Source organism: Melozone crissalis, unplaced genomic scaffold (genome assembly GCF_028551555.1).
Source record: "Melozone crissalis strain CALT ecotype California unplaced genomic scaffold, PUWL_Pcris_2 ptg000019l_1, whole genome shotgun sequence".
NCBI classification, from domain to species: Eukaryota; Metazoa; Chordata; class Aves; order Passeriformes; family Passerellidae; genus Melozone; species Melozone crissalis.
In genome coordinates, this window is record NW_026535797.1 from 16,063,725 (window position 1) to 16,199,786 (window position 136,062).

Consider the following 136,062-nt stretch of genomic DNA (forward strand, 5'->3'; position numbering starts at 1 on the left):
TTCTCTTAAAAGTTGTTTATTTTTATTTTTAGAGGGGTTGTATTTTTTTGGGGGGGAGTGGGGGGTGGCGTTAGTGTCATCCAGTTTGGGGTTTTTCAGTCCTCATTCAGAGCCCCATATCTCCACGTGGAGCAGGATGTAAGGTCATGTCAGCTTTGCTTAAATCCAAGCAAGGTTAGCCAGAAGGAAGAAGCACCAGCTTAATGATTTCTTGGCTTGGGCTGCTGTAGGACTCCCGGAGATGCTAATGAATGTTAATTTAAACTTCTTATCACTACACTAGCAAGACCGTTCACACATTTTCCGCAGCCACCACGAGATTTAGGCTGTTGTCCTAATTGCCATTGTTCTGGCTGCTAGCTATTATATTTACCACAAGCTGTTTTCATCTTGTTGAGAGCATGGTGCTAAACTGAAAAACACCTATCTTAGCAATTTGCTGCCTTCTGGAAGCTGAAGCAATTACAGTGGAGTATGCAGACAAGCTTCTCTACAATGTGTGTAAATTTCTGTCTGTGGTTCCAGTAGATGAATTTGAGTTCCTGGAACCTTGTACCTGATTAGAAATGTAGGGTCCATAACATAAAGCACAGCACACAGTCTTTCTGGAAATGTTAAAGTTCTTTTTATGTAATTCTTTTTGAAATTAAATGTAACAGGTTTACCAATATGTATGTGATGATGGTAAACCATCACGCCTGATCAGGTCTGAACTTATCCTACAACACAGCCTAATGGTGGACCCACGACCTCAGTTTGTGTCTGTTTTTACTCAATGACTCCGTCAGAGATGGATTTCCCTGTCCCACAGAAGTTGTAGCTGCTCAGAAGACCACAATATTTGCACACTCATGGTGGTACCAGCCTGGAAAATTACTTCAGGAACATAAGAGCAAAGGAGGGAGACCCTTCTTATCTCAGCCCAAGACAAATGGCTACCTTAACCTGGGACCAAAATTTTCTTACTTAATGGAGTTTGGTGTTAGACTAGCTACTTGTGGCAGCTACATGGTATGAAAACGCACAGTTGCCTTTCAATCTTTGTGCCACAATTTTCTGTTGCTTTTTGTGCACCAGGAGCAATAGCTGTCTGACCCAGCAGTCAGCCAGCTAAGAAAGGGACAAGAAAAAAAGAAAAGCAGCTGTATCCAACATATTTTCTGCTGTTCTCATTCCTTGATCCGGTTTATGGAGAGGTCAGGAAATTTTTGCCCTGGGCAACAGATCCAGCATTTTGGGCAACAATGCTCTATAAGATTATGTTCAGCAATAAGTTAAGATTAAACCTCAAATGTCTGACTTCCTAAATTGCTTTCTTCTCTTTCATATTTTTAGGTACAGCTATTAACCTACTTTAAAAAGGAAATTCATATCAGAAGTCATAGACTTTTATTTAGAGATTAATTTGTCCTGGAAAAAAACTTTCTAAGTTTAAACCAAGCTTAAGGTTGCCAAAGAAGTTTGGTTACATGTATATTTGTTTCATTTTTCATACTCATCTCCACTTCCTTCTTTTGCTGGAATATTTCCAGCCTCATCAGAACCCAAAAGTACCAGAAATAAATTAGAGACACCCAATTTTGCAAAGCATAGGTCTTCTTGTGCTGAGAATCCTGAGCTAGGACTTGGGAAATCTGGGTTCAATTTTCTGCCTTGCCACTCATTTGGAGTTTGATACTGGATAAGGTGTTTGGTACAATGAGTCTCTGCTTCAGGCACCCGCCTGTGAGTTGGCTGGAGCAGGGAGATCATGGATCCAATCCATGTACAGGCCATTCACTAAAGAGTTGGACTCAATGATCCTTGTAGGCCCCTTCCAACTCAGAATATTCTGTAGTTTTTCTCTATTCTCTATTTCCAATAGTTAATCTGTGGCTCCACACTGCTGTGGTGATCAGAGCTGTTTGTGAGCACAGAGAGGCTCTTTAAGAACAACAAAATGCTGTCACATTTAGACAAACATAGGGTTGGGGTTTGTTTCCCAAATCATTATTTTTATCTTGTTTCAACCTGCTGGAGAACAAGCTGTAGTGTTTGTTTCTGGAGACACATTATCCCTGTCCTAAGCAGCTCTGTGTGTGTTGTGACTGTGCCACTGCTGGCCAGGTGACCTGGAGTGGGATGTGCTACACAGCCCATCTTCAGTGGGGTTTTACAGGGACTCCCTGAAGATGTGCTGTCTCCAGTAAGACATTTGAATTTATTTTTTCTTTAAGATCTGGAAGTTAGCAAGTCTTGAGCAATGAGCATATTCATGTTTGTATTCAGCAGTGTGACTTGCTGGGCGGTGCATCTATTAGTTACATGTCTGGCTCTGAATTCAAGCACAGAAGCTATGATCTGACCCTAAGATTAGAGATCCTGGCTCTGGAGATGAACTTGCCATCTCACATAGTCACTTTCTGGTGACCCAGTCTGGGTGTTCTGCACATGGAGAGCTGGGTTCCCAGATGCACAGGAGAATGGTGAATTTGAAAGGTATAAATGAATGTCTGAAGGGTAGCCACAGCTTCTCATCAACCTTGACTCCAGTTAATGATCTGAAGAATGTGCTTGTTATCTTGGGGAATGATGAATCAATTCACCTGCCAGTTTTAGTGAAAGTTTTGCTCTTTGGGACTTGTATTTGCAAAAATAAATAGAATAAGTGTAGCACAGAGCCAGGTGTTGACAAAGATTTTTTAGCACTGCAAGAATCCTCAGCTATTACATTATGACCGCATCAAATTCCATGATCTTTCTTTAGCCAAAAGATACTAGGAGGCAAGGGTGTAACTTATTACAGCTATGAACAATAAATTATTAACACATTACCTATTTTCATGAGTAAGCACTTCGAATATATCCTGCTAGATTTCATGACTCAAATTTTTGAAAGGGCTAAATAAATACAAAAATTAAAACATTTAATAGTGAACATCCTATTAGTTAGAAATTCAAACAATACAAACAAAACTAATTGCAGCAAAATACTCAGCAAAGCACATTGCAAAAGAAAGCCTCACAAGTAATTAGATTCCCAGAAAAAATTTAATTGCAGCTGCCTCAGCAGTTAAAAAAGACAAGTATCAAAGTTTATGATAACATTGCTGTGTAATGGTTTACATATTTGTCCATTGCACTTAAGAAGAATAATTTAAAAATTATTCTCAAGCAAATGACTAAGCTCTTTATAAAGTGCTATTGTACTCACTGAGTCATATGCCTTCATCATTAGACAATGACTAAGCTATCTTTTGAATCTTAGCTATGTACCTGTATAAATAAATCACCATCATACAATTACTGTATTATTCTATTTTTAAATTTTCATAGTATTGTCCAGTTTTATATTATGTGGTTTTGAAAAGCTGTCTACAAGAAAGAACATCTGTATTCACATGCGAGTTTAGTCAAAAAGACTGAAGCTGAGGTCAAAGGCATTTTTATTGCAGTAAGTTCTAATGACAAATGAAAGATTACTTTGAACTTGAAGCCACTTGGACATCCAACCTAAGTATTTTTGTTGTAGATACAAAACCTGGAACCTGGAATTGTTGCTAGCTGCTTCAGAAGCACTAAGAAAACTGGAAGTTGAGTAAACCAGAGTAAGATGGTATAGCTTTCAGTACTTGGTAAACTTATCATTCTTAGATGAATGTTTGCCAAAAAAAAAAATTATTGGTTACTGAGGTGTTGTGATGTACAGTTGACACAAGACCTTTGAAAACCTAAGCAAACGTGTTTGGGTTATGACTGGATATGATGCATAGGCCACATATGTTTCTGAACAGTTGCGTTGCATTACAGCAGTGGGTGAGGTCCTAAGATTGGATTTGATATTTGAATATAAACCAACAATAGAACTTCAAAGTTAGTTCCACAATTTTCAAGAGTTTGACAGTAGTCCTTGTTGCAGTAAGTTCACATCTGGTGAACTGTGTACAGAAGACCTATGCCTGTATGGTTATCAACAGTCTGAGTTATGAAAATGTGGTGGCTTATGCTAGACAAGAGTTTTTGTGGGTGACAAACATTCTTCACACCAATCATTGTTTCAAAATCCTCTTGTAAAGCTGTTTTGAGGAATTGAGTTTGGGGGTTGGTTTGGTTTTTGAGGGTTTGTGTATATCTCTCTGCTTCCAGTTTGTGAGTATGGTGCTCCTAAGCCTATAAAAACCAGGACTCTGCAAAACACTCCCTTTTTTACAGCCTGTCCAGACCTCTAGAAATTGGGAGTGTCCAGCACTTAACAACTGATGGCTGAGTGTGTGTATAGACTTGGTTAACTGCATAAATGCCATCTCAACCCTTAACTCTGAATTTTTGGCACTAGTCAATGAGTGATTTACTCTTAAATTAACGAGCAAGTGTAGTGAGGAGTATCTCACCAGGTCTGCTGTACTGTACCATTATCAAAAGGTAAATACAAGTACACCAGCCAGAATCATCTCAGATTCATAAAATATCCTGAATGGGAAAGGACCCTCAAAGATCACCAAGTCCAACTCCTGGTCCTGTCCTGCACAGGAGCATCCCTGAGTCACACCATGTGCCTGAGAGCATTGTCCAGACACTTCTGTTCTGTTGTACGGGCAGTTGTCACCTGCAACAAGCTGTTTTCAGTTTTCCTCAGTGCAAACCCTGGGCATGGCTCAGGGCATGGCAGAAGCCATCGGGGTCCCAGTGATCAGGAGGAATGAGGCACAGAGCACAGCAGGAGACTGGATGTGTGCAGTGAGCTGTGCTGTGTCCACAGAGCCTCCCCACATCTCAGCGCCTGTCTGGGTGAGAAGGTTGTGCTGGGGATGCCCAGGTGAGGGATGCTGGTCCTGGAGTGGTCCTGCAATGACCCCTGTAGCTAAGGAAGAATTGAAGGGCTCAGGAAAAAGCGTTCTGAGACTCTCAAAGATGTTGATTGCCACTGGCATGGGACTCCAAGAGGCCCCAGCAATAAGGATCTCAGTGAAGCACTCAACCATTTAAAGTGATCTTACAACGCTTACTATCTTGCAACCAGTAGAAATGTTGAAGTAGCAGGCAGGGAAAAGGGGTCCCTTATTTTTCTGGATGTTTTGAAACTGTTTCAGCTCTGAAAAAAGCAAATCCTATTGTGAATGATTAGTTTTCTTTAAGCCTGCTTGCAAGGGGTCATCCTGAAACTGAGAGGTAATCCTGTCTCTGTCTCTCTGCTAAACTAGGCTGGGCTTCAGTCCAGCTGCCAAAAAGGAAAAAAAGGGAAGAAAAAAAAAAAAAAAGAGAGGGGGGAGTTTATTAAACTAATTAAAACAAAACAAGAATGTTCCAATCACTTTTTTTTTTTTTAAACACATAACTCTCTGGATTTGAACTAGGTATTTATTAACCAAAGTTTATTATTTGTCTCTCATTTTTAATCCTGTTGATGATGAAGTATTTTAAGTAGTACTGGTTAATTCTTCTTATTAGAACATTTCCCTTCCTCTTTTCCCTCTTCACCTCATGCTTTATATTTACAGAGAACATCAGGTAACAAGGCAAGCCTGGCTTCTGACCAAAAAGGTATTTTAGCTAGAGATTCATTAGTGTGTACAAAACCAGCCAGCCTTGTTTAAAGGCACTTCTTACACAAGAAGAAAGGGGTTCAATTACCATATTTCATTTAAAGTGAAGATTAAACATCTTTACCAGGACAGTGCACTAATCCCATGAATCCTATTTATGTTGAAATGTAGTACTATTGGCAATAAACAGCAATTTGAGAAGTCATAACCCAAGGAAATAATTGTCAAGTGACTTTAGAGCTCCCTATAAATTTCCTCTTCATGACTTTGGCAGTAGTGTTCAACAACAGAGTTAAATATTTGTTTTAGGTGCTCCTGCCTTTAACAGACTAATTAAAAAGATGGAATTCTTTGATTCTATCTCAAATAATTTTACTTCTAATCTCTCTTAGGCAAAGTCAGCTCTGTAAATGGAACTAAACATATTTTTTTTCTGAATAGAGACTTTACAGTATAGCAATAAATTCAAGCACTGGGGAAGTAAATGCAACTGAAGTACCCTTAATGATGCTATTGTATAGTTGTTATGGTTGTTATCCCATTACACAGACCTTTACCTTGAAGGCCATAAATTCTTTGAGAAATAATTCTAATGGGAAGGTGCATTGCTTAAACATTGTGTTTCAAAATGATGAAAACCATGATTTAAGTTTGAAAAACCAAGTCACACAAACTGAAGTAGTAATAATGGAGGGGAATTAAACTTTAGCCTATCATGCAAACCTTCTAAATTTGTATTTCCTGAGAAACTGCGCAATGGAGCTGTTCCCAGAGCTGCTTCTTGTAATTTGCATCACACACATGCCTGGATCTTGCCATCAAGGATCAGGTCCCCATTCTGCTCTGCTCCTGCAAACTTAAAACCAGTGCCTGAACCAAAAATTGTCAGTCTAAACACCTGACCCAAAGCCCACTGAAGTCAATGGAAGATTTTTCATTGATTTTAATGATTTAGTTCAGGAGCTAAGTAAGTATTTCTAAGAGAAAAATCAATATTGTTCCACAGTGGTAATGTTTTCATGTGCTTCTATTGATCCTTTTGACACAGATTACAGGACACTGGCACTGTCAACACACCAGGTTTTAACAAACTGATTTGATTTATTAACAACTTTGATTAACATCTGAAGTAGCAAGTATTTATCAAATGTCAGCAAACAAATGTTCAGCAGACAAGTCACCACGAAAAAATGACTTGTTGCACAATGTAAGCTGAAGTTCAATAGGAAAAGGCTTTCTGTAAAATCAGTTTATGTGAGAGCCCTACCATGATACGCACAGCATAAGTTGGGCATTGAAAAACTGGGTTTTTTTTAACCAACTGTATAATCAGGTCTAAAAAATGCTCTTACCTCCCCTGGAGTACCTTTACTTGCCTCCTCACATGAATGGTGAAAAAAGCATTTCTATGACAGCATGGTTGTGAAAATTATGCCAAATTTTTCAAATCCAATGGAACTTTCTTGTTCTGTCAGTTATGCTTTATGATTTTATAACCCATCTTCTATATAAATACAGTGAAATGCATCATTCTCTTTCAGAAAGACTGCAATCCATTGCTATGTTTGGAACATCTGACTTACAAATGGAAGTCCTGGGGCATCAGAAGTGGGGGACTGGTTGTCAGTGATATTTACAATGTGATTGTTCAATTGACAGCCCTGTAATTTAGCTTTGCCCCTTTATAAACCAACCAAAACCCTTCAGTCATTTCTTGAGAATGACTCTGAATGATTCAACTTGATTTTTGTATAACTACTTGAAAAAAATACATAATTCATACAATTTAACAATTGTATAGTAATAGTCTAATGGTGCACACCTTTCTTACTACGTAAAAGAAAATCTACTCTTTTATGACATCAGACTCTTCCACATGACACTGTTTCTCAGTCTACTAATAGTCACCAGAATGATCCCCAAGTTTAAATTATCATTTCCTCCCTTCGAAAGGATCTTTTTCTCCTGGAAGAATATTTGAAACCTTTCAGAATTTTCCTGATCCAAACTACAAGTCATGTCTGACACAGACTGGGATGGGCTACATTCATTTGTATTTTCCAAACCAATATAAAGCCTAATTTGCTAATTGGTAATCATGTGTCACACCTAAGCTCTTACAGTATGAATATCTCTAACAGTTAAATCGATCATAACAAAAATGTGGATATCATGTAAATCTTATCAGGATCACTAAAATAATGGCACCTCTGTTTACAAGGTGTCGATTGGTTTTAGAGGCTTTGATAATGACTCCAGACAGTCAATAAATACAGAGACTTTTACATGGCCACTAGGAGCCGAACTAAACTATCTAATCTTTTTAAAATGACAGACAACACAATGAACTCTGAACTTAATCCCCTCCAAACATTAAGGAGACAGTTCAGTGCTTAAAGTACTATTCAAACTCAAACCCTACATTAAACAAAAATCATCAAGTGTCTGATTTAAACACACAGGAAAATTGAGAGGTAAGACTGATTTTTCCTTCCCATTGTGCCTGGCCAGTGGTCTGTGGTGGGCTCCAAGTCTGTCGGTTGCTTGTCTTGGGCAAGGAAAATACCTCTGTGCCTTTTGAAAGTTTGCAGTCAAAGCATTGGAAAAAAACCCTTTAAAACTGAAGGCTTAATTGCTTTTTGTCTCAGTCAGGCAAAATTTCCCCTAAGGTTTTGAAGCAGACATGGAAGACAATGTTACATGCTACATTTCAAGTTGCAAAATTTACACTGTAGGGCTCATAACCTCTGAAAATGATACATTGCCTTTAAGAGGAAAAGGAAACTGTAAATGTAAAGCTTATGTTACACTGAGAGATGGGGGAGGAGGGTGGCAGGTAATGGCTAACATATAAGTGGTGCATATATGAGCATATAAATAGATTAAATCACCCTTTATTTCAGCTGGTCAAGTTTTTAAATAAATAAGAGGACCATCCAACTGTAAGACAGTTTCATCCAGTAGTAATAAAGTAAGAGAAGAGAAAATAGAAATATCTTTTAAATTATCATTAGCAATTCTTCTGAGATAATTGTTTGCTTTCTAACATTATCAGACTCCCTATTTGCAGCGCAAATCTGAATCCTCCCAGTACTGCTGATGATTCATTATTACCCCGTTTTCCATGAAATGCATTTTCTCTGTGCCCTTTGTTAGTTTGTCTTATAAATGTACCTCTCTGGACAATGAAAAGAGGAATTAATCTGTTCTAACCTTTTCAGTGCATCCCTTTTGCTTCCTAATGTAAAATCTGATGTGAAAAATGTTTTTGTTTTATTCTTAATGTGACTCAGATATCTTTAATGTCTTTCCTGGCTAATTGAAGATAGGATGTGTTAAATATCTGAATTTCTAATTAATGAATTCCATGGAATAGTTAATATTTCCTGAAATCTTAGTGTCTCAGGTAGACTGCTGTATGCAAAGGGGGAAATATAATTTAAATCATCATTTAGACTCCACAGTTTTTAATTACCAAAATCTGCTTACATTGTAGAATGCAATTTGTTGTTCTACAGTTTTGCAATTTTGTTTTATAGTATCCTCATTGCCTTGGTAAATTTCAGTATGCAAATGGCTCCAAATATTTTATGTTATTAACAATGGTTCTTAAGCTAGGAATTTCTGATATTCCCACTAGCTGGGTTTTGCCATGATTAATTATTTAATCTTGTCTTGCAGTGCTTGATGAGCAGACTATAGCTTCTTGTTGTTGTCACTCAGATGAGCTACATTATCAGGACAGCCTTAATCCTACAATGGATTGTTATCTGTGTTCTCAGGATGAGATCAACCAGCAGAAGTGAGAGTGTGAGTATTTATTTGGCATCAATGTGTGATATTTTAAACCATTTTCTAAAGTCTGAATTTATATTAACTGTATACAAAATCTATCTTGATTTCAGACTTCAGTTATGCTAATAGATTTTCCTTACTGAACAAAACATTTCAAGATATTCTAATTTTAAAAACGCTCTAAATCCTTACTTCAGAATATTTTCTATTTTTTATGTTTGGCTGACAGGTTTTTGATAATCAGTACTTCCTCTGGTGATCATTTGTGGTAGAATTAGTGGAATTTCATGACAGCCTATTATACAGCACTTTTCCTTAGCAAGAGTTGCCTTTCCTTTCCATGGTAGCCTAATTAGTATTTCCTGAATCAGAGAATGGCTGAAACATTATGAAACATTAGCTGAAACAAATAGCTGCAACATTATGAAACATGAAATGTTTCATAAGGAAAAAAAAGGAAGATAAAGTACCAGAGCTCTGCCAGGTCTGTGCTGAATGAAAATCCACAACTGCCAACATATTTGGCTTCTTTTTTTTTTCCTTCTTAATTTCTTTAAAACTTTTCTTAGTCATTCTAATAGATTGCTTCCTAAATCTGCCCCTGATTTGTTACCATGCATTTAAGGACAAGTACTGTAGTACATTAAAATCTTACAATAGGAAAGTTTGAGTTAAAGAACTGTGCAACTGGTTGTGAATAACATCTAACCAGGACCCAGCTAGAGCAGAACTACAAGTGTCTATAAGATATACTGCAGCATCTTTTACTCTCAGAGGCTCCTTGGTCCATGCTTTCTCTCCTGTTCTCTTTCCTTTACCATGAGTTCCCAAATTCACTGCATTTGGGCATTGCCATCACACATCAAGTTATAACTAAGATTAGTTGAAGGCATTTGTATTTTTTTTTCTCTATTTGTACCAGTGGTAGCCATGACAGGGTTTAAGAAAGCTGAATGATGCCTGCTGGCAGTGTGGGCAAAGCATCCTTGGCACGGCCTGGATGGCAGAGGACTCCCAGACTCACTGTGTCCCCTTGCTGTGGACTGTCCCTGGTGCACCTTGTGTAACACAGGCCCCCAGCTCTCCCCAGTGGTGCAGCAGTGGGTCCCCCTCCTTGGCTGGCTGTGCTGCTCAGGGCTGCTTGCTTGGAGGGCTAAGCTGTCCCTGTGCCATGGGGCGCTCTGGAACTGCTCCTGGGGCTGGCCTGGTGGCTCAGAACTGGTGTCTGTGGAGGTCCTGCTCTCCTGAATGGAAACCAAGTATTGCTTTTTGCATAAAATCCCAGGTGTGTCATGGCCAGTGAGCTTCCAAACCAAGAAGAAAGACAAAAGTGTGACTTTTTTTCCCTCCAAAAAAGAATAGCATTTACCAAATCTTTAATTCCAAACAGTGCAGCAATTTCACAAGGAGTACTCAGCAGTTTTCCAATTTTTTAATTGATCAGTGCCCTTACTTTGCCTATATGTGTATTTATAGCAGTGTAACACTAAACCAGATTTGCCTTTGTTTTTGTGATTTATGCATTTTTTTTTTGAACAGGAAAGCATTCATTATCAAATGTTGTGAGAACAATACAGCAACTGGAGGTTATTTTATATGAAAATATTGTTGATTGTTCCTCCTCTAGAAATCTCTCTTGGCAGCTCACTTCCTGCCAAATGAATCAGCAAAAGCTGCTCATGAAAGTTGTTAATATATAATACAATCACCCAGAACTGCACTTGGTCCTTATCTATAAAGTCCTTTTGTGATCAATGATTCACATCACCTTTTGATTACAGTCTCTGAGCACAAACAGTTTCTTAATATAAATTAATGGCCTTGGAATTTCTAAACAAACATTCCCTTTTGTTTAGCATCATTTCCTATTTTCATACCAAAACAGAGTCTTATTGTAACTGTTCAGTTTTCACTGGAAAAAGTGTTTGTGGCCTGGAATGTTCTCAAAAAACAAGCGGTTCCTTTCAAAGCTAATAGTGTTGATTTACAAGGTCTAACGTGCCATGTTAATTGAATATAGCTAGGAAATATTACAAAAAAGCAGAAAGTGTGGTGTGACACTTTAAACAATGATTCTTGTACTCATTTACTGGAAAAGAGATTTTTTTCTTGAAGTACAGTATTATTTGGCAATGTTGTTTCCTTGGTTGGTTTTTCTTTTTTTTTTTCATAGTAATAAGACCCAGCTATCTAAGCAGCAGATAGTCAAGGTACTTCCTTTAAATTTCCTGATTGCTGTTAACACTACTGAATAGGCATGGGCTCTTCAGCAAAATGAATACTGAAGATTTCCTCTGGCCAGATCTGACTAGAAGAACAATTAAATACCAACCATCATGCAGTGATAACCTAATGCTAACTGTTCCCTCTTACAAACTTCAGGGAGCATGAGTGCAGAATGTAGCAGAAGCATAAGCCTGACCTGCACAGAACTGGTGCAAAAAACTATCTGATAATATTCCTTTCTAAGGCAGAGTTATTTCACTTAAATCAATTAGGTGGAGTTCTAACTAAACTGAAATAAGAACCTGAGAGACTGAAAATGCCTATGGAGATATTTAGTTTAATTAATTATTAGCTAAAGTGATTCAAGACTATATTGAGACAAGGTTGGTTTTTTTCTTCCTGAAGTATTAAAATAATAAAGGCCATAATAAAAATGATCAAACTTGTTAGTGGGTTGTTCATAGTAGTTTCAATTAAAGCAATTCAGTTTGCAGTGAGAACAGACTCAGAGTGGGCACCGTGTCTCTCACTCACCATGGCTCAGCTGACAGAGCAACTCATCACGCTAGGACCACTTGGTCAGATGTCCAGTCAGATGTCCATCATGTACTCATCCTACCATCAAAAGTAGTTTTAATTTCTGACTTGTTCATATCCCAGACTAGAACAGGGGCTGTTTTTCTCAGGAAAGTTCTCCTGGGTTAATAAGGAATACAAACGTTGTGGCTATCTAAGATTGGACGCTCTTAAAAGTGGGGAGAAATAAAAGCCCTCCTGTAATGTCCTCCAGAAAACAATCTGTAACAGAGCTCCCCACTGCCTATAAAGAAGCAAAGCCCTCAGGCTCCCAGGGCATGCCCTTGACTCAGGGTTTTAGTCAATGCCGGTTCCTTAAAAGCACTGGTAAGCAGAGAGAAAAATTTTTATGCATCAGTGTTTTGTTCTGTGGAATGATAAAGATGCTACTTTGTATCATCATTCAAATCCTATGCTAAAAAAATATGGTTTGTAAGTTGCAATGAAAATGAAATGGTACTTGTTCTTCAATGGCAACTAGCATTATATAAACACATGTAATGACAGACTCTCCTCTCCTTCCCACTGCAGTCAGACTTAAGTGCCTCTGTTCAACCAGTAGTTTTGATTACTTTATTGACTCTTACAAAGATAACATCAGCACCAGCTAAGGATTTCTCTAGATATTTTTAGGCACTTGCAACATGTCAGTGAAATGCCAAAAGCAGTTAGTGATGCACTGCCCTCCTAACAGGAGAGATGTGTGCTGTTCTGACAATTTACCATAGAAAAAGCCCCATGTGAACCCCCAAATGTGAACACTGTTCATTCAGTATTTTGGTGAAGATTGTTATATACTCTGTCCAATTCTTAAATCTAGTGTAATTAAACCAAAAAAAACAATGTATTTATGATTTTGACTACTATTCAGAAAAAATAATTCACTTAAATGCTCTGAAATTAAAAAAGGTAATCTCCCTGCTGATATCTAATGTACTGGCTCTATATTAGGCAAAAAGGTAAAAGGCAAAAAATTGCAGTGGTAATTCCATCATCTCCTCATCTGCCTGTTTTCCCCCAGAATCATTTGATAGGGTTGTTGCTACCATGCTTCATCTGAGAGGCAGAAATAGGTCTGGCCATCAGAAAAACAGGCACAAGGGGAACAGGAGCAGTCAGTTCAGTTTCTAGGGAGAATGAGCTGGTTTGCAAGGGTCCAGTTTGGGGATGAGCCCAGGAAAGAAGGCAGTAGCAGAGCAGGAGATGCCAGAGAAATGACTAATGGCATTGTTGTCCTTGTGGAGGGATGTAAAGAGGAGATATCTGGGCAATGACCAATGAAGTAATTTGTTATGGATGGCATTGCATGTGAAAATTATCTATAGTAATTCCATTTGAGGGTGAACATTTTCCCCCCTCTCTCTTTTCCATGATTCATTCAAAATGGATTCCAATCCAACTGGGAAAGAAAATGAAACCGACTCAAAGCTCCTAATTGTGCACTGGCAATTGCAAAAAAGGGACGTAATCTACAGTGGAATTGCATACTGAGTAAGGACCCTACTCTACAGCTCATTACACTTTTTGTAATGGTCATGTGGGTAAAATGTATTTTTAAAGTATCAACACAGGCAGGAAAGATTTAAACCAGCAGTTCTTGGCCCTCTGGTATCCCAGTAGGGTTGGGGAAGAGTAGGAATTAGGGGAGGAAGGGGAGAAAGGACGTGGTGAAAGTGGTTTTGCTTTAGATAAGCCTCTGCATCCTGTTTCACAATATTGTTGATAATTTGCCTCAATTTCCCCTCTTGCTCTCTTCTGAGCTGTGAACCATTTTTACACCTTCAGCAAGAAATAGGTGCTTTGGATCATTTTTTCAAAGGAAAATCTCAGGATGATTGGAACGATGGCAACAGTTCTGTATCTTACAGAGCCTGAGGTTTCTGCCTGTCCAGATAATGAAATACTTCCTTCACAGAAATAGTATGAATTTAGCTAGCGCAGAAAATACCTTCTCATTTTCTGCTGGGGACTTCTAGAAGAAGTCTCCTCAGGCTTCTTGACCTGGTTAAATCTGAACTAGTACAAGTACAAGTACTTAGTACAAGTATGATACCTCAGAAATGATAACATCTCCTGTCCTTTTCTGCATGGAAAGTACCATAAATTTTAAAAAAAATTACTTAGTATTGTCTTTGGTGACAAACTATTTAGTTGCAGCCTCCAAGTATGTTATGTATAGTTGTGAAGCAAAGCTACACTGTTCTGCCAGAAGCGGATGTCAAGTGCCTATACTGAATTTGTCCCTTTGTCTTTTTAGAAAAATACTTTATTTCCTTGAATGAGGCAGTTCCCTAGAGCCTTTTGAGAGTGGCCCTGAGCTCAGCTGGAAACAGGAAAAGCTCCTGTGTGAGTGAAAGCTGTAGATGTTGGGCATATCTGATCAGCACTGGAATTGCAGCGGGGAGGAGCAGCTGGCAGACGTGGGGAAGGGGAGCATGGGCTGGACAGACAGCACGGGGTAGAAGCAGGGTCAGCTGCAGCAGGAAGGGCTTCTGGCAGGTTTAATGTACTCCTGCCCACAGATCTGAGCTCAGATACAAATCCACCACTGTACCTTGGATCATCCTCTGGATGTCATGGTCTTAGGTCCAGTGGGGGTGTAAAACACTCTGGAGAGCTGAGCAGCCAGGCCTGGAGCAATTTGGTCTGATCCTGTCCAGAGAACCAAGGTACTTCAACACCCACTGCCACAACTGGAGACTGTAACATCTGCCTATTCCTTGGTCATTCACCTTTGTATTTGTTTGCTTCTTCTTACATTGCTTTGCTTTGTTATTAAACATATTTATTTCCAGGCAGCTGTGATACCAGCAAGAACATTTGCACAACAGATTCAGAGTCCTGTTTATTTTGGTTAGCTGATATCCTAAAGTAAGCTACTGATTAAATTTTTGGGAAAGGAGGAAGAAGAAATTTTATCCAAAGCCTCTGTAGGAATCAAAATAATTTAAAATCACATAAATATATTCATAAAAGCATTTTGTATAAATCATCATGCTTCCATCACTGCATTCTATTTTTATTGCCAGCCACAGTGTGTGACGGCTGGGTGTAGATGTCTGAGGCATCTCTGACTTACCTGCCCTGCCTCTGCTCTTCCACAGTGGCAGTAGATGTACTTTCTTCTATCACACGAATAAGCTTAATCTTGTTATAATATTTGCAGTTTACTTTCACACTGTCACCTTATAATTGTTAAATTAATTCTAAATCCGATGACTGTTAAGATTAGAAATTAGTAGTTTCCACATCCATCCTTTCATCTGCGTTTGTGTGACATCCAGTGGCTGAATGGGTCAATCACAGGCTCCCATTTCTGGTGAAAAGTGTAAAAATTACTCACAACTCCATGTAGAACACGAAAGCAGGAAATGCATTGCATAATAATGCTAACAGAGCATTTGCTTAATTTTGATTCAAAAATAAACTGGTGATTAAAGCAGCTTGTTCAAGGAAACACACTGCAAATTTGTAACCTTAACTCACTGCAGCCAGTAGTGTTCTTTCCCACTGCTACTGATGTGAACTCATCTCCTCAGTGTTCCCACTGGGCACAGAGAAGTGATTAAACTGTTTATCACCCTGCTCCAAAAGGAGTAATCTCTGTTTTCCTGCACTTAACTGTTGACTGCATCACGAGTGTCTGAATTAATCAATTTTGTCAGGAGCAGTACTGACCTTAGGAGCCAAATTTTGATTAAACCCCTAGCAATATTTTAAAACCCCAAAATATATTGATTATCCAAATGATATTGAATTAGGCTTCTAAATAGTTCTTTAAACTTAAAGATCTAGAACTCCAGTCTCATGTTTGAAATAACTGCCTGAAATTAAAGTAATTCATGGCAGTTGTGCAAGGTGTTTTCTTTGCCATCATCATGAAAAGGATATGACAGCAGCACTGCTCCCAACATGTCATCCAATTTTTTTCCATGCAGGTAATAAATTAGTAACAGCTTTCTTTTTGCTCATACACATAAACCCCACAGTTATCTCAGAGCTTTTTCTGCAATTTGTTATTACAAGTAGCAACTACTAATGCTGAAAAGGAAAATAATGAGAACATAAGTGTTTCTCTTTTATTCTAATCTGCTTTAGGAGATCCATAAACCTTTTTCATAAATCCAGCTAAGTCCTTGTGTGCAAGCTTTTTATATAGCAAAAGGAAAATATAATTTAAAAAATAATAATTTTAATCTCATAAAACTTAACAGAGAAATTAAGCATTGATGTCTAGTGCCTGAAATTCCTTTAAAGTTATGTTTTCAAAATTATTAAATTTCAGGTTTAATATTTATTTCAAAGATGTAAAAATATTATTTTGGCAGGAAATTTGTTGTTAAGACAAATATACTGGACACACACACACAAAAGACTGTGCAGGCCTGGGTAGTGCATACTAGGCAAATGATACCAGCAGACAGGAAAAGAGCAGCTGTGCACCATTCTTGGACACAAAGTCCTCAGGAGTCACGAGGTTAGCACAGGATCTTTTTTTTTATGCTTGGTTTTGCTGACTACAGAGTCTCTTAGTCAACTCTAATAATCAGAATAAAAGTCCTCTCCTAAAGTTAGATTAGTTTTATGCTACTCTATGGCAAGGAAAAGCAAGTCAAATCTCTCAGAACTCTATCTAGAAGAAAACAAAGATCAGATATATGAAAATGCCCTTGCTGAGATCCAGTCCTTTGAGCTACCCCTTGGAACCACCATAAGGTATGCTTCTTTTTAATAGCATTATACTCTTCATGATGGATTGTTCCTTCTATAGCTGTTCTTTCAGTCAGCAAAATATATCAGAAACTTTGTTTTCCTGACCCTGAAGCTTACAAGAAAGTTGAATTTAATTTCAATGTGATTGGCCCTCAGTGAAAAAATACAAGCCAAGGTCACCTACTCTGCTCTTTCTTTTCACCTGGACAAAGCGATCTGTTTCTGATGGCTGGCTGCAGATTTGTGAAAAAGAAAGTGCTCTTAAAAATGAAAACAAGGGGAAATGTTCCCTTTTGTGTAGCAACGTTTTTAAAGTCAACAGCTACATTTTAAAAAATAATTTACTGCTTCTTATTCTTAAATTTTTAATAAATGCAACTTTTGTCTTAATCGCCAAAGACAGAACTACTTAAGGTTTTACTGTTGATATTTCTAAATGTCTGAAGATTTAATTATTTTTGTTTTGTTTGTAGCTTATGGAAACTGTTTAATAGTAAAAGTGCAACTGAAAAAATTCCTCTGCATATTTGTCCTTAAAAAAAGTAATTATACATAAGATTGTAATATAATTTGTCTAGGTATATTGTCAGTATTTGTAGAAGAGTTTTAAAAATAGCCTGCCTGGCACTGTAGGCATCAGGTTGCAGTAACGATCAGGCTAAAAAAAGAAAATTAAATTTACCCTGAAAAATGTGTCAATCTACAACTTCAGTATTTTGGTGATGGGGAAAAAAAAAGAAATGTGGAAAATTGTTACTGCATTTGAGTGATTTCTTGAAGGAAATACTACAAGTGGTAGGATTTTTCCTTTTTTTTATTATGCAATTTGTAAGCACTTGTCTACATTCAGAATAGTCCTTGTTGATTTAGTAGGTGAATGAACAATCTGAATCAACACTGAATATGATAAAGGCATAGGCATAGACAAGACGTGCATCGTCTTTGGTGCCACCTATTAACTCGTGTACAGGTGTAGTTGCACCAGGGCAGGACAGATGATGAGCTTGATAATAGTAACTGGAAGGATGACAAATGCAATTGTAGACCTTGATGCATTCACATTTGTCAAATGCTGTCAGTTCCTTACTGGAAAAAGTAGCTACACATCACCCTGAAGTTTTACATATCTGGCCTATTGCTTTACACGAACTTCCCACTTGTGTGCAGATAACTTTGCCCAGAAAGCAGGTGCATCCTGTCTCCTGAGCATGCAAAACCCAAGGATTAGTTAATCCCTGGCCACAGGCCACAAAGTGAAAATTTACATAGAAAATAGGTAATTCCTCCTTCATTGACACATGAAGCTTTGCTGTACAAAGCACTAGGAAACATTATGTTAGTTTCTAGTGAAATACAGCAAGCCACTGCACATAGAGGTGCACTTTTTTGGTTTGTCTTGGTTTTGTTCTATTTTACCCCGACCCTCAAGTTTCTGTCGTGTAAAGAATGGAAGGAATGACGACTGACATAACCTGAATGCAGAAACCCGGCAGAGCCTCCGCCTCAGGGGTCGGTGCTTCCCTCCCTGCCGGGACGGGCACGGTCCGCGTGTGCGGGAGCGGTCGAATAAAAACAAACCTAATAATAATAATAATAATAATAATAATAATAATAACAAGACCACACCATGAACTAGCCACAAGACCAAACCAGAACTAGCTCAGTGGAAAAGGTCCTGTTGAACCCTGTAAGCCATTAAGGCGTCTGTGCAGCGCAGCGGGCAGCCGGTCGGTCCGGGAGAGGGGCCGCACTTTGCGCGTCCCTAGTTTGTCACAGTGCCCCGAGCGGGTCGCAGTGGCTGGCGCCGGGCAGATGCGGCTGCCCGCGGCCTCTGCCGGACACCAGCGCCCGGAGATGCCATGGGGACGGAGGGGCTTTGCCGGGCTCCCCGACTTAGCCCTGCCTCTGACAAGGGCAGCGCAGCCCCGCCGAACTGGTGCGAGCCCGAAGGGCGCGGCCTGGCGCGACCTGCGCCCCCTCACCTGCCGCAGCCCCTCCCTCTTCCTCGTCGCCCCGCGCCCAGCGCGCACCGGCGAACCCTCCCCGGCGGCTCGCGCCGGCCCCCGCCCGGCTCCGCGGCCGCTCCTCCCTCGGCACCTCCCGCAGCGGCGCGGCCGCCGGGTCCCTCCCATCCAAGATGGCGGAGAGTCTCCCCGAGCATGATCGGATCCTGCAGGAGATCGAGAGCACGGACACGGCCTGCGTGGGACCCACCCTGAGGTGCGGGGCGCGGGGGCCGTGGCGCCGCCGGCGGGTGAAGCTCCCACGCCCTGCCCGCCCGGCGGCCTGGGAGCCGCGGCGCGGCCCGGCCGCGCTTTCTGACAGCTGCTCCCCAGGGACGGCCCGGGGCCGCCCGCAGCGCCGCAGGCGGGAGCGGCCGCGGTGGGTGCGGAGGGGACGCGCGGCCCCCGCTGCCGCTCCGTGGGGGCCTGGCCGCCGCCCCTCGTCCCGGGCGCTGCGGGGCGGAGGGAAGGGGCCGGTGCGGCGCGGGCAGGGAGCGGGGCTGTCAAGCCGTGCCGCCGCTCTGACAGGGAAAGGCGACCGAGCGGAGACGGCGGCCGTGGCCCGGCTCCGGGCTGGCCGCTCCCTGGCATTGTCTGCCGGGGAAGCGCCGGGCACGGCCCCGGCGGGGCTGGAGTGCGGCCTCGGGACAGGGCGGCCCTGGGCCCGGCGCGGGTGGCCGGGCTTGGGGCGCCCGCCGTAAGCCAGTGCCGGGCTCTGCCGCCCGCACTTGGGCACGGGCAGCTCCCTGGGTGTGCCGGTACCGCCGGGTCTGTGCTGAGAACGGGGCCGGAACCGTATCGTGGGTGGGTGTTGCAGTGCTCCGATATCAACCTCTCATGATGCGGTCTGAAACCCACTACCCTGGTCAGTTTGCTTGGAAATGTGACAGTGTTTAGAGCGTGTCTGGTGTGCCATGACTGCAATGGTTTGGTTTTCTGTCTTTTTCCTCCAATTCTACATGCTGCCAAATGGCTTAGCCTGCATTTTGAAAAAAAGGTTTTGCATAACCTTTCCTGTTAGAGGGGAACCTTTCACTTAGAGCTGGGGAGATAAGGGCAGGGCCTGTGGAGAATGAATTGGGTTATAGAAGAAACAGGGGAAAGGGGATCTTCATCGTGGAGCTTTGCTGGTGCTTCCCTGATTAAAGATGTCTGAAATAAGTAAAAAAAGCAGAGGCACTAGCCAGACGGGGGAGAGAGAACTGTGAATGTTATCTCTTTGAAAAGATACAGTGAGCCTGTGTGCAGAAAACTGGAAAAGGCAGTTTGTGTGGCAGCGTGCTGCAAAGCAGGGAGCATGGTGCTGCTGGCTTTTCCTGCAGTGGGAATGGTGCCTGCTGGAGAATGTGGACAGGGCTGGGAGAGGATGAACGTGGGCTATGTGGGTGAGAACGCGGTCCTGAGAACTGGTGGAAGAGAAGTTCCTGTTACATGATGCCAAGTGGGTCATTTTGCACATCGTAGCAGCTGATTTTGAGGTTAGCTACATGTGTCTACAGTGGATCCTCCACAGCTGTGTGGGAGGTGGCAGTCTGGGCATTTGTGTGAGGCTGGGGTTGATCAATCCTCTGAGAGCCCCCATGGGGAGTGTGGTGGGCTCCTCTGGACATCGCACGGGGACTGCTTACAGGCTCAGTCTGGTCTTGGAGGTCAGCTTGGAGCAAACTGCACTCTGGTCTTCTCTCATGTTCCTTAAGCACAGCTGCTGTTGGGAATTCAGTGTGGAGATGCTGAAGCTGAGCATCGCAAGGAGCCTCACCTGTGGGAGTCTGTGGGCTTAGGCTGATGGAAAATAGCTGGGATGCTTTCAGACTTAAGTTGTCCCTGGAGGCAGTTTCACCGTGTTAATCACTTAACAAGCCCAGGCAGGTTGAAGCTGATGCCTGCGAAAAACCACAACAAAATATTAAATATAATTGCAGTTTCATCACCGTCTTCAGTATAGAGCATATATAAGAGTAACCTGTAGAAAGGACAGAGTGTTGGGCTACACAGCAGAAGCTGTGGATGGGGAAGGGACCATATGAATCTCTTATCCATATAAAGCATTTAAAATGTGATGATGTCTTTATAAATTCTAAAACTTAATTTCTTATTTTTTGCATGTTTCCATCCTATCACCGATTTTTCCAGTAAGGGAATTTTACATTGCTGACTTTCAGATTTTTAGGGAAAAAGTGGATGTTGGTCTGATTTAACCGTAGTGTTCAATTACAAATAAAAAAATTTAGGTGAAAGAGTGGTTACACCTGTCTGAGTGTTTTGAAAGAAGTCCAGCAAACACCACAGAAGTATGCTTCTACTCCCTAAGAGCAGCAGTATTTAAGATCAAATCTTGAGCTGTCTGCTCAGCTGTATGTTTCAATTTGTGAATTGCTGTGTGAAACTGAAAAGTCTGAAATCCCACATCAAATTACAAGATCTATTTCAATGAAAGAAGCATGAATGTAAAATGGAGCATTATTTTCTGCATGAGATCTAGGTTTTTACTCGCTAAACAATGTGCATCAAAGAAATGAGTTGAGTAATTCTACGTGCAGTTGCATAAGGCACAACATGAAGTGATCCATTGATTTCCAGTCACAGAAGCCATTGAAGCCAGTTGTCTCACGTAATGACTGAGATTATGGAATATTTTTGTTATCTCTGGGTTATAATGCTGGGAGAATATTTATAGCATTACCACATCAAATAAAATACCAACATACCTACTTAAATAGCAGAACAAAAGAGGGGGCTTGAGGTGAGTGGTTTGGATAAGTAGCATGAGGTAATATTAAATGCTGAAGAATGTAAGATATGCAATATCTGATTTATCCTTAATTGTTAATATCAAGATATTAATGTCTTCATAATGCATCTATGCTTCACAAAGGAAGTGTACATTTTTCTTGTGGGCTGTATGTAGGTTCCATGGAAACACATTTTTGCTCCTGTTTTTCTTCAGTGTTTTACTTGCTGGTTGGGTATAGCTGTTCCTGCCCTGCTACAAGAGTGGCAGCACTTGTTTTTATGACACAAAAAATAATAACATTTATAGATATATAATGTTTTTGTGTATAATTTACTGGTAAGGAACAACATACAGACTGACCCTGCAGGTGATTTTCTACTGCTGAGATTTACCCATAAAGAGGAATGTGAAATGCAGGTCCTTTATAGGAGGAATCAGCATACAGCTAGTGCAGTTGGGATTATTTACTGTTTAGGAGGGTTAGCTCCTAAAGACTGCTCTGCATCTCAAGAGAGGAAGAGATTGTATTGGATTAAATTAATTTTCTTTTTACATTTTAACTGGATGGATTTATTGATTTAAATTTGCTGCTGTTTTACTTGCATCTCTAAATTCAGTGACACATGCTGAATCATTATAAATGAGACCTAAGCCAACATGCCTTTCATGAAATAGGCAGACTGTGTCTATAGCAAGCCAGGATTATTTTTTTTTCATCAGACTCTGTGAAGCTCTTATCAGCATCTTTTTGGCTTTAATGGCTAACAAAATGAGATTAATGACAAAACTTGTTAAAGGCTCATCACTCGCACCTTTTTATAGAACATGTTAATATCATGTAATTCATGTTGCATACATACTTTTGAGCTTTTCTCAGGGAGAACTATCTCATTTCTAATCTTTAGAAAGGAAGTGGAAAAAGACAAAGAGAAAGAAAAGCAGTTCCCGTAATCCTCTCAACAACAACAGAAAAATCAGAAACTTAATAACAAAAAACTTAAGACCCTCACTGAACTCTGGGTTTTAACACTTCTTGAATAGTCAGCTGGACAGGGTGTGGTAGCTAGTAAGACAGATTCTCTTCAGAAGAAAATAATTGACCTTATTTGATGGTTAGTTTATGGTTGGTTGAAAAAGGTCAAAGTGGAACTCGTCAGAGCAGAAGTTGTTCTGCCAGGGCCCTGTGTGCTATAGATATGAGTTTCTTTGAGTCTGTAGTAGTGTGCAATATTTTAAAGCTTTTTTTTTTTAAATAGATGAATTAACTCTTAAACTCTAGCTTGGCAAAATATTTCATAAGCATATGGTAGACTTTCTCTAAACACTTCATCTTGTGAGCTTTGCATCACTAAGTCTGCGGTGTTCTGTGGTTCCCATACACAGCCTGTCAGGGGAGTACCTCCATGCCCACAATCCGTTGACTGAACAAAAACATAAAAGTAAAATTAAATATAAAAAGCTGTGGGGAATTTGATAGTGGAAATTCTGTTGCTAAGGTGAAGTTGATAAGGAGGTGCTGTGTCTGTTGATGTATCTGTCTATAAGCAGAATGTACTCTGTAGCTTTAACTGACAATCACAGCTTGGAAAGTGCTCCTCAAAAGTCAGTGTAAAATTGCTTTTAATTCAATTCTCTCTTCCTGAAATCTGTCATCACGAAGCCGTTGCCTGGTTAGAGCATCTTGTAGGCTGCTCTAAGTTGTGCTGCCCATGAAACATCTTTGAAGAGTTCTTAGAGAGCCTCCTGTGAAGACATTTCTCTGTTTGTCTCTGGCTGAACAAATCACAGCCACAAGCACTGTTCAGTTGATGCATTTCTGCCTGATGCTGCAGTATGCTGCAGTCACCTTCCCCTGGTCTAGGACTGCATTGCACTGGTAAAAGCTGCACTGAGCTGAGACTGCAAAGCAGAATCATTTCTGTATAGTGCTGCATTTTTCTCGTTCAGATTAAGCAGAGTTTGGAGGTTGGATATCATAAATGAGTTTGGCTGAAGTGTTAAATTGATAGCTGTTCATTCTGAGCTTCTGTCCTTGTGTTGCAGAAAAGCCAAAAGTGAAAGCTACACTTTAGTAAGGCATCATTAGAAAAATAAGCAATTTTGTCCTTTATTGGTCAAGGTCCTGAGAAAATTCAGAGTTAGAGATATGGAGTGAGAGTCTAATTCTGCTGCTTTTACTGGGTTGTGGTACACTTTGAAACTGCAGGTGCTTTGCCCAGACTGGGGTCTGTAGTTTGTATTTTGGAGATATTCTTGTATTCATTGAGGGGGCCAAAGCAAAACGAGCGAAGTGCCTAAATGTTATGTAACTTCTGTTTTACTGAAAGTGTACATTGCAGTTACCAGCAGGCATGATTTAGGTATGTGATTCTGTGTCTTCAGCACCACAGTTAGTAAGTGGTAGCATAGGCAGTATGAATGAAATCTGAAAATGTGGGAAGATTTTACAGCATTACACAATTGCAGTGAGGGAAATACATTTTCTGCCTATGGTCTGTTGGGATTTATGATGTGGTTATCCAATAACAAAATGTGGTTGCCTTCATTTTTCTCCTGTGGTCTTATTTGTCTGGTAGGATTGTCTAAAGTAATTTTTCAGTGTTTTCAGTATTTTGGTTTTGGAGCATGAGCCAGCAAATAGCATTTTTGTCTATAGCTTAGTCTTGTTTTAAATATAGAGCAGACATAAGAATACTCTGTGATCATCAGCCAGTGCTTTAGATGAGAATTTTAATGGTTTGATCATATATTTTGATTTCAAATGGTATGGTAATCTTTTACAGAATTGTAAGCTATTGGTTTGAAAATCAGTAGACCCTATCTTTATTAATGGTCTGTCTTCAAGCCCTTCTTAATTTTCAAGTTAATGCCTTTTATTCCTGGGTTCCCTTTCAGACAGAAGTTACAAAGTAGCCCCAAAGAACTGGAAAATCCTTGTGTGATAGCTGTGGTCTCTTTTGGATCAGGACTGTACTTTCATGTATACTGTTGTGGTTTAACCCCAGCCAGCAGCCGAGCCCATCTAGCTGCTCATTCACTCCTCCACCTGCAGTATGGGGGAGAGAATCAGAAGGACAGAAGCTGGAAAACCTGTGGGCTGGGGTAAAAGCAGTTTGCTTGGAGAAGCAAAGGCTGCACACACAAGCAAAGCAAGGACTGAACTCACTGCATCCCATGGAGAGGCAGGTGTTCAGTCATGTCCATGACAGCAGGGCCCCATCACAAGTAGTGGTTATTCTGGAACACAGAATCACAGAATGAACTAGGTTGGAAAAGACCTTTGAGATCATTGAGTCCAACCTATGACCTAACACCTCCTCATTAACTAAACCATGGCACTAAGTGCCACATCCAGTCTCTTTTTTAAACACATCCAGGGACAATGACTCCCCAACCTCTCTGGACAGACTATTCCAGTGCCCAGTCATCCTGATCTCTAACCTAAACTTCCCCTGGTGCAGCTTAAGGCTGTGTCCTCTGCTTCTGTCAGTTGCTGCCTGGAGAAAGAGACCAACCCCATCTAATTACAACCACTTTTCAGGGAGTTGTAGAGAGTGATAAAGTCTCCCCCGAGCCTCCTTTTCTCCAGGCAGAACACCCCCAGCTCCCTCAGTGGTTTCTCTCAGGGTTTGTGTTCCCAGTCCCTCTCCAGTCTCGTTCCCTCCTCTGGATGCACTCGAGTGTCTAAATGTCCTTCCCAAACTGAGGGGCCAGAGCTGGACACTGCACTCAGGGTGTGGCCTCCGCAATGCCAAGTACAGGGTAAGGGTGATCTCCCTGCCCCTGCTGGCCACACTGCTCCTGATACTGGCCAGGATGCCTTTAGCCTTCTCGGCTGCCAGAGCACACTCTGGCTCATGTTCACTTGGCTGTCGACCCCCAGGTGCCTTTCTGCCGCTGTCCAGCTGCTCTGTCCCTGCCTGTAGCACTGCAGGGGTTATTGTGGCAAAATGTCATCACTCCCAATGTCTCCTCCTTTCCTCCTTGTTCCCCCACTTATGGACTGAGCATGATGCCATCTGCTCTGGAGCAGCCCTTTGGTCAGTTGGGGTCACCTGTCCTGGCTGTGTCTCCCCCCAGCCTCCTGGCCAGCGTGGCAGCACAAAAAGGCCTTGGCTCTGTCTGAGCCCTGCTCAGCAATGACAACAGCATGTCTGTGTTATCAGTCCTGTGTGCAGCACAAATCCAAAACACAGCCTCATACCAGCCACTGTGAAAAAAATTAACTCTACCCCAGCCCAAACTAGCACATGTATTTATCTATCAGTTTATCTTTATTATAATAGCTAATTTCTACTTTGTAAGTGCATTGTTATGGAGTAAGGAGAATGACCTGCTTGCTGGGAACCAGTGTATCCTAAAAAAGGAGAGGATTGTTTGTAGTGTCAGTTGCAGATTTTGTCACTTGTTGTAGGATTTGATGGTACTTAAATTGAAAGACAACAGTCAAATAAAGCAACTGTCTATGTGATGTATATTGCTATGAAGGAGCAATTTTTTTATTGCCTAGTCCATTATATAGAGTCAAAAGGGCATTTGAAGAGTCTGTGCTGTAGACTGATTAATCTGTCATACAGGAGCAGAACTGCAGTTCTGATTTTTCTGTAGCCTCGTCAAATTTGCCATTGGTAGCAAAAGTGTTTTATAAGGAATCACTTGCATTGCTGCAAGTTTCAACATATTACTTTTCAGGTTTTTATAAAGCCTGAAACTGTTCGCGATCATGTCTGTGCTGCAATTTTTTTTGTTTTGAAAAAACCTTTAGGTTCAATGCTGATTAAGTTTGTCATGAAATACGTGTCTGCAAATCAGGTTATCTTGATCTTTTAGCTGTTCACACATCAGCTTCTGACTCAGTTCTTGCAGTGTTTTCCAAATGGGCAACTGCCAAGTGAAGCTTTAACCTAGGCAGTAACCTGTGTGAATTGTTCTGAAACAGCTCTCTCCAATTTCAGGCATTACCAAAGAGCTTGTCCCAGTGTTTAGGAAACAAATTTCAAAATACATGAAAGCTTTTAAAAAAGAGGAATCATCTGATACATCATCATCAGAATAGTGTACTTAATAGATGTTTTATGCAGTTTGTGTCATTGTTTCATTTAAATTCAGCCTTCTCTTCATATGAACGGCTTATGCTTGTGCACTCTTATCTCAGTTAAATTCAAAAAAGCCAGTTCTTATTCCTGTCATCTCTTCATTGACTTGTTTGTCAAGCTGATTTTATTCAATGTCTGGTGACCCAGATTTTGGACCTGCCATGTGCATGGGAAGTGCATAATTTTACATCCTTCACAAATGCCAGTCACGTGGGTGCTTACTTCCTTGTGAATCTTTTTGGAAAGCCAACAGCATAGCCTGTGCTCCAGCTTGCTTTGTGTGTGTCTGAACTATTGGTATCTACCTGAGGAGCTGTAACATAATTCAGTTAAATATAAGTCTGGTTTTGACTGCTAAGTGCTGGTGTATTTGCAGGTTTTGTCATGTTGCATTTATGTATTATACTACTAAAATAAGCTCATTCAAATTGAAGAGGATTAATATGTCTTGAATAATGCTGTTAAGATAGTGCCAGAAAAGGATTTGCAAATAGGAAACTATTTTTATGGGTTGTAGTAAACTATTAAGTACTAACTCATTCAGAAATACAGTCCTAGCTTTGCATCAGCATCAGGTAGTCACATGAGATTTTATCTTTCTGAAGGGCTTGCTGTGGCTAGTTGTGAAATCCAGCTGTGGCTGGTCTTTCTGGCTATTTTCTGGTGATGTTTGAAATGCCCAAACCCAATCCCTGTCACCACAGAGCTTGGTATAACAATAACAGTTCAATTTGAGGCGCAGCTTGATCAAGTACTTTCAACAATGCAGCTTTTCCTCATCTTGTACATGTCTAGTACAGAACTATCTGTACTCCTGAAAAACTGGGTCCTTCCTGTGCAGGAAGGAGTTAATGATCTCTCCTGGAGCCTGACTGAGGCCCTTCCCGTGTCTCAACCTTTGCCAGTAATAGCAAACTAGTAGGGAACTTAATCACTGACAGAGGTATTAAGAAGGAAGGAAACAGATTTTAGAGTGCATCAGCCTTGATGGAAAGACGTGGGATTGGACAGAGAGGACCTAAAAGACACTGGGGATTTTTTTTTATTTATTTATATAGCATGAGAAAAGTGTTCAGTTCTAATACTGCGAGTGGGATTTTCACTGTGTCTCAGGAAAAGTAATTTGCTTGCAAAATTGCAGTGAGTGTAACTTGCAATTCTCCTGGGAATCAGAGTAATACAAAATTAATAAAGCATATACTGTCATATATGTACCTGGGGGATACTTTTGAGACATTTCAGCTTCAAAAGGAAATGTTTAACCTATCGAGTTTTGGGACTTTCACAGTTTGCACACTTCCTTAGGCATAGAGTGGCTTGGAAGGATTTTTACCCCATTTTGTTCATAGAAGCAATGTTTTCTTACAAGTTTTGTTCTCAGTTAATTTCAATATAAAAGTAACATAGCACATACTGTTTTAGACTTTATATTTGTTCTGGTATGTTTCATAAACTTAGGAAGCTGCAAAGAAATGAACAGATTTTCTTTGTTCATCAAGCAGGTAAAGAATTGGAGTTAGTCAGTTGCATCAACACTCTTAATGGCTTCCTAACCGAGAGAAACACTGAGTTTCAGTTCAGCTTCTGAAATGAAAACAGACTTTTTTTAGAAGTCATGTTTTACTTTCTTCAGTGATCCTTGGAGATATGCAAAAAATATCCAGCACAGGCTGTTGTTTTACATGAATTAAATACGTGATTATTTTTTTATATATAGGCTATGTGAGCTCATAAAGTTTAAAAAAGTGAATCTTTGTAAAATACATGTTTTGGTTATATGTTTGCAGAGGAGTGTGATGCAGGATAGGATTGTCTGGTTTGATCTGTATATAATAGAATACATTCTTAATCCAATTGGTTTTGTAGCTTTTTAATTACTGGGTGTTTTATTTTATCTGGAACTTCTTAAATTTCTGAAATAATGTATTTACATCTGTATAGTGTCGATATTCAAAGCCTATTGAAATAAGTAACCTACACATTTCTGACATTAAATATTCTATTTCATATGTCTTGGGAACAGACATATGAGATTGTTGAAATATGAAATTCATTTTCTTTAAAAAAATGGATGTGTATTTATCTTGAAGATTATGTCTCAAGTGCTCTAGATAAAGTTGACAGATTACCTAGAGGTTGTAATAGAGGCCTAATTATTTCTTGTACATGTGTAATAGAAATCTCATTAAATTTTTTAAAAGAACTTGGAAGCTCACAATTTGGTTTACAGATTAATCCGTTGCTCCTAAAAGATAATTTATGTAACAAAAGTCTCTGGGAGTATTAAAGGAAGATAAAAATATTGCTATACAGACTTCACTTTCCTACTTTGTATTCTATGAAATAGCATAGGTTCCAGGGTTCCAGCTACATCCCCTTGTATCCATGTAGGTATATGAGACAGATGGCCAAACTTGGCACTTCATTGCGTGGCGATAGCCAGCACCAAAGCGAGCAAAGCTGCCGTTTCCTTTGCTGCCTTTTTATCTGCTGTTACAACACAAAATTAGGAAAAAAAGCGGTAGCACAGCACTTGTTTTTCAGTTTCTTACTTCATACATCAGTAAGTCGCACAAAGGCTCAGCAGGAAGAGGCATCTCCTTGGTCAGCAGTGCAAAAACAGGAAGGAGGAAGTCTATTGCAAATGTGGGTGTGCTGATTATCAGTTGGTGTTTGGCTGCAGAGGATGTCCATTAACAGCCATCAGCGTGATCCATTGCTTATCCAGCACGAACAATGAATGCTCGAGTGCTGCTACTACAGAATAAGGACCCTGCTTATAGGAAGTAATGTTAACTAACAAACTGTACTGGCCCTTTCCTGCTCATAGAAACAGGATACTATTAGTGAGAACAATTGACAGAAATTGCACATCCAGGAAAACCAGGCAAGCAAAGCATAACAGCTGAACTAAGATTAATAAAATCTTTTCTCTGAATAGGCCGTAGCTGAGTTCTGTGTTGTTCTGGCATGTAATGTGAGCTTTTAAATAGAGTGGTGAGATGTAATTATGAGTAAGAATGGCAGAACTGGAGCATAGGTAGCATCTGGCACTGAAAGGCTGCTTAGGTTTTAAGAAATGTGCTTATTACCATAACTGCAATTGAATTACAGGAAACACCTGGACATTATTTTATAAAGCTTCTTAGGGTGTATGCAACCACCTATATGAAATTACTCCATGGAAAAATCCCTACAAAGTTTGCAACTTGTGTAAACAGAAAATATCTTTGTATATTGTAGGACAAAGGAAGTTTCTGCAGTGTTTCCTGTGAAATTGCAGCTCAAATGGAGTGTGTGATACAGTATCATGGTTAGGGATGCCATGGTTATAGTCACAGTGTGACAGGGCTGTTTTAAGGGCAGAATCTTAATTTGCAATGTCAGTGTTTTCTGCTTGCACTGATCTCACTGAACTCATAATGCATATTTGAATTGTAAATATTACTTTGTTTTTGAATTTTATTTAGTATAGCTTAGTGTTGTTGTTTCATTTTGAGATTTTATTTCAATGAAATGAGAAATAGGGAGAACATCTAGGGGATTACTTCTTGCACTGTGTCTATGGGAACTAGTTGGGAGCATCTCTAGCATCAGGACAAAATTGGCTTTGTTAGCAAGATATGAATTCTAAAATCATGATTATCCATAAGCACAGTTTCTTCATTTGAGAGTTGGTACATTTGTGCGTGCATTTTGTTGAAAGTATTACTTTGAAAAATTGAATTAAAAGTGCATGTTTGGGCAGATTTTTTTTTGTGCCTTAATTTAATTGATCAAAGTAATTATAATTTTTTCCCCTTATGGTGTTTCATTTGAAACTCCACAAATGAATCTTTTTCTCTTGCTTCTCTTGAAGGTCAGAAGTTGCATGGTGAGACTTACATTCCATGTCAAACTCATACAGCTGTTGTACAGATATGTGTAATTCCTGTCATTGTCACAGCATTCATGGAGCTGTAACTGATTGGCACTTACTGAGTGGTTATCAGTATCCTGAAAGGAATATGTACATTCAGTTTTTAATTGCTTCATATGTCTTGTGCAATCAGGAAATGAAAGACTTTGTGGCAATATAGGCAGGGGTGGGGAAACCTTCAATTCATCCTAGAAATGGGACAGAACAGGATGGTTTGGGGGAGGTGTGAAAATGGTGAAAGGTGGCAAGTCATTAATAAAAAGTTTCTTTGTCCTGTAAAAAGATTGCTGTTTTTTTTCTTTTTTTTCCTAACATGTTTTTTTGACTATTTTAAAATACATGATCTGTTTTAAAAGTCTGTGGTGCTGCTAGAACTTATTATAAATGATTACTAGAAGAATTGTTCTCTCAAAAAGTTTACAGTAATGATCCATAAGCTCACGTTTGTCTTTCCTGAATATGGATTGCAATTAAAAGTTGAATCATTGCCCATTTAAAAGAACACACAAAATAATCCCAGAACCTTTAAGAAATAGTAATTTTTAAAAAACTCCAGTGGGATTTATTAAATATTGCTTTATCATTATCTAGTAGACTGTTCTAGTAATGATTTTTAAGTGAGAGAGTTATCACCAACCAGGAATTCATATTATCTTCTGAATTAGTATTTTCTTATGAAAGTATGGAGATTTTATTTTTAATAAAATAAACTCTTCAAGTTCATTTTTTTTGGCCTAAAGCCTGGGTTCCTGAGTAGTTCTTCTCTCCTTTGAAAAGTTACAGCTATCGCTATAGATATGAGACAAAGTTAATTTAGTTCCCATTCTGATTATTCTTGAAATCTATTTTTCTATGCTAAAACAAAAAGACTACATTAGAAGTTTTACTTAGGTCTAGTAATTGTAATTTTCTGGTCTCAAGGCCATAGATGTGGAGCTAGACTGGAGATGAGGAGCGAAAAAGCAAATTTGGGGTATTTGCTGAACTTCCAAAAATTATTTTGGGCTCCTCTTCTTTTACAGTTAATAGTCTATATGCACTTCCATTGTCTGCCCTTCCAGTAGTCCACTCAATGTATTAAATTAATTCTTGGGCTTATAACATTTTTTTTTTTGCTTCTAACTTTTTATTTCCCTCCTCATTGCTGAAATTCTCATCCTCTTTTACTCCTGCCTACACTCAGACATTTAAGGACATCTATCCTGATTGCATGCACAGAAATATTTGTGTGAAATTATAGCAGAAATGTGATTTTGAAGGGAGCCTGTAACCATTTGTGAAGATAGTTTATGATGCTCACTTAGAGTGATAATATGTATGTATGGAGTTGTCATTATGGAATAAATTATTTCAGGATAATTTATTTTGAATATTTTTTTTAAAGGTTATGTGGAATTCTTGGCATGTTAAGTTTTAGTTCTCTGGAGATTTTTTGGTTACTTAACTGTTGGTATTTTTGTGCATAGGATGGTGCCCTCTGGTGCTTCAGAATATTTTTGCATGTAAACACAAAAGTCATCAATAAGACCTATTAAATACGTTTTTCATATTGTGTTTCAGTTTTGAAAGTAAAAGTTTTAAGAAAGTTTTTTACAGTATAAAGTAAACTTATTTTATTGTTTTCAATTGGAAAATGGTTACATATCTACAAATCCTCCTTCATAATTTTTTGAGACCTGAATTCAAATCTGTTTATGCTTGTTGTTCTCCCTTCAGTCTGCTTGGTAAAAAGGATCAAGGTAAAAATATCCCCATTGCAATAAAATGTATCCAGTGAACTCAGACATTTTTCTCCTTTAGGTCACTCTCTGACTGCTCCTAGTTTATTTTTTTGTCTTTTTCAAGTACTTTCTGCACTATCTTCTTTTTACCTAGACTGGCATTAATATGACTCATTCAATTGTTGGAATGAGTAAAAAAAAAAAAACCCAAAAAAGTCTCAGTTTATATACAGATTTCTGGGAATATAAACAGATATCTGTGCATTACCAGGAAAGTTGCTCAGCTCTGCTTCTGTTCTTCACGGGTTCCCTGCTTGCCATGTTGTTGAGGAGAGAAACCAGTAGCTGTCCTGTCACTGATTTGCTATACTGGTTGCTGAGTAGTCACTCAAGTTAAAGCTCTCTCATTCCAGATTGAAAATTGATAATGTTGTGTTGGTTTGGGTTTTTTGGGTGCCAAAATCAAATAGAAACTTCTGTCTCCAGCATTAGTGATTTTCGCCTTTTTTTTTTTAAATCCAGTCTGAAGACTCATACCAAGAAAAAAACTTTCCTGTCAAAGTTTCATGATATGAATCAACCACTAGTAGTCTATAGTTGTGCAGATCAGAGGTTGAAAGCAGTTTTAATAAAAACTAATAATGTCTTTCAGCTTGACATGGTTCAAATTTGTGCTGTATTTCAGACCATCAGCATCCACTTCAGGGGCCCATAAAGCTGAAGAGGATCCTTGGGGCTCTTCATTCAGAGGTGTATAAATGTAAACAAAACTTGAAAGAACTGTGTGTTACACATGTAAAAATTCCTTTGGTATCCTAGGAATGACACTTCCTACTGCTGGATGTGAAACAATTTACAGTGAGAGAGATTTTTAGGGTAGACATAATTGCATGTAACTGTCATCTCCTGAAGAAATGGAGCTGGAAGGGTTACTGCTTCCTCACTTGATTTCCAGCAGAAGTCTGTGTGTGTTGTAAATTCAGTTAATTTTGTCTTGTAATTTTAAAGAATAATCTCTAGGATGCTTTTAGGATTTCATGTCTCTCCAAGATATTGCAGTATTGGTGATTTGTCTGCTTGGTAATTTAGCTCTCAAAAGTGGAGAATTTTTATCAGCATCTCTAGCAGTGTCATAATCTGTTAAAATGTACACTTTCAGATAATTATTAAGAGGTAGAAATAACTTTATTTAGATAGCTGTAGGTAATCTTTGGAATAAGTGTATGTATGGAAAATGACTTTCAGTATCAGAAATGAACTATGACGTGTGGTGTTCCCTAAAAGGTAAATCAAGTGTGTATTGTTTCAGTTGTGTTTGCAGGTTTGAGAAAAAGCCTAATTTCTGTCTGTGGCCAAAGATGGCCTGGCTCTCCAGTGTGCACTTACATTTTCAAAACGGCTGGTGTTTTAGGCCAGACATTGTTCTGAAGCCTCTGAAACTGCATGTGTGAGGTGTCCTCAGAGGACAGTGTCCTCAGGGAGTCAATAAACCTGTTTATTCATCTTCTTCTCACCTAGATAAGAAAGTTGTGATATGAAGTGTGAGTTTTTTTAAAAATACACTGACGATTTATTTCTGTAAAGGCAAGCAGTTCTGTCTCATGTGCTGACGAGCGTTGATTTGTTGTTCCCACAAGATGGAGCTGTTTACGTACGTAATTAACATGGAATTTATGCTACCAGTACATTTTAGGGAGGTCTGACAAAGTACTGGTTTAAATCACAGGTCACAATTTTATTAGTATCCTTACAGAAAAGGGTACAATGTACAAGACAAAATAGTAACTATTATTTTAAGAAGGTAGTGTAGTCTTGTGATTAAGGTATTGGGAGGTACACAGTATTGCTTTCTTCCCTCTTATTTTGAACATTTATTCCCTGTATTATTTTCAATTAAATATTGTGTTACTACCCCTGAGATTAAAAACCAGTACTTTATTATAATTAAATTTAAGCATAAGTGGCCTTAATATTGAGGAGAACATAATCAGTACATATATTTATATGGAAACTGTGTTGCCTGTGCTACCTTGTATGTACTTCAGAACTTCTGGCTGTGTTTTCTGGAATTTTTTGATAACATTTTAAAGAGAAATCTTCTGATTGCAAAGGATTTCCTTTTGTCAGTATTGTAAGAATATGTCTGAAAGTCTTGGCACAGATGTGAAATGGATAAAAAGTTATCAAGGCAGCAATCGGATACCCCCAAATCATCAGGAAATAGCTAAGTCCAAAACCACAGTGCATTGCTACCATCAAAGAAAGTTTGGTGGTTCCTCTTGTACCATCTTTTTGTAGTCTCATTCTCATTTTAATTATATTTTCTTTACTGAGTTTTACTGCTGCTTTCATTTATGCTTACATGACACAATTTACAGTTTGGGCACATAGTGATAGATAGAAATCCCCTGCCTTTGTGATAATGATGCTCCTTTCTCACTTCTCTTTGAGAACACTGGAAGGAGACCTAAATTTGGAGGCTTCTTCCACCCTTAAACAAAAGGCTAAAGAAGCAGTAATAATTTTAACTTCTTTTTCTTTGAAGGTTTTTTTGTTTTGGTTTGTTTTGTTTTTTTCTTTAGCATACAGTGCAGTATAGGTAGTGAGTCCAGCCCAATTTGAGGAGGTTAATGCTTGCCAGATATCTGTGAAGACACTTTGATCATCTGGTCCTCCTAATCTTTTTTCTTCTCCAAGAGCTCTGAAGACAGTTGGATGCCCCTCTGTGTCCACCCTGTAGCTTCCAGCATCTCTGACCCTTTTCTTAATGGAACAGCACTCACATGGCTGTAATGGGTATTTTGGAGTGCTAGCACATCAGTCATTGAACCTTTTTCTCATCCCTTCCCCATTTCTGTCCAGGTGACAGTGCTATGGCCCACATTCTTGTCCCTGTGCATTCTCATGCAGAACATCAGGCTGCCTAAGGAGGCCTCACTCAGTGCCCACTGTGTCTTGTACCTTTCTTTCCTCCCAGGCCAGGATGCTGCTTCTCCCTCCAGCCAGCACTGAGTTCTGCATATGGGTGTTTCCCCTGGTGATGCAGGTCACTTCTGACCATCCACCAGAGCCCTTTAAAGCTCATCCTGGGCAGCCTTGAGGGAGCCCTTTCAGGCAGTCTGGCAGGAGCCTCAGCAGGAGACACTTCTGGGCACACATTTTCTCCTTCCAGCTGTCATTTCAAACTGTGGTGGTAGAAACAGTGAAGGATAAACTTGATGGGTGAACAGTCTTATTTTTCCTCTGGTGCACTTTGGAGGAAAGAGCCTGCTTTCAGTACCGTAGCCTTATTTTCCCATCATAAGGGGGTATTACTGGAAACTTTTATTTGGTAGATTTTTCCCCTGAATAAGTATCTATAACAAGCAGGGTATAAGGAATTGACTTTCTTCCTTCGACATGTAGGACAGCATATTGCCTTTCTTCTGTCACTTGGGTTCAGTTGCTTCTCTGAATATATTGTACAAGGTCAAAAGGAACTCAGGAAGTATAAAGAATCTTATAACAAGAGTCTTTTCAGTCTCTTCTGCACCTTTTCTTCTTTGAAAGGTCAGACATTCAGCTACAGGTTTGTTGTGCTGATGATGAACTCAGATCTCAGCAAAGTCCAGGTGTCTGGTTAGAAAAGAGAATCTTGAAGAATATGGGAAACCACACTTCTCCAAGAAGATTAGGAGGGAAGTAGTTTCTTACTACGTAAGGGTTTTAGAGGCTTTGACACTCATGGTTGCCTGGGTCTTCTACTTCTGCAAGTAACATTGAAACGCTTGGAATTTCAGCTTTTCTTTTCTTTTCTTTTCTTTTCTTTTCTTTTCTTTTCTTTTCTTTTCATGAATATTTTTGAATTTTTATTTTTTCTTAATCAGCTTCTCCTTGTAAATATCTAGAGAAAACTTTATAATTGTGAAAGGAAATAAGAGGCTAAAAAGGCAATTTAAAGATTTTTAGTAACTTTTTTTAACACTTGTAGTTTGCCGTACAAATGTGTCTGTATATGTATGATTAAATCATCCTCATATTTCTGTTCTCATTCTATGTGAAAAGCTACTTCAAAACTACCAATCTTTGCTGTTGTTGCTGTGTAAAAGTATTAATCAATTTTTGGAACTGTCTATACCTAGCCTTTGTTGGGAGACTCCATACCTTTGATTTTGGTACAGTTCTATATAAAGCCTCTTTTCTTGCTTACTCTGCCAAAGTCTAAAGCCTTAAATTTCCCTCTGCCTCCTTTGCCCCTTCTCATGCTTGTGCATTTTTCCATGCAGATTTCTGTTTCTGATGCTACTTAACAAACTGCACCAGTAATTTCTCCCAAGTCATGTTTCCTGCTGGAGTTCTAAGTGAATTATTTGAGAATTAGTAAAGTAAGCCAGAAGACCTGATTGTAGCCCTTGCAGCAGTTAGGTGCTGTGGAGGAGGCAGCCTTAGGTGTGTGCACGTCATGGTTTTGCGCTGGGAGCTGTTGGGCAGGGATGGAGCCTTGGGGGTTGCCTTTGCCAGGGTCCCGCGCGCTGCTCCGGCCATTCCGGCTGTGGGCACCCGAGCCTGATTGAGTTGGATAACTCTGCTGCTAGGGATACCAGGAAAGCAAATTTGTATGTTTGCACTTCTTTATATTTAGCAAAGAGTGGAATTTGATGGAAAAGCGATCCATGCTATTTGAGGTGGTTGGAGAAACTGATTCTTTTGTACCCATATTTGAGCATTAGGGCATAAATAACAGACCAGTGAGGCTCAGGTCAACCATGATGTAACTGGTTAAGCACCTGGATTAATGCCATAAGGGCTGGGTTTTGTGCCATCAATTCTCAGCTTTGTGCCATCTTTTCTTCAATGCTGATTTTGATGGAGTGGATCCACCAAAGGATGCCACTAACATCAAGTTTGCTTGCTCTTATTTTCTTGTTAAGAGAGATAGGTTTCAATAAAGATGGTTGCAAATGTGCTATTTTCAACTGGTGAAAAAAGTAAGCTTTTATTTTCTTATTTGTATTTAATAGGTCTGTATATGATGACCAACCAAATGCACATCAGAAGTTTATGGAAAAGCTTGATGCCTGCATACGTAACCATGACAGGGAGATAGAGAAGATGTGCAATTTTCACCATCAGGGCTTTGTGGATGCTATTACAGAACTTCTTAAAGTTAGGGCTGATGCAGAAAAGCTAAAGGTAAGGAACAAGTTTTTCAGAGTTTCATATATCACTGTCTTTGAATCTAAAAGAAGGAACTGGACTCTTCTACTGAAGATTAATTTAGTGTTTATCACATGCACTCTGATGTTTACAGTAAATTTTTACAAGTGAATTCATCAGGATTTGTGATTAGAACCATGTTGCCTGATACAGTAATTTATATTTACAAAGCTGAATATTTTATTAGATCTCATTTTGATTTTTTAAATGTATGTTGTCAGAAAATGCTACCAAATTATTTTGCCTTTTTATAAAGTCTTTCTCAGAAGGTAAAGGACAGCAAATGATAAACACAGTATTTCTTAAAAAGGTCTTTTCTTAATCATGTTTTTATATGTCAGACCTTAGAAGAATCGAAAGTCCTTATTAGAAAACTGAAAATGCCACAATTATGCGTGGAAAAAACGCCTGTTCTTTACTTTATAATGAGCAGCAGAGTAGGTGATGTTAGTAGTTTTCATGAGATATGAGAACCAAGATTTCCTCACAGATCAGAATGCAGAATAGTGAATTATGAGATCCGTCCCTTTTAGCTCTCCTTACACTTTTGAGAGCAAAATATGCACACCAGACAGAATGAGCATAGTTCATCAGAGGTTATGATTAGAAGACCATTATATAAAGGATATTCAGATAACAAGAGACCAAATACAGCATCAATGAGGTCATTGAGCATCTTTGTTCAGAAATTAATGAGATTTTTAATAAACTAGAATGTGCTTCCTTATTATGATGACCTAATGAGTCACTTACTATGTGGGAAAATCTGAGGTTGAGCTTTGCCTGCACCTGCAGCATTAAAATGTTGCTGTGGTTTGGAGATTTCCACGTTTGATGTTAATCAACCACCCAGTGTTTGCATTCAGCAAAGTATGAATGTTTAATTACCATAAAATGCAATCACCATTTCTTACAGACAATGAATGGCCCATAGAGCTCATTGAGGTTATCAAAAAGGGACCAGTGGTCAATTGGGTCAATGATTTGAATTGTTTGACAGACCTACAGAAACAAGGAAAGTTCAAAAATCCCAAGTAAATTTGAGAAGTTTGCCACAGAATCTGTTAGAAAGAACTGTCATAAGTAATTGAATTTAACAAAAGCCCTTTGCGATCAAAAGTTCAAGTTCAAGCTGTAGAGTTAATTTGAATTTGCATTTCTTTGTTCTAAGTTTCTCAGGAAGCATGATCTGATTACAAGGGTGAGCAGTCACATCAGGGCAATATATGCATATTTGTCTAACAAAGGTGAAATTATTTTTAAGGTCCAAGTTACTGATACCAACCGAAGGCTTCAGGATGCTGGGAAAGAGGTGAGAAAATGACGCTTCCTATATGGACATTATGAATATTTGTAGCAAAATAAGTTTATTTGCATAATTTAAGTGTGATTTTCTTTCCTTTTTTTAAATAAAAAACCTTTAAGGTGATAGCCCAAACAGAGGAAATCATCCGATGTAGGGTTCAACAGCGGAATATTACAACAGTTGTGGAAAAACTACAGTTGTGTCTTCCAGGTGAGTGACCTACAGTGAAATATGATGGCAAATTAAATAAAGTCTCAATAGCCAAAAGGAAAAGTCTTCTATTTTTTCTAAGTTCTGGTCCTGTAACATCCAGCTTAATGAAAAAATGAATAGGTTTTTTAAAAGATGTCAACATGAAGGTTCCATATCTTTTGCAATATTTGACACAGAGCAATTGCAACAATGTCATAAGCAGTGAGACGTTTAAATGGTGCAAACCATGTAGCCACGTACAGCTTTGAGTGAGCTAATATTTTTAATATGGTAAACAATTAATTTGTTGCTTGAGAGGGTGGGTTTTAGTGCTTGAAGAGTGGGGAAAATACTAATGATGTTCTTTCAACATTGTTCTTTTAGCTCTGTGTCACTGCAGGTGTTTTGAAATAAGCAAAAAGTCTCTAAATGTTGTTTCAGGGAAGTAATATTGTAGGATTGCACACAGCTCCATGAGGGTTTTATCTTGTTTGTCATATTGGTGTAAAGTGATTTGAAAATTTTTCTTTATAAAGTCTTGTTGACGTGTTCTGAGTACAGTAGGTGGTACTGTTGCCTTTTTATGGAGACAGGCCATGGACTGGTAATGCAGATCAGGTTGTGGCATGTAGTAAGTGAATGAATATGCTTGATATGTATAGTTTTCTCTGGTTTTGGTTAACCTTAATTCTTTTTAATTTAAAAGCTGTTAAGGGCTCAGTTATTGTTTTCATACTTTCACCTGGATTCTAGAAAATTTTTGCTAGGTTTATCACATTTATGCTACAATAGGAATTAAATAAGGTAAATTTAGCACATCCTTTTCTATTTCTAATTTTGCCCTTTACACTACATATTTTCCTCTTTTATTAACTAAAGCCACAATATGACTCACAAGTTAATCTGCTTGCTTTTATGCAGTGCTGGAAATGTACAGCAAACTAAAAGAACAGATGAGTGTAAAAAGGTGAGTAAACTTATTTCTATGAGAAAAAAAGTAACATTTGTGTGTAAATTGACAGAATAGCAAACACTTATGTAGACAAGTAAGTGTTCTTAGTCTGTAGCTTGGTATATGTGTAGTCTTTGTTTCCTAACACTGATCTGTGTTTTAAGAACATTTGAAAATGTATTAAAGAACTTCTAGGACCTTACTGATTGCCATGAGAAATAGTGCTTACTTAAATGGGTATGACATGTAGTGAAATTATGATTATAAAATATGAAATTAAATTTACTGGGTTTTATTACTTAAAGCACTTTAAGAAGCAAGAAAAATAAGACCCTTAGAGACTGAAGGTCTTTTAGAGTACATTACTATCTGATTAATATATCATGATATATTTAAATTAAATGCATAATACCAGAAGAAAGGACATTTTACTCTTTATACTTTTCTTTAGATCTATCTGGTTTCTCTGTGCTTTTTGTCTAAATGGGACTATGGGAATGAAGTGAAGATAATGTGTTGTTTGGGGATTTTCCCTCTTTGACAAATTGACTTGTTAATAAGAATTAAAACTATAATTATAAATTAACTTCTAGGATAATAGTTTATAACTGGTGCATGACCAGCTGCTCCTTCCTATCGTGTCACCTCTTTTCGTTTTCTCAGGGAGCCACTCACTGCTGCTCTAGTCCCAGAATCCCCAGTTCTCCCTCCCTCCATGGCAGCTTGGCTGCCCCTGCCCCTGCTTTATCTGCATCCTGTCCCACTGGGGCTGCTGCCTGCACCTCACACACCACCCCAGCAATACCACTGCTGCTGTTTTCTTCATGATTTCCCCATCATCACTGCCACCGTGATCCCTGCCTGCTTTTCACAGCGCCTCAGTCACACCAGTGCTCTGTGCCTTTCTGGGCTCCTGGTTGCTGGTGGTGCCTCTTTGTGCGCTTGGCAGCACTGCAGGGAGCTCCTGCTGACAAGTCTGTCTGGACAGGGCTGTTCCATTTGGAACTAGCTGTGCACAGTCAGTTGGCTGCAGGGCTGCTATGTAATACAGATTTACTTTTGGACTGTTTGTCTGGATTTCGGTTTCTGGGTAGCCAACACATCCTACCATACTGTTGGACATCTGAAAACCCTCAACAGCAGCCACTGTGTGAGCAATCAGCTCTAAAGCCTGTGTGCAGACATGTCCAAAATGCTTCAGATTAACTGTACGCATCAGATCTATGGACATTGCAGCAGATCTGATGGATCTTTGACAGTGATATATGTGTTATATGATACCTAAGCATGTTTGCTCTCCAGGAAGTCTCCTGCAGAAATACAAAAGCTTTAAGAATGACCTTACAGCTATGGCACTGTGGTGCCCCTTTTAAAATTAAAACTTGCTCTATGTGAACCAGTGTAGTAGATCTCATCAGCTTGACTGCTATACAGTGTTACCTCTGAACAGGACACTGCTCCAGCATCTGCTTCGAGTAGCTGGCACATAGCAGTAGTAGCAGCAGCATGTTGTTGCAGTGTTCCTGGAGCAGCTCTGCAGAGAGATGTAAACAGTCCCCTTGCTACTCCAGTCAGAGATCAGACTGAAGAGTGTGCTGTCTGAATGACACCACTTCCCTGTGCAAGGTCTTCTGTGGACAATGCTACATTTAGTGTCCTGAAAATATTGAAAACGCTGGGTTCGGTGCCTGCATGCTGCCTACCCTTGCTCTGTCAGGCAAGGCAAGCAGCATTCCTGGTTTTAGAGTTGTAGGGAAAGTTGTAGCTCCTAATGTCATCATGTAAAGATCATTTAGGTGAGATAAAATTGCTGATGGTTTTTAGCATTTTGACTCTGTATTTGCTAGTGCTTTGGTAGAATTCATTGATGGTTGATGTGCTTTCTGAGAAGCCATCAGTACTCTTCAAATCTTAAAGACTTCTATCTGACAATTTTCCCCTGGAAGTTGTTGCCAGACAGGAAGTCTTAAAAGTCAAAGGACTCCTGAATTGAGGGGTTTGGACATGTTATTGTCATACCATAAAGAGATCTAAAGGAGAGGGGAGATGCCATAGCTTTGATGTACCATGCCTTGAAATCACATGGAGTGAAGAAGGCTTAGACTCTGCTGCAGGCTACTGCTGCAGCTCAGATAACTCTTTCATTAGCTATGCTACAGTTATTATTTTGCCTGTGACTTTCCAATTCCCTATAATACAGCCTACAGGTGGCTATTCCATGGAACTTGCAGGTAATTCAGCTGGTAATTTCCTTGTGGCTCAGCAGAGTGCATGTATTCTGGCTTTTATCACTACTAAAAGATTGAGCACCTGCAAGGACATCACAGTGTCAGTGCAAAGACCTGACGGCTGATGTGTGCACATAAAAGGGAATTCAAAATTGATCTTCCTAAGTTTTGCTGTGAAGGTTTTTCATGGAAGAGTCAGAGTAGCAGTCACAACCCAAGACATAACAAGGCAATAAGGACTGTTTATTTTAGGCTAGGATAATTTCTCATAAATCTTCATTGAGATTTGTTAATGCAGCAAAGCTTTCACTGCTCTTTTTTTATAAAAAGACATCCTGACTTTCTCTGCTTGTGGCCTTTTAGAACATATTTTTATTATTCCATTGTCTTACAGTCTTGCACCATGAATAAAACTCTCAATTCTATGTTGAAAGGAAGGGAAATCAAAAGTGTGGGTATTATATATGCTTGTGGGATAGTTGTTACAGAAAAAAGATTGGAATTTCATTTCCTTTTTCCATGGCAGACCTCCTTTAAGATAATGCAGGATTTTGGATCTGGAATACATGCTGGTTTGTGCAGGTGAAATAGAGGTTTACAGAGAGGTCCAAATAACCATCTATTGATAGCAACTTTTGGTCCTTTACCAACATGGGTAATGTTTGAACTGATGACCTAGAGGTGAAAGGCTCTGTATCCTATTTATCTGTGTCCTGAGCCATGGATAACACAAGTTGACAAGAACTGTAGTAGTGAGAGGAAGTAACTGCAGAATCTGCTCTGAACAGACACAGTTGGCTGGAAAGAGCTGCAGAGGGTTTAAAAGTCTTAGCTGAGGAAGCACAAAGGAGAAGAGTGGCTTCTTTGCTGCTCTCCCAACCGCCTAGTGGGGGCTGTGCACTTACACAATTCGAGCTTGAATTTTCAGTAGCAGTATTGAAAAATCCCAAGGAACTCCCTTAAATGTGTTTGGTAGTAAAGTTTTAGGTATTTACTCAGTGGAAATGTAGTAAGCAGGACTATACAGTGTTTCCTCTAAGGGAAGTCCTAAAATTGGAGAATGCTACTATTTTTTCTTTGTAAACTAGGTTTGTTTCCTTAATTAAAATAAAATGAGGGCTTTATCTCTTGTGTTTTTTCAGCAGGAAATTTTGAGATATAACTACGTGTTTTTTTACTTAATAAGCTTGTGTGCAAATAAAGTACTCTGAGTAAAATTCAGTCTTTGAGTTCATCTTGCTCCTGATTTGTGTAATTTCTTTACTGCTGTAGTTTAACTTGATGGGGCTTTTTTAGTAAGTTATGGTACTTCTGTTTACTCCCTCCAAACAACACTCTGGTGATAAAAATCTTAAAAGTTCTCTTTATAATTTAGAGCATAAAGAAATACTTAATATATACTAAGATAATGGTAATTTTCTTTTAATTTTGGGATTTTTGTGTGTTGATATTTTATATTCTATACAGACCTGACTCTTTTGTGCCTGGGGCATTTTGCAAAGAATAAGATGATGCAAAACACTAATATTAATTTTTGGGGGGTTGAGAGGTGGTGGTTGTTTCTTTGTTGTAAGGTTTTTTAAAATTTACTTTTGTGTTTTGAGTTGGTTTTTTCTTTCCTGATTCTTGCTGGTATTAAAGGTTCCATTTTTATAGTTTTAGTAAGATACATTGTACAATTTTCTTGTTCTGATGTTGAAATGGATCAGTTCTGCGCAGTCTTATCATATGACCCATATTGGTGTTTCAAACTTGTGTCTTCAGTTTGAAAAAAATTATAAATTTTGCATTTTATATGAAAAAAAAACTTTGAAGATACTTCTTTAATTAATTTGTAGTCAAATGGGCAATCTTCACCTTCTGTGATTGATAATACATGATGGGAACTAATAATATTGTCAAAACCTTCATTATTGAGTTAAATCTATGGAAAGTTTTAAAATCTAAATATGTAAATATATCACTCTATGAAATGATATCCAAAACTTTTTTGTTTAAATCCTGACCTGCAGATGACCTTCAAATTAATAAGTCTTCAGTGCTTTATCAGAGCAGATGTTAAAAGGGCAAGGTCCTGAGCTCCATATATATGTAATTAGTAAGGGACTCTAGAATGGATTTAGAAGGGATTATGTTAATTCTGATCTTGGAGCCAGCAGTCAAAAACCCTTCCAGATGAACTAACAGTGTTCTGATAAGCTGATCTGTATAATTTAAATAAAAAGCTTTTATAAGATTTTGACGGTATTATGGTTTTATTCCCCAGAAGTCTCACCATGTGGCACTCGTGGCCATTTTCTATTTAGGAAAACAAAACCCGCACACATAAACCCCCCAGACCTTTTCTTATGTGCAACATTCCCGTCACCTTATGTATATTTTATATAAACCAAGCATATAACAAACAAAAGCTCCTAATTTACACTTGAAACCTCTTTATTTGCAGTCTTCTGAAAGCAGCTCTGTTCTGGAATAAAAGAGAGGATTTTTCCCATCCTCCAGCTATGCTGAGTTGTTAACTTAGAAATGTCTTGATTAAGAAGGTTCAAAACACTGTCTTAATTTCAGAATTGAACAAGAAATCATGGTTCTAGTGTTAGTCATTTGTTATTGCTTGTCTACTGAAGGAAACCAGAAGCTTGAATTACATTTTTTGAAAGTGTTTACTTACTATATTTAAAAAGTAATATCTAGAAACTAAAGAGCCATAAAGGACATGTCTAGGTTTTTTCATTTGAAGGGATTTTCCTCTTACTCAGCTTTTTCCCTCAAAATAATTTGGTAATTTTTAAAATCAGGTGATGTCGGACTTTAAGGAAAAGGAATTAAAATTATGAAATAAAAGGTGAAGGATATTACTCCACATTTGTGAAAAGAAAGGGTTGGAACTAGCAGCAAGTTAACTCCATCTGATCTGAGCGTTTCTGCTTTTCCTGTTTAAGACCAAGGTAGAAGACATTGGTTTACCTTATTCTGTTCTAATTGGACAAACTAAATTCATTTTCCCAACTCCTTCCGGGGCTGAGTAGCTGGTAAGAATACTACATAAAGGGAAATTATTGTCACATCTGCAATTGGCTGCTGTCCTACTCATGTTTAGCCTGGTTCCTGTGCCTGTCTTTAAACTGTGGTTGAGATCACAGATTTGTTTATAATGTAACTTTGTTGATTCAATGTAGTTGTTTTCTGGATGGGATAGACTGTGTTTTGTCAGAAGAGCTAATAGGTTTGTGGTTTACAGCAAGATATGATACACTGCTGGAAAAAGCATTGGTCAGGATAGGTGTATACATGTATTTTCTGTCTTAAGGATGGCGGAAAGAGGGTGGGTGTAGATGTGTGCCTGTGTTCACATATGCCTGAAGACGGCAGATACCTGTAGGCATGCTTTTTCAAGATTTTTTTCATTGTTTGGTGCAGTGTTGGGTGATTGGCAGTTTGTGTTTCAGAAAAAACTCCAAATCATAAAAATCCCCTAATCAGTTCATTCTAGGAGGGCAGGTAATGTTTATAGCTTCAGTGTCTCCATTCTGCAGGATGCAGACTGATAGTCCAGCATAGATGGACTATTGATCAAAACTGTTAATACTATAGGAGTCTACTTAAAGTTTGACTTGGCTGAGTCACTCTTCACTGGGTTTTTTTCCAAACAAAAGCATTATATGGATGACCTTTTGATTGTTAATTTTTCTGAGAATAGAGTAAATTAATTAGATTTATTTATTAGAATACAGTAAATTAATATTGATTCCATGTGTGATATTGATATATATATTTGAAAATTTATTTTACCAACTTTTTATAAGAAGCTACATAATTTTATTTTAATCTCTTTGTAGATACTATTCTGCTTTGAAAACAATGGAGCAGCTGGAAAATCTATATCTTCCTAGAGTTAGCCAATACCGCTTTTGCCAGATAATGATGGAAAATCTTCCAAAACTGCGTGAAGAAATAAAAGAAATATCCATGTCAGATCTCAAGGATTTCTTAGAGAGTATTCGAAAGCATTCTGACAGAATTGGGGAAACTGCCATGAGACAGGTAAGCCAGCCAAACAGAATGACTTCAGTCCTGTTGTTTACTGAACATTTCAGTTTCATTAGTCTGAAATTACCCCTCAGAGATTACAGTCATCCCACAGACCTCTGAGTAAAGGTGGAGAGCTGTGAAATACAAACATGTTGTGTGTTTCTATCAGTGCCCTAGACAAGAAGTAGTTTCCTCCCTGAGAAAGGAAGGAGAGATGCTGTATATCTCAGGCTTCAAGAAATTATGAAGTACTTTGAGTAGTCAACTCCTGGACAGTCTGTATCTCAGCAGCTACTGCACCAAAACAAAGAGCAGCCTATCTGGCCAGCTGGCCTGGATGAATTAGACAAAAGAAGTGTTGAGATACCAGCCTAGTTCTCTCTAAAGTGCTACTCATACAGAAGGCTGAGGTAAGAGCCAGAAGGAGACTGAGACAGCTGGATGCCTTGCTCTATCACAAAATAGTCTGCACTTGAGAGCACTACTACTAGGCAAGCTTTAAAGCAGTTAATGCTTTTAAAATTTGTTCAGAGAGCAAATAAGGTTTTAATTTGACTTCTTGTTGACAGAATTCAGGTTGGGTTGCCATTTTGTCATCTAAGGTTCTTGTAAAATGCAGCATTGATTATTATAAATGAGATTTAATTGCAAGGTTATGCTGTGCTGCCTTCAATAGTAAGGGCAATATGGTGCCTTTGATTTCTATAGCTGACTACTCACTTAGACTTAACTGAAGACAGCAAAAAAAGTATCTGGGAACTCAGATACCTGTTTTTCCTTTAAATATTGATTCTCTGCAATTTATGATCAGATAAATTACAGATTGATTTTAAAATTTTTTTCTGCCATTAAAATGTCATTCTGAGGGTTAGGGAAAAGTTATGCAGGATTCACTTTTGAATTCATTTATCATCCCAAACTGATTAAAGGCAAAATCACTGGTGTAGGCTGAGGGTGTGCTTGCACCTTGTAGTTATACTGATGTGTATTCAATTGCAACACCTGTTTTTCATGTCCTAGCATATACTCATCAGTATTGAAATTTGATTTGCATGCCTCTTACTTGATTCTACTCTCAAAACAGGCACAGCAGCAGAAAACCTTTAGCTCTGCTCTTCAGAAGCAGAATAACGTAAACTACGGTCGGAATATGCATTTAGGTAGAAACAGGATTTTGGAATCCAAGAATGAAATCACATTGAAGCGAACATTTGAAGATGAGGATGAGCATGACGAGGAGGTAATTTTGTACTAAATCAGTTTATCTTATTCAAAGTGAACAAAATTCACTGTCTTTGCACTTTGTTTAGATGGTTAGAAAAATACACAAAAGACCTTCAAGGTGTACCAGCTCAGATCAGCAGTTGAGGGTGAAAAATTACTGCTAAAATATTATTTGTATTAATGCTAGCTTTAGCATTATGTTTGAGGACAATCAGTTGCACAGGACTTCCAGTTATTCTGGAATTCAATTGCAACTTACATCATATATTGCCTGCCCACTGTTAGTGTTATGTGGTCCACTGGAATATTCTGGTGTTGCTAAATCCTGCATTTTGGTGTTGGTGACCTCAGCTTAGCTAAGTACTCTTTCATCTTTCAAGTACTCAATATTCCTAAATTGAATAAAACAGTGAGTATTTAGACCTTTAAAGCTCTGGAAACACATAGAAAGGAGTGTGGTATTATAACACAAGTAAAGTTTATGACTGTAATGCAAAAGGAAGAGAGATTGGAGCAATTGTTTTATTTTTTTCCAGTAGAAGCCAGCCATTTTTGAATCTTTATTATGTAGACAAGTTCTGTTGGTAATATATCCCATTTTGCAGATTATATGCTTACATGTTTTATATACTCTTTGTTTTTCCTTTCTTTCTTCAGGTTTTAACTGCCCAAGATCTTGTAGACTTTTCTCCGGTCTATAGGTGTTTGCACATCTACTCTGTTCTGGTATGTGTTAAAGTGACCTTAAACTTAAATTAAATTAAAGAGAATTAAATTTTTGAAGTTACATATTCATTTTCACATTCTTCATACTCTTAATAGTTCCCAAACAGGCAAATGTATTGCTTCCAGTGTTAGTAGTTCTGTATGAACCAGCTGAGATGTGTGTGGGTACTCAGGACATGAGCTCCTGTGTTCTTTTGTATGCATAATAAAGGACATTCCAGAACTCATTTATTACCTAAGTGGTTTTAAGTATATTTGTAAAATATGCAAAGTATATATGTAAAATATGCATGTTTGCCTTAATACTTAATCTACACTTTCACAGTTCCCACAAGTGTTCCATGAGGAACACTTGTTCGCCAAATATTTGGATGAATGTTACAAAACATAGGAATATTCAGTCTGAATCTTGTGGAAATTAGAGTAGTAGCAAAAATAAGAAGCAAAATCTGGAGATTCTGACAGGGTGTGCCCAGGCAGATTAGATTGGATTCAATGGCAGAGACACAATTGCCTATTTTAGCTTCTGTTAAAGAGATTCAGTGCACAAGCTTAAAAGGAAGAAAAGGTTTTTTGGAAACATGGTACTGAATTATTTGTTGTTTTTTATCTTTCCTGTGTCTCATTTACTTTTGAAGTCAGATTACTTATAGAATTCAAGTACCAGTGACACACAGGTGATGTACTTGTAAATATTGCTAATCCTACAGTCTCAGCTGCACCTACCTTCAAGCATTCAGGCTGGGTTGTCTTCTTTTTATGGAATACTTGCAGCTGTGGTACATGAAAGCTTGCATATTGAAATACTGTTTAAAATGTAATTTCACTGGAACTTTTTTATTATTATTAAGAAAAAAATTCAAACAAAACCATCATTAATTGTTCATCTCACTGAAAAGTTGGGAGGAACAGAAAGACAGGCTACCAGAACTATTGAAAGAGTGGACTGTTTACTTTAACAGAGAGCAGTGTGAAATAACACATTAAAAAGAATGTGTAAAACTAAGCATACCAGTTGACAACAGCTGCTACTTCTTCCTTTAGTATAATAAAGGAACAGGAAGTAAAATTGACAGATGACATTTAAAAGTAATACATAATTATATTTTTCACTTTGATAAGGATCCTGAAGTTCCAATCACCCTTGATCCAAATATATGCTTTTTGGGTTTACACTGAAAGTTTTCCAGATTCAAATTTACTGGAGACAGAAAACAACTTGGAGTGATCCCTGATATCAAAAAGGGTTGTTGATGTAGATTCCTGTATTTCCTGCCAGCATAATTTCCTTAATCAGTCATGATAGCATTATCTAGAGTGGTGCATTAGCAACTTCTGGGAGTCCTTCTCATTTACCTTGTGTTGAGTTTAGAGAACTTGATGATGGCAAAGAAGGGGAGTTGATACCAGATGGCTTTTCATTTCTATAATTAGAATCCTGCAGCAAGTGTTACGTTCTTAATGAATTCTGTCTCTGCTACAAAATTGTGGAAAATATTCTAATTTCACACAGTACAGAAATTTTCTACTCTGCTGCTTCATGTTGAAACAGAAAGCAAAGTTTTTATATACCTCAGAATATTACACAGCTTGTGATTCCAACCTAGTGATAGCAAGATACATACATACCAAACACAGACTGTATTTATGGGCCAGTAACCTTTCTTTAGACTAGAAACTTATGAGAAATATGCATAAAGTTTTTTTTTAACCTGTGTATTATGTGAGATGCTGTATATATAAATTCTGGTGAAGATACCCCTGCCCCTTTTGCTTGTACTGTTACCTTTTCATGAAACACTGTATCAATGTAAAACAAGTGGTGTGAAATAGGATTTGATATATTAGCAATATTCCTAAAATTTATAACAAAACATGAACTGATTTATTGTTTCTGTTGATGGAAACTGTAATCAGTAATTAATGTAAACATGTAGATTTGGAAGCTGGGCAAAACAAATGCATTGCTTTTTTACATTTTATCTTGCCGAGGCTTTGCTGATTCAGTGAGTGAACCATCAGGGCTGTTGGTGTATTCTGCTGATTGCTTCAGCACATGTGGTTCAAACTGAATTGTTAATTGTGCCTGCATAGTATAGTGTGGTCTATAAATAATCATGAGATATTTTACATCTCCACTGTGATGTGGATTTGAGAAGAACAGCTAGTCCTTTTCACTCAAGAAGCTTTTGTCAGGACTGGCTGGAGATTTGAAGCTGGAGGTAGAAGTCAACAATCTGAAAACTGCACTGAATGTTTGGGCTGGAGGTGAATGGTTGTATCTGTGATCTTTATGTTTGTATGAATTGGAGCATACTGTGTAAAGTTCTGCTGCAGCAGACAGTGTTAGTAAATTTGCATCTTGGTTTCGAGTGGATTTTTTTTGTTTTTAAGCAAAGTCTCTCTTTTAGGCTTTCTTAGGTTAGCAGTATTTCTAAATATACCTAAATATTCGTTGTTAACTAAATATTCATTATTAACTAAATTTATATCTTGTAAAGCTTAGGGAGGTAATGCTGGATCAGTAGGATAAAATGTCTGTAAAATTTGGAGACTTTTTGGAAGACCAAGTAATGGAATTCTAAATAGCAGTGGCCTAATAATAGGCTCATAAAGCCAAAACAAACCTTAAAAATGCTAAGCTGCTTTATTTTGCTTGCATACAAATTGCATGTGGTTTGGTCGATAGATGAGTCAATGTAGCACTGATTTCAAATGGACAGATGGTTTCTACAGAATGGTCATCTGAATGAGATGAATAGGATGTCACTTGAATTCCTCATAATCATTAGGCACAGAAGGTATTGTAGTTTTGAGGATCGTGATAGGAAAAAAATCTAATTCCACACTCTTTATAAATCCAAAAAGAATAAACAAATATTCAGTAAATCTCATATGTGTCCTTCTTCAGGCAAAGCTGATGCAGCTGAGTATTCAGATGTGTCAAACATTCAGAGAAGCATTTTTGTAACAACTTTATAATGCAGTTACTTTCTTGAATAACCTAGAGAAATGTTTTAGGAGACAATGAGTTTCAGTTATTACAGTAATAGGCAATATGCCATGTCTATGAGTATTAATATACTCTGAAAGTTGTAGTTTAAAAATGGACATACTGTTTAAAATGCCTGGTGTTGCTTGGCAAAATGTAGGCATGTGAGCAAAACTTCTATTTACAGTACAGCCTGTAGGCTTCTCTGCAGAAAAAGGTAATTTCTGAGTATTTCATGTTTGCAGAACTTTGCTGGTGTCAGCTGGAGGCTTACATGTGGAATAAATGCAAAAAATGTGCTTAGTTTAAGAGAATTCTACCTTTAAATTAAGAAGGGCCTTTTTCACACTGAGTCAATATTCTTTTTTTGAACTACTTATGTCTTTTTTTAGGGTGATGGAGAAATATTTGAAAATTACTACAGAAAACAAAGGAGGAAACAAGCAAGATTAGTTCTGCAACCACAGTCAAGCATGGTAATCAATACTGTCAGTTATGCATTGATTTGAGTTGAAGCTAATGCCTAGTGGTATTTTTGTTCCTGAACTTGTTTTCTTTTTCATTGAAAGCATGAAACAGTAGAAGGCTATAGAAGATACTTCAGTCAAATTGTAGGGTAAGTTTTCTAAATGAAAGTTTATTTCACTTTTACTGTGTTGATTCTTAATTCAACCTGTGTTCTCCTGTTGTCCAAGAACTTTCTTCTGCAGCAGGATTCAGTTTCTGCACAAATCATGTGTGGGTGGTTATTGCAGGATCTGAGCAGGAAAGAGCATCCAGATCCTGCCAGCAGGAGGCCCTACAAGGGCCCTCCAGCAGCCTGGGCTCCAGATGGCATGAAACAAGCTTTTCACATTTTTCCTTCATTCTGGATGAAGCACAGCACCAAACCTACCAAAGTGTCGCTGCTCCAGTGGGGAGGGTTTTGGCTATGCTTGGGTGTGAAAGGTAGTACTTGTTCTAATGTTAGAAACAGCTTAATAATTTCAGTATTATTTTGTTCTAGTTTCTTTGTAGTAGAAGACCACATTTTACATGTAACCCAAGGATTGGTAACCAGGACATACACTGATGAACTCTGGAACATGGCCCTTTCCAAGATCATTGCTGTTCTTAGAACACATTCAGTAAGTGAGAAGCCTTATCAGTATTGCAGTTTAAATCCTCTTACTTCAGAGCTCTGTGTATTTAAAGCTGGGATAGCAACAGAGTGAAAAATTACACCTCATGTTTTCTTTTTCTTGTGATTAAAAATTGCTCAGATTTGGGAGGGAGCCTGCCAAGCTTTTGTTTTTCCCAACAGTATCAGGCTGTGATCCACAGCCATGGGCTATTTGCATAATCCTCCACTGATTTACAACTCACTGGGTCTTCCAAACCTTCTCTTAGTCCAGCAGTTTAGAATATGCAGAGTTAATCTGCTGTTATTATTGCAATCCTTCCTCATTAGTCTCAACTGACCTCTTCATTAGATCAGATTGAATAGTTCAGCACTGAAAGCACCACCAGGAAATAGTTCCTAATTATCATTCCAAATGCTGTGTTTCCAAAATAAACTCCAGCAGCAAAACCCTTGCAGCTCTCTCTTCAATGCTCTAGTAGTGTTATGTTTATGTTGAAGTAAAGGTATTAGAGAAATTCTGTATCACTTGGGTATTTCAGTGCATTCAAGTGTGTCTCCTAAAGTTATATTCCTACCTTAGCTGCAGTGATGCTGGATGCTCTTTCTTATTCCTCTGTGAAAAACCACGGGAATACACATTGTTCACTCAGACTGGCTGATAATAAATTGCTTCCATGTTTACTATTGGTGTAACTTTTACTGTCAGAAAAAATACAAGAACTTTATCTTTCCCCTTTGAAGGTTTGCTAGCAGCATTTTCTTTATGCAGTGTTGTTTTTCATTTTTATTAAAATTGATTTTTAATTCCAGAAGCATTTTATATTTCATATATCCTGGGGAAAAATGGGGAAAAGGTTGAGATTGCAACCATAGTTATCATAGGACCTTTATTAGCATTAGTGGTAAATGAGGTGTTCTCATAGTTTTTTACTTCTTTTGAGAAGATTATTGAGATATATTCATCCAGCATTTTTTAAAGCTAAATACGTTGCTAGTTAATTATCTGCATGTGGATTTATACGCCTATATAAAAATATGATAATTTAAAGGTTGAAAATAACGTAACCTCTAAAAAACTCTTCAAAGTCTTGTCATGTTCTTGGTCACTATTTCTTCTCTATATACATAACTCCCATCAAACCCAATTCAATCAGAATCTCTCTGACATCATCCTGCTGAAGACTAATGTTTAGATAAATAAACCATACTCTTCCTTTTAATAAAGTATGCCAAGAGCAAAACTTCAAGAAAGGTGAAACAGGAGTATATTGTCTTCAGCCAATACTGTGTTCTCATGCAGCTTTAAATTATTTTAATAGAATTTTTATACTTTATCCAGTATCTCAAATAATGAAGCTGAGGTGAAAGCCTTAGTTGTATGACTCTGCTCTGAAAATCAAATTTCAGTTTCAGTCACCTAGTAAATAACTGCATGTCTTTACCTTTTGTCATCCAATTAATCCAATTTAAATTTGAAATTATTTAGAAAGTATTGTATTAAGTTTTACCCATACAACTGAAAAAAACTGTCTGAGGTGGTGCAGCATTAGTTAGACCTAAGCTTGGTGGTCAAAAGAATGTCCTGTGGAACCTCTTTTACAGTGGTTCCACCAAATGTGCTTATGTTCCACTAAAATAAATGTAATTTGTTGATTTTCAGTCTCAGTACACCATGCTAGTACTTACTGAATCACATATTTTAGTTGACTTTTTCTGAACTTTTACACCATTGATAGTTATATAAAAATTTAACAAATACTTTTATGTAGCTGGATTAAGTAAAGACAAAGGAATCTAAATTGTTTTTCACTAAGGCTGGAGAGTTTAACCTGTGATACTATTCTTTGAAAATGTATGTCCCATATTTTAAATTCTTTTAATAAAATCAGAATTTCTCACTTTCAGTCATATTGCAGTGATCCTGACCTTGTTCTGGAACTGAAGAATCTCATTGTAGTATTTGCTGATACTTTGCAGGTACACACTGTATTACTAATTTACCTGAAATTCGTGTAGAAAGATTTTAACTCTAGGAGACGGCAATGTTTGTGTTTTCATAAATCATATATACAAATCAAACCCAAAATTGCACAATAATATAAAAAAATAATAAAAAAATTTATTTCTTGCCTTAGGTCTTCATTTTCATTATTATGAACTGAACATATGTGTTCTGGGCTATCCAGCAAGCATCAGTTATTCATCTCTGTGCAAAATTAGTGTTAGTTTTGTAATTTGTGTATGCTCTTGTCTTTTAAAAATGCTTTACTTCTCATCATAAAAAATAACAGCATTCCAGTAGTCATTAACTCTTTAGCTGAAAGACTAAGTGAGCATCATTAGAAAGTATTCTTGCAGTTGTTAACAAACAAGGAGAAATGGGGCAAATTTTCCAATGCATAGGATAAATACTTTGGTAAAATTTTAATAAATCAACATGTAGTAGTGTGCTAAAAGTATTGTAATTTGTGTTATAGAGATGATAAGATTGAATATAAGTCTTACCTCAGACTTGTGAGGTGGTGTGAGAGGAATTGAGTGTATTGGTTCTTGAACTATCTCCTCTTCATTTTCATCCTTTAGGGCTATGGTTTTCCTGTGAACCGACTATTTGATCTTTTATTTGAAATAAGAGACCAATACAATGAAACACTTCTTAAAAAATGGTCTGGATTGTTCAGGTTAGTATATCAAAATAGTTGTGCCTTTTGTATTGCATTTATTGTTTTTGTCGGAGCTCAAGTTTTTATTATGTAATTCAGAAAGAATTTGTGAACTCAGGTGTTGTTGTGTATGAATCTCAGGTTGGTTAGGACTAAGATACTCATCACATGTGACTACTAATTAGAAGAAGAGACATCAAGTACTGCTTCTCTAGTTAATGGAAAGAGGGAATGTCCAAAGGGACATTATCAGAGAGACAAGCAGGAGACAGACATCTGTTTCTCTTCTTTAGGAATCTGATAATTCCAGGTTATTGCAGTAGGGCTTTAGTTTCCTGATTAATTTGTCTTAATATCTGCTGTTGGCTGATATGCACATCTGCCTGACAAACTACTGACATTGCCACTACCACTTCCTTGGGATCATTTGATTGAAAAAAACCTAAACCCAGGAATACATCAGCCTGAGACTGGACTCCAAAGCCTCCTTGCACATAGGGTGTGATGTCTCAATGTGCAGAAATTGTTTGCTATAAAATGTTTTATTACACAAAACCTTACTATTAAATTGACCACTTAATGTTCTCCAGTTCTCTGTGCTTCTGTTACAGACATTTGACTAGTACAGAAGTGCAGAGGGTGCCCAAACAAGGTGGCCATATCCTGTTTGAAGCTGTCTCAGTCATCTCCACTGACCATATGTAGCTCTGGTGCCAGAGTGAGACACTGAGGATCAGCTCTAGTGTAGGAAAAGTGCAGGTTTCCTTAATCAGTAGGTGTATCATGGTTTATTCTGGAGTGGATTCGTTGCTGTAAGGTTCCTTTGCTGTATTAAGCACATATGAAAATACTTCTGGGTATTTTTTTCCTCTATGATTAGACATGCTGTAAAGAGTTAAGATATATGAAGTATTTCCAAAGTAATCAAAAATACTTGGGATGTGTAAAGTTCTTAAAATTTTTTGAAGTTGCAGACCTAAGTGTGGTGGTAGAATTGATATTTATTTACACATTTTAACACCAGAAAATACTATAAGTTACATGTCCAAATTTTTTTCACTTCACTTACTCACCAGGGATATTTTTGAAGCAGACAACTACAGCCCTATCCCTGTAGCAAATGAAGAGGAATACAGAATTGTTATTAGCAAATTTCCTTTTCAAGATCCAGAACTTGATAAGGTAGGGGAAACTTTTATGTTATTACAGTTTGTGGAAATTCAGTTGAAGACACTAGGGACAGTAATGATTTCTATAATTAAAAAACAATTAAAATTTGAAAAGCTAGGTCTGTTAAGAGGCTTAATCACCTTCTCTGTGTGTAATTAGCTTGTCATAAGTAAGTATAAAAATGAAAGGTTGAGTCATTTGCTCAGATGTTTGAGTGAATAATGAAACCCATTGTTTTGTAAACAAATTAATAATAGAGTTTAATAGATAAAGTCCTTATGTAATTATAATGCAATCTGTATGTAGATAAATTTTATTGCAACTCATGTTTAATTACTCAGTATAACTGTTGTATTGCAAAAATACATGTAAAATGGAGATTGACAGATTTTAATGGAGATTGACAGGTTAGAGACAATGATTTCTGTATTTCACTTTTAATTTAAATATTTGTGTTTGAGCATGTGGGGCAAAATAAACATGAAGGGACTGTTAATAATTCTGCTGTAATAGCATTGCAGTAGGATGTCCTTTTGTAGCCTCAGCCCTTCTTTCACTACAGATTGTGTTCGCAGAAAGATGATTAACCTGTTCTGCTATTCAAGTATGATTTTAGAAATACCAGTGAAGAAATAAGAGGCTCGTGATGGAATCTATAGAGGAGCACTAAGTCTAAGAACCACATGACAGTGGGAGTAGCTGCTGTAGGGGGAAGCTGTTTTATACAAGATCCATTGCTACAGATACCTGCAGAAGTGAAAAGCTGTTTTAATTCTGTGGTTCAGCAGGGATTTGACAGCAATTGTAACAGCTGCATGTCATTAATACAGGGCTGCAATGAAAATGAAAAATTAAAGGAGGTTTTTATGCTGATTTTTGAATGAGATTCCAGAGTGCTTTCTGGGTGCATTTCTGCATCAAATTAAATTACTTAGCCATTATAGTACTAAAATAAGTTAAATAGAATGGAAATCCCTTACAGTATTGGAAATATACTATACCCTGGATACTATTTAGCAGGGCATATTTTGCTAATAAACCGCAGAAATTTTTAATTTCTACTAAATAGTTTTATCTGCTATACATATATGTATGATTACTACAAAGCTTTGGCTGCTATTGATGGATGCATTTTTCCTAAAGATAAACTGAATTATTCATGGATGATACCAGGTGTTAATTATTTTTCTCATGCATTAGTCATAAACAGAAAAATAATTTTTTTGTAAATGGCAGAAATACCTATTTAGTCTGTGTAGGTTTAAGTGAATTTATTCACTTTTGTTCTCCCAAATACAGTATCAGCTTTAAAATTCAAGTAAGAAGTGTGATTTTATTATTATAAACATATTACTATTTCCTACATGTTAATCCAAGTTCCTGAAAATAATTCAAACTGCCTTGGTTTTGTGAACTTTAAAAAATAGTCTAAGCATTCTCAAGCTACTTTGAGAATCCCAGAAGTGTTGAACTTCTCAAACTTTTTTTTTTGCACTGTTTTGTTTGTGAAAGAAAAGTTTGTATTTTTGCACCTCTTACCCTGTTTACATCTATATTATTCATTCAGATTAAAAGCAGTTTGAGATCTGCTTTTTAATGTATATTTGTAAATTGCTTTCTGCAGGGGCATCTTGAACTACATAAAATCTCCAAACTTTATTGTAATTTAAAGTGATAAAATTCTCTTCTGCTTATAAGCTATTTAAACAGATGTAGAAGTCAGCTCAACACGTGCAGCTTTGTATTTGATGGAGATCAGAAAAGGTTTAGTTAGATTAAAATGTTGATAATGTTAAATGGCTTTCTAGTTGTTGGGTTTAGTACCAAGTTCTTGTTGGAATCAGTATGATCTCTTATTTCCTCAGCAATCCTTTCCAAAGAAGCTTCCAATGTCTCAGTCAGTGCCTCAGATTTATATGCAGGTGAAGGAATTTATTTATGCAAGCCTTAAGTTTTCAGAGTCACTTCACCGCAGGTAAGCTTGAACTGTCAGGAGTGTGGCTGCAAAGTACCTTGTACTTTTCAGGTGACCCAAAAATACATATACTAAAATGAAAATTTTTTTCATTTTGTTGTGTACTTGCTCGCTGTGCTTGTTTCATAATTTACATATATAATTCTTCATATATATTTAGTCTATGATTCCCAATGCTGTGGCATGTATTTATCCATATGTGGATATGTAGATACTATACAACATGTGCATTGGTGAGTGTAGCTTGATGGGGTAAACAGATTAAAACATTGCTGAGGTTCCTTAAACAGAATTGACCAGTTTGAATAATCTAGAGAATTTATTTATTTAACAAAACATGTAAAGATTGAAAAGAATACTTTGATACTGACCATTTCAGAAGTAATTGTTTAGCATTCCTGACTACTTCCTAGTGTTTCATTACTCAATCCTTTGAGTTTCCTTAGCAATGATTTCTCCTGCAAAAAAATGTGCTGTCTCCATGTTCATTCCCTTTCCTATCCCCCCTTGTTCTGAGGGAAAATACAATTCACAATTCACCCATTTCCTTTCCTCTTCTGGCCTTCAAAAGCTTGGTTTTAATTGGATAAAATAGAATTCAGAGATCTGAAATCTGGAAGGGATTTGTGGCCTTGTCACCCATTTCTGCACTGTTAAAGATGTAAATTACTCTCTTTCACACATTCTTAATTGATACTGTTTATAATTTACACGTACTAATGAGCACATGTTGACCTCCTTAGTAACTCATTAAAACCCACAAATTACTCTTTACTAACATCTGTGTCAATAAACATGTCCAAAATCTAAAAATAACAGATTTTGCTTCAGTGTTGAATTACAGTTAATGGATAATTTGGTAGGTGAAAGAGGTGTTCTATCTGCTAGATCACAGAAAACTTGGAGCAGCCAGAATTTTTAAATGCACATAGAGAATTCTTAGCATTGAAAGTACCCTTGACAGGGAAGAAATTTAGGTTATTAAGTATTGCTGTCAAAGTATTGCTACCTGCAGCATAATTATAAAAATAATATTTTTTTTCAGTTCAACAGAAATAGATGATATGCTCAGAAAATCTACAAATTTGCTGCTTACAAGAACTCTAAGTAGTTGTTTACAGAACCTAATTAAAAAACCTCATATAGGTTTAACAGAGGTAAGTTTTGAAACACATATTCAAAACTATGGGTTTTGAAACAATCCATGCTAAAACTAATTTGGTAAATGTAGATACACAGATATTGACACCACAGTATGAGAAAATCTAGTACTGTTTGTTTAACAATTAAAAATGAGAATAAGTATAAAAAGCATCAATATCTGTTACATTCATAAGAACAATACAGTGTTGGGTCTAGTTGGGCCCAGGGATGCCTTTTGAGAGAGACATGACAATGAAAGAACTTTGTGTTTTTTATGATAAACTGAGAGTTGCAGGAAATAAGCCAAAGACATTTACACTTTTGTTTACATGCTGAACATGATTTGTGTGTTCTGTCTATCAGTACCACTAATGTTGAGTTTCTTTCTATAAAAAATAGAGTGGAATGGAATATAAGATATACTTGAATGTATAATTCTGCAGACAGTGTTATGACTATTTAAGAGCAGTAAATTTTAAAAAATCAAATGGTACAAATTAGTGATTTTATTTCAGCAATATATTTTCCTTTATTTTTCCTTTTTTAATTCTAAACTATCAATTGGATTTATTTCACTGGGTAGGTAGATTTCACTGAAATAGTTTTTGAAATGGCATAATTTGTATTTAAGCTACATTATTACTCCTTAGTGGTATTTAAAAGCAAACTTGAAAACTAACAGGAAATAGGTGGTAACCTGAAATACTGAAATGAATTTCTAGTAGCATCCTTCCTGAAAGAAGTAACCATTTACAAAATTAAATGACAATAGGTGATATAAAAAGATTTTTACAAGAATTTTTGTCTCTTGTAGCTTGTTCAAATAATCATAAACACAACACACTTGGAGCAAGCCTGTAAATACCTTGAGGATTTTATATCTAACATTACAAATATTTCACAATTGACTGTTCACACTGCAAGACTTTATGGACTTTCTACATTTAAGGTATGGTATATCTCATCCATTATATGACTATGTCTGAAAATTTATGTAAATGAAGCATTTTAAAACAAGAAGGGTGGAAGCAAAGCTGCTTGTCTTCTCATCTTTGTCTCTAAAATAATTCCGAACTCTTAAGCATTCAGTTGAACACTGAGTAGTTAAACAGTGGATTTTTATGTTATTGGTATGAGCTAGGATATGTCAGTACATGAGAAACCTCAATATTATCTTTCAAGTGCATTTTTTATTAAGTTGTGAAATGACAGTTAAAGCTCAACTTCACCAGAAGCTTTTACTAAATTATGCTCCAGTTTGTGTAACTTCTCCCTTTTTCTGAATGGAATCAAGTGAAACAGCTACCTTGATCTAAAATGTTTGTGTCTGTTTTTTATTCTACAATAGAATTATTTTGTGATGTATTTTCACAAGGTGTGAGTATTGGTATAAAAGAAGTATTAGCAACTAGTGCTTGAACTAAAATGATTCTAATGATATTTTTGTAATTTAAGCCATAAAACAAAAGTAAAAGTCATCAGGGATTCTACAGCAGCTGCAACTTCAACTTTAGGTGTTTGGCATTTTTTCTATGCACACTGAAACAAAGGACAGTGATTTCTTGTATTTATGGGATAAAGAGAATTAATCCTATTGAGAGAGTTCTGTTTTCTGCAATTCATTTTATCTCTTGATGCAATATGTGGTCTATCCTACTGTAATATACCCTCTGGCATAGATGTTAAAAGGTGGGTGAGGTGGAATAATTGCAAGACACTTCATATTTCCAGTTGATAGCTAACGATTCTCCCATTACCTGTTGCTTGTTTTGCTAAGGATTAGTGCATAAGGCAAAACAGAAAGGTTGTGGCCTAGCAACCATACTTGGTTACCATTGCCCTCCCAGCAGTTCCCTAATTTTGGTCTAGGGTGTCTAGTTTGCTTGTTGTGTTCTTAGAATTTGTGTATCTATAGCTATTTTCCTCTAAGGGTAATTCATTATCTTTTTACCAAATCAAACATGCATTCAAAACCACTTAAAACAGCCATAGTCTTTGATTTCAGTAAGAAGTGAGATATTCTTTATCCTTGAATTTCATTTAAGAAGTGCATTTGCAAGTTGAGTTACATTCTTTGTAGGTTGCTTATGCTGTTTAGCAGTTATGTTTAACACTCCTACAAACTAAGTTCTGTTGGAGGGATCCAATACTATGTCAGTTCCTAGTGAGTTTGCACTTTGGAAAAATACGAGACAAATGCTGACAAACAGAAGGGCTTTTTTGTGTGTGTGGTTTCCCTCCTGTCTACTTGCCTGGAGATCTTGTTAGCACAATGTTCTCCAATTATAGTGGAAAATTCTTTTCTTGTTAATCCCTTTTTCTTCCCCTTTCTATTGCAATGAAAAACTGCTCACAGTTCCCCAACTGGGCCCTCACAGAGTTTGGTATGTTCTGCTGTTATTAAATTCATCTCCTAGTGGCAAATTGTGTCACCTCCATTCTTTCAGAGTGGTCAAAAATCTCCTTTTATTAGCAGCATTGGTCAGGTTCACATTCCATGAGATGAGCTTTTACATCTACACTGTATTTTTTTAATGCAAGACCAAACCAGAAGGACTAGTCTTGCCATTGCCAGAAAATCATTTTAATTGTTAAAGGTGATACGACCACTCCATGAGTGACTTTGATTTAAAAGAAAAAAAAATCCAAACCCAAACAAACAAACAAAAAAAATGAAAAAAAAGAAATTAAGACATTTTGCTCTAAGCCTAGGCAGATACATTTGCAAGTCCCATCATTATAAATTGTTGCAACTGAGGTTTTGTTGTTAATCAGAAACTTTACATGTAGACTTGACTTTTACTGAAACTTTCTTAGTCATTGCCATCTACAAAATTGTGGATATCCACATACTCCTTTGACATGATGACAGGTTGCCAGGTTCTTGCATGTTGGATTTGGAGAGCTGTTCAGTGGAGCCTTTCTCAAGTTGATTTGACAGTAAAAATGCTATTTTTAGGGAATCATACTTTGATATTTATTTATGGCAGGGCTGCATACTTTCTTGTTTACTCCTGAAGTGCCTCTCAGCCCAGGGCCTGATTGAAGACTAAATTTGGCGCACTCAATGTGAGGACACCTTTAAGCTCATAAATTTTTATTTTTGCTTTTTGCATTTCTTATTTATGCTTTTCTCAAATGCCATGTTTTTTGGATTGCTTTCTTCTAGAGGAAAGTAGCAATGGGAGTTTAATCTGCTTTTTGGTTACTTCAGTGTATCCAGACTATTTTTACCCTCTAAAAACCTTAAGCAACCAATCCATTTGGTTTAAATCAGATGTCTTACTTGAATTATTTCTCCATATCAGTTAAGAAAATTTTATGTTGAGACCAAATTAGAAAGATCTCAATATCTTTAAACTCCAGGCTAGCAAAAGTACAACTTTCCAGCAGCACACACACAAGCACGTGCTCATAGGTCCTGTTGGATCTCTGAGGAAGTCCCCTGTACAAATGAGGCAGAGACAGCATTGTAAACTCAGCTCTCACTAAATGCAGGATTTGCTGTTCCAAGAAGTAGAATCTGGGGTGTGGCAAAGTAGGAGCGAGTAGGGGAGTGCTCTGCATCACGGTATGTGATGATCAGGATATCTAAAGGAGGATGAAAAATTATGAGTATTCTCCAGGTGTGCAGCTTTAAGACAATAATTGCATAAAAAACATGTGATTGCTTGTGCTCAGTCCATAAAAGACAAAATTATTAGGTTCTTTTATTATTTTCTTCGTAAAAGAAAAATCAACTTTGTGTCAGGATTGATACATTTGTAAGGCAGAATTAAAGGTGTTTTTTAAAGTACATTAAAGTACCAAATCAAATAAAATATTTTTTAATCTAAGAAAAACACAAGACTTCAGTTTCATTGATGGATATAATTTTATCTGCATTTAATAATATTTTAGAATTCTGACAAGCATTGCACACTTTTTTTTTTTTCAGGATGCAAGGCATGCTGCAGAAGGAGAAATATATACAAAACTTAACCAAAAAATAGATGAATTTATTCAGATTGCTGATTATGATTGGACAATGTCTGAGTCAGATGGAAGAGCCAGTGGATACTTAATGGACCTAATTAACTTCTTAAGAAGCACGTTTCAAGTTTTTACTCATTTACCTGTAAGTGTTCAAAATTAAGTTTAATTTTAAACTATTTGATCATCATTTTGTTTTAAAACAGTAGGGATTGAACAAAACGTTCTGGTTTTTGATTTGTGCACATGCTGACATGTATTTTTAAGCTTTTCTCAGCAGAGAAAGATGTATTTTTAAGCTTTTCTCAGCAGAGAAATATTGTCAAATGTATATCAGTATGTTGTAGCTCACCCATCAGAATACTTAAAAAATATTTTCGAATACTTTAGTCTAAATATTGTTACCAGCAACTAATTTACATAGTCTAAGAACTCATGCAGTTTTCTAGAGCCTTTTTGGTGTACCATATTGGTTTTGTGTGCACGTGCATTGGTTCAAAAAATGCAGAATTGGTGAAAATCCTACATTTGTGCATAAGATTGTGGAGGTCTTGTGTTCTCCAAGGTTTTTAGCTAAATATTTTTGATCATAAAAAGTTATTTGATTCTGGTTAGCAGACCTTCATTGAATGAATTCTTGCTCATATTCAAATATCCTGTGTTATTTTGTGTCAGGAAAAGGGGTTCTGTTAACCTGTCTCATGTATGAATTGTTACATTGTGTTGTCTGATTTCCCCTTGCTTTTAGATAAAAAAGACTATTTCTAATTTGGCTTACCATCATAATGGTTTATAGCTTTATAGTTCTGGAGTAACGTCAGTAAGTAATTCAAGCTGCATCTGCTTTTATCAGCTTGTCCTTGGTTGTTACAGTCACACTGATGTCCGAGTGCTTTGCCCACCTGCAATGCTTAGAAAGAATAAGTCCTCAATGCAAAGAATGTTTTGAGGCTTCAGACTGAAAGAAAAAATTTCTTTATGTGCACAGCAAGATGTTGAAGTTGTTGGCATAGCAGGCTGATCTTGTCTTCCAGATACTACACAGAGGCTGTGATTCTTCTGTCTCCTGTTCTTTTAACTGACCCAAAGACAAAGGCCACTCCAACTGTATCATGTGATACTGATGTGAATGTGTCATGTGAGGCATGTGCTTCTGTGCCAAATCAGTGGAGCGTTTTTTGATAAAGAATAGCAAGTTTGTTAGATAGTGTAATTCATTGTAACTTAGTATACAAAGCAGTGTGAACAAATGGCACTGCTCCTCAGTGTCCATATGCATATGGCAGTTAAGGGATGTGAAATTTGTAGATCAAGATGTATAGAAGTCTGTCATGAATGTATGCTGCTAAATGGCTGTTCAGAAATGAGCCACAGACAAAATGAAGTAATGTGTTAAGGGAATGCAAAGAAGCAGCTGTGGCATTCAGACTTAAGAAGTGTGGAAGGTATAGAATTATATGCCTGGGGGTACAAGTCAGCCTTTGGAGAAAGCTAGTTTCTGTAGAGAGGTTATTCTGTAATTTCAGACTCTGGTCAGGTAACAGGCAGGATGAAGAACTGTATGGACAAGTAGTCTGCTGTGGCAAGAGGTTTCTTGTAATGTTTTACTTATCCTGCATCTCATTCCCTGTCCTATCTTGACCAATTGTAGAAATATACGGTCCTGTGAATGTTGTGTGTGACCTGTGGAGTTATTATGAAAATGTGTGCACACTATGGTGATTCTAGTTAGATTTGTACTATTAAGTTATTCCTGCTAAAAAAAAATTATCGTAAAAGTATTTTCCAAGATTAGCCCAGAACCAGGTTCTATAACTCATTAAAATAGTAAGTCCTTTGGAGTGATAAACTGAGCTAGATTTTTCACATGCTGTAATTAAGGTTTGGAATACTTTTAGAATTAATTTTCATTAATGAATTATTCCAATCATGTCACAGTGTCATTTCCATAGTAATTTTTGTATGGCAGAAACATTCCACTGCTCAAAATAGTTTATCAGAACTTTTTCTGTAATCAGCAGTCAAAGAACAAATCCCTAGCACACTGGCCATAATTCTAATAAGGAAAAGAGTGGAACAACTAGAGAGGTCTCTTCTGCTTTTACATACCCAATTGTGCTAGAGGGCATTGGGCTAGGACTAGGGACCCTAGTTGGCCACAGTAATTCTTTGTTGTCACACTCCAGGGTCAGTGACTCTCTCTTTGGTATTGTTTCAAATGCTAGTCTGCCTGTAGATGTGTTATAATATGTTCTTTAACATTTTTTTTGTTGCAGTTAGTGGGTTCCTCTCATTAGAATCTTGTTTCATTTTTGTTGTATGTATAAGCTGCGTAAATGCACAGGGATGTGTCTCCCTTTGTGCTTTTATGTGGGGCTGTACTGAAGTGTTGCTGTAGCAATGTAGACATAACTTTTCAAAAATGCATCTTATGTTGTATATCTGGATTTTGCAATTTTTTTTCTTTTCATTGGAATATTAGAACTCTAAATCAGGTAGATCATGAACTGTACTGAATCTGCACACAAAGTGACAGAAGTTAGTTGGGGTCTGATATCTCTGTTGAATCCCTGGAAATGTCTTGTGTCTCCAAAGCTTTTTTCCCCTCTCAAGTTTTGCGTGTTAGTTTTCTCCTCTGTGCTTGTTTACCGTACTTAAGAAGCAATTTTGGAAAAGAAAACAGCTTTCTTCAACCCTACAGCTATAAAGCCACAAGTTTAATGTTAAAATTTATTAATGGGTCATGTTATATTTAGATTCTTACTATCCTGAGCCATTTTAAATATTGCTTGAACAAAGTATGTTAATAACACAGAGATAGCCTCTTTAAGCCATAATGGTAAACATAGCATTTATTTTTTAACCTAAGACTTTTGAAGTATATTCTTTCTTGTAATGAAAAGTTGTCGAAAGGCATTTCAACAGACACTTTGAAGTTTGATATTTTGGCATACAGTTCCTTATTACAGAAAAACATGTTATCAGCAAATTAGTATTATTTAAGTTATAATCTCTTTGTTACATTTCAACAAAATACTATATAAATTCAGAGGTTTAGAAAACACTGTTATGTAGCTATAATTGTTCTTTTTGTACGTTTTTTCTTATCTTTTATTGCTACCAATTTTTTTATTCTTTTTTTTTTTTTGAAGTTGACAGTACATCTTAATTTTTTTGTTTTGACTGCCTTACTGGTTTCCTTCTCAGCATAACAACAATGACCATGCAGCTATGTCGGTAAGTAGATGCAAGGTGAAGAAAAAGCATGTGAACAGAAAAACTATGAACTGCCTGCAGGCTTATTGCTTCAATTTTTAATCATTTAATAAAAAGACCCTTTCTGTTTTGCTGATAACTTGCTGTGTACCTCGTGTGGATGCATGCAGGGATCAGGTTAATGGCTAACATTGGGCTTTCATACACTGGGACAGACAGCAGGAGTCCTAAAAACCTTGCAGAAGGTTGATGGGGTGTGCCCTGCATCCCAAATGAGGTAATTTAGAGACTGAGACCTCGTGAAAGAGAGGTCAGGTATCAAAATACAGCTATGAGACATGCATACAGAATTAGGATAGAGTGATGTAACTGAATAAAGTAATCAGTGGAAGTTCTATCATTCCTCTGCTACATTTGTCTCGGGTCAGGGGAATGTGTGTACTGGTGTTCTTTATTTGCTTTTCCAATTTTTTTATAGAAGCTGATGAATTTAAGAATTCTCCTATCCCCTGGTTATTTTTTCATTGTAATTTTTTTTCATACGGCATAAACATTGTCATGATAATGAAAGTGATGAGGTTAATTTTACTAAATAATTAAAACCTGGAGAATGAATCTAGCAGTGGGCTCCCAAGTTGTTCAGAGCCTAGAGCACAAGTTATTAGTGGAGCTGTAGGGAGGTGGAGTACATAGTCTGTTAAAGAGAAGGCTGAGGAGAAATCCAGTGGCAGCCTACAACTTCTTGAAGAACAAATACAGAACTGGTGGAGCCAAACTTCTTGGTTGGACTGACAAATTCAGATGTAGCTGTGGTCACAGGTTGAAGCTTGGGAGGTGGAGCTTTGATATTAGAGGGAAGGTGTGCTTAAAGAGAGTAGTGCAGTGTTGAAGGAGATTGCACAAAGAGGTTGCTGAATTCCCATCCTCTGCTACTTTGAAAGGTCTAAGAAAAAAGATCTATGGACCTGAAGTAGTGTTGGCAGCAGTGCTCCAAGTAGAAGGTTGGACTAGATGACAATGTTGGTTCATTCCAATCAACACTTCCATCATCTGGATACTCAGTGTGCTGGTGAACTGTCAAGCTAATAGGTGTCATGAGCTCTGTGTTTTGTGTAGAAATGTTTCCTGTTAGTATTGTGTAGGTCTCAGGCTGATGATTATTTCATGATTGAGGGCTAGCGGAATTCCAGCAATATAGAACACAGAAGCTGTGTGGCTTTGGGAAGGTTATAATTGGAAAGTCATGCAGTTTTTAATGGTTCTGTTTTCTGAATTCACAAGAATTTAGTCTTTTGGGTTTATGTTTATGTCCCATTTCAAGTTAGTCTTGCAGTTGATAGTGCCATTAGATGCTTTGAATCAAAAAGCAAATTAAAGCTTCATTATACAGCCATTAATCTCATGAAATAAAATGGATGATCAAATTTGTTATTAAGAAACTACCTTTTTTAGTTTTGTTTTGAAGAGTTAGGGAAAAATATTTCTTTGTATTTCCAGATCAGTTAACTTGAAATTATGTGGGCCTATATGTAAGTGGTTTAATCTAAGTTTAGAATTAGCTGAAATTTTATTCTAGATATGTGCCTTGTCAATACAAAGTTGGAAAAGAGTTGCCATTGAAAAAAGACTGTTGCAAATTACTTTCAGTTAGGTATTTTTGATTGTTTTGGTAGCATTTGGGGCAGAGACTGGAAGTAAAATTGATTCTTAAAAATTCCATTCATGTTTTTATCATACTTGTATTCTATGAGTAGTTCAAAAGTTGGAGTTTTTGACTTTGAGTGATAAAATTTGTATGTTTAATTTATTTGCATTTTCAGAAAGAATAACATTATGTTATTTCATATTGCTATAATAATTCTCCACCTTAGCATCTTAAGTTAACGGGTAAGTTTTTTATTTTCTTTTTATGCTGAGGATGGCAGTTTGTGTTATTTTATTGTTTCTGTGATTGGCAGCAAAAGCCTAATTTCACAGCTTGCAGTGAGGGTGAAGAGGTGGTGGTTTTCTGCAGCTATATTCAAAAACTGTCAATCAACAGCCTCCACAGGCTACTTAGAGAATGGGTTTTCTTACTGACTTCTCCAACTGCTGCTTCATGCTGTCTTTGATTGGCACAGCCTGGCAGGGAGGATGGATGAATCTGTCACTGGCTGGTTAATTGTGTTGCTGGTCTCAGCCTGACATCAGGTCTTTGACTCCTAAGTGGCTCAATACAAAACAAATTAGCAGATTGTAGTCATATTTCTCATTCTATATGCTTTGACTTTGTTGAATGCAGTCCATAAATCATATTGACTGACACCATAGTGAATGATGAAAGCTGCTTTTGAGACAGCTAGCATGGGCTTTAGAAAGCAGCACCGCGAAGGTGCCGGGGAAGGATGCATATGGCTGACCCTTTGGGAATTTCCTAGGAGCCAAATGTCTCTCTACTACAATTGTTCTTAGGAGAAAAGCTTTTGGGTCCTATAAAAAAGGATTTAATATGTCAGCAGATTCTCTTTACAAGCTCCTTTGAAATATAAGAAGTTTGTCTAAGGGTTTTTTCTTTTTACAAACTTGTATTTCAGCAAAATGTGGAGGCTGGGTGAAAAAACAGTTGCCTTTAACACTGTTAGCAGGTGTTTTGGAGTATAGAATAGGGTCCTTGTTTCCTAAACTTTACACTGATTGAGTGGAAGAATAGGTTTTGTAGATAGGAGCAATTAGCATAGGCACAGCAGAGACAATAGTAGTGTCTCCAAATGGGTGGCAACTGGGGCAAATGTGAGAAGCCTGCTGAATCTCTGCATGCTTGAATATAGGTATTTAATTGCCAGATAACCATGGCCACCCCCACCCTCTTAAATAATAATAGTAATTTTAAAAGGCAAAAAACCCAAACATCAAAACTGTTTTAAAATTAGCTGATATTTGTTCAATCCTGAAAAAGAAATGTTATTGCTATGTTCACAAATCCTTATATTTCCTCTTCAAAATGCTTTATGAAAATTTGGCAAGGAATTGATGATGTGGTAGATGTTGGAAATTTGGAGACGAATTTTTAACTAGATTCTATTTTTCAAACACGAATGTTAATTTTATTCTTTTCTGGGTATCATACATCCAATGTAATTTGAACTGGGAAGCGCTGAATTTTGAAGAGGATAACATAGTATAGTTCACATTTCTCTTAGTTAAAATTCAGCATTTTGATAAATATGTGTAGCTTTATTTTTTCTCTAAATTTGAGACTATTAAGTGTTGTTTAGTAAGTATCTACTGCGTATAGTAAACTTGTAGTATTTGTTGATGTGTCATTTGAACAATAAGCCTGTAGTTCAAGTTACATAGTTGGAAATAGTTTATATGTTAGGATGTTTCCATTTTATGAAACTTCAAAACCAACATTACATGTACATGTATTGATACTTATTTAAAGTCCTAGTGGCTTTAGCTGTGTCATTTCTGTATTGTAACCATTATCTTGTGCTCCAGTACTATTGATATTTGCCAGAATGTAACAATTAACTACACATGCTTGTTAGAAATATAAAATTCTGTCATTTATTTACGATAACAGATGAGTACACATTGTTTCCATATGAAATAAACTGAATGTTAAAATTTTTCATGACAACCTATTAATCTGGTTGAACTTTTATTACATTACAGTGGCAGCATAAATAGGACATGGAGCTGATTTGATGGAGCAGTACATTAAACAGAGATGCACTAGTTGTTCCATTAAATCAAAATGACATTTCCATTAAGTATTTCAAATGCACTACACTGTAATTACATGAACTGTGGCCCATTGAGTCCCCTTCTCACCTCCCTTTTTTGCCTATTCTTTTTTTCTTCTCCCCCCCCCCCCCCGCCCCCCATTCATATTGATATTGTTCTGCTTGGGGAATAGAGCTGCATGTCTCCCAGTATAATTGCTGTTGGGTTTGGGAGACTTTTAAGCATGCTGTTCTTGTATTGTTTCCTACATTCTTTGTTGTCAGTTCATCTATTTTGCTCAAATATGTTATTTGCTTTTTGAGATTTTCAATTAAGAAACTGACATGTCATTTTAGACAAAAAGCTCCTTACAGTTCAAGGTGTCCTAATGCTAGAAAAGAATCAGCAGCAGCCATTTAATGTTTCAGTGTGAATGTGAGGAGAGTTGAAGGCTTTCTATTGTATTCATTATATTTTAATTACCTTTTAACAACTAATGGATTTTTAAAGCATGAAATATTTGGGGCCAGATTTGCTTTCTATTATGAAAATTTTCTGCACATGAAAATTTGATCATCTTAGCAAGTTGACATATTAAGGACAAGATCTGGCTCTTCAGATGCTGGAGCAGAACTTTCCAAACTTTTTGGGACTGTGAACTGTCCGTTATAGTTGTTCATTACTTATATGTGTTTCTGGGAGTCAACAGTGAATTGCTCAACCTGACTTTGCAGAAAACAGCTGGGGAACCATTACTTTAGAGAAGCAGGTGACATCACTGTACTGATGGATAGAAGTAAAATAATAGTGCCATGTGCTCCAGTAGCTCTGTTATGTTATTATGATTTCTTTTGTGTAAATGTGTTGTTACCTTTGTTTCAATATCATTGTAACACACACATCAGTTGAAAGCAGTGGTTTCAGTACATTAATCTACAGAGATTCTTGTAGTTGCATTTGACACCCAAGATCACTCTTGGTTTTAAGAGATGGCAGTGCTGTGAATAGAATAGTGCCATCTGGTTTGGTGTCTGGTCTCAAGTGGTTTTCTTAACTTTAAGGTAGAATTTTGTTATCTTTAAATTTTTCACTAAATTTTGAATAATTTATTCAGGTTAATGTCTGACTTTGTGTTTTGTTTTTTGACCTCATGTTGGGAAAATTGTCTCAGTTACATGTAGATGATGGGGAGAGCATATTGCCAGCCAGACTGTGATTGGGAAATTATTTCTATTTTGTACAGCAGAGGGCTACATTTCATTTTGTAAGCAGTTGATTACTGACAGCACTGATTTATTAAGCACCTGAGATGATAGATAAGCATGAATTTTTAAAGTAATTCAGCAACAAACTTTGAGATGGAATCTGAGTAGTTAAACTACCAACAATTAGCACATGCTCTTACAAGAAATGCCTCAACCAATTGCAGTTATTTTGGTTTATGTGAAGTTGGGGGGTTATTTAATTTGCTATTGTTAAAAATATGCTGCATGTTGATTTTCATTACATTCTTGCTTTCATTCTGTTTGGGTTAAAAATATTTAAATAAATCCACAAAGCTGTTCATATGCTTCAGCAACTTTAATTGCCATTGTTTTGGAAATGTCCTTGTATTCGTGAAGACTGTTGGATTGCTGGAAGAAATATCAATAATTGCTTTAACATCTATTTAATTTAATTCTCTGTTTGATCTAATAGAAACAAATCTAATAGGTCAAAGAAATAACAGGAAGTGTGATGTCTCTCCTTCTAATCTAAGTTTTGTATAATTAAACTTAGAATATATATTAAAATCCAATCAGATGAGCAGTTCTTTAGTGACGTATCATTTATTTCTATTGTAAAACTTGTTGCTTTTTCTACTAGGGAAAAGTGGCCCAGACAGCTTGCATGTCAGCCTGCCAGCATCTTTCAATGTCCCTAATGCAGATGCTACTGGACAGTGAATTAAAACAAATAAGCATGGGAGCAATTCAGCAGTTTAATTTAGATGTGATACAGTGTGAATGTAAGTATATATTCCCATCTATATTTGTCTTAATATTGAAAAAAGTTATTTAGTGTAAGTTATATCATGATCCTTTTCCATAATCTACTAAAACTTTGTCTTTTATTGAAAGTAATATTACAGTACATCTTCTTGTGAAAGTATTTATAAGTAAGTATGTTGGCATTCCTGGGAAATTTTTTTAATGCAACATTTCTTTTTCTTTTTTCTTTTTCAATATCTAAATTGAAACATACATTGTTGTTACTCCTAATGGGATCATAACCACTATATCCAGTAAAGATTTAGTTTATTACAAAATTGCCCAAAACTACTACATAAATATTAAGTTTTCATGGTTAGGAAAAAAAAGTCAAATGTCTGTAAAATTCCAATGTTTTCTCTTGAGTTCATCTATTATGATACAGATATTTAAATGTGCTGTTATGTAGGGTTTCCTCACTCCTAGAACTTCTACTGCCTTACTATGCAGAATAATAGTACTCATTTAGTAAACATTAGATGTTTTTTTGCTGTCACTGTTCAAAATATGGTATCAGGATTATTTTACAAACTGGTTCAATACAGCACTGAAGGCAGGATTAATTACCTTGTGTTTTGCATGGAGCTCGTGGCTCAGGGTGAGCTGTTTATCTGTAGGAAGGAAGTTCCATGAATAGATGTTAGGACTGGTTGTATAGTTGGTGACTGAGGTACAGTGGAAAGGCTCACTAGAGATTTTTTCAATGTGTATTTTCAGATTCTTCTGCTCTGTTGTTTTTTGGTTTTGTTTTTTTTTTTCCCAAAGTATCTTTGCTGTTATGTATTTGAAGCACAGAACTCAATGATTTTGGTGACAACTGTGAAATGGGGCAGTTATTCAAGTCATATCCTGAGGCTTTTAGTTTAGATACATGAAAAAATTTGGTGACTACTCCATTAGCAGCCACCTATGGGAAACTGAAAATTTAATTTCAAGCAATTTGATTAGCATCACAAAGGGTTCTTGTGGGACAGACTTAAGGGTGTTTTTGACATTTTAACCATATACTTGTCTTTCCTTCTCCTGCTTTATTTGTTGCATTCCAGCTGAACTCAGTAACAGGCAGAGCAGGCATCTTTCTGACAGTCCCTCACTGCCCAGCCTTAAGGCCTTTCAGGGCATGGAACAAACTGACAGGACTATCAGGGTCAAATTGATAGAATATTTGTAATTGTGACATTAAAATTCCATGATTGTACACGTTAACCAAGCAGATCATGGTTTGACTTTTCTTACTTTTAGTATGCTTGATATTGCAAATTTATCAGTGTATTTTTCAGGTAGGTACACGGGAGTGTGTTTGTGCATTTGTGTAGCTTCCTATATGTAAAAAAGATACCAGTTCTTAAAAGAGAAATTACACAGTATTCATAGCACTGACATCATAATCATTCATCTTAACAAGCTGAATTAATGGAAGCACTAAACCATCAAGTACCTTCTGAACACATGGTGTAACAGTGAAGAAAACTTGTCCATTACAGTATTATTCTGTTTCTAATATTTAAAATATCAGCTGTGAACAGCACAGTACTTCACTAGTCTCTGTAGATGACTAATGCCCTGTTTCACCCTGGGATTTCTAGCAGTACAGGGATAAAATGCATGTCTTGCAGGTGACTTTCACAGTATGAGCAGTATATTCACAGCAAAGAAGGGAGAAGTTCCACTGTTTCCAGCTGTCATCTGGTCTTTGGCTTGTTTTCAGACCGTTTCCTTCTCAGGCAAAGGCTGATATGTGCCCTGGTTTGTGTCATCCTAATTTCTATTGCCATTCTGTCTACCATCTTTGGTTGATGCACAGCAGAAACTTCATCAGTGAAGAAATCTTAGTAGAGTTTTATTTAGTCTAACATGATAACATTTCATTATTTTAAAATAAAAAGGTAATATAACTGTAAGACGACGTGGTTTTTCATATGTAGCTGTTATTCTGAGTATATGGCATGGACAGGACATACCAAAGCTTTGGCCAAAATAAGAAAGTTTCATAAAGCTAGTAACTTAAAAACTGGAAAATACATTCTTCCACCACTGTGTAATTTCTAGCATGGGCTGTACAAGGCTAATAGAATGAACTTAATTTCTTCCTGTGTGAAAAGCTTTTAAAGCATGTTAGGAAAAATTATTTTGCACAGAAACCCTTTGAGCAGCTTAAATACAATTATGGAAGCTTGTCAGAATAGTGTGTTGCAACAAACCACATTTTGCAGTCTGTGGAATAAAGGAGTGACACAAGGTTTTACTCAGACTGCTTTGCTGATGTGGTTTCATTCATAAGGTCCATCACAGGCACATTCCAGGCCTCACTGTGATGCCTGTGATTTATGTTCTTGCTCATCACCCTCCCCCAGCTTTATTCTTTGGTGCTGTGGGATTAATGGATACGACAGTGACATTTCAATTAGTGCTTAGAGTGGGCAAATAATTCACAACTGTTGGGAGTTTTCTACTGTATTGTATTAATGGGTTTGACATTTTACTTACAATGGAGTATACTCAGATGAATTTTGAACTAAGAATTTAGATGACATGTAGAAAATTATTAATATCTGAAGGCAAAGTTTTAAAAGTTCTTGCCAATATTGTAGACTTTTTTTTCTGATCTTAAACATAATTTTACTCTTTCTAATATGAACTGGAGAGATCTAAATAAAATCAGAAAGATATTATAATTTGTTCGTTTTTTTTCTTTTCTGTTTAAAAACAATGAACAGTCCAAACAACAATCCAGCAATCTGTTAAAGTCAGTAAGTTCTCTTCTTAAAAAAAAAAAAGCCATCATCATCTCACGCTTCTTCTGGCATGTTTTTTGTTTCCTTCCAAACATTCCAAAAAGATTTGAGTTTTATTTTAATTTGTCCTGTTCTAATGAAAGTATTTCTCTACTTCCTCTGCAAATTTTATAACCTAGAGCAGTGTTTTACCTCTGTATTTTGTACCGTTCTTTCTTAGTGGTTATTTTCAGTAGGGTGATTGAGATTCCTGAAGCACTGTTCAGAAAATAGAACGTACTAAGTCCCATTGAATAAAATCCAAAGAGTGGTCTTTTTCTTGAAAATTACATTTTGGTTCCCCAAGGAAGGAAACGGGTTGGGAAGGGGGTGTTTCTGTTGCTTGAAGATGAAATTCAAATGTGAGTTACTGTATTTAACTTTACAGGAAGAAAGGTGTGCATAATAAAAAATTAGCTTTTCAGAGGCACCACTCAGATCTACTTATCTTACATCAGGTTCTTATTAAGGAATTCAAACTTGTCTAAAGTTGTAATTGTTGGAAGAGCTGAATGTTTTTGTTTTTTCTTATTTATGTATTTTAACATGAATTGTGAGGCAGGATTAGTTAAAAGAATGAAATATGGGTGAGTGAGCGTCCTTCTTCACCCAGATATGAACGGGTGAAAAGGTCTTGGATCTTGCCTATAAGCAAGCAAGGATTAGTGGAGAGTTAGTGCAAAGTACTCTGTATTTTCCTGATCAGCCCTCTGTGTGGCTTCCTGGCAGTCCCTCCTTTCCCCCACTGCGTGGAGAGTGGCAGCATCCAAGAGCAAGTGACATCCTGACCAAGGTGTTCTCTCTCTGCTGAGCACCAAAAGTGGTCTCCAGGTGGGCATACCAGAAGCTGGGGAGCTCAGATACTGTATTTCCTTGAAAAGGCACATATTCTTCTCTGGAGGCCCCTTGCTTTACGTGCCTCCTGTCCCCTCTGGGCAGTCAGGTTAACCTCACTGGCTGGAGGCCATCCTTCATCTGCCGCCCGCATGTGGCAGCGCGGGGGCACAGGAAGCACAGAGACCTTGCTGGCACCGGGAGCTGCTGCCTGGCCAGCTGGCAGCTCCCTCAGCAAGGCTCCCTCCAGGCCTGTTTGAACAGCTGGAGCATCCAACAGGGCTGCAAAGAGGCTGAGATAGTCGCCTGATTCTCTGCTCTTCCTTTAAAAATGCTTCTGTAGCTTTGCTATCCCACCTGTGAACCAATGCTATGAGGCTGGAGTTAAGCTGTCCTCATTTAGCTTTTGATTCAAAGTCTGGACTTTGGTTTTTCATTTCTTCCACTGAACAGCAAAACTATTTGTCAAGAATTAGGTTCTTAATTCCCAGACCAACAGAGAGGCACAACCAGATGATGCCTAAAAGATGGGATTTTGAGCCAATAAAATTAGGAGACCTGTTAATAAATCTAGAATTGTGTAGAAATTCAGTGCAACTTACAGTTAAAGATATCTTAAATTCCATTTAGTAGATACAGCCTTTATCTTAAGATCTCCATTAATACATATATGTATATATGTCTATTCTCATATATCCTGTATACAAAATGTAATTATAAGATCAAAGCGCAATATTAAAAAGAAAATGGACTGAAGTAATCTTTGCAACATTTATATTAATCATTATAATTTATGTGTTACCTCCCAGCCTGTTTTTGTATATTTGTTTCATTTGATCCTATCTTCTTTATATTTCTAAACTCTCTGTTACAGGGAAGTATGTTGAGATTGAACATACTGAGGACCCACATCGTTCTTGTTCTAAATACACAGTATCAGCAAAGCAGAGGAAGAGAACATGTTAGCAAAAACCTTGTGAATACCAGATTCATATAATGTATATTTTCAACCGATTTTTCCCAAATATTTGAGTTTTTGATTCAAACTGCCAAACAGCCAGTTTGCCCCTAAGAGTGACAGTTTAATAGTGATCTTTGCATTTCATTCTCCTATATTATAAAATTCCAGAATGCTTTTATGCACATTAAGCCAAACAACAACCAGCCCCCTGCCCCTGCAAATCCTCTTTAAGCCTAGAATGATTGTAGGGGGTGAATATTTTAAAAGATGTATATATGACAGTGTTTCATTACTATCTAGAAAAGGGCCCTTAGGACAAAGACATTAAGAATGTTAATCCTGTTCTTATATCTTCCTAATATGCTGTGCAGTAGAAAATATTTAATTAGCTTTGTAAAATTGTTAGCAAAACTTAAAAGCCCTGTGCTGAGGTTGGAGGGGGAACTGTCTGAATGTTACCATAAGTAGATTATCTTTTTGCCCTCTGAACTCATGAAATTATAATAATGAGGCAAATTCTATTGTAGTCACCTGTCAGAATGTTCCAAATGTGAGAATAAATGTTTGTGCTATAATGAGTGTCCCTAATGTTGTAAATGCATTCGTAGTGTAAAATTGTAGTTTAAAGAGAACAAAGCTTGTACAACAATTAGGTTTGGTACATTATGTACGTCTTGTTCTACAGCTGCAATGCTACTAGGTACTAAGTACAGAAACGTAATTATTCTGTATTATTTAATGCATTGGGATAAATTCCAAACTCTCTTAGTTTGATGAGCACATAAAAGATGCAAATATTTGCCCCGTGGCATGTAAGAGTATTCTGCTGTAGGAAGATATCTCCTGGAGTGTAAAGTGCCAAAAGCTAACTGAAAAGACTTTCCAAAGGTCACAGTTTTCAGTTCTATTTATTCTTCAGTTCTGTAACCCTTTTTTTGCCATTGATCTTCTTTCTCCCAGTGCTAGCTATAATTGTGGAGTAGCTGGAAGAGCTGAGGTTCTGGTGGGGGAAGCTGATGACAGTGTACTGTGTAAGAACGGAAAGTTAGGATCAGATCAGATGATCTGGTGGGCCTTACCTTTCTGCTTTAAGGGGTGTAGAAAAGACCCCTTCTGACCACCATGCCTATCCTCCTTATTAGTGTGCTACCATAGCTCACAACTCATGTATCTCATCTCTTTACTGTGGAGCTTTGCTTAGGATTCCGTGCTGGAGTGTGGTGTTCTGTTTTAAACTTTGGATTTGGCTGGCCTCAGAGCTCAGCTTTGCTGTCCTTAGAAAGGGTGTTGCTAGTGGCCATGAAATACCTGCAGAGAACAGCCATGTAGACAGACACAGAGGCCTTCAGCCTAGGCTGTGCAGTAGGGTGCCTAAGGTTCCTAGGCTTAGGCATCTTTGTAATTCTGAAGGCTGGTGATTGTACAAGTTGTTTTGTCTTTCCTGATTTAAAGAGTTTATTATGAGAAAACTCTCCCTATAAAATACTGAATGTAAGGTATGTTTTTCTACTGTTTTCTTTCCTTTTTTTTTTTTAAGGGCATGTTTGTGGTCAATTAAAATTCCATTAAAACACCTCTAGAAAGTTGGTGTTACTTATAAAGTAGGAAGACCAGACAATTTAAAATTCACACTTGAATACAGTAATCAATGAGCATTTGCCAATGTCACCAGTACTTGTCTGTGACATTACAATGGTCTCCCTAAGGCATTTGTTATTTTTTTCTCTAGTTGATAAAGAATAAAGTTCTATTGCAGTTGAATTCATTCTCCTATTACATGACTCTCATAAAATAACTTTTGCACTAGTGTAATACAAGTAATAAATTCTGTTTCTACTGGTAAAGCTGCTTCTCTAAGACCATATCCATCTATTACTAAGCTATTTTTAAGTATTCTGAGATGGTCCTAGTAGTTTCTTGTACCATTTAAGTAAATATCTAAAATTGTGTTCCATGTAGCCATTTTTAGACTTGTAAAATAGTCCATCTGAATTCATTAGTCTGCTTTAGGTTGAAACCATACATTCAGAAGTAAATGTTTGAGGCCATTATTTTACCATCATCTTAGCTCAGACAGCAGTGCTTTTCTGAATTTTACCTCCAACATAATCCATATTTTCTAACTAACCATTTAAGAAAATATATGAATGATTTCATGTAACTTCTAAATGTTAGTATTAAGAGCACTAGAGTTTAGCACTGGATCTGGAAATTGGATACATTTGTTTTGTTTCCTCTACAATTGAATGACCTGTTTCTCAAACTTGGAAAAAAATATTACCTTTCACTGCCTTGGATGCTCTTCTCTAAAGCTGTTGCAGTAGTATCTACTTTATTTTGTTGAGAGTTCTACCTGAAGGGCATAAGAAAAATACTCTCAAGTTCTTTTGAAATAAGATATCTAAACTGAGTGAGGATCTGAGGCAGTTGTTGTTTGTCTTTGTTGCTAACTTGTGACTGGGATAATAACAACAAAAAGTGTATTTATTCTTAAGTTTAACAACTATTGATCTTTTCCTGGTTTATACAAGTAGTTGACTTTCTTTCACTTTCAGTGTTGCCATTTTTGTATTATGAATATATTTTTGCTTGGCAATTTTGGCAGCCAATTTTGGGTTCAGAATGAGCAGAAGTTCATTGCGGATAAGCAGGCTAAAAGGCATGAGCAGGCATTTCAGCTCTGCACTGACCATGGCATGTGGGGCTTTCTACCTGTTGTCTACACATGAAACCAACTCTCACCTTAGTGTTTGTCTTTTAATGATGTTTGGCTGGAGGTGAAGGTTTGCTGTAACAAAGGCAGATGTCTGAAAATACATTGACAGCCATGGAATTGGTATTATTTTGAAATTCTTCAGTAATCATGCACCTCAGGCTAAAAAATGTCTTGGTTTCTGTGGTTGTAGCATTACTACTGGGTTAGAACTTGAAGCAAAATTTCTAATAATACTCCTAAAAGTATTATTATTTAGGATTATGGGAAAAACTGTCAAAAGGTTGTCTGTTGATTTGTTTGGTTTAAATCACTGTGAATTGTTAAACTATTCCTATGAAACTATGCTACTTAGCATTTATATTGCATAGAGCTTGATTTTTGTGTTAGACTAAAAAAAATAAATCTACATCCGTAATATTTTAACCTTTTCTTTGCAGTGTTTGCTAGTTCTGAGCCTGTGCCAGGATTCCAGGGAGACACCCTGCAGTTAGCTTTCATCGACCTCAGACAAGTAAGACACTAGTTGGTGTTTTTTATCCTTCTAATTTCCCCTTCTGACCAATGCTGAAGTTATTAAACTCAAGAACCTTTCATGGTTTTGCATTCCCATGTAATTAGTTGTGAAAAGCAGTTATTTGAAGTGTTGTTGGTGGCACTATTCCCTGTAATTTAGTATAAAACTGTTTCTCCAATGTGTGGTTAGGGGGCACTGTGCTACTGGTAGTACTGTTACGGGAATACTGGATTGAATTTTGGTCCTGACAATTTTGTGAAGATCCTGTGATGTCTTTTTGCAAGAGTGTACATGTCGTCCTGGTGTGTGCTGGTCTGATTCCATTGTGAGCATTTGCTCCTGTCTACAAAACTACTCTCTGGATAGCAGAATCAGGCATCGTATTATTTAACATTTCCTTTCCTGAATTTGTTGCATAGAATTCTTTTAAACTGTTGGAAACAGCTTTATTCCAACTGGATGATCGTTATTCTACATGAAATTTAATTTAATTATATTTTAAATGCTGTAGTATTGGAAGCACTTTTCCACAGACCTTGCCAAAAGGAAAGCTTTCCCAGACTAAAATCCTACTAAAATCTTGTCAATTTGGACTTACAACCACCATTATAAAGAATCTTCAAAACACTTTCATGCTTGAAGTTAGCTTTTACAAAGGATTTATTATTTCACAGAATTGTAAGTTTAATCATATAAATAGTGAAATGAATCATTTACTGCACATGGGAGATCTTTACCCTTCTGCAGGTGTTGGTGATATTTTTCAGTGCCATTATGAGCCAATTAAAGTCATTAAAAAATAAGAGAAAGTAGAAAGAATTCTATACCAAATACCAAATGGTCTATATAGTAAGAATATTTTTGCTTTTAATAATTTATTAATTTCACAACAAGATTATTAAAGGGCATTTCAGAAGGGAAGCTTCTTGAGACAAAAGTATTTAGATTTCTCGTGGTAGTTAGAAAGGACTTAGTAAAATATTGTGTCTTTTTAAATGAAAAAACTAAAAGCTAGGGTTGTCTGTTACATTCTCACAGTAATATAATAATGAACAATATCTACAGTGGGTAGGTGTGTACAATGTGAGAAGGGTACAGGATTATGGCTACAAGACTTGTTCATGCCACAAGTCTTGTCTTGACTAGCAGCCTTCCTCTTTTGGATTCTCTTTTAACTCTGTTTTTATTGTCAGTGTTAAAAGAGACTAAACAGCTTCCAATTTGTACTTAGATCATATCATTTGAAGGGAAGGAATGTTGAGATTTTGGCACCATTTCTGTCATTTGCCTAAGTGGAGTCCTTGCAGAGCCTATGTTTGTTTCAAGGGAAAACATGATTTCCATATATGCAGAGGGGTGTGTACATCCTTGCTACAGGAAGTAAAGATTTTCGTATGTTTTAAGCACTAACTGGGGAGTATGTTACTTAAGTAAGTATTATGTTGTTTATGATAGCTCTTCATTCATGTTAGCAATTATATTTAGAATTCTCTCAAGCACTTTACAGAGGATGCTCTGTAGGTCATGTGAATTTGATTGACTTAATATATTTTATAAACAGGAAAAGTGTGAGCAACTCTCTATTGGCTTGCAGCTGGAGCTTGCAGATGTAGAACAGTTATAGCATATTTGATTTGGTTTGGTTTTTAGTATATTTTTGTGTGCATCACCAAAAGGTATTTCAAGCACACATCAAAAACTTCTACCATTTAGTGAGGATTTTCAGTGCTTTCCCTCTTCTCCTTATTTGTGATGCATTTGTGTCTTAATAGGGTAGATGACAGTTCTTTTCAAGAATACTTAGAAAGGCAACAGAGCCTTTTTCAGAAGGTTCTTATAAAAGGTCATGCTTCTGTTTTTTAGTTTGAATTTGATACTTCTTCATGAATTGCAGGATATGAAAGATGAGGAAGTAGGTCCAGTGGTCAGGTTTTACCTGCCCACCCGGACTGTGCCCTGAGGTCAAACTCCTGATATTGGCTGTTTGGTACAGAGGAGCTGATGACAGGTAGGGGCTGATACAAGGGGGAAAGCTTGAACCGTATCAAAGCTAAAAGGCAGGAGATTTGGGACTCAGTGAGAGACTGTAGCTAAAAGATGGATCAGCAGGATTGCCCTCTTCTTAAAAAGCAGCTGACCTGCAAGGGAAAAGACTTTATCGTCCTGCCAATCACATGGTTGCTAATGGAAGCCAGTTATCTCAACAACAGCTACTCCCTCTGTGCTGTACCAGTGCAGTGGGTAAGATTAATGAGGATTGGGCAGTAGCATATTCTAGCACGTTTTACTAACAAAGTAAAGTCACTTACAGGGAGCCAGCTTGGAAGACAGAGAGAGGAGCTACACCTGAATGATTACCATGTAGGGAGGACCAGCTTTGAGAAGAATTGCCATAGGTATTTTCAACCTAACCAATTCTTGATCCTCTGTCTTTCCCTGGAGACAGTGTGTAGGCAGCATGTTGCCCCCAGCAAGCCCACTTTCCTTCTTCCTTCCACAGACATAGAAGAGCAAACAGAAACAGCTGGCACAAGAAAGAGTTGTGTCTAAGAAGACAGCAGTAGTTAGTAGCAGGAAGCTCTAAGAGGACAGAAATCACAAAGGAGCAAGCGCTAACCAATGTCCCATTTGAGACACCTCGGTCTCTTTATACTATTCTCCACTCAGGCTTTTGTCATACTTAACATGCTCTTTAAAGATCTCTGTAATCTGAAGAAACTCACGTCAATAAAGATTTTTGTGCTATTTTTATCACCACAGTATCTCAGCATCTTACGCAAGTGACTTGGTGGGGTTAGCTGATCCCACTTGATCATCTAGAAACAAACTTGCAGTTCCAGCTAGTTTAGCAGGCAGAAAATTGGGGCACATTCATGGATCTGTGCAGCTGCAGTAATTGTGTCATGCCTTATGCCACTTGTCTTAGCATATGACCTGAGGTCACACCTAGGTGCACCCTTTGACCCCACTTAAAGCCATTGAGGGGCCATCTCAGTAAGGCAATTATCAAAGTGGCATGTGCTGCTTTACAGAGACTGTCTCTGGCATCTTGTGGAGATGACCCAGCTCTCCTGCAACTTGCACTGCTCTCTGACAATAATTTCTTGCTACTGTCTGTACAGGGAACCTGGGTAAATAGTGCAGTTTATTCCCCAAAGTAGGGAAGAATAAACTTTGGGGATTTTGCTACCAATTCAGATCCTAGGTCAATTGGAATTAACCTTCCAAAGTAAACAAGTCTTCGTTTGTCTTACTTGAATCGTCTCTGAGGAGGAAGCACAGGCTCTGACATGAATGAGTTTCTTCCTGGTTATGATCTGTTCTTTACTGCCTAAAGACTAGGGTTACAGTTCTGGAACGTGAGGCAGTTTCTTGTATGTCCTGTACACTTAAGTACTGTGAGGATAAGACATGAATATTATAATTTGTGTGTTATTCTTTGGAGAGCCAGTGTTGTATGTAGTGGACAAGAACAATAACCTTGTGGTAGGCTGAGAGTTCAGCAGTTGCTGTCCAAGGCCAAATGTCCTGATTCTTAACCGAGTGAGTGCTAACAGATACCTATTCTTCAAATCAAATTATTTCCTGCAGAGATGTAACTAGGCTGCCAACACAGCTTGACTTTGTTTCACTTTTGACTTGACAAGTTGTTCTTCATGTTTCTGTCCACCATCAGCACTGCTTCTTAGGGGCTTCTTCCTCTGCCTCATCTCAGACAAGTACTCATCTAGCTTGATGATTTGTGGAATTTCCTTGTGTTGCTGGGTTGAGGAGAACTGTGTCTTATCTATGTTCTTTTGGCAATTAAGTATGTGTTGTTAACACCTTCCAGCTGCTGTCAGTGTTGGTCCTGCATCAGGCAGCAGTCTCAAGTAAAAATAATCATAGGCTGTTAGTAACTGCAGAGTTAAGCAACCACAGTAGCAGTATCTCCACCCACATGGCAAATAGAGTTTACAGTCTGATGGTGGTGTCCTTCAGATGGAAGACCAAGGGCTGTGATCCACAATGTCCATAAGCTCTGCTTAAGTGTGGGGGAAAATTTTAGAAGATTTTCAGCAGTTTTGTATTTTCTCAATGTTAGAGATAAATTGGACGCAAAGTCATGACACAATCAATATGATTAATATAGAGAGTAATTTATCATAGAAACAATAGAAGATACATTTTTGTCAGACTTTTGTTCATGGTGTGTGTACATGAGTATGTGTCACTTCTAGGAACTGAAGTTATTGGTAGTATGCAACATGTATCCATCAGCAAATCCTGATCTTTAGAAGTATAATACATTTTCTTCTAATTCTGAATCATTGATAGTTTATTTGGTTGCTTGTCCATTTATACTGGAATGTATTTTCTGGTGAGAAATACTGCTAACCTTGTGAACTGTAGTGTTCCATGCAAAAAATGTAATGTAAATTTATTTGAAAGAGGAAGTTGTTATTACTACTTAATATAGTCCTCCGCTTTCTTCCCTTTCATTACTGAGACATAGCATTGTCATTCTGAAGTAACAAGAGGTAACTCTGAGGTAGGTAGGTAGGAAGTATGTAACAGACCACTGGGCTTCAATCCTCGGCACAGGATTTTCTGACACTGAAGGCAGGGTGACAGATCAGTCTTCCCCACTGTTATGCTTGCAGTGTTTAAGTTGAGTTAATTTCCTGTGGCAGTAACTACGTTTTAGCTCTGGCTTGTCTCCGATTCCCAAACGTGCAGCCTGCCAAAGCTCTTGCCATCTGTATTCCCTGTGGAGAGTGCTCTTGAGCCCTTCAGAGAATAAGTTGCAGCCTGTTCACAAACCTGCTGGCCATAACTCTTGGAGGCTGAGGGCTCACAAGGTGTGCTCTGGCTTCCTTTACACACTGCCAGCCCACAGAGTGCCTAGGCTTTGAAATTAGTGGGGTACACCCACCCTGGCCTCTGTTCTGAGTCTTGAACTGAAAAAACATCAGGAGTTTTCAAGAGGGAGAAATCCCCAACAGTATGTTTAGGAGTAAGTCTTAAAAACTTCAGAGTTTGAAGATAAAAGTAAGACATTTTTCATAAGGCAACAGTTTGAATTTTTAATTAGAAAGTAGTATAGAGCATTTCATCTTTTGCTTCCCGAGGGAAATGGTTGCTGAGACTTTCATCTTCACAGAGGCTCTTTCAAATGCTTACTGATCCCTTTCCCCCTGTTATGCACTCCCCAGCTTCTCTGAAGAAGCAGAGGAGCATGTTACATCTGTAATGTGAAGCCCAGCCTCAGGCTGCTATGTAATGGGATTTGTGCTTCTCTAGTTTTCAGTGCAATGCTGCTTATTTAGCTAAAGGAAGGAGCTCAGGTTTCAGACAGCAACAAAGCAGGAGTTGCATCTCCCTGGATTTCAGAGTATGGACCCTCACTTTGCTGGAAGAGGAAGGCAATTCTTCCTGAACTTTCCTTTCTCCATAAATTGACTTGGTACTAAGGCAGGAGGGCTTGAGGCACACTGAGCAGAACAGGCACAAGTCGACGTTCAATATCTCATGTATTTGCATCATACAGTGGTAGCATGCATATGCATCTCTGGGTTTAAAATGACAAAAGTTATTTGAGTATGACTGCAAGCAAAATGTGCATTACCTGCCTTGCAGGGAAGACACAATATTTCTTCAGAGTAAATACTATATTCTTCCAAGTAAACAGGAATTCTTCACACAAATGTGACAACTTGTTTGTAAGTACTTATATTCCCCAGTGGAATCTCTTTTGACTTCTCCTTCTCAGCTGTGTTCTGCAAAGCCTGTAGTTAATCACAGTAGGCTCAGATCACAAGCTGTGTATATAGATATTTGTGAGGAAGATCTCAATCAGTGCTCTGTACACAGAAACAAGCTGGCTCATCACTGGGATGGGATTTATACCTGCCAGCTGGTAAGAATTAGCAAGCTTGGGAAAGAAATGCACAGAAATTAGCAGCAGGGGGTCAAAAACAAGCATGGCTTTGGATTCACTATCTTGATAAGGATTTGCAGAATCAAAGCAGAATGGCAAGTTAGTAATTTCCTGGTAGTAAGTATTCCTACCCTGTAAGTGCCAGAAACTAAAAGCACACATGCTGGGTATTAGGTGCCTGTGTATTCTTTGGGACATTAAATCATTCATCAAATTCAGTGCGAAACAGATTGTATCCAGTTCATGTAAATACTCCTTTTTTCAGCAGAGAAGTGTCAATAACGTGCTAATCATGTTCCAGGTTTTTGCTCTAGATCATGGTGTACTAATGATGAGGGGCCATACTTGAAAACAGGTTTGAAAACCTCGGTGTACAAATGCTGTTACTTCACTAGCTCTATCAATACCTCATTTAACAAAAATTATATACATATGGGTGTTTAACTACACGATACCCCATTCCATCTATGACAAAAACCTACTTAGTAGTTTCTCCAAAGGAAAGTATAGGATATTGCACAAAAGGCTGTGAGGTATTTATTAATGTGTAAGCAGAATGCCATCTCTTCATCAACAGTAAGGAATGGCATAGATACCTAAATCATGGAAATTATAAAAAATAAGATAATTCCATATTGTTTCTTTTAGTTAATTTAAGGGATAGAATTTTTTGAGTTCTCCTCTTACTTAACGAGATACACGCAAGAACTAAATGAGCCAACAAGAAATCTGTACTATATATTTAGAAACTACACAGAACTTGGGAAGCATTGACTCAGCTTGACTTGGAGACCTGCAGATACCAGTCTTTGAATAAGATGAATGCCCTTTGAATAAGTCTGACTTAGGGCATTTTGTTTTGTTGTTTGGTGATTTTATAATTTTGGAACTGAGACAGGAAATCACATTTCTTGATCTGGTTTGTGTGGGTAAAACACTTGACTTAGAACTGTGCAGGGGAGTTTCATCTTTTAAATGGTACCATCATGGAAATCACTAAAAGTTTCACTGGAGAGGTTGATCAAAGCAGATATGAAGAGAAAAAAAAAAAAAAGAAAATAAAAAGTTGGCAAAAGCTGCTGTCAAGACTATTTAGATGAATACTACCAACTGTCACATTTAATCAGCTTTAAGCTCTTCTTGGTCATCATTACTTTTGCAAGTCACAGTTTAGAAATAGTTAATCAATTAATTCAAAACCTACAGAGCTGTTGTTATGATGAGAACTTTATATATCTGGAAAACCTTTCCATTCGAGAAAGCATCCCATAGTTACAAAGGAAATTCATATAAGACTGGGACCTAAATTTTATCCTTGGTAGTTGAAGTGAAATCCGTAGAATACTCTGCATGTAATGTTAGAACCCAAAGGCTTCTGTTTCCTTGGGCATGACACTTAATTTCTTTAATAACTGGCATGCTGTGGAACATTTTGTGAGGCAGCCATTTCCAATGACATTATGAGAGAAGGCACTAAATAAACATTATCTGGAGAAGGTTTTATTCTTTTGCAGAAGGACCTGTTGGTTGGAAAGTTTCAGAAGGTTCACTTCCAGATAATTTCTCAATTAACAAATATCTTCCTTCAATTAGAAGCTGATCTGTGTGCCTGTTATGTTTGCAAAATCCTGCTTACACTTTGAATCACTGACATGCATTCTATTCAGTTGAAGTTATTAAATGAAATGAAAATTCTCCTTGGTTATTCTTCTGTAGCAGTTTTGCTCTCATCTGGTCCTTGCGTTTGTCATGTAAGAAATTATGTACGTGCAAGGAAGAAAGATTTGGGTGCACAACTTTCCAAAGTTTGTGAATACATTATATCAAGCTGTTGTCTTCCTGCTGACAGCCAGTTGCTGCAAGATCTCCACTTTTGTGTCTGGGCCCTTCTGTAGCCCTGAATTATGGATGGAGTTCAGTTTTGGAGCCCCATCTCCCCAGTACTTCCTCTGAATTCTGTGAGCAATATGTGGTTCCTATGAGTAATGAAGAAGCATTGTTAATTGAGCAAGACAAGAGAAGAAAATTATTGGTTTCCTTCAAGTTACATGTTATTTGAATTCTCTTAATGTTTCTAAGTCCTGCTCTCCCATCGGGGAGCCACAGAACTGGTAGCTGTGTTAGTGTATTAAGTAATTTCTGCCCCAAAATCACTTACATTCTCCAGCCTTATATAAACTGGGAGTACCACTGGTATGTAGTATGTACTGAGCAGCACTACTAACCCTTTAACCCTACAGATTTGCCTTCAGTATTTTTTTCAGTTGCATCAATCAACATACTTACGTTTCATTCCTTTTCTAAATTATCTGTCAATCACATGCAGCAGACAGAGTACCCCATTTTTTTCCTTTTGCTAGTTTCTTCTGTGAAAAAGAAAGTCCATCTCATCTTTGTAAGTCACTGTGGTGCAAATATAAAATCCAGTAAAGTCAAAGGAGTGTTTTACATCCGGAAAACAAGACTTTTTCTCAGCTTCAGAACAATAACAACACAATGAAGGAATTGCATGGACATAGTAAGGCAGTGACTTGAATTGGTGAAATGTAGTTAATGAATGTTTATTCATTTGGATCATAGTATCTTAAGAAAAAAGATCATATGTTCAAAAGTGTTTATATAGGGTGTTCCATGAGACACTGATTTGCAATTGGCTGCCTTAGAACTGCAGAAATACCAATTAAAAAGTATTACTCTGTCTAGCTAAACTGCCTTCAGTCAGTCAGTGAAATTTGGGAGATGAAGTTATTACAAAGATACCAATAGCTGGCAAAAGAATCATTGAATTTCATCCTGGTTTGTTATAACTGGTTTCTGAATGGAGTGCACTAGTTGTGCTGTAAGCAGTATGACTTAACCAGCATGTTCTTAGGCACAGCTTGTCATATATGTTACCATTTATGGCTCTTACGGGTGTGTCAGGTTTGGAGCAATTTATACTTTCACAAATTGTGCTATTTTAAAGAAGAGTGGAATAGCAAAGTTCACATGGAAGGTTCACATATAGATTGTGTCCTCCTTGCAGAGGACTTTATCTAGAGAATTAGTAGCAAAGGAGCAGTGCAACTTAAAGACCCTACAGTTACAGTAAGTGTGAATAAAGAGTGAATAATAACAGAAATGCAGAAATAAATCAAAATATGAGTAGATGGAAGCACTAAATGATGGGGAGAAAACTTAAAAATATGGGATGAGGTGATAAAAAGATTAAAAGTCAATTTGTGTCTGTAAATGTACTTTGTTATTCTTACTTTTCTCTTTCTGTGTTTATAATTTTCCATGGTTTATGCTGAGACCCAGTAAGAACATCTGTTTTTAAACAGTAGAAATTTGAAGAGATGTTTTTATACCAAAATAGAGAAAGGACTTTCAGTACACAGTTAATGTTGTTTAAAGTCCCTAAAACCATGGGCTTGCCTTATTCCCAGGAGAACTCAAGCTTTCCCAGTTTTAGTAGTGTGCCTCCAGGAAATCGTTCAGAAGGACACATAATTAGCCCACACTTTCCAGAGTGCACAGTGTAACTTGATGCAGTTAAACCAGAAGACAGTTTTCATCTTTTGACCCTGTGTCAAATGTGTCAGTTGAGTAGCTTACCTGAGGTCTGTAAGACAACATAGGCCATCAGATATTTTCCCATAGAAAGGAACATGCAGTAGGACACACACAAACCCACATTTTTAAAACTTGTTTATTAAACTTTTAAAACTTTCTTATTTTCAAAGTAACAGAAAAAGTGGCCATTGTAAGTGGCACAACCCAATGCATTGAGATTCTGTTTCTTTTTGCCAGTCTGAAGTTTAAAGAAATATGTTTGCCCTTGCTTAGGATGTATGAAAAGGAGAGAAGTGGCTCTTTCACTTTAGGCACCAACAAGATACTGAGTCTCCTGGAAGGGTGAATGTGATACTGTCATTCCAATGCACATCCAAATGATAGTTGGGGGAATGGTAAAATGCTCAGTATAGTGTCTGCATCTTGCATCCATTGACATGCAGAGTAGTTGAAAGAGTTCACAGTGAAATGGAATAATGTTGAATAACTCCTAGACAGAAATGCCCTGGTAACTGGGTGGGGTGGTGGTGGTGGTTTGTGTGTATCAGGATGAGGTGGCTGCAGGAGGGGACCTGTGTAACTGATATAGAAAAGGCACAAGCTGAAAACTCAAGTGACACTGTAAAACAGCCCTCATAGCTTAATTAAATAAAACCAATAATGCGATTTAAACTTCTTTGAGTTAAAATCACTTTAATAAGGGTGTTAATTACTAGAGGATTAACACTGCTTGCATGTGATAATAGATCTGGTCAGTCAATAAAGGGTGAGAATAATGTTCATTTAAGAAGCAAAAGAATCTAGCACAGGATTACTCCCTAGAAAGGGATAACATTTCAAAGTGGCAAGTAAAATCAGGGGAAGATGTTTTCAAATTGCAGGAGGCATTAGAGGCTGAATTTTGCCATCATTACTCAGCAGAAGTTCCATGTGTACTGGGATCTGTTGGAGCTAAAATATTAAGAGTAATTATTGCAAATGACATATAAAATAATTTATATTTATTTGGTCTTCCAGGGAAATCATAAGAAATATTTTTTTAGAGAAAACATTTAAAGAAAATACTGTCCATAGGATTGAGGAGAAAATGCATAACCTAAAGAGGAAAAAAAGCATCTTCTAAGGAGAATAATTTCTTGAAGGTGTATTTCTTAGAAAAGAAATTGTATTGGATTATTGCCTTTAAGCAAAATGGGGTTTTTCCCTAATGTGTTTGCAAACCACAGCCCGAGGAGGAAGATTTTTGCAAAAACCCAATTTAGAAAAGGAAATTTCGAGGTATCCAGGTTGCAACTTACTGGGCTTGGAAGCCTTTGTTAAACCAAGTTATCTAGACAAGTTAGCAAAACAAAACCAGGATTTTATATGGGCTATAGTATTTGCTGAAGTGTTTTGAGAGTCATTTGATAGATATAAATAGGGAAGTAAATGTTTTCTTGTAGCTGAAGAGGAAAGTGAGGATTGTCCTTGAAAGAATATGAGAATTTTTTCCTAGTGATTTTGGCTTTCCTTTTAACTCGTCTGTATTTACATTCCTGAGCTACTGACTGCTGAATTCCTTGTCCAGAGGTTCTCAGGTCTAGCATAGCTTTCCCTAAGGGATGTAACTTCATCTGCTGTAAGGGGTGGTTATGCAGCCATACCCTGAGTGAACTTCTTTGGAAGAAATAACTATCTGTTTACAGTAAACTTACGATGGCCACATCTCTAAGTATCTGTGCCTTATGGATTGCCCTGGATTTTTGTTTCTGGATGCAAACAAAATTATGCTGGTTTGTGGCCTGTTATGTCATGAATTTCAGTGGCTTTTCATGTATTCTAGCTCAGCACCCAAGATCAGCTGAGATGCTTTATTGAGCTGTTGCTGTATTTGTATCTGCTTTCTGAAGAAGCATTTCAAACAGACACCTTGTAAATAAAATTCTAAGTGTTTTAATGGCTGCCTAAGAGAAGAATCTGGCACACTGTGGCTGTAATTTTTTACTTGAGATGTGCAACTTTTGAGAAATGCACAGATGCTAAAAGAAACTAAACCAAAAGAAAGTTGTTAATTAAAAAATAATTACTCTGTTGTGTTGAACCAAGCTATTTCCCCTTACCTGCTGTAGAACCTCAGGTTATCTCAGTGCAAGTGATGTGATTCATAGTACACACTGTAGCTCATGGACTTCTGTGGAGATTTAAGTGCTGCAGATTCAAGAGGGCTCATAAACCTTGTAGACCTGTTGTATATCCTCCTGTTAAGTTGAATCAATCTCTGTAGCAATGTAATTTCAGCATATTTCATGGATGTAGTTTTCTCTGGTGGTTTTTCCAAGTCAGAATATGACAAGAAATGACTGGAAAGGTGGGAGAGGGAAATGCCCTGTTCACTGAATCCCTAGTTCCCGGCAGTGCCTGCACGGGTGGTGTCCTGGGTCTGTTCTTGAGCTGCAGCTTTACGCAAAGAGCTCAAGTCTTCTCTTCCTTTGTAAGCACAAAGCTGATGCCATGGAGCTGTGCCGTGCTCACTTGCCTTCCCATAGCCATCAGTTTGCATTTGCATGCCAGGGCTGTGTATCTAAAGCTCCTTCCTTTAATCCTAGAAGTAACTGGACTGAAGTTTAAACTTGGAGATGCATACTTGGGCAGACCTCTGCAGAGGATTAGTTCTAGGGTACAGCAGCCTGTCTAGATTAGGTGTGTGTGTATACAAGGACAGTTTTGGAGTCATTAGAACCAGCATTTGTCAGATAATGACTTCCTGTGGTATGGTGTATATACCATATAAGAGTAAGAGTGTAGGCATCTGGAGTTACTCTTATGGGTAGTGCTAAATGTTAAATGTGGCAGATGGGACAAGAGTGTTCAATTCCAGAACACAGTATGGAAGTGGAAGTGAGTGTGTTTTGTATTCGAATTTTATTCTAGTTACACCAAATTAAATTAATTTTAATTAGATCCACCTCTAAACCAGAGAAGGTAGTTAAAATTTAACTTTAGATTTTTAACTTTTTGACAACATTTTTATAGTGAATCATCTCAAATGGATTTTTACAGGAAGGATTGAGACAAATGGTACAGTTTTAATCCCTGAGAAGTTTACTTTAGGATAGTGTTCCTCATCATATGCTATTTATGGCATTATTTCATAACAAGTGAATAGTTTAAAGCAAACCTGTTGTGAGTCTAGTGCAATTAAAAAAGTAGTGCCTATAGAAAATTAAAGATCAAATAAACTAGACTATAAAATTTCTTTTTAGTAGATGTCAATATTTAAGTACTACTGGCAAACCTGTGTTTGGAAAAACAACCAGAAGCCAAGTGGAAATGCCAGCTGAGATTTACCTCTGCTGTATTAAATCCTTCATAATTTGAACAGTTGAAATTGTCTTTTCAAAGTCTTGTCCAGGTGAGAGGCAGATGGCCTGTTTGGAGGGCTGCCTTTGTCACCCCTGTGTGCTGTTTGAATGTGTACACCTCTGCCTCAGGAGCTCAAAACCAGAAAAAATGGTGAATGACCTGACCATTGCATAATACACAATTTTTAATCCACACAGATTTTGCCATTGACATAGTTTTATGCTTTGTCTGAAGGGACTTTGTGTACGGACTAACACGCTTGACAGGAGCAATTTGGCCGGAGCCCGTGCCCTCTGGAGCCTGACTGTCTGCCAGGCTCCTGCTTTTCAAACTCTTCTCTGCTTCTAGACTCAAAAGATGGTTCTTTTGCTACTAGTCCAGCTTATTCTTTAATGATGAAGAACACCACACTACGTAATAAACATTTTCACTGTAATTAAACAAATCTTCTTTGAAGAGGTATTACTTGTTGCTGTACTGCGTGTTTCATAGGGCCTAGCTATTTATATTTGTCTCAGAAACTATTTTTCTGTGTCTTCTGATGTTATATCTTGGGCTGCTTGAAGTTTTAATGGGATTTGTAAAAATTATATGTTGTGAGTGTTTTTCTGGTTATGGTAACAGCAACAAGCTTGTTCACGTGGCTTCAGCAGCAAGTATTCTATTTTATAGGCAGGCCTAAGTTCATTTGAAGTGCCAAAGAATAAAAAAAAAAAATCATGAATGTAACAAGACCAGGCATTTCTCAAAACATAACTCACGATCCAGATTTTAGGAAAGAATTCTGTCCCTTGCAAGGATTTTTTCTTATAAAAGTATATGAACACAAATAACTTCTGTTTTCTCTTAGCATAGCAACAAATCCCAATGGTTCATCTGTCATAACATTATACATTGTACATTTATGAATGTGTTGAGGATTGTATCCCAACATTCAAGATAGTGACAGATACAATTTCACTTATAAATTTGAAACAGATGGTAGCATTTAAATACAAAATTATTTCATTCTTGTGAACATTTCAACGTCCCAAATTTGGACACAATTTCTAAATGTATGGTGCTTAAAAGAAAAAGGCAGGTTTTAATGCAGTGGCTTAAAAACTGAAAGACACTGCCTTTCTAACACAGACTATCCTTCCTTTGAAAATCCAGGGCTCAGTTTTCAAAGCTTTGTCTAGGAATTTAGCCTGCGACCCCCATTGACACTAATGGGAATTGCATAGCTAAGTCCCCATAACATCACTTTGAAAATCCATTTGTTGTACCAATTCAGAAAAATGACATAAACTACGGGGAGACATTCACAGATCAAGAGAGCAATGTACACTTTGAAATACAAGACCAATTTGCGTTATCCCAGTTATGTGATCAGTAGAAGGGATTCTGAAATTCACCACATTCACAAAATAAGTCACCAGGTCTAAATAAAACAAAATATTTTGGCAAGTGGCAGGCAGACTTGCTAACCAGGCTAACAAGATGTTTGTCAGCAGTAATGAACACCTACTGATCAAGTGATAATTGTGTTTGGTTGGTATGGTGTTATTCTACAGTTAGCAAACTCTCTTTTTTTCTTTCAAGCTGGACTTAGGTATCTACATTTTAAGTAGTTCTGTTGTTCCTTTGCAACCAAGAAATGTTCAGAGTAAACAAGACTTGTCTTTGTCCAGTTTTGATTCTGATCCTGGTCCTTTATGTTTTGTTTTCCAATTTAGTAAGTGTTCTCATGGAGCTTTAATTAACAGGAACATAACTTGGTGAATAATGATGGTATTATCTTGATGGCCATGCAGATGGTTTTTGTTGGAAATACGTGTATACCTGTGTAACATATGTTCATGTATACTCGTGCACAAAACCTAAGCAAACATTAAAACAGTGTTGTTGTTGTTGTTGTGTAGCTGTGTTACTGCAGTGCCTAGGAGTCCCAGTCATGGACCATGGCCCCATTATGCGGGGCAGAATATAAATAAGTGTTTTAACAAAAGAAAGACAGTGCTGCCTCAGAGTTCCCAAAGCAATGAGATTATAGCTCCACTGAAAGGTTAACGTTATGTCAGAGATTATGAAACAGCAACAGTTCTGGTTGACAGGCTTCCTTTTGGGTCCTGAAACCCATTTGTCCTTAAAACAAGGCAGGGTGGATTGGTACAGTGTGAGCTCCTTGGAGTAGGAAATGTTTCAGACTGGAACATTTGTGAGTGGCTTTTGAGAGTTTACTGTGTTTAAAATTAAAAAGTCACCTTCAAGTTTGGTGCTTTGCTTGCTCCAAAGCCCAATAAAAGTATAAATAATTGAAATATTAAGGTGTTTGCTCTGTCTTAGGGGCTGAAATGATACATAGCTAGCAATAGTCTTTTTTTTTCCCTAGGCCAAAAGCCATGCATCCTCAAGGGAAAAATTGTAATGTTACTTCTGTGTTCTTTCGTAAGAAAAGATTGGGTGTAGCTTGCAGTTGTATATGCCTGGCACTATTCATTTCCCAGAAGAGTTCACCGTATTCTAGGCTTTGGGTTTTTTTAATTAAAGAGGTCAAAATCCATTATATCAAAATTTCAAAGAATTTGCCAATTAGCTGTAGTCTGTGATGCCCAGCAGGTGGCTTTTATACTATTAAAGGGAGATTGTTTCCATCTCTGATCAAAGCGAAAGCAAAACAAAAGAAAATATAGAATATTTTGCTGTACACAGTGCAAACCACATGCTGTGTAAATTATGTGAAAACTGTACATGAGAGACTGTTCAGTCATCCCACTTCAAGAAAAGGTTCTGTATATTTTCACACTGATCCTCGGGAGGATTTCAATGGTAATGTCTAAGTCTGTTTAGATTACTGATTAGCTGAGAAGGTTAGACAGCTTGCTATTTCCTAAAATGAAGACTTTAGCATTTTCCTTATTTAAAAGTAAAAGTAAAAAAGCACAATTAAGTAGATAATGAATTTACTAGAAGTGAAATTAGAAAAAGCTGAGCATGCTGGAATGTTCAGGATGCAAAAAATTTCCAATTTGCACTTTTGAATGAATCTAAACTTCCCTGATTTTTGCCTACTTAAAAGAATGTTTGTGACCTTTTGACCCTTTTGTTATCCCTTACTCAGAAAGGCCTTTATTCTGTAAGACTTAGGTATAAAAAAATAAAAAGAGCATTAATGGCGTAACAGTCCTTTCTGATCACCCTGTGTAAGATGTTTATGCAAAGTGTCAATAGAAGCAATTGGCCTAACAGTGTGACAACCTGCTTTGCTTGGAAATGGGCTAATCTCCTGTTTGGGTTATCCAGAGGTCAGGTAAGGATTTCTTTTTTGCACTCCCCGTAGCGCACGGGTACATAACCTGCAAACACTACAGGGCAGAAATCAGAAGCAATTGAGCCTAAGGATGCCACAAAGCATTTTTAGTTAATCCTGACCTGTTTGCTTTTCCTGATTTTTTTTTTTTCTTCTGCTTTCTTTTAGTTTTTCCGTTCTTGGTCCCATCCCGGAGAATCTGAGTGTATAACACACAATGATGACAGGGACTCTACCAATTTCATTATCTGCTTCACTGTGTGGTTTTCTTCTTCTTTTTTTTTTTTTTTTTTTTTTTTTCCCAAACAGGCATCATCCCACTCTTTTTTGAAGTTCACGTGGAAACCTACTTTAAATCTCAGTTTTTGAGGGCTGCCCCCTTTGCCCTGTCACAGCAGGCTGGAACTCAATAAGAGCTCAGGCAAGCGTAGCAGGCCGGGCAATGGGCCTTGGCGGGCTGCACGCTGTGAACTCCTGCCTCTCTGAATCAGCTTCTGTGTGTTTTTATAACTGCCTTTTTTTTCCCTGTTAATTATGCCCCAAGGCTGTGGAAAGACAGCATTTATCTGTTTCAACAGACTAAGCAGCAAGTGTTCTGACATGTTTATCAGGCAAATTGTACCTGACAAAAGGTAATTACACATGCAATCAAGTCCAGAAGTAACTGGGTGATTAGGGGTTAATAAACTGTTTAGCATAAGAAATATTGTGAGCAAGGAGAGTGGGCCAGAACTGACATAACTGACAGTGATATATTAAAAGAATTACTTTTCATTGGATGGAATATTTGACTTTACTGAAAGGTAAGTAGGAAATTAAGTGTACAACTCAGTTTCATCTCCAGCTCCTGAATCACTGGTGCCATTTGTACAACCAAAGCTATTTGCTGATGCTCATGCTGCTTCAGAAGAGATTGCAACTTGCACCATTCCATCTTGCATTAAGATACCTTTATAATTTACAATTAGGATTTTTGTAGTATAAGCAGCACAGCGTCTAATGGACATTGCCCCCATTTCCATCTGCAAAGCTCATGTCTCCTCCTTCTGTCTGTTGCTGTGCTCACTCTGTGCATAGCTATTTCCCAAAGTTGCATTCTCTTCCAAGATTATTCCTGACAGTTGCCCAAAAGTAAAAAGGAAAGGGCATCTGTATGATATCTGAGGATGTGACAAGAGGCTCAGATGTCATTGAAAGGGCCGGATGGTCGATTCCAGCAGTTCCCAGTGCACAAAAGTCTCACGTAATTACAAGATGGCCTAAATACAGGACTATGGCTGAGCTGCTCTGAACTTTAGGTAATACAATGCAAAGCTTTAGTGAGCAATGATAAAGAGTAATTTCTATTCAAACACGGCCATATCACCTAGATACTGGGAAAACGCTAGAGAACTAACTTTGAGGAATAGGTGCAAGTACCCTATTTGAAATCAGAATTCTGTCCCTAAAAGTTTAAAATCTTTCTCTCATAGCATCAGTATTATAATGTTTTGTCTTAACTGATCCTGTTAGCTAACAAGGTCTTACAGTAGGAGTAACCAAGCCTTTTAACCAAAACATAGTTTAGTATCTTTTAAAATAAGTCTTCCAATTAAAAATAGCAGTGTTACCTGTGTAATGTCAGAAATTACTATAAACTTTTACGTAAGTACACATAAACACCTTTTCTTTTCCTAGTGATGTTTATTTCTACAAAGACACCTAATATTTACACATAAAAGGCATCTAGAAAATACCTACACATGAAGGGAAAATTACAGAATCAAAGCAATGTAGAGTATAATTCAAAGTAAAAGTGCAGTACAGCAACCAGAGGCTTAAGTTACCTATAATGTTAGAAGTATATATGTGACTAATAATGTAATGGTTTGGGAAAGCAACACTGTTGCACATACAGTAGAAGAAAAGTGCTGCTCTCTGATCATCAGCCCTGATGGTTCCAAGATGTTGGATGAAGGTTCTCCTTGTATCACCTTTAGAAAAGCAAAATCTTCTAAATAAGGTGGAAGTGTGGGCTGTATCTTGTAAATGTAAGTAAGTGGACAACATGTAGGATGTTCTTGGCGGTGTACAGGAACGGCTGAAGCTTGTTCTTTTTTTTTCCCTTGTTCCTTTTTTTTTCCACAATGACTCAGACACACATCTCTGCAAATTGTTCCTAGTCAGAAGAGAATAATTGCTCCTTGCTCCTAGGGAAGCATATTCTGCTCCATTATAAAATACTTGGGTATAGTATTGCCTGTCTGAGCTTATTCTTATTTTTCATGGGTATTATGGGACGAAGAGCACAGCAGTGCCATTGTTCTTGGGTAGCAGAGTACATATATTTAGTTTATTTGGTGCTTCACAGTGTTTTTGCTGCATGATAAGCTGGTTCTGACTAAACACCCTTGGGTGGCTCCTTATGTGGGGCTGAGACTGCCTTTCTGTCAGGTTTTTTCCACACATGTTAACTTAGGAAAGATAGATGTGCAAAATAAACATTTTTCGTATTGTAATTTCAAGGCAAGTTGTGCACAGTCTAACCTTAAAGGAGTTGCAGCCAGTAGCACGGGTATGATGTGATAAAACTCTGTTGCCTTTGACTGATTTTTGAGGCTGGGAAATGCTTATTGCCAGGACCTACTGTTTGCCCATATTTGACCGTGTATGCCAGTGTGGGGCATTCCTTGTTAGACAATACATTTCATTTTCAGTTATTGTCTCAGTAATAGTGAAAGCTTTAATAAATAAAACAGTAGTAGGGAAATGTTGCTGTAACTTGGCCTTGGTTTGATCCTAGATGTTGCAGTAAAAACTACTGTCACAGAACCAACATTGGGCTGTGCATCCACTGAGCCTGGGTGCCGGGGCAGATGTAGGTGATAGGAATGGCCAGGACACAGATCCCAAGAGCTGCACACCAGGCAGCTCTTCCCACCCCACAGCATGCAGTATTTGCTGTCCAAGCCCACTGCGTACAGCAGTGTGCCACGGTGCAGAACTGCAGCTGTGATGGGACAAAATGCACAGTGCATAATCGTGCACAGCAGCAGTCTGGGCTCCAGCAGTGTCTGCAGCTCCCTGCCACATTTAATCCTGATCCAGGACATGATTGTCACACTGCAGCCCCTGAAGAGATGCACAGAAGGAGGGAAGGGGGCTGTGACTGACTGGCATGTGTCATTTGATTGCATGTCTGGGCCTTTGAGCTACCTGCCACGTGTCATGACAGCAGCTTGAACTTAAGAGATTTATTAGCATGAGGTTGGTTGTGTGAAGCTCTTTGACCATGCATGGAGCAGGGAAGGAGCTCTGGGTACATCACCCTTGCCAATAGTGTCTCTTTAGGTGTTCATTCTTGAGGGCCAGGACTGTGTTGGAGTGCACAGAATATGCTTCATGTTCTGTGTGACATTTTTTTACCTCGTGTTAAAAAACAACAGGCTTCGTGGTCTGTTTAGAGCCCTACATGCTTACTTGTGTTTGGCCAGGTGACAAATGAGGTGTAATCTTCCAGTCATCATTATCACTGAGATTTCCCAGAGCCATGGCACAATCAGTTGAGTCAACCCTTGAAAGCATTGTATGAAACTCACTCATGCAGTATTGTCAGGGAAGTTTCTTTGAACTTGTCAGCACTGTAATTGTGTCAGTCATCAATGGCTTTGGCTGCACATTGCTAGCAGGATACTTTAGGTACCTTTCACCCATATGAGCTTCAGGGTTGTTTAAGATTTACCCAGAATCCTCTATTTCAGTGGTACAGTAGGGATAAGAAATGAAATCTTTCACTTCTTACTCACTGAATACAACTGCAGGAACATGGGTCCATCCTTAAGGACCATGTCCCGTGTGAAGCCCATGACAAGTAGCACTGTAAGTAGCAATAAGTTATTAATCACCAGATTATATCATTTGGGTTCCTGTCAGCTTTATCCTCACACCTTGCCTTGTGCATCTGCCTGTCCTATCTTTCCACTCTTTTGGTTGTGTTTTAAATTACCTCTGTGAGGACTGGCACCCGAACTGTGTAACACAGGTAATAACAAGTGATGAGTAACATGCAACTGAGGCTGTGAGTTTCACAACTGAGTTATCAAGCCTTCCCAAGTCTGTTTGCATGGTGAGTGAAGGCATGTTCTCAGCAACTCAGTAAAATTGGTGTGTCCATCTTGAGAAAGGGCATTATGGGAAAGAACTGTTTGAATTTGATCTTGGTGCTTATAATGGATGTCTAGTCAGCAGAGAGTGAAATTGCCTCCTTGGGTTTTAGATCCTTTCACCTCTATGAAGTAGTTAAATGTAAAATGTGAGTAGGTGTGTCAGAGGTCCGTTATAATGCCAGGAAATGTTGCTACCTAGTCCTAAAATATTACACTACAAATAAGGAAGAAGTAATTAATTAGAAAAATATGTATTTAAATTAGATGCTATATTTGAAAGTAACATAAGAAAGTGGTTTGGAAGTGGAAAACTTTGCAAAAGAGAGGCATTGAAATTTGAATCTGGGAAGACTGGATGTATACTTTTCTGTAAATGAATTGGTGTTATGATTTTGGGCATGAGCATTTTGCTGGACTCTTCTGACAGTTTGTCACGCTGAGAAGTTTAAGGCAAGGTAAGGTTCTCTTGGGTGCAGCCCTCCTCTTAGTGTAGCCTGAGAAGTCAGATGGGTGAGCACCTGCTGCACGTCTGCCTGTGGGAGCAGGGGCTGCCACTGTTGTGTCCCAGCTCTAACAGCTCTGATCAGGCATAGCAGAAACAAATGTTTGAAGTGAACAGTTCTTCCTTGAAATAGCAAAATTATGTGACTTGCAGTAGTCTGTTACATTTTTTTCAAGTAGTTTTGTTACACAAAATCCTGTTCCAGCCCACCTTTCCAGCATTACTGATTCAGGGCAAGCAGGGCTCTAGGTTACACTGAGGACCCAGCTCAGCAGAGCAGCCTCGGGCACTGCGCGCTGGGGCGAAGTGTTGTTAATGGTTCCCAAGGCTTTTTTTAACAGTAGGTTTGGCTAACACGGGACAGCCTGAGAACAAGCCCTTGTTAGCCCTCAGCAGCAGGACAAGGCCAGGCCCCAGACGCAGGGGGAAGCTGGGGCGCCCCGCCATTGACGTCAATGGCAGTGGGGCCCACTGGCGCGCAGGTAGCCGTGGGAAAGGCATCCCCGAGCAGGGCTGCCTGTGCCCTGGCCCCTGGCAGCCTGGGCAGGGTGCCCAGCGGTGCCTGGCCTGCACCCCGTGATGGTGGAGGGGCAATCAGGCTTTGAGGGCCGTGAGGGTGCTGGAGGTTCAGTATCGTGTCTGATTGTAAAAGCAGGCTGGTTTATTGTTGAACAGCAGCTCTCAGATCATGAGTCCAAGACATGATTTGAAACTGCAGCCAAGTGTAGTATTGTGGTTGGAGACTTTTTGTTCCTCCACTGAAATGTTTGGGTTTGTTTGGGCCAGAAGTGTGCCCAGGGCTTGGCTCGGAGTTTCAGGGATCAGTTATAATGGAGACTGCAGCCAGGAGGTGTTTAATTCACTTTAATTGGACTACCTGAACCTTGTTTAAATTAGTGTGAGAAGCAGCAGATACTAGCATCCCTGTCTTGCTCCCCACGGTAAAGCAAGTTCCTAAATACTAAATCGTGAAGCCATCAGCATCCCCTCCTGGGGCCAAACCCGCACAGCCGCCTCCCTGCACATTGAGGGAGGTGAGAGACGTTAAAGAAAGAAATGGGCAGGTGAAGGGGGGTGGTGGCTGGGCTCGGCGGGGGCTGCGCCCGGCCTCTCTCCGCAGAGCCTCCCGCACTCTGTCACCCGCCTCTCCCCCCGCAGCTCCTGGACCTCTTTATGGTGTGGGACTGGTCCACCTACCTGGCGGACTACGGGCAGGCCACCTCCAAGTACCTGCGGGTCAACCCCAGCACGGCCCTCACGCTCCTGGAGAAGTAAGTGCGGGGGCCGGAGCTGCCGGCGCGGGATGCGGAGCGGGGCCGGGGCCGGAGCCGCCCTGCCGGGAGCGGCGGGGCCGGGCCGCGGGAGCAGCCGGCGGCTCCCGGAGTGCCGCTCGGGGCAAGGGAGACGCTGAGCTTTGGCCGTGGTGAAGCGGTGCGGGCGTCTCGGCCGGTCTGGCGGGCGGGCAGGGAGAGCAGGGCGCGTTACCGGCAGCGCGGTACCAACCTGCTGTAAAAACCGCATCAAACAAAACACGTTGTGGTTTAAATACGCTTTCTAACAGTGTTTTCTCTCCTCTCCTGCCTGCGATGAAAATGTCTTTTGCAGAGTTCACAGAGGGTATGTATCGCCTATATTGTTACAAAATATTGTTTCTGTAACTTGCCTAATTTCCCGAATTTCGTTTTTGTATCCGTTGGTATGGGAAATCAACAATATAGATGCCCGTTATTTATGGTGAATGAAATTCACCCATTCGCTGAGTCTGAATTTATCATGGAAGCAGATGATACTAACGGGTTTTCTGACTTGATTCTCTCCTAAGGCAATTGGTAGGATCAGGGTCCTGCTGAAGGGGGATTTGCTTAATACTTACAGGTTATTTGTGAAGTAGTATTTGTTGAAACAAACACGTTCTGCACTTCTGCATTGCAGAAGTTTAATTTAAGAACACATAGTGAACAGGTTTTGTAATCTTCCAGTTCTTATTAGCAGAAAGATCAAAAGAAGAACATTAGTAAACCAATCTAAATAGTCGGATTTTTCCTTTTCAATTTATGTTTCTGATGTGTTTGTCATTTGTTTTTTTATTTCTCTAGAATGAAAGACTCCAGCAAAAAGAACAACATTTTTGCTCAGTTCAGGAAGAATGACCGTGACAAGCAGAAGCTAATAGAGACTGTAGTGAAACAACTTAGGAGTTTAGTGAATGGTATGTCCCAGCACACATAGGCCTCTTAAATCGACAGTATCTCATCCCACCAAGAGATGTTTCTTATCCACTATTTCTACTAAGCAAATGGTGATACCAATTAGGACTTTTGTTTGACCGAGAAAAGGAAAAATGCAGTAGATAGATTGTACATGTAGTCTTCAACAAACAATTCTTTGTACGTATTTTTAATGGGTCGAATACTATTTTGTATATTGTAAACAAATGGTGAAAAACGAGGTTGTACAATAAAAACCAGCGCAGTCATACTGTACATGGAACTGTTGAACTGTAAATATGTTATTTAAATATCTGCAGATATGGTGTCCAAAATTTTGCTCCGAGTAGGAATTATTTGAGAAATGATCCCTTAGTTGCTGTTTTCTGGTTGAATCCTAATTTAAAGTTTTTAAGCTTGAGATACTTGTATTTCAGATGCCGCTTACTGTTTTCCTGCATTAAATGTATATTAGCCCTAAAGTGATTTGACATAATTTTGTATACCAGGTTTTGTAGTCTGGAGGTATGAAAAGGTCTTCTGATTTTTAGTACCTTTGAAAACTACCCGAGAATTAGACTTGATATCTATTTAGCATTAGGACTTACAGGCGTTGTTCTCCAAAAGGGTTTAATCTTGAGGTTGTGAATGTAAATAACCATTTGATTTCTTTATAATGTGACATGTTGTTTCGTTTTGGTTTTGTTCCTCAGGGTTACTATTTCTAACTGTACTTTTGTAAGATCTCGGGTTCTTTATCCCAGGTTGCAGTAAGGAATAGGTTTGCCGCTGTTGTTTTCGTGCCGCATCTGTTTGTTAGTTTGCGCTTTCTCCTGCCAGCCCCATCCCAGCGATTGGCATTTTGTCCCACTACCGGTCTCTTTGCACTGTCCCCTCCTGGCTATTTTAGACACTATAGAGAATGTCTAACAAATACAAACCAAATGGAACGTGTAAAAATAATGTACATTTCGCTGTATTTTTAAGTTATTGACGGTCTAAATACAGTAATATAAACCTCACCCGTATTGCTGTTTAATTTCACACACGGGAGCACACCTCGGAGCCGGTTTCGCGGGACCTGTGCAGGTCCCGACTCATTGGTGATTTTCCCCTGGGAAGGCGGCCGGGGATCCGCGCGGCCCCGACGGCGGGGTGCGGGCCGGGAGCGCTGCAGGCCGGGGAGCCGGGGGCGGTGGGGCTGCGGAGCAGGGCTGGGGCGCTCCCTGGTCGGGGGAGCCCGGGACGGGACTCGCTACCTGGGCAGGCCGGCCCGAGGGGGCGCCGGGAGCTGCCGGCGGGGCGGAGGGGGTGCCCCGCACCAGCAGCGGCCGTCCCGCCTCCGGCTCGGGGCGCCCCGAGGGGCCGGGCGGGGGCGGGAGGGGCGCCGGCCCCCAGCCCCGGGGGCTGCCCCGAGCCCCCGGCCGCTGTCCCCGGCCCTCCCGCGCCAATCACCGCACTTGGCCGCGCTGCTTAAATATGCAGCGGATACGTCATCTCCGAAGGTGGATCGGGCGTAAGTGGCCAATATCTATATAAATGTGGCCGAGGGGCGAACCGGCAGCAGGAGGCGAGCGGGGCCGGGCGGGCAGCAGCCGGCAGGGCCCGTCGCGCAGCGCCCGTAGCCGAGTCGCGGGGCGCCGGCCCCCCGTGCCTGACAGCCGCACCCGGCCCGTCCCCGTCAGAGCAGGATGCCGGCCGGGCCCTCCTGGCCCGAGGCGGCGGCGCTGGTGCTGCTGGCCCTGGCTGTGCTGATCACCCTGTGCCGGCACCTGTGGGCGCTGCGCTGGAGCCTCAGCCGGGACCGCGCCAGCGCCCTGCCCTTGCCCAAGGGCTCCATGGGCTGGCCCTTCTTCGGGGAGACTCTGCACTGGCTGCTCCAGGTGAGGCGCCGGGGGACGGGGCGGGGTGGAAGGGGCTGGCGGGAGCCACGGGCTGACCCGCAGCTCGTCCCCAGGGCTCCCGCTTCCACAGCTCTCGGCGGGAGCGGTACGGAAATGTCTTCAAGACCCACCTCCTGGGCCGGCCTGTGGTGCGGGTGACAGGCGCTGAGAACATCCGCAAGATCCTGCTGGGTGAGCACACGTTGGTCAGCGCACAGTGGCCTCAAAGCACCCATATCATCCTGGGCTCCCACACTCTGCTCAGCTCCACTGGTGACCTGCACCGCCAGCGCCGCAAGGTGAGCCTCACAGCCACCCTGACAGGGCACACCCAGCCCAGGCAGCGCCCAGGCCTGGCCTCGGTGGCATGTGTGCCCCCCCTGCTTTAACTACCTGCCTCTCTTCCCCCTTCTCCTCCTAGATCCTGGCCAGAGTGTTCAGCCGTGCCGCCCTGGAGAGCTACCTGCCGCGGATCCAGAAGGTTGTGAGCTGGGAGCTGCGGGGCTGGTGCATGGAGCCAGGCTCTATCGCAGTTTATTCCTCCGCTAAAACCTTAACTTTCCGCATTGCAGCTCGGATTCTGCTGGGGCTCCGCCTGGAGGAAAAGCAGTTCAAGGATCTGGCCAAAACTTTTGAACAGCTGGTGGAGAACCTCTTCTCCCTGCCCCTGAACATACCCTTCAGTGGGCTGCGCAAGGTACTGCCGCCTGCACTGCTCCCTCTGCCCGGGGCAGCGCCTGGGCCCTGGCGGCACAGACCCCCTGTCCTTAGGTCCACCAAGGGACATTTCTGATGGGCCAGGACATCTGCAACACCCCATTCTAGGTCTGAGGGCTTGGTGTCTTACCTACCTCAGCCATATCCCCTTCTCTCTGCACTTCTCACCTGCTTTTGGCCGGCTTCCAACACCTCTGGGCACTGGCTCCAGCTCATTAGTCAGCATAGGGCTCCTCTTCTCCCTCATCCCACATGTTGCCTCTGGTGAGTCCATGATGTCTGACCCTATTCCATCTGAACACGTCAGCCCATGGCAGAAGTGTCTGTGGGCATAAGCACAAAGACAGGTGGGCACAGCACACCTCAGCTTAGCACCTCCTCTGAAAGTCAGGCAGGCTGAGAACTTAAGACCTGCTTATGGTCCTCGGTCCCTTGTAGTCCAGCAGCCCAGAGGCAGCCCAGGCAGAGGGACAGTCTCCTCCGCCTCTTTCAACCTGCAGTTTCTTCCCTGCTGCTCTGTCCCTCTTTGCCTGCCTCTCCACACTCCTGCTCTAGGTATAGGTCCTGTGTACCATTCTTCCTCTCACATTCCTCCCTCCTCTAGCTTTGGGTTTTTCATCCTTACCACAGCTGAAGTCTCCTGTCTGCTTTAGACAGGTCTTCCCTCATCTCTCATTTCCACTGTGAGCTCTGCCCTTTTGGATCACCTTACCCAAACAGTCTCAGTTCTCCCCCAGCCTCCCTGCTACTCTTCATCAAAGCTCTTGTCTTCCCTGTCCAGTTTCCCTCTGCAGGTTGTCACCAGTATGAGCTTTCATCCCCCTGCCCTCTCTCAGGTCAGCCAAAGCCTGTCTGGCCCCAGACCAACATCTTCAACTTGCCTTTAGGTCCCCTTGTTGTTCACCTCGCTCCCTGCCCAGTTTACTTTGTCCAATCCTTCCCACCTCAAATCTAAGCCTTTGTTTCTTCTTCCCAATATCTGGCCATGGCCATTTTAAACTTCAAATTTCTGGTCCTTGTGGCTTTTGCAGGAGACATTTTTATAGAGTTGTACAGTGTGACTCCATCATCCCACTTTGCAAAGGCTTTGCTGATCACTTGACTTGCTGAGATCTTACAGGAATTTTTTGCTGCACTGGAGTGCAACACACCTGAAGATGAGCTGACTGTGATTAATGTGCCTTTATCCACTGTTCCCATGTAAAACCATTTGTGCCTTGCTGTCTGGGCTCAGTTTTCTTGTTACCTTTTCTTTTCCCTTGGAATAAGCTTCCTTTGGACCTAACACATAGATTTGCCCAGTGCAGATGCCTCTGAACTTTGTAGCATGGGTTTACTGTTGTCTTTTCCTCCCAGAGAGTTTCTTGGGACTTGTTGCATTCGATTCACAACAGCAAGGCAACAGCAGGTGCAGCATTTCCCCCCAGACTGCTGCCTCTTGCAAGGCTCTGGGGCTGGGCAGCAGATTAAACAGTTCTTGCTGTTACAGGTCCTTGGATTAAGGATTGCTACACTTGGGTTCCCCTGGTCTCTCTAGAGAGGGGGACAGTTCCTAAGGTTCTCCTGAACTGTGTGTGCCTCTCACAGGGAATCAAAGCACGGGACATGCTACATAAGTTTATGGAGAAGGCTATACAGGAAAAACTGCAGAGAAACAACCCAGAAGACCACAGCGATGCTCTGGATTTCATAATGAACAGTGCCAAGGAGCATGGCAAAGAATTCACCATGCAGGAGCTAAAGGTAAGGAGAGCCTCTGCCTTGCAGTGCCACTCCTGACTCTTGGCTGTTTGAGAGATGTGGGCTGAGGGCCAGGAGGAGGCTTGTGGGGAGCTGGGGACCACCCCCAGCTGCTGAGGACACCAGCTCCTGCACTCAGCACACTCTTATGCCCTTGTAGTCTTATGTCTCTGCCATAGAAGGGACCTTTTAAAAGGGAATGAATGCCCTTCTACCTTTCCTCTTCAGGGCCACCAGCCTTAGCCTGATGTAGGATGCTGGTAGGGTTATGTGGCTGTGTTAAGGCTCTGCACATCTGTGCACTCAGTAACCTCCAGGACACTCTCTTGGAAGTATTCAGAGCTACCTGTGTGCTTCTCAAACACAGCCCAGCACCCAGCCTAGGGCAGGGTGTAGATCACATCACTGGACTCCTCAGGGCTGTGAGCCCAGAAATTTCTGAGGTGATTAAGCAGAATAGGTCTGGGGATGCAGCGATGGATTCCAGGTCATTCCCTATCACCTCCTCATTCATCCAATCATGTAGCTTGTGGATTGCTGTGATGAATGTGATGTATGGCTGTGACATAGGGATGAGCCCAGTAGTCCTTACTGAGCCAAAACCACCAAGTGAATGTGATGAGTGTTTTGCCACAGATCTTGGGAAAAAAATTTGTCTTTAGTACTGCACCATTCATAGTTCCAGATCACATGGTATCAGTGAATGATAGATGGCATTGCATTTATATAAGAAGTTTTGAAGCAGTTTTGCATGGGTACAGGAGCTGGATAAGATTTTAAAGTATTTGAGTATAGTTTAAAGGTAGTTTTACTATTTGTTTAAGTATTTCAGGATAACTATCCAAAGACTAATGTAAAAATGCAATCGCTAAATCTAAAATATTTGAAAAACTTTGAGCAACTATTAGATATAATTAGAACCAGTATATATTACTAAATATATTGTATTACAATTATTTATTACATTATTTAATCTAACAATGTTTTATTATAATGTGATTTTAAAAAATAATTGACAGATTCAAAATGTGATTAAGATGAATTAATCTCTGTTAGTATTCACATTAATATTATGCAAGAATAATTTCACAATCTCTCATCATATCCCTGACTCTGGCCACAAATGGAATAAGATATTAAATGTAACATAGATTGAGTGACATGGCAGCAACCTTGGGCCAGCTGATTCAAATTATAACATATTCATTTGTTGTAATGTACCTTCATGGTTAGAAAATTTCTGTATTTAACAAAATTAATTTCAGACTGAACTGCCTATGCTTGCAATTATGGCAATATTCTCCACCCTAATAAAACAGTAGTAGAGGTCTCATTTAATGAAACAGTGTAATTGGATAAAAAGTCCAAAGCTGTCTCAGAGTTGTGGATATATCTGTCTTTGACAAACACTTCAGACACTGGCACAAACTAGTCACTAATCTGCTTTTTGTTCAAATGATCTGGAAAGACAGTTTTCCCAGAAATTTTTCTAAATACATGTGATTTGTACTGCTGCTATGAACTCACCAGGGCCCTTGAAATGTAAAGGTCATTAAAAAGATGTTGCTTTGCCAATAATACTGTTTTAAAATATTTTAAACCTTGGGAAGATTTTAAAAACCCATCCTGTATAATAATGGTGTCCCTGGCTGGGTGTAATGCTGCCCCTTCTGCCTCCCAGGACAGGCACAGTACTGATGAAGAAGGTTGGGAATATCCTGCCTGGCAGTCACTGGTTCTGCTGGCCTTGCAGAGGCAGGGAGGGAAAGCTGTGACAGCAGCTGTGACCCACGTTCTGCAGCAGCACTGTCAGACGTTGATGCAAAGAGCATAAGGGCTGTTATTTCAAACCTAAGAGCTTGCCCTAAATTCCTTGCATGCTATTGAAATGTCTTGGGGTTTAATTGCATGTGGTGGAATTGAGAGGTTTCTTTTCATCTGTGTCTGTTACTTGTGAATGTAAAAATTCCTGCTAATGCCTGCAGGAGGTGTGATAGGGGCTGACAGGGATCTGTTGTTCCAGGGGTTTTATTTCAGCTGAAAGATGCCCTTGAGAGCTGCACTTTGGCAAAGCATCTAGACCAGCCAATATATGGCACTAGGGATGGTAACAGAGTCATCTTTGTTACATTATCCTTAACTTTATCAGATTTGAATCCAAGTACCTTCAGCCTTCAAGTGTTCTTCTCTGTGTTTGTGGCTTCACCTCTTTAGAACCGATTGTGTCAGAACAATTTAAAGTCCAGACACAGTCATGTGGAAGGGAACTGCTCTGTGTCCCTGTGGGATTTTGCCCCTGGGCTGGAGCCATTAGTGCCCGGTAATACCAGTCAGGTCCCAGGCCTTCCAGGGGGACAGTTCCTGGTACTCCTCCCTTTGGCTTCTCCTTGGGTTTGTCTCTGGCCTCAGCACTCCCAGCCATGTGCTGTGGAGCCACTGGCACCTTCAGATCTTGCTGTAGGTTTGAGCATTATGTTTGCTGTCAGAGATGTGTCATGCCATGGGCAACCCTTAACTTTCGGGAAACCATTTGCAAAAGTTGGTCAGAGGGTGCTGCAAACAGCCCCCAGCAGCCTGGCATGTGCTGTTCCGTACAGACCCTGCAGACAGCCCCACAAAGGCTGGGGGGCTGCGAGGGGACCCCTGACCTTGGACAAGGCACACATTACAGATTTGGCTGTGCTGTGGTCCATGTATCTGAGCTGAGTAACTTCCTAACTTGTTATGGATACCTCTGCTGTGGAGCTTTTGGGAACTCTGCTGTGCTTCAGGCTGTACAGCTTGACAAGCAAGCAAGTCCTTCGCCTGGTGTGTGCTCCCTGCTGTCCCCGGCAGCACTGTCAGCACTTCCCAGGCTGACCTGCTCTAGCAGAGGCCTTATGCTTTTGACTCTTGCCTTGAGTCCCCTCCCAGGTAAGATCAGTCACAACTGGAGATGGATCAAATACAACCCATTCAGCTGCCAGCGCATCTAAAATTTGTGCATAAACCACTGCCCATATCCACTGCCTGGACAGAAAAGTAAAAGTTGGGTGCAGAGGGGAATTGGCAGATGATGATAAAAAGCATAATACTTGAAATGTACTTCACTCAATGTGCTATAGTACATGGTAAAGTGCTGCCTTGGTAAATTGGTAAATCTTGTGAGGAAAGCTCAGAAGAGCTGGATTGGAGGTAATGTGTACTCATTCCAGCTGTGGTTCTGCAGCAGTGCCTTGGCAAGTGGATGTCCAGTTCATACAGAAATGCTTTGGTCCCTGCCAACCCAGGATGGGTGTGGGTTTGGGGAGAGCAGAGTGGGGGTCAGGGCCCCCTGCACAGGGGCGAAACCTGCAAAAGGTGAGAACAGTCTGAGACACAATCTCTTTGAAATGTTATTCAAACTTGTAATTTTCATTCCTCTCCCAGGAATCAGCAATTGAGCTCATATTTGCTGCTTTTTTCACCACGGCTAGTGCTAGCACCTCTCTGATCCTCCTGCTATTGAAGCACCCCTCAGTGATTGAAAAAATAAGGCAGGAGCTGATGTCCCATGAGTTGTACCAGCAGAGTGAGTGCTGCCCTGCTGGACCCTGCCTGGACACCCTGACCATCCACAGCAGGGACAGAGAGAAACCACTTTCCCACCCCATGGCCAACGACATTCACAAGGAGCAGAGCCAGCCCCCAGCCCCAGTGGAGGAAGATTCCCTCCAGCCCAGTGCCGTGCTGGAGCCCACTGTCCCCCGGAGCAGCCCCGGCCCCCAGCTCCCGGCACCGCCGGGGCAAAGCTGTCCCTGCCCCGCAGACATCAGCCTGGAGAAGCTGAGCCGCCTGCGCTACCTGGACTGTGTGATTAAGGAGGTGCTGCGAGTGCTGCCCCCAGTCTCCGGAGGCTACAGGACGGCACTGCAGACTTTTGAGCTCGATGTAAGTGTCCCGCACTCCAGCAGGCTGCTAAAGAGCTGCTGCCTGCCTTGTGAGCAAGCACCCTGTGTCCCGCGCAGTGGTGGCGCTTGGCAGTGTAGCTCAAGGGGAAATGTCACCCAGCAGCATCTGTGAGTCCCAGTTGGGCTGGGGAGAAAAGGAACTGTAGAGTAGGTGGGCAGTGCAGTGGGGCTGTCTGCAGGCACCCTCTGCTCACCCTCCAGTAGCACAGGTATGTAACAGCCTCTCCTCTCTCTTCTCTGCCTTCCCCAGGGCTACCAGATCCCCAAAGGCTGGAGCGTCATGTACAGCATCCGTGACACCCATGAGACAGCAGCTGTGTACCAGAGCCCCCCCGGCAGCTTTGACCCCGAGCGCTTCGGTGCCGGCCGGCCGGAGGCTGCGGGCCGCTTCCACTACATCCCCTTCGGCGGAGGGGCCCGCAGCTGCATCGGGAAGGAGCTGGCCCAGGCCATCCTCAAGCTGCTGGCCATCGAGCTGGTCAGCACGGCCCGCTGGGAGCTGGCCACCCCTGGCTACCCCCGCATGCAGACCGTGCCCATCGTGCACCCTGTCGATGATGGGCTGCAGCTCTACTTCCACCCCTTGCAGCCCAGCCAAGGCCACGAGGCCTGAGCCGGGGAGGGGTGCACTGCTCCCCTCAGCCCTGGGGCCGATGCCCCTCCACAGCTGCCAGGAGCAGGTCTCTGCTGCCCCAGGCTGGGAATGCTGCTGGGTTACTGCTGAACAAAACCTTAAAGGTCTTTCTATTTTCCTCTCCTGGTGTACAGGCTGGTAGGGTGTGTAGGGTGCTGCAGGAGGGTATCCTGCAGAGCACTCCTGAGCACTGGGGCAAAACCTGCTGAAGATGCTGGCAGGGTGCATATGCCATGGGGGCTCAGTCAGCCCCTGCCCCATACAGGCCTCCAGCTACCAGGGATGGGGAGCAAAACTCCCAGACCCGCAGCTAAGACTCCCAGGGTTATCTCCTGTAGGTGTGTTATAGGAGAGGCAGGAGAATCATCCTGCACACTGTAGCTTTTTAGATGAAAAAAGAGGGAGGTGGGGGGCTCTGCAGGAAAACATAAGCCAGAGTTGCCCAATCCCCAGCATCAACTGTAGCTAGAATAATAGGGTGTAAAGTGGTTTTTATTGTAAATATTTAATCTCATTCATGCACTTCCCATTAGAGCTGGCACAAGGACGATATGTCTCATTCACCCACTAGTAGCAGCTGTGTATGTTGTACTTTTGCACATCATAGCTGCTGCTTGGGGTCTGCCATGAAACCATCTCCGAGGTCCCGCCAGGATATCCTCCCCAGCCACAACCTGCCCATGGGATTGGACTGAGACAGGGGGAGGGGGCTTTGGGGAACAAATGTTTAGAAAACAGACATTTCTGAATCTGACTGATTTGTGGTACGAAGTCCCTTGTTCCTGATGATGCTGTTCACATTGCAGAGGGGACATTTGCAAGGTGCCACAGGCCCTGTGGTAGCTGGCTGGCTGGCCAGACTGACTGTCACCTCTGTCAGCCCAGCTCTGCCAGGAAAAGTGTCAGGACAGCAGTTCCATGCATCTATCCAGGGGGTGGTACCCAAGGCTAAACGTGGGTGCTGAGGGCACCCTTAAGGATGGCTTTTGAGTACCCCTACAGGTTATTTCTCTCCCATGTAAAATAAAATGAACTGAGTCCTGTTGTTTGTGTACTGAGAACAGAGCTGGGCACAGGTCCTTGATCCACAACAACATGTGTATGAATTTCTTTCAGCTTCATTTCTACTCCCCACTGTCATGCATTCTGTGTGAATGCAGTGGGAAAATAAATCTCCTTAAATCTCCTTGTCCCTCCAGAGCACCCCATGCCTGGTGGTGTCCGTGTGCTCTGTGTGAAGAACCAGCTTCACCTGTGAGGGCCAAAACATGGCACGAAGACAGTGTCCCTTTGGAAAGGCTGTGGGGAGCTCTCCAGGCTCCTGAAACTCTATCATCATTCTGCTTGGGTGCTAGAGATGGACTTGCCCTGGCCAATCCCCCTTGCCTGGCCGTGCTGGGGCACTGCAGCGACCACCACGCTACTTCGGACAGAAACCTGGCTCCCAAACGTGACAGGTCAAATCTGGAAGAGGTTGAACTGCAGGGCTGAGTTAAGTGCTATTGGCAAGTCGACCCTGTAGTGAACCAGAGCCTCTGGCCCTCCTGACCTTGTCCTGAAAGGTGAATCTTTTTACCTATCAGAGGTGAAATCAGTAGATGGTGGCTGCGAGTGGCAATGACTAACGTTAATTAGCAGGAGCTACTGGCTGGCTGAGACCGCAGGCGATTCAGGGTCTCACCGCGGGCAGGGCTGGGCCTGCAGCGTCCGGCACCCCGGGCAGGAAGGTCAGGGCTCCTCCAGCAGCGCACTTAAAAATTACCCTGAGCGCCAGCAAGCCCGCTGAAAAATGTAACATGAATCTAGTTAAAAAAAAAAAAAAAAGAAACAAAAAGAAACTGATAAACTGATTTTGTTTGCAGATAAACACGAGCATTTAACAAATGAAGTGTAATAATTGTTACTTGTAATCAAAGTTTGTTCGTATTAGGCTGTTAATTTCTTGACCCCCTTCCAAGATGTTTTTAATTATCCCTTTCACTCTTTACCATTTGATTCTTTTCAAGCCGATGGCTGGGGAATACACAGCTGGGAAGATAATAAAGCCTTCCTGTGGCAATTATCGGTGCTCAGGCCACCGTATCTCGTTATTTTGATAGACAGTGAACTTGGCGCGGTTGCCGGCCGGGTTCACGCAGATGTCACGGTCCGTGTTGTAGGTCACAAGCAGGTCAGCGCCCGGCAAGGGGAGAGCGCCGGGTCAGGGCGCGGCCGCCGCTCCCGACCAGCGCCGGCCGGGCCCGCGGCGAACGCCGAGGGGCTGCCGGGCAGTCAGCACCCTCCGGGGGGCTCCGTCCTGGGCAAGGGGCTGCGGAGGCGGGCAGCCCCGCTCCAACAAGGCATCGTAAGAGGAGGGCGGGTCTCGTGTGATGGGTTGATTGTTAGAAAAATAATAATTAAAAGCGACATCTCCCTCTCCCCTACACAGACACACACACAAAACTTCCAGCGTTTATTGAGCTTGTCTAGAACAAGAAAGCAAAAGTAACAGGGAGGAAAAAGATAAAAACGGCAAAGAAAAAAAAAAGTGTATTGGCCGCAGCCGTGGTCGGCGGAGAGCTCCGCGCCCCGCAGCCGCGGTCCGCGCCGGGCGCCCCTTCCCCAGCGGCTCCTGCGCCGGCAGCAGCAGCAGCAGCAGCCACAGCCAGCGCTGCCCTCCCGCCGCCCCGCTCCTCCCGCCCGGAGCCGCCGCTCCCGTCCGGAGAGCAGCGCCGGTGCCCGCCCCTCCGCGCCGCGCTGCAGGCGGGGTGCCCGGCCGCGCCGAGCGCCTCTTCCCGGCCGCGGCAGCCCCGACGGGATGCCGGAGAGCCTCAGGCGAGGGTGGGCACTGGATCCCGGGGAGAGCAGCTGGGAACGGCGAGTTTGGTGTTTCCTTTCCGCGCTCACCTCCTTTTCCTTCGGTGACCCGCGCTTGAACCTGCATCGGGAGGCTGAGACGGACTGCTGCCGGCGGCTCCTTCCTCCACGGCCGGCAGAAACACAAGCCATGCCTTTCGAGGTGAACCAGGGGGCAGCGGAGGCTCCTCCGCCGATGCCCCGGCGGCTCTGCTCAGGGGGTCTCCGGGCTGCCCCAGCACGGGGCAGCGTTCCCCCACGGTCCCGGCCCGGTGTCTCCTGGGTCCGGCCGCTACATCGCCGTTCCCAGACGACAGCGGTGGCGGGCGGACGAAGGAGCTCCGCAGAGCGCATCGGCGCCGGGCGGCAGCGCCGCGGGGTAGGTGACCGGACAGCCGGGCCGCCGGGTGCCGGCGCGGGAATTTCTGGGTGCAGCCGCTGGTCTCGAACGAGCATCGGCGATAAATCCGAGACGAGGAGGCGGTGGTGGCCGACCACCGGCTGTCAGCTGTCGGCGGCGTCCCGCAGCCCACTCACCGAGCGCGGTGCAGGGTCAGCGAGCCCAGCCCCCGACAGCACCTTTCCTTCCCCGGCAGCGGTCTGCGGCGGGTAGGATGCGCTACGCAAAGCAAATAGTTAAAGATTTCGAGGGGAGGAGCCAGGCCGCAATCCACAATTAAAGATGAACTTTGGGTGAACTAATTTATCGGACCAAGGTAGGGGTGGGCAGCAACCTGGGAAGGGTATAAAAGGCGGCCCGCGGCGAGCCCAGCCCGCGCACTCGGAGCTCCCGGGGGGCTGGGCGGGAGTCGCTCCCCAGTCATGGGCTTCTCCGCCCTGGTCGCCAGCGCCCTGTGCACCTTTCTGCTGCCCCTGCTACTCTTTCTGGCTGCCGTCAAGCTCTGGGACCTGTACTGCGTGAGCAGCCGCGACCCCAGCTGCCCGCTCCCGCTGCCCCCGGGCACCATGGGGCTCCCCTTCTTCGGGGAGACGCTGCAGCTGGTGCTGCAGGTAAGGCCGGGCGATGGCGCGGGGAGCGGAGAGGCGCCCCTCTGGAGCCAGAGCTCCTCGGGCTGCAGGGGAGGGAGATGAGCGGCAACTTTGACAGGCTCCCGTGCCCAGGTGGGAAAGAGCTGCTCTCCCTGCCTCTTCCTCTTATGCTTTCTAAAATTTATTTTATCGTTTCCCCCCTCTCATCTCCTGTCTAGAGGCGGAAATTCCTGCAGATGAAACGCAGGAAATACGGCTTCATCTATAAGACTCACCTCTTTGGGCGGCCCACGGTGCGGGTGATGGGCGCCGAGAACGTGCGGCACATCCTGCTGGGCGAGCACCGGCTCGTCTCCGTGCAGTGGCCCGCCTCGGTGCGGACCATCCTGGGCTCGGGCTGCCTCTCCAACCTCCACAACGGGCAGCACAAGCACCGCAAAAAGGTACGGGCCGACGGCGGGCGGGGAGCGGGCGCGGCGCCTCGGGGCGGCGGCTGAGCCTCTGTCCCGTTGCTCCTCGTCCCCCCGGGCAGGTGATCATGCGGGCCTTCTCCCGGGACGCCCTGCAGCACTACGTGCCCGTCATCCAGGAGGAGGTGAGCGCCTGCCTGGCGCGGTGGCTGGGCGCCGCCGGGCCCTGCCTGCTCGTGTACCCCGAGGTGAAGCGCCTCATGTTCCGCATTGCCATGAGAATCCTGCTGGGCTTCCAGCCCCGCCAGGCCAGCCCCGACGGCGAGCAGCAGCTGGTCGAGGCCTTCGAGGAGATGATCCGCAACCTCTTCTCCCTCCCCATCGACGTGCCCTTCAGTGGGCTCTACCGGGTAAGGCTCGCGGCGGGCCAGCAGGAAAGGCGGCCAGGGCATGGGAATCGGGGGCAGGGATGGCAGTACTGCCTGAGGCCCAACCTGCTCTCCCTCCTGCTCGGTCAGGGCTTGCGGGCACGCAACATCATCCATGCCAAGATCGAGGAGAACATCCGTGCCAAGATGGCCCGCAAGGAGCCTGAGGGGGGCTACAAGGACGCGCTGCAGCTGCTGATGGAACACACGCAGGGTAACGGCGAGCAGCTCAACATGCAGGTAAGGTTCCCCCGGATTAATCTCTTTCCCTCAGGCCCTCTAAGAACATAACAATTACTTTGTGGGAACAAAAGGGAAGAGCAGGAGATGCTCTTTCTCCCCATGAAATAAACCAGCTAATGTTGAGCACTAGGATGCAGAGGCTGCAGTCAGGCTGTTGGATGGGGAGACATGTCTGCAGGGAGCATAAGCACAACCAACCACCTCCATCCAGACCCCTGGGTGTCTGTTCCAGTTTGGGAATGATGTACAGCATTGCAGTGGTTGAGTGGACCTGGTACTGTGTTCAAGGCCTGGTTTAAGCCTCTTCTATCCTTTGTGTAAGGAGCTGAAGGAGTCTGCCACAGAGCTGCTATTCGGGGGCCATGAAACCACTGCTAGTGCTGCCACGTCACTGATCGCCTTCCTCGGGCTGCACCATGAAGTCCTGCAGAAAGTGAGGAAAGAGCTGCAGGTCAAGGTTTGTGTCTTCCCCAGAGGCATTTCACAGGAGGGGGCAGTGGGAGGAAGGTACCTCCAGGACAGGTATCCCAGACAGGGCTCCCTTTGATCCAGGTGGTGCTCTGTTTTAGGGGTGGCAGGAAAATACTGCTTGTAGCTGGGGGGCAACTGCTTTGCAGTGCCAGGAGCCCTGGCTGTGTGGTTCATGAATGTCACGGCAGCATTTTCCTTTCTAGGGGTTACTGTGCAGTTCCAACCAAGAGAAGCAGCTGGACATGGAGGTCTTGGAGCAGCTGAAGTACACAGGCTGTGTCATCAAAGAGACCCTCAGGCTGAGCCCGCCTGTTCCCGGGGGATTTCGGATTGCACTCAAGACCCTTGAGCTAAATGTAAGCAAGGTTTGGGCAGGACTCCTCAGAGCAGCTGCAAAGTATTTTGTGTTCATGTAGCCTGTCTGCCTTAGAGTGACCTGCAGGAAGCCAGGAGGGGAGGTGGGGTGCACTGATGTGTCCTGTTCTGTCACTTCACGTTATTTAACACAGCAAGGTGCTCCACATCTCCTTTCTGTTCTTTTTTTTTTATAGGGTTACCAAATCCCCAAAGGTTGGAATGTTATTTACAGTATCTGTGATACACATGATGTGGCAGACCTCTTTACCAACAAGGAAGAGTTTAACCCAGATCGCTTCATGTCTCCATCTCCAGAGGATTCCTCTAGGTTCAGTTTCATTCCTTTCGGTGGGGGCTTGAGGAGCTGCGTGGGCAAAGAGTTTGCAAAAGTCCTTCTAAAAATATTTACAGTGGAGTTGGCTCGGAGCTGTGACTGGCAGCTGCTGAATGGACCTCCTACAATGAAAACAGGCCCCATAGTGTACCCTGTGGACAATCTGCCTACCAAATTCATTGGTTTCAGTGGCCAAATCTGAGAGCTCAACCCTCCAAATGGATTCCTATATAGCATTTAATATGTACATAGTAACTTTTTATAGTAACAAAGGCCTTTAAATATTTAAAACTTGTAAATGTACAATAGTTATTTATGTCTTCTAAGTATTTCAAGAGGCTATGATATTTTTCCCCCAAGCACTACAATTATGGGTCTCTGATTCATAATTAGATAATGTTATTTCTATAGAAATAAATTTTCCCCTATTTAAAACTATCATTGAGAGCTGGCCAGCTAAGCATTTGAAGACATTTCAGGATGGTGTATGTATAAGAAATATCTGAAAAGCATTCAAAACAATGGTAACTAGCTACTCATCCAAATTACCTGAAATGGTTATTGTTTGAGAATGTTTTCAGTATTATTTGTGTCTAGATTGTATGTTTAATGTGTGAATTTTAAGTTTGACAATAAAGTTTATTTTTGATGATCCTCTGTATGAAGATCTGTGTGTATGCTAGAGAGTAACTTAATGGATGTGGCTCTAGGGTTTGGATGTAAAGCCAGATCTGCTTCTGTGAAAGAGGTATTTGCTATTTTTGTGTTCCTAACTCCTCCCTCCTTCACATGTAGTTGTTTATTGTGAGTAGTTAATTGTTATAAATTTTAGCTGTAAATGCAAGAACAGTACAAAACCGCATGCTCACTGAAAACTGCATGGAGTGATGGCAAGTGCTACAGGTCTCGTTATTAAGCACACCATGTTGAGCCACAGTAAATCAGAAAGGAAAGCAGAATAATGTCACATAAGTTTTTCTCTGGAGCTAGTTGAGGAAAAAAAATCCACAGATGTCCTCTCCTCCCATATTAGTGCTGACCTGTGTAAACACACCACTGAATCTTGTTCTGTGTTGAGCTTGCTGGCTATGAATCTGTACTTACGAAGGTTCCCTTATCAGCTGGTAGAGCAAATAAAATCTGCTGATTTCTCCTTGAAATGCAACAGCTCTGACTAGGTGAGAGATAGAGCATGCATTTGGTTTAAGAACTTCTTTCCTGGAATTCAGCAAAGTGAAAACTAAAAGGCAGGCACTAATGTGAATTGATTAACAGAGAATCAACTGTTGAGATGCAATTCCCCGGGGGTGTGTAAGCAGGGCAGATAAAATGCCCTAGGCATGACCCCTATTTTGGCTTAACCATAAGGGGTTTTGTGGCCACCCCAGCTTACTACACCTATTAGTCTTCCCTCAAAAGTCAAACAACATAGGGTGGCTCTATAAACATCTACAAAGTAAACCAATGTAATTCAGTGTCATGAGCACTTGTAGCACCACATAGAATAGTTAAATTTTTTGTTTACTTTTGGAAAACAGTCACTTTTTTATTATGTTCTCCCAAGATCAAAATTAAGGACAAAGCTAAGTTGCCCAAAATAGCATCTATGAGGTTTGGAATTTTTTAAAGGGGCATTTCTGCAATGCATTTGATATGTTTCCAGCTAGCATTTTAAACACGGGGGCGTCTAACACATGGCTTTAGACACAACCTACGTGTAACTATCAATAATTTTTTGTACTCAATTTTTTGTAGCCCCAGAAAGCATTCTTTTTAAATTGCACCTGAGTCATCCTGACAGTGTTTAAAATCTTAAATATTTTCTCCTGTGCAAACTTCTTGTACCATTATGTTTCTCAGGGACTTGATGAATAACCTTAGTTTAAACCCCTTTATTGCCAATATAGTAATGGAAAATTGCAAACCTTGATCCTGATTTGGAGGTGATCTGGAGTCTGAAAAACAGCAGGACCCTTGTCCTGGTATTCTTTACTAACATTTTCTTCTGTAACATCAAAATGTTCTCCAAATCCAAATAGATGCTGATATTCTCTAAATGTTTTGCTTGGTTTTAATTAAAATCTTTTATATATGGGAACTTTTTGCATGGTCTTCATATTATTTTAGTTTATATTTTATTTTTATAAAGAACGGGGACCCAAGTGCTGTCTGGAGAATACAAACACTTTCACAGTGTAAGTCTAAGATCATACATGCAAGTCTTTAATTTTTGGTTTTGAGTCAAGTTTGCATGGCTTTTATTTTTGAGGAAGAAAAAAAAAATCTTATACTTAATTTGATTTTGTCTGGACATCTGGGGGCACATCCTCAGCTGCTGTAAATCATGACAACATAACCTATGTTAGGTACTGCCCCTGTAATAATTTATCTCTGTAGCTAAGCGCTCTGTCACTGCTGTGCAATTTAGGCATCCTGGAGCCAGCTTTAACCCAGCTATCCTGAGGAATGGTAGCAGGGCAGCTACAGTAAAACGGAGCTCAGTGTGGGTTAATTGCTGAAATATTTGCCCAACTTCTTGAGCAGGTTTTACGGCCGCTGCTAATCTCCTGTGTGCAGCTGTATTTTGACAGCTTGGACGCTGGCTGCAGACCGGTTTCAGGTGAGCTCTGCTGTGAGCGCTGCTCAGCAGGGCTGGCGTGGGCGATGCTGAGGCTGTGGTTGCTGTTTGGGCTCTGCAGCCCGAGCCCCCACCCCTCTTGTTATGCCGGGTCCAGGAGCTGATGTTGTTGAAAAATTACCTACCAAAAAACGAATTGCTTTTGGCCAGACCAGGTCCTCATTCCAGCTGCCCACACGAGCATAGTTTGTGCTGGGGAGCTGCACCGAGGCAGGAGGAAGGGGATTTCATATTCCTCCTCTTGGTTAGCCTGTTATTTAAAAGAAAAATATTTGACCAGGTCTCTCTTCAAAAAAATCACACACAATTTAGAAGGTGCTGTGCTTTGGTCCTGGAGTAAAAAGCCATGATTTATATGTAGCATGTTGGTTCTTCCCCGAGGGTAAGGTGAGTTAATAGAACCCACACTTCTCCCAAAATCATGTGAGTAACAGCTCCTGCCAGCCAGCAGCATCTCTAAAGCTTAGAATTTCTAAACTATCTGTTAAGTTCTGAATGCGTTGTTCTTAACAACACACAGTTGTATCTACTCTTTAATCAAAAGGACATTTATGAATTACACTGATGGAAGTTGGCATTGAGGAATGCTACTTGATGAATCAATACTTGATTGAAAGGTAAGAGTATTTCCAGATAAGGTCAAAACATGTAAAAGTGGATTTTGCTGGTGGTTATATGACTAAGGAAAAAAAATGCTGAAGATTTATTGGAAATTATTAAAAATAACTTGATGAGGTTTATTTATTTTGTCCTTGTGAAACAAAGACATGTTACTTGTATGTTGCTTACAGCACTTGAGCTGGGAAATATTTTCCTTTGTTATGGTTCATAGAAGCACCTATTTAAGGGATAATATAGTTTGAAGTCTTGTATGTTTAAGGTTTGAATTTTATTTTATTTTATTTTATTTTATTTTATTTTATTTTATTTTATTTTATTTCCTTACAGGAGTCTTTTCCTGGACCTTGCAAGATGAGAGGCTGACAAAAAGGTTTTCCTTCTTTCTACTCATTTCAATCCATTGTTTGTTTTCTTATTTTATTCTGTTCAGTGATTTAGAATTAACCTTTGGAGAGGTACCAAGAATACTTAATAATATGTAAAATACTTAATCTTTGACTTTCAAGTTGCATTTTCCTACGTGCTACAAGAAGTTTTAAAAAATGTTTTTACAAATCTGCATGTAGCCATCTTTGAGAACAGAACACTGCTGTTTTTTGTTAATTCTATGCATCTGCAGAGGTTTTCAGGGTGGATGCTGATAAAATGATATGTCTGTCTTTTAGAAATTAATGTGCATAAAATTAGAACCCTTGTTCTATTTTTTTTATCATTGGAATTGATTTCATGAGGTATAAATTCTGAAAATTTGCAATCTCAAAGGGAGCTGCACTGCCTAGATTACCTGAAAGTCCAATGTTACTTTTGATATAGTCTTAAACACCAACTAAATACATGAAATAGCCCATGTGTAAGTAACCTATTGCTGAATTTCTTTACCTGAAAACTACAGCATATCATCTTTCCTAGAACAGTCTAACAGGATTGTATGCAAGGCTCCTGGATCTTTCACAAGGCTAGGCAGGACATTTGCACAAACCAAACTTTAATTTACTGACTTTTGCAAAGATTTAGAGATTTTAAAATGCAGACACAAATCCTGAGTTTGAGATATACTGCTGGTATGTTCCAGACCCAAATTAGTGAATTTATTTATGGCTTAAAGGTACTATGTTACATGTAGTTGTCCTCTATTGTAACAAAAAAAGAGTGGGGTGGTTTTGGATAGCATTTAATTGAGATAGTTTTGTTTGCCAGGTGGTTTGTATTGTAATTTCTCTGTCAAGTTATACATCCAGCATGCAATGCAAAACATATACAGATTAGCAGCAAAAATTCAAAAAGTTTATTAGTTGCAACCATTAGAGTGATAGATTAGGAGAAAGGAAATGTAACTGGCAGCAAGTTTAGAGAAGACTCATTACTAGACTGGCTTGCTTCACTTGTTTAATAATGTCTTACAAAAAATGTTATATGAGAAGTTCAATGAATAATGCAGCCTTCATTAAGTTATGTAAATGAATGTAGCTTCGTGGGTGGGTTAGAAATAAAATATTTAACAAATCTGTTTATATCCAAAGAGTAAAAGCAGCGGAAACAGCTTTTAAAGAATCTGAGATTTAAATATTTAAAAGGTGACAGACAGAACTTTCCTAGTAGGACATAATAGTGCTGTTTTAATAGGTGTTTACAGCTTGGCTCTCAGTTGCAACATAGGCAGGGCAAGATATTAAGTGTTCTCAGTTAATGAAATGTTATTTGTGCCTTTATCAGCAGCCCCAACATTGCAGTTTCCTTGAATGCCGTTAGTGCCCCGGAGACGTGCAGGGCTCGTGTGATTTGCAAGGCTGGAGGAATCATTTCAGCAAAAGTGACTTATGATGTACTTGTTTGCCAGGTCATTTTGTTCACAAATACACAATTATTCATATGTTGCTAGATTTCAGTGCTTTTCTTTTCCCCAATTTATGACCACTCAGGAAAGCCTTAGAATTCATGGGTTCAGGCTACGCTGCTGTGCAGGATAGTTGTCACAACATGAGAAAATGACAAACTCAGGACTAAATCAGGCGTAGACAACATGTTCTCCTGCCACACCCACAAATGCCAACCTTTCTTAGGCTTCTCCCAAAGCAAATCCTTGGATTTGGGCCTCACAGCTTACGCAGAAGGTCAAAGATTGTTGGAGGCTGTTTTCGAGCAAAAGGGGGAATAAATTCCAGAGCTGAGGGCCCCTCACAGGATCTCTCTAGAGATAAAAGTGACCAAATGCAGTCAGTACCATTTGCACTCTTGAGGAGGCAGGCCCATAACTTCCTGGGGTGGTGGGAAGCTGAAAATATTGGTGTCACTACAGAGATGTGGGTCCTGAGCAGTGCTCCAAGTACAGTTTAAGGAGGAGATGCACATAGGCACACACCTACCAAGACTTGTCAGGTCATCTTTGCTAATGCTGCTTGAAGTGAAATAGCTTCCTCCAGGAAATGGTATTTTGAGGGTAAAAGCAACAATTTAGGCTTGGGATTTTTTTCTGCTTGAGCTCTATAGGGTCAATTTGCTATATCTGTATCTCAGAAATATACTGCTTTTATAAAATATCACCAGAACAAACATGTTTTCAAGATTGAACCTGAATTTTTCATGGAATTATAGTAGGTCTTGGTTTCCTTGGCTTGCTGACTTACTTGATGAAAAGAAGCAAGAGGCTGTGGTGGGCTTTACCTAAGAGCCTTTATTTTATATCTGAGCCCTCCTGAATGAGCTCACTGCTTGTATCCTGTGGGAAAGCACGGAAGGGACTGCATATTGCCCTGCTAGCAAGGGCACTGCCTGCCTGTGTGAATAGAGTTGGGGTTTTCTCCCCTCTAAAACCTACATCGTGCACCTTCTCACCAAGCACGCTGCTTCTCTCCAAGCTTCTCCTGGAAGCCCTGGAACTGCAGAGTAATCGGAAACTGCTCCCTGACCTGGCAACAGCCTCCTCTTCTGTGAATTGTCCCGGCAATAGCCTCCTCTGTTGTGAATTGTCCTTAACTTTGACAAGAATGGAGGGAGATAGGGTGGGGACAAAGGGAACAGCAGTGAGACCAAGAGCGGCACTGCTCCGGCCCCGCTGCTGCCCTGGCTGCCGGACACACAGGTGATTTTCATCCTGGTGTCATCCTCCTTGTCCCACTTGTCATGCTCCTTGTCCCACTGTCTCTGGCTCTCGGTGGCATTATATTAAATATATATTATTGATGTTAATGATGCTGTCTGCAGCACTGCAGCAAGCTAGCACGTGCATTACAAATCTAGCAGTAAAGAGGAAATAATTAGTTTTGCTTGAAGTGATGGCATGTTGTGATCTTTTTGCTCATTGTATGACATGAAATGTCACAGATTTGTGACATTTCTGAGGGAACTTTTCCTCTTAACTGGGACTAAGAGCGTGTTGGTCTCTGGAATTCACTAATTGTCTGTCGGTATTTCTAGGAAAAAATCGCAAATTTCAACCACACGGACATGCTCAGCAGTGTATATTTTACAGGGATCGGTTACTTGCCTGCAGAGTAGAACCATCCACTTTTTATGGAATTGTCTGATTTTTCTCCTCCTTTGCATACTGGTAGTAATTTTTTTAATCAATAGTTTGCAGACGTACTTATTATCAAAGTATTCAGGAGCAGAGAAAGGAGACAGGCTGAGCATGCTGATGTGGAAAACCAAGAGTCCTTAAGCAGTCAAAGGTACTTGTTTGTTTTGGTGGCTCCTTGGTGATTGTCCTTTTCACCTTTTATTAACCTGCAAATGGATTAGCCCTCGTAAACTAAAGAGAAGAGACCAGTGCACAACCCACTGCCCCAGAGATAAGGTCACAAAGAGGGGACGTGTCCCGAGTACAACTTCGGAGAAGAAATAGAAGTCTGAAGGCATTTACACGAGGCTGCCATCGCGCTTTACTAGCCCTACTGTGATTTACCGTATCAGTTCAACTGCTGACACCTTTATGTCCCTCCCTCCTATCCCAGCAGGCCGCAGAGACACAGTCCATGATAGATGCTGGTGAACTTTTCCTCTGATCACCTTCTGAAGAACTTTCCCATAATCTATTGTTTTCTATCACAGTGGAAAACAAAACAAGGGGTTTTTTTTTGACTTTCAGTTACCAGCTATTTTGCCCTAACTTTAAAGCAATGTACTGAATTTATTACATCAGTGTGAAAGAAGTTTTAAACTCTTGTCTCTTTATCCTACTCCCTGAACTTAACATGGTCCAGAGTAAATCAACGTAATTGCTGTTAGACCTACATTGTTGCAGGAATGTTTTATATTCCATGTTGTCAGTTATTTAGAACAGTTAATTGAAATTGCAACCATAAAGAGAGGAAAGCTGCAGTTAAGAAATTAAGGGGTTTTTTTTAGTGCCTGTGGCTACTTGTATGAATTATATAAAGAGCCAACACTAACTTTAATGTAAGACCAAAAGTGTCTGGAATATCTAAAAGGAAAAATACATTTGTGGATTCAAGGCAAGTATTTCCTTTAATTGACTGATTAAAATATAAGAGCCCATTCTGGATTGAGAGAAGCAGCTGACCTATAGTTCTTCTTTATAACTCCAAAATAGTTACCAAAATTTTGGATTTGCCTCAAAATAAATGCCACGGGCTACACCTGGTTTGTCTCATCAAAATTCAGCACCAGTGTTACAGCATGGGGGGAAAGAAAGTCACAGCAATGTTAACAACGGGTATTTTGAAGAGAGTGCACTTGGAAGAGGGGCAAACTGTGCCACACACCCTCCTGAGAGTGTTCTTCCTCTGAGTGTGCCCTCAGCTGAGTTCTTGCTCCTGCAGCCTGCAGAAAGGCTGGGAAGTGTGTACAGAAGCATCAGTACCTGTGTAACAGGGAGTTAAGGAGTGGCTGGGCTGGGAAGGAGATATCCAGGGAAGGCTAAGTCAGCACTTGTCAATAGTGACCTGATTGTAGTGCTGATCAGCTTCATCCTTCATCCTAATCAGCAGAGAATTATGCTTAGAAGGTCTGCCATAAAATGCTCCCAAATAGGTTTCCCCAATTTTGTGCAAGGCTCTGTGTTCTCTCTGCGTTGTGAGTGTTGCAGATTTGAACTTGGTTTGGGTTTTTTTTTGTTGTTGGGTTTTTTTTGTTTGTTTTTTAAAAAATAATTTTGTAATGGCTTCTTATAATTAACATTGCTGTAGAGGAAGATTTGACTTAATGTCATTTAACAAATTATTTGTCTTGCTATTTTTTTTCTTCATATACTGAACTTCATGCACTCTAAGCCCAACTTCTGGGCTCTGCTCTGTTAGCATGGCTGCCTGTGGTCTTGCAACAGTTGTTCTTAGCACAAGTGGCAAAAATACAATTGAGATATGATAAACCCATCTTGTATTCCTGAATTCCTTAAAACTGATTGCTTTATCTGGCAGCATGAAACCTGCAGTCAGGTTAGACATAGAAATATTTACTCACACTATATGTGGGCAAATGCATATAGTTAGACATCTAGCTATATAAAGTCAGGTAGAAATATGAAAAATTGTTTTAAATTTCATATTACCTATACTAGGCAAAGAAATACAGATGCACTGTGGACTTGAAGCTTAACCTGTCACCTTTAAAGCACAGTGTGTGTCCCACCTGGCTTCTACTTCTGTTGTGCTTCTTGTTTGCTGAAGGCTGGAGGAAAGACAAGAATTTCAGCAGCAGATTCTTGATCAGACACACTGTCCTTGCAGCCACAGCAGAAAAGGGCAGGAGTGCAGTCCGGCTCCAGCTTGTGACAAGGTCAGAGTAGGTGCCTTCGCGCCTGCTCATCCTGCTCAGATGGAGGGACATAAGTGTGCTGAGGAAACAACAAGTGGGGAGCACAAAACGCAGCCCTTTGCTGCTGGTTCTACTCAACACTGGCGCACCTTGCAGCTCCTGCAGGCTGAGCTGGTGCAGGCACCTGGGTCACCTCCCCGCCAGCCTCCTCCTTTCCCATCTTCCTTTCATCTCCTGCAGTCTCTGATCCCTTCTATCCGAAACTTCCCTTCCCTGCTGCAGGCCCTGTACAGAGGGTAAATGCAGTTCGCCTCCCCTCGGGCTCCCTGCGCCTCTCTCCCCTGTTCCAGCTTTCCCTTCCTCCCCGTGTCCCTCAGCAGCGCTCACGGCGGCCCTGTCTCCCTCCATTCCCGTCTGAATTGCCTTCCTCAGTCTCCTACCCCTAGTGAAGGCAGACTCTCCAGTCTTTATTTGTCTGGGAAATGGCTCATTTAACTGGGACAGGGAGGATGGGCAGGGATGAGAAAGGGCCATTGTTATGCTGAGAGCAGTTAATGGGTGCCACCAGACACTTGTGCGATCTGCAGACCGTAGCAGAAGTTCCTTAAGCAGCGCTGGTACTGCCCAGGCCACCAGGGTTTCCCACTTCTCCCTCCTCAGTTTCCAAATTTTTGTCCTGCTGGTCTGGTACCATTCCTTGGCATTTTCTAATGAGACTGATGGAGCAGTCAAAACACACCACACTACAGAGGGAGAAACACCCTGGAGTTGAGGAAAGGCCTCATGATATGGCCACTATCAAAGGCCTGAGGCTTTGATTTGGAGAGCTGGCAGTCCCTCCGTGGATGGGAAGGACTGGGGATGGAGCTGCACACAAATCTCCATCCACACACAAGGCTCCATCCACACACAAATCTCCATCCACACACAAAGCTCCCTCCGGCGCTGCTGGAGCACTCGGCCATTGGCCGGCTTTGTGGAGACAGGGTGGCATTCTGTGGCCCAAGCCATTACTTTCTCCTGAGCATTAGAAAAAAACCAACACACAATTTTCCTGGAGAAAATATTTTTTTTACAGCAGATGCTCAGCCTTCAGCAGATATGTAGGTCAGCTGCACGGTCTGGGTGTCCTTATTTAAATAAGGAAGTCTTCCTTTGTGTTCCTGTAGAAATTAGGCTTAAGTCATGATTGGACTGGAGCTTTTATGGTTATTAGGCAAAACCACTGACAATTTAAAAGCCTAAATAACTTAGGTTTTTACACCAAAAATCATTCATTTCATAGTACTTCTACTTTTCATGGGCCTGCCTGTTAGAGGCAATGTGAGTATTGGCTCAGTTTTTCAGTTCGGCTGTGTGGAGACTTGAAAGTTACTTAAATGTTCACCTTTCCCATGTTGTTTCTCTTTCTGCCTCACCCCCTCCCTCGACCACAAGTGTTGACTTTAATGCTCAACATGAGCAGTCAGTCTCTCAGAGTTTTCGTGTGACCAAAAGAACCGAAAGATGAGTAAGATTCTGCAGGTCAGAAATTGACTGTTACTGATTCATTGAAACAAATCCAAGTAGCTGTTGGAATGTCTGTAAATATGCTGTAATGAATCACTAGTGACCTCTGAGGGGAAGATAATGTGTCAGATATTGCCTACAGATACGTCTTGTAGACTGGTATGGAAGATGGCTGTTTCGATACTCCCCAATAGGTGCAGGGAAGGCACTTGAAATAAATCCTATTAGGAGCAGGGTGGCTGGCATATGGTGTTATTCCCCTTCCAGTCACATCCAGCTCAACTCAGCAGTGGCTGGCGCAGTTATCGTTGTCCTTAATGGTCCATGAAAATGAACTTTTGATCCCAGTCCTGTTTTAAGTAAACAGATGACCCCATCAAGCAACACCATCCCATTTGGGAGCTCAGCAGAGGCTAAAGCTAGCAGTAAAAGATCTACCATTTACAGACACTGCTAGTGAGCTCTGAACTTCCATCCAGGGGGTGATGGTGGTGAAAGGACACAGGAAAAAGTAGGAGGAGTGACACTAGGGCCTTACCAATTTATGGGCAGGTTTTTTTAACTCTAGTTCCTTCTGTCAGAAGAAATGTTGGCAAAGAAGGCTATTACCCATGAATAAACTGGTGAGGAAGGAAAGGTTAGTAACCCCTCCTGCCTCTGCTAGAGGTTGCCTGTGTAGTGGCAGGAGAGAGTTCACATCTGGTGCAGCTGTCCCTGCCTCGGTGGCGGCCCGACACCCTGCTGCTTTTAGCAGGAGTGATGCTGAGGGATGGAGGGCAGCACACGTGCAGCCCCGGCCCTGAGCTCAGCTGGGTGATGGAGTGAGGAAGTGCCTCCAGCTGAAATTGTGTGCAGACTGAACTCTTTCCCATTTCAGTGCCAGAAACCAAAACTGTTGCAACATGGTGTGCTTAAAGGCTGCCACAGGCCACTTCAAATTTGATCTTTAAAGTGTTTTTTCAAGACCATGAAAATTCACTGTCTATAAACCTTTTTTTTTCAGATTATTGTTCTTGGTTAAGCTAAATTCATTAGTTTAAACTTAAGGACTGCCTTATACCATAAAGATGGATAACCTTTTTTTCTTGTTTGTTTGGGGGAAGGGAGCTGCACGGCCTTTCACCTTCCAGCTTTACAAGCAAAGCCAAATTTCTGGGCAATCACTGCAAAATGCTTTTTCCCTCCCCCTCTTCCAGCGATGGCTGCAAACAAAGGTCTTTAGGGCTGGCTACTCCAGACTTCAGGATTTTTAAAGGTCTTTACTTGACTGGAGATCAAAGGTTTCTCCTTAAAGAGTTTATCACTCAGACAACTCTGCAGTTAGCATTTCAAACTGGGTTTACAAGTCAAATAATTTAGCAATTTCTTCTAACCATGTGGCCTTATGCAGAGGCTGCTGGATGCCAATTATAGCACCATTATGACATGGAGTGCAGCACTATCTATTGACAATGTGTGTATCCTTTTCACCATTCTTTACTGCAGAAAAAAGAGGTTTCCACATATTCTGAGTAGGTCCCAGACTGCTCAGCTGGGGTTTCAGTTTCCTTCCTGGGATTGTGGATTCCTTCTTTGTCACCTTGAGTGTGGCTCTTCAGCTCTCTGTGCCCTGCCAGAAAATGTTTTTCTCCTTGGAAAGCATGAGAGCTATGAAGACAAGTAACAGGATGGCGGGCATTATAATCATTGGTGTAAAATGCAGCAATATGACTAAAACAAGATCTTAAACACTGCTCAAATGTCCCTGACCATTGACACTTCTCTTTTCAATGTTGCTATCAGACTGTCCTGACACAAGCAAGAAGGTATTGGTGTGTACAGGCCAAGCCAATGTCCAAAACACTGTTGTCAGCAAACCTGCGCCAGCACATTAGCTGCTTGAGTCCAGACCTCTGTTTATTTTCTGTGCTAGGTTATCATCTGTTATGTTATTGTAGGTTCCCTTGCTGTGCTAACTACTTTAAACACCTTCCAAAAGTGCACTGAACAATGACACTAGCACCCATCTTGGATTCATATAGCTTTTCCTCTCACCAGGAAAAGGAATGGAGCCATTGAATTGTCTTGGGGATGGTGAAACCTAGGGTGAAACTTTTGTTCCTGTTAGTCTTTACACATGTCATCACAAAAAAATATGTGTTTACACATGTTGTACTTTAATTTGGGTGTAAAATTATGGTAGCAATATCAGCTGCCCATTAAATTGTCAGAAGAGTAATACATGGAATTCATTGAAGGGGAGGTGCCTAGGCTTGCACAAACAATCAGCCTGTTGTAAGCAGAGCTGTGCAAGAAGTATTTTATATCCCATATATCCCTTTATGCACCTGGAGGGAGGTTTTGCTCTGCCTAACTATGGAGGGTCTGACTTTGGCTGGCAATTCCAGAACAGAAGCATTTTATGGTAGCAGAAAGTGAAAAAGTCAGTGGGTCAGTTTTTTCAGGCAAAAGGCTGAATGGTTTCTCAGACCTCCTGTACAACCAGTATTTAGGCAACATTATTACCAGTAGTGTAGCTGGCTAATTGTTTTCAATTCAAAGTGCATGGACCAGTAAGGAAAATGTCAGCATGCTATGGGTAATTTGTGGCATACATTTTTTCCAGATGGACTTTCTGTCTTGTACGTGCCAATCATGATGTAGGCTGATATGTTCAGAATTATGAGTGACTGAGCACTCAACAGAAGAATTGCATGTTGTTATTAAAGACATGGTGTGTTCTACCTGCACCTATAAGCATGTGAAAGGCTGGTTAAGGACAGCTTTAATTTAGGATATATTAGGTGTACATTGAGTACAAATACTCCCTCTAGTTTTACATGACAGTGGTATCTACTGAGAATCCTGACAACTTAAAAATGTTAAATTCTTAGGAAGCATTTTGATCATCAGACCCTTTCCCCCACAGAGAGGGTGGTTATTTTCTACATTTTTGGAATTGTATAGCTTCTATTCCCCAAGCTGACAGTTTCTACAAGAAGCCAAGGTCTTTCACACAAACACATTGCAGAGGAACACAAAGGGTGTTGGATCCTTCTTCTGAGCAGATTTTGCATGTTAGCCTGTCCTTGCACAGTGTCTACACCATGCAGAAGGCTTTTTCAGACCAAAATGAAGATAATAATGATAGTGGTATGATATCCAGAGACCATTGTCTAACACAGGGACCATGCAATATTATGTACAAAAGCAGGATATAATTCAGAAGATGTCATTTGAGTTGATAAACAAAATTCCACTTGAATTTGATCAACCAGGCTGTATCTAGCTGAAACGTCTTGCAGACTTCTCTAGCAACCCAATCTTTATGCTGGAGTCCTATAAAGAGGCTCTCTTATTTATTTTATTATTATTTAAAATGTCATAGCATCTAGGAACCTGTAGCATGAACTAGGAGTCTAAAAGAGCATTTTCTCAACAAGCTACAAACCTTGAGGGCCCTAGATGCATTAATTTTTTACTAGATATGCTTAGAAGAGGGGAAATAGCAGTGATGTTTCCCTTTCATCTAATTGCCTACTAATGCAAGTTGCCATCCAAGACATAGGAAACATGAGTCACACCTTGGCTGGGTGACACGCTGCAGCCTCTTGCTGGGAAGGTATTCCTAACCACAGAGCCTCCAGCAGCACCGTGGAGGGTTCGGCTCAGGGCACAAATTTGACCTTACCTGGAACTGTGCCAGACCACGATCAGAAATATTCACTGCTCTGGTCAGGAAGCAGGATGCTACCACAGGAGCTGGAGTGCTTCTCTGAAAGTGAGAGGATTGGCTGCACCTTTAATGAAGATGTACATCAATAAAGTTGATTGGGATGGGTTTGGTGTCAGTTTGGTTACCATGTTGGTGAGATAGATGGCTGCTTGAGCCTGGAGCTGGTGTGTTCAACTCTGCTTTTCACAGTGCAACCTTAGTTCTGTATAACCCAAGCTTTCTAATGATGATTGTGCTTGATTTTTGAGAGAAGAATACTTTAAAAGATCAAAGTTGAGCTCCTAGGAACCCTAATGCCAAAGGCTCAGGTTTAACCCTCTGTGATTTAGTTCAATTGTTGCTTGGGATGACAGTACAGGCCAGTGCACTCAGGAGTATATTTGCCCATTGCAGGCCTGGGAATAGTGGTTAAAACTGACAAGAGCGAGGCAAGAAACAGCAACACTGACTTACTGCAGAAATGCTCATATTTCCTAATGGACTATCACCTTCTCTGTGCCTGAATGTGAACATTGTCCACTTTATTATCTCTGTCTGGAAAGAGGAATATAATAGAAGATAGTCACAGACCTGAACCTTTCTGAGTGATTTATCAAGTAGTAGGAGAATTCTCAATATGAGGGTTAAATCTGGAAAACAGCTGTGTTATGAACTGAATCAATGCAAAATACAAATTCCTTGTTCTCTCATACCCTATTTGGTTTGTTCATTTTATTTCAATGTAGTAAATGGGGATCCAGTTTTGCATTCCTTACTCAAATGCACAATTAATGTAAAAGAATCCCCTTGTCTGAAAACAAGTTGTGAAAGGTCTGAGTTAAAGCAGCAGGACCAGGCAGTAAGTCATACACTGCAGAATAATAACTTCTTAACATAATATCATCATGTGCCACAAAAACTAGAAACTAAAATATTCACACTGACCATAAAAATATCTTTCTACACTTCACCACATCCTAAGGTATGTTTTCTTTTGGAAGTAATGTATAATATATTCCTACCATTACTATTGCTTGGTGAAGTGGCTCTTGCAAATTTTACTGTCTGCTGAAGCAAGGTGGGGGGAGGAAGTGGAGGGAAAAAGAGCTTGTTTTTAAATTTTAATTTTGAGAGAAACTATATTAATATGTCAATATCTTGCAGGAATCATTTTACAGATAGCTTTACTTTGGCAACAGCATGGTAATTTTTATATCAGAGCTAGTAACTTTTTTCAAAAGCAATATATGTTATCATGGCACTGCTCTATAAAAGACCTTCTTTGACACTGCTGTTGCAGGTAACTGCTGTCTAGTCACAAAACCCATTCTCAAAATGTATTAAATTTGGCTGTCAAAACAGCTACTTGCTTCTACTTCTTAAAGGAAAACTCTCCTTCAATGTCCCCTTTCTAATAGTTAAAATTTTCTTTGAAAGCTGGAAAAAATTACTCAGAGCTAGATTATAACCATTTATTCTTGCACTAATTTGGTTTTAAAATTAAGAAAGGTTTTTCCATTTTGAGTATAGAGAACCATTCTAGCAGAATTCACTGTATTGCACCACACAAACCTTTTCATTCTCTTCTCCAAGGTCCTGTCAGTACAGCAAGTTTTCTCTTTAGTCATTCAATTGTGAACAAAGATGAATTTAAAATATGGGCTAATGTGAACAGTATTCCAGATGAGGCTCGAACAACACCTTCTCCAGTGTTATGAATGTTTGCCTATTTCCACTGGAAGTGCCTCACCTCATATATTCCAGGATCACTTTTGGCTTTTCACAGCCATATCATGTTGGCAACTCAGTCTTTCCATGATCAGGTAATAACTCCTGACCTTTTATTTTTCCTTCAGTGCTTTCCAGCTGATGAGAATTATTGGTCTCATCTTAGTCTAATTTTAATTCTTGCTATTAGTTGCTAAACATTCCCTTTATACATTACTTTTCATGCCACTAGCACACTCTTAAGTGCCATTCTCTTTTGGACACTACCACCCTCTTGACTTTTTGCCATCTTATGAAATGAGATGATCATAAAACTGATCACTGTGAAATTACAGTAGTAATTTCTCACCCAACCACCTCTGACCAAATATTACTTCTTTTAGAACCTCTCCCCTAGCAAAATTCTCATCCTCCTCACAGCTCTCAATTCCTACCTTCTCTGTCATAACTAGTGACACCTACAAAACACCAAGTGCTCCACTGCAGGCTTTTTCTGTACCCAGAAGTTCTGTTATTTCTTCAAAACAAACCACCATGAAATGCCTCATCCAATCTGATATATTTACCATGAATTCTCACTGGTAGAACTGAGCTTCATAAGTTAGTTCTGTACAACATCCTCTGAAACAATCCTTAACTTGTCGGGAAAAATTTAAAATGTGTGCATTTAAAATATGGAGATGGTATTGTTAACAGCTGCAGCTTTGTGATACATGAGTGCAATATTCAATAGCTAATTCCTCCCATAACAGAGGGGATAGAATGCAGAAGAAGCAGGATAATGCTTTTTAAATGCTTGTCTGACTTGCTTTTTTTTGTCTGTTTTTTCCTCCACTGAGAATCAAAATTATTAAATTCTTTCAAAGTGGATGAAAAATATTTCTGTGACGATGGTTGGGCTAAAAATCAACTTTATTTATTGATTGATTAAATCTTTAGAATAAAGACCTGGCATAGTTGATCCATCATAATAGAAAAACAAGATTCAAGAAATATTAATATTCTCCTAATTACACAAAGACGATGTGCATACTAACTTCTTAAAGTATAAACTAATGCCTTCAATTCAGTACCATTTCATGACTTTATATTCTATTGAGATCTAGATTTTTGTGAAGCACAATGGAATAGACAAAGAAGAAGAGGGATTTTGTCTTTTTGTGGTATGGACAATTTCAAGCAGATATAGTTACCCATATAAAGCTATTCATATACTATTAAAAAAAGAGAAATTAAATGTAGACAACCTTCAAGAAGTTTTCATCCTTGGAATCTCTTGTAAAATATGTTCTGTAATTTTTATATTAGTCATTCTTTTAATAGTGGAAAAGATTTATAATTATCAGATATAAGTCCTGGGTTCTTGTTTGTTCTCATATATTTTTTAATCAATTTTTTATTAATTTTTTTTTTGAAAAAGGAATAAGTAGGTGATTTGGAATCATATTTGGTCAGGTGACAAATACATGTAGCAAGGCACTAAAATCTTTTCCTGGATGGAAAGAACTTATGATAAATAGGCTTTTTCTCCTCCTCAAAAAGTTTAACCAACCAAAAACTTAAAATAAAACCACAAAAAAGCCCAAAGAACCAAAAAACCCCATCAGCATATTTATAACTACTGAAACCCAGGTAAAAATTATAAGAAGGTAAACATTTTTGCAGATGACTTCAGACTCAGACACCTGGTTTTTGCAGCACAGAACCACCTGTGCAGAGTTAAAGAGGAGAGGAAGGAAGTACAGCACACAAGGTGAAAATACAGGGCGAGGCAATGTGATGTATCCCTTAAGTCAAACAAGAGGCTGTTTGTGTATGACCCTTCTGAGGCAGGGTATGACTTCCCAAGGCTGGAGTTCCCTACAAAGGGATGCATAAATAGCAGTTGTTCACAGCAAGGGTTATACTATATGGCTATTAGAGTGAATAGAAGCAGCTCACTTCTTCCCAATGACAGGAAATAAGGTCAAGCAAAGATAACAGGTCATTGAATTAGAGGTTTTCAAAATATTAGTCTTACGCCTTTAGTATGGAGTGAATGAGTGGGTTCTCTTTAAATGTCCTGCTTCTGAAACTCAGGGACATTTGAGACCAAGCCTATGAAACAGCAATTGTGAGGTTTTAGATCTGCCTGACCCAGCCCCACTGTCTCCAGGAGGCAGTATATTTAATAACACAGTCAATCTGAATGCAAATCTTTTAAAAAGCAGCCGAGGCCTTCTGGGCTGGTTTGTTCAGTCTGCCTGTTCTCTCCAGAAAGGAGGGAGAAGAAAT

The 136,062-nt window shown here is 40.0% G+C and overlaps 3 protein-coding genes across 8 annotated transcripts; all 3 read left to right on the forward strand.

Annotated features, from left to right (window-relative positions):
- The first annotated feature begins 16,713 nt into the window (after positions 1 to 16,713).
- Positions 16,714 to 103,937, forward strand: EXOC6 (exocyst complex component 6). 6 transcript variants are annotated; one of them, XM_054277379.1, is made up of 23 exons: positions 16,714 to 16,835; positions 37,306 to 37,477; positions 38,766 to 38,813; positions 38,927 to 39,017; positions 39,921 to 39,966; positions 46,019 to 46,223; positions 47,296 to 47,451; positions 48,093 to 48,161; positions 51,546 to 51,629; positions 51,723 to 51,769; positions 52,160 to 52,280; positions 54,182 to 54,253; positions 54,860 to 54,957; positions 56,016 to 56,121; positions 57,975 to 58,084; positions 59,130 to 59,241; positions 60,042 to 60,176; positions 63,165 to 63,344; positions 66,407 to 66,436; positions 71,990 to 72,131; positions 79,876 to 79,949; positions 101,867 to 101,979; positions 102,805 to 103,937. In XM_054277379.1, the coding sequence occupies exons 1-23, from the start codon at positions 16,714 to 16,716 to the stop codon at positions 102,935 to 102,937; spliced, it is 2,466 nt and encodes an 821-aa protein (XP_054133354.1). In that variant the 3' UTR covers positions 102,938 to 103,937. The 6 variants fall into 6 exon arrangements, with proteins under 6 accessions (XP_054133354.1, XP_054133359.1, XP_054133355.1 ...); XM_054277380.1 differs by lacking the exon at positions 16,714 to 16,835 and adding an exon at positions 18,959 to 19,052; XM_054277382.1 differs by lacking the exon at positions 16,714 to 16,835 and adding an exon at positions 36,713 to 36,733.
- Positions 103,938 to 104,606: 669 nt separating this feature from the next.
- Positions 104,607 to 111,797, forward strand: LOC128937611 (cytochrome P450 26C1). Its single transcript, XM_054277385.1, has 6 exons — positions 104,607 to 104,798; positions 104,873 to 105,097; positions 105,220 to 105,495; positions 107,103 to 107,258; positions 110,664 to 111,164; positions 111,435 to 111,797. The coding sequence occupies exons 1-6, from the start codon at positions 104,607 to 104,609 to the stop codon at positions 111,795 to 111,797; spliced, it is 1,713 nt and encodes a 570-aa protein (XP_054133360.1).
- A 3,678-nt stretch (positions 111,798 to 115,475) lies between these two features.
- LOC128937613 (cytochrome P450 26A1) lies at positions 115,476 to 118,097 on the forward strand. Its single transcript, XM_054277386.1, has 7 exons — positions 115,476 to 115,664; positions 115,862 to 116,086; positions 116,176 to 116,463; positions 116,572 to 116,721; positions 117,047 to 117,181; positions 117,399 to 117,551; positions 117,747 to 118,097. The coding sequence occupies exons 1-7, from the start codon at positions 115,476 to 115,478 to the stop codon at positions 118,086 to 118,088; spliced, it is 1,482 nt and encodes a 493-aa protein (XP_054133361.1). The 3' UTR covers positions 118,089 to 118,097.
- The last annotated feature ends 17,965 nt before the right edge of the window (positions 118,098 to 136,062 follow it).

What these genes read in the sequence shown, in the direction of transcription:
- EXOC6 (XM_054277379.1), top strand. Translation starts at nt 16,714, where the DNA reads ATGGCAAGGAAAAGCAAGTCAAATCTCTCAGAACTCTATCTAGAAGAA. An exon ending in CTGTTCTTAGAACACATTCA is followed by an intron (nt 52,281 to 54,181) that starts GTAAGTGAGAAG and finishes TCTCACTTTCAG; the next exon opens with TCATATTGCAGTGATCCTGA. An exon ending in AAGTTTTTACTCATTTACCT is followed by an intron (nt 63,345 to 66,406) that starts GTAAGTGTTCAA and finishes TTTCCTTCTCAG; the next exon opens with CATAACAACAATGACCATGC.
- LOC128937611 (XM_054277385.1), top strand. Translation starts at nt 104,607, where the DNA reads ATGCCGGCCGGGCCCTCCTGGCCCGAGGCGGCGGCGCTGGTGCTGCTG. An exon ending in CTCTGCACTGGCTGCTCCAG is followed by an intron (nt 104,799 to 104,872) that starts GTGAGGCGCCGG and finishes GCTCGTCCCCAG; the next exon opens with GGCTCCCGCTTCCACAGCTC. An exon ending in TCACCATGCAGGAGCTAAAG is followed by an intron (nt 107,259 to 110,663) that starts GTAAGGAGAGCC and finishes TTCCTCTCCCAG; the next exon opens with GAATCAGCAATTGAGCTCAT.
- LOC128937613 (XM_054277386.1), top strand. Translation starts at nt 115,476, where the DNA reads ATGGGCTTCTCCGCCCTGGTCGCCAGCGCCCTGTGCACCTTTCTGCTG. An exon ending in CGCTGCAGCTGGTGCTGCAG is followed by an intron (nt 115,665 to 115,861) that starts GTAAGGCCGGGC and finishes TCTCCTGTCTAG; the next exon opens with AGGCGGAAATTCCTGCAGAT. An exon ending in GGAAAGAGCTGCAGGTCAAG is followed by an intron (nt 117,182 to 117,398) that starts GTTTGTGTCTTC and finishes TTTCCTTTCTAG; the next exon opens with GGGTTACTGTGCAGTTCCAA.